A 144179-nucleotide genomic window follows, 5' to 3' on the forward strand; every position below is an offset into this window, starting at 1 on the left:
AATTTTGAGACAAGTACTCACAAGGTTGCTTAGGGCCTCATTAAGTTGCTGAGGCTTACTTTGAACTTGCAATCCTCCTGCATCAGCCTCCTGTGTCACTGGGATTGTAGGCATGCTCTACCATGCCTGGCTTGATTTGATTTTTATTCAGGGTGAAAGATAGAGCTCTAAGTTCATTTTTCCACATATGAATATTCAGTTTTCCCAGCAACATTTATTAGAAAGACTGTCTTTTCTCCATATACATTTTTGGCACCTTTGTAAAGCATCAGATGGCTGTAAAATTTTTGATTTGTTTCTGTGTCTTCTATTCTATTGGTCTTCATGTCTATTTTGATGTCAATACCATGCCATTTTTGCTGCCATATCTCTGTAGTATAATTTGAGATTGGATATTGTGAGGCCTCCTGCATCACTTCCTTGTTCAGAGTTGCTTTGGCTAGTCTGGGTTTCTGATTGCCAATTTGTATTAATTATGCTTATCCAAGAACATGGTAGGTCTTTCCATTTTCTGACAGCTTCGTGGAGTCATCATTCATCCTACAAGAGTGTTTTGTTTCCTGTCATTTCAGCAGATGGCAGTGTCCTTACAGAATCACTCATGCTAAAGATGTTTTTCAGCCCCTGGTCCTTTCCACTCCTCAGGTGGGAGCTGGGCACAGGAGCTGCCTGTGGCTTCACTAAATGATGAGTGTTGGAGGCAAATCTTCTAAGGTTAGTCTCTGATTTCTTCTGGAAGCCTCAGCAGCTTAGGCCTCTGGATTCTTAGAAGAAAAATGAGGGTTAGATAAAAATTTAAAAATATCAGGCAGGTTCTTTCAGCAAATAGTATATTCAGTACTTCCTGGGTACTAACTACTATGCTGGGCAGTCGAAACTTGCTCCATTGGTGAATAATAATGATTGTTCTTGGACATTGATTTTATTTACTGTCTCTCACATTTATTAGAATCCAAGCTATATTAGAGCACAGATTTTCTCATTTTCATTAATTAACCCTGGTGCTTAGCCTTTCAGAGTTGGTAAATTCTCATAAATTTTTGGTAGTTTAGGGAAACATGATCTTTGAGCTCAGTAAGCTTATTGTTTAATGTACTAGGCTAGGGGTGATGATTTATGGCCCACTGTTTTTTTTTTTTTTTTTTTTTTTTTGTGGTGCTGGGGATCGAACCCAGGGGCTTGTGCTTACAAGGCAACCACTGTTTGTTTTTATAAATAAAGTTTTATTGGAACTCTGCCATATCCATTCATTTACATATTGTCTTTGGTTGTATTGTGTTATGACAGCAGAGTTGAATGACTGTGATAGATTGCACTGGTCACAATTTAGGGCTAAATTTTTACTGTCTGACCCTTTACAGAAAAATTTTGTCAGCTCCTGGGCTGACAAATAGTAACTATGTTTTGCCATGATTGTATACCTTAATAGTTGATGAGAAAGGTATCATTCTTGTTATTCTTGGAGATTTCTGTGCTCCCAAGTCCTTGTAGGGATGAGATATCTTTTCACAGTGATTATCATGGAAAACCCATTATTCTAGATTTCATGGTTCTTTTTGTTCTTGCAAGTATGACTTTGTAGTACTCATGAGAATCATTGCTAAGGTGGGAATGCTAGCATGTAGGAATTAGGTTCCTTTGGTAGTTAATTTGCCTTTCTCTCTAAGGTCTCTCCATTTTCTTATTCTTGGTTGAGCTGTACAGGGTATGGATCTCTATTGTTCATGAACCTCTCTATTTTACCCCAATGTCCTTCATTATTTCCTCTAACCTTATCATTTTCTTCACCCACCTCATCTTCCAGGTTGTCTGACATAATTTAGTTCCTCCAAAAGATTTAGACATTTATAAAACATTTCAGTTTCTAATTTAATCAGAATCTCCAAGGCAAGACAAGAAATTGCAAAGTTTGGCTACTAGTTCAAAACAGGCATTAAGAGGAAATGGAGCTAAAAAATAAAACAATAATATTTTAGGATAAAACAATAATGTTTTAGGATTACTTCTTTCCATTTCTAAGCGGTTTGGACTATATCCTAGAGGCAATAAAATAAGAGAATTTTAAGGAAGAGAGTAAAAGTTTCAGCTATCAGGATCATGCTTGATATTAAGCAGTTAGCACAATATTAACCATAAAGACTATAAACAATGGTAGGCAGCATGGGTATTATTGTCTGAGGATCAGCTGGAATTGTGTTTTAGAAGTGGATCTGGCTGTCACGGGCAGAATGGACAGGAGGTATCCACATAATATTGGAGAAAAGTATTACATTGGTCTAGGGGAGTGATAATGGAGATCTCCACTTGGAAAGTGGCAGTGGGGTGTTCAGATCTAGCTCTATTTTAGATGAAGAATCAAAGAGATCTGTGAGTGCTTTGTTGTCAAGAGCGAGGGAGAGGCATGGATTGCTGCTCAGAGGTTGTGGTTTTGGGCAATGGAATGAATGTTGGAACTCTTCATTGAGTTAGGATGTAAGGTTGAAAAACAGGTATGGGAATTAACTCTGGAGGCTCAAAACTTCTACTTCTCCTCTGGGGTCATTCCTTTAATTGAAGTGGGTGTTCACTATTCCTGCATTAAGGGAAACTCCTACTTTGTATAAGACCAACCAAGAGGTCTAGGAAGGATGAATATTGTGATGGGGATGTAACTATTTACTAAGTCACTTCTTACTTGCCAGGGTTTCTGTATGTTTACTTTACTTTATTAAATTTAGAGTCTTTAGTCAAATGTCTGCTATTTTTTAGGCCCAGAGGGTTCTATGTGATATTGACGATCACATAAATCACAACAAAACTGCCCTTTTCTGATTCGATTAGTAATGTTTTCTTTATTTTTTTCTGTCAAAATAAATTTATAAATCCCATAAGACATATACTAGTTCCATTTACTCTGAAAATACCGCGAGGGACTTACTGATGACACAATTTTGAGAGGAAAATATTTAAAACTCCCTCTTTCTCCTCCCTTTCCTTCCCCTCCTCTATCTCCTTCCCTAGCCTGCTCTCTTTTTTCATTTTCTTCCTTCTATTTTAGAAAGTACAGTTTACCATACAGTAGTCCAAATACCCTTCCCTTCTAGTGTTCCTAAATAGAAAATAGGGGAGAATTTTTAATAAAAAACTGAATGATAGAAATGGTTCAAAAATTTTCTAATAAAAATTTAATTCAGATTCAGTCCAAACTCTTTTTCATTTATGTGGTTGGATCAAACGTTGGAGCTCTTCAGAGAGTAAAAGAAAATATTAATATTAAAAAGCAAAATCTTCCTGGTAAGTTAACAGCCTGCTGTTTTCATCTTTCCATTTGATTCAAAGCCAATGGTGGGCAGATGTGCTGAACATGTAAATGTGCTTCCCAAGATGGTTTTATGGATTTTTAAAATAATAAAGAGGAAGCACAATTGCTAGATGAGATGGTATAGCTTATTTAAAAGAAAATCTTAGTACTCTGAGACAATCAAGTCATTGTATCAGCTAGGCAAATTTACTCATTCAAAATATTTTTATTGAAGAAATAGTAACTACAATTATGATGCAATTTGTGATTAAATGTCCCAGAGCCTTTTGACTTCCAGATATTTTTGTACAAGGAATTTTGTCCCGAGTCAGCAGGTTTTTGTAGATAATTATGGGTTAGAGGTGGAAGAAAAGCATTGACCTAAAAGTATGTAGCAATCAAATGTGAGGTTCTTTTGAGAAATGTAAGATTATCTTTTGCCTTCTTCAAATACATTTTATTTGGTCTTACCTGGGGTCAATGTAGGCCACAGCATTGCATTTATCCTGGTAACTTTTCCTTTCCACCACCTCTCTCATATGTATTCTCTTAGGCTGAACTCATTTCTTCCAACTTTATTTTTAGTTTAAAATGTTTTGATCAACTTTGGATTGTGTAGAGGGAAATGAGGGGGGAGGGGAAAGGAAGGAAAGATGGTGGACTGAGACAGACATCATTACCCTTTGTACATGTATGATTACATGAATGGTGTGAATCTTCATCAGGTACAACCATATAGAGGAAAAGTTGTACCCCATTTGTGTACAATGAATCTAAATGCAGTCTATAAAAATTTAAAAAATAAACAAATTTAAAAAAATAAAAACTAAACCGAAGTCAGGGCCTAATAGGAAGAGTGTACCCCAGGATTTAGGTTGAGAACCTTGAACTGACAGATTTTTTTTAAAACTTCTGGGTCTTCCCCTTTATTGGAAGATAGAATCCCCCATCCCTTTTACTTGAAGATATGGAAAAGCCTCAAATGAAATAAATGCTTTATAAGACAAAAATGTTTTAATCAACTTCATTGAAGAATATTTTGTATATAATAACTATAGTAACTTAAAGGATTTCATACACAGAAAAGTTTTGACACCAGGAGTACCATTGTCAAGTTATAGAACATTCCCACCACCCTGCAACATTTCCTCTTGCCTTTTTGCAGTCCAGTCTTCCCTGTGCCTCAATTCCAGGTACCCACTGATCTGTTTTTTTTTTTTTTTTTTTTTGACATTGTAGATCAGTTTGTGTTTTCTAGGACTCTATAAAAATGGAATCACAATATGGACCCTTTGTGTGTAGCTTCTTTTGCTCAGTGCAGTGTTTTTATATTCATACATGTAGTTGCATGTATCAGAAATGTGTTCTTTTAAATTGCAGGTAGTAGTTCATTGTATGAATATACCACACTTTCTTTGTTCAGTCATCTGCTGATTGGAGCTTCACTTGCATCCACTTTTGGGCCACTGGTTATTATTGTTAATATTGTGGGCAATGAATATTTGTGGGCAGATCTTTGTGTAGAAATGCTTTTACTTCTCTTGGGTAAACATATCTAGGAGTTCAGTGGCTGGATCACATGGCAAATGTATTGCAGTTTTCACATGAAGTGTTTATGTGTATTTTAAAGACATTAAAATTCATTTTTAAAATTTATCAAATGTTTACTTTTTTGGATACTTTTTATTCTTTCTTGAAGACCTGTGTTTATCTCTGCTATTAAATTCATTCAGTCTGAAAAAATGTCCTTTTAGAAAGCATGTCTTTTAGTGTGGATCTTCTTGTTGTGGATTCCCTTTGTTTATTTTATATAAAAATAGCTTTTTTCATCTTTATTCTTAAAGGACATGGGGTTCTAGGATGATAGTTTTCTTTCATCAAAACAAATTACACTGTATTCCTTATTCTTTTTTCCATAATATGCTTATTTTCTGGTTGACTTTAGTTTTTTCTCTTTATGTTTGGTTTCAGCAGTTTGACTATGATTTGCTAGATGTGGTTTTCTTCATACTTTACACTGTTCAGTGTTTTCTGAGGTTCTTCAATCTGTGGATCAGTGTGTATGTATTTCCTTTACCATATTTGGATGTTTTTCAGCTGTTCTTTCTTTAGTTTTTCCTTCTCAAGTCTTTCTTTTCTCTTTTTGGATTAAAAGAATGCATATTCTAGAGATTTCAAGATTTTACCCAGTAGTTCTAGAGACTCTCTGCATTATTTTTCTCTCTTCTTTAGATTGGAAGATATTTATTTATTGATTGATTTTTAAGTTTACTGAATATTTCTTTTGATATTTCCATTTATGGCTTTAAGTTTAATCAGCTAATATCATTTCAGGTGTTTAGGTTCATTCTTTGCTTTCTGTTTCTTTGCTGAGATGCCTGTCCTTTCTTCTGATTCATTAAAGCATTTTTTCTTGCATTTTATAGAGCATTATAACAGTTTCTTGAAAGTCATTGTCTGAAAACCCTCAATTCTGGGTCATTTGGTGATTGGCTTCTGATGTCTGTCTTTTCCCATGAGAATGGTTCACATGTTCTTGGTTCCTCTTTATTTGAGTAATTTTGGATTATGTCCTGTTCATTGTGTATTTATATGTTGGAACTCTGTATACTACTTTAATCCTCCAAAGAGTGTTCATGTTTTAGTGTTAGCAGGCACTTAATTTGGCTACACTCAGACTAGAAAGCGTGTCTTGACTGTTGTGCAAATTTAGATCTCAGACTAGTTCTTTAAGTTTTAGGTGAATTGTTTGCATGGATCCACCACATGTATTTCAGAATTCTTACCCTTACCTGGAACCCTTTTTCTTTAGATTTCTACCATCTGAGGTTGCCTCCTCACTTTCTGGTGATTGGATTTCCCAGGTTCTATTGCCCTGCTCCTCAGGTGACCAAGATGGAAGGCTTTCTCTCAGAGAATTAGCCACTAATAAATTTTATCATGTCATCACTGCAGTTTGTCTCAGGCCACAGGAGTAAACATTGAAAACTCATTCTAGTTTCTTCACCTAAGTTTTGACAACTTTTCAAAATTCACTGTCTTATTCATGCTCCAGAGACCACAGGTAGATTTTGTCCCCTTTCTGTATTTTCTCTGGTGTTCGTAGTTGTCTATTAGAGGATTGTTCTTTTAGGGGCTTTCTCTAAAAAAGAGAGGAGCTATGTTACTCCCCTTCCCACTTTTTTTGGTAGTAATTTCTTTTTAAAAGTGTATTATAATTATATATAATAATGTGGTTCATTTTGACATAATCATACCCACATTTGACTATGTCCTATTTTTTTTTCTTTCCTAAAATATTTACTAAATCCTGTAGCAGGTTCTGGGCATTCCAAGAGGGAAAAGGCATATAGCCTGTAGCAGGTTCTGGGAATATCAGGAGGTACAAGGCAGAACAATTGAAATATGGTCTCTGGAGTATAAAGATTGGGTTTAGGTAATGACTCCCCATTCTACTCACCCAGTGTACTTGGACGAGATATTTAGTGTCTATTTCTTGAACTGTTAAGGAGTAAATGGGAAAAGGTCATGAGAAATGCTGAACAGTACCTTTCACATTGGAAACAGCATGTGCTAGCTTCTCTCATTTTATATACCATTATCAAGTAAGAGAGATTACCCATAACAGATAAATATCATATGAAGGGCAACAGAGGATTATGGAAAGAAGTAGGATGACTTTGTGGGAGAGATGATATACAAGCTAAGCCTTGGAGGACCAGTAGGAAGAACTGAAACTTTATTTTGGAAAGATAACTTTGTCATAGTGAGACTTGCAAATGGTGAGATTAGTGGTAAGGAGATCATTTAGGAGTTTCTTGCAGTAGCATAGGTACCATATATCAATCATTACATATAAGTGTATTGATTGTAAATACTAAGTATCTGTACTAATCCCATAAATATTAAGCATTAGATACTTATATTAGATGATTATATTAATCATAGCTATTGACATTACATTCTTTTCAAACAGTTATTATTTGTTTCTTATATAATATTTAATCTTCACAATACCTAGAGATAAATAGAACTATCTTAATCTTATCTTATAAATGAAGTTTAGGCTTGGAAAAGCTAAGTAACTTGCTCAAGACCACACAGCCAGCAAGAACTGGATAGAGTTCTATCAGTTATATGGACTCCAGCAGTTCAGTTGAGACATGGTGAAGGTATAAATTAGGACAGAATTATGTTATTTTTTTGCATAAGAAATGATTTTAGTAGACTCAGAATTATTCTTCCTTTCAGGTATATATCAATTACTATGCAAATCTTTTTGGATGCTATAGAATTACTTAACTATTTAGGAATAGTTGTATAAGATCTATTGTTCAGAGAGATGTACCACATAATAATGCTCACATGCTTACTTTAAAAATTTTTTGATACATACTTTTTTTCTCATTTTATTATATTTTTTTATTATGGTATACAAATGGGATACATGTTATTTCTCTATTTGTACATGGAGTTAAGGCATACCATTTGTGTAATCATAAATTTACATAGGGCAATGATGTTTGATTCATTATTTTTTCCCCTTCCCCCACACCCCTTCCACCCCTCTTTTTCCACTACACAGTCCTTCCTTACTCCATTCTTACCACCCTCCTTATCCTTAACCCTAAACCTAACCCTAACCCTAATGCTAACCCCTCCCACCCCCCCATTATATGTCCTCATCCGCTTAACAGCAAGATCATTCGTCCTTTAGTTTTTTGAGATTGGCTTATCTCACTTAGCATGATATTCTCCAATTTCATCCATTTGCCTGCAAATGCCATAATTTTATCATTCTTTATGGCTGAGTAATATTCCATTGTATATATATGCCACAGATTCTTTATCCATTCATCAACTGAAGGGCATCTAGGTTGGTTCCACAATCTGGCTATGGTGAACTGAGCAGCAATGAACACTGATGTGACTGTATCTCTGTAGTATGCTGATTTTAAGTCCTTTGGGTATAGGCCAAGGAGTGGGATAGCTGGTTCAAATGGTGTTTCCATTCCAAGCTTTCTGAGGAATCTCCACACTGCTTTCCAGAGTGGCTGCACTAATTTGCAACCCCACCAGCAATGTATGAGTGTACCTTTCTCCCCACATCCTCACCAACACCTGTTGTTGCTTGTATTCTTGATAATCGCCATTCTAATTGGGGTGAGATGCAATCTTAGGGTAGTTTTAATTTGCATTTCTCTTTTTTTTTATAGTTTTTTTTCTTTTTTTTTTATTGTAAACAAATGGGATACATGTTTCTCTGTCTGTCCATGGAGTAAAGGCATACCATTTGTGTAATCACAAATTTACATAGGGTAATGCTGTTTGATTCATTCTGTTATTTTTTCCCTTCCGCCCCACCCCTCCCACCCCTCTGTTCCCCTCTATACAGTCCTTCCTTCCTCCATTCTTGCCCCTCTCCCTAACCCTAACTCTAACCCTAACACTAACCCCTCCCACCCCCCATTATGTGTCATCATCCACTTATTAGCGATATCATTTGTCCTTTGGATTTTTGAGATTGGCTTATCTCACTTAGCATGATATTCTCCAATTTCATCCATTTGCCTGCAGATGCCAATTTTATCATTCTTTATGGCTGAGTAATATTCCATTGTATATATATATACCACAGTTTCTTTATCCATTCATCAAGTGAAGGACATCTAGGTTGGTTCCACAATCTGGCTATTGTGAACTGAGCAGCTATGAACATTGATGTGGCTGTATCTCTGTAATATGCTGATTTTAAGTCCTTTAGGTATAGGCCAAGGAGTGGGATAGCTGGTTCAAATGGTGGTTCCATTCCGAGTTTTCTAAGGAGTCTCCACACTGCTTTCCAGAGTGGCTGCACTAATTTGCAGCCCCACCAGCAATGTATGAGTGTACCTTTCTCCCCACATCCTCACCAACACCTGTTGTTGCTTGTATTCTTGATAATCGCCATTCTAATTGGGGTGAGATAGAATCTTAGGGTGGTTTTGATTTGCATTTATCTTATTACTAGAGATGTTGAACATTTTTCCCTATGTTTGTTGATTGCTTGTAGATCTTCTTATGTGAAGTGTCTATTCATTTCCTTAGCCCATTTGTCGATTGGATTATTTGCATTCTTGGTGTAGAGTTTTTTGAGTTCTTTATAGATTCTGGAGATTAGTGCTCTATCTGAAGTATGATTGGCAAAGATTTTCTCCCACTCTGTATCTTTTCTCCATTGCATATTTTTGGCCCCTTTGTCTAGTATGAGAAAATTGTATTTATTTGGGTTTGTGTCCATGTCCTCTATTCTGTACCATTGATCTACCTGTCTATTTTGGTACCAATACGATGCCGTTTTTGTTACTATTGCTTTGTAGTAGAGTTGAAGATCTGGTATTGTGATACCCCCTGCTTCACTCTTTCTGCCAAGGATTGCTTTAGCTATTCTGGGTTTTTTATTCTTCCAGATGAATTTCATAATTGCTTGCTCTATTTCTGTAAGGTACATCATTGGGATTTTAATTGGAATTGCATTGAATCTGTATAGCACTTTAGGTAGTATGGCCATTTTGACAATATTAATTCTGTCTATCCAAGAACATGGGAGATCTTTCCATCTTCTGAGGTTTTCTTTAATTTCTTTCTTTAGTGTTCTGTAGTTCTCATTGTAGAGGTCTTTCACCTCTTTTGTGAGATTGATTCCCAAGTATGTTATTTTTTTCGATGCTATTGTGAATGGGGTAGTTTTCCTAAATTCTCTTTCTGAAGATTCATCACTTATGTATAAAAATGCCTTAGATTTATGTGCATTGATCTTATATCCTGCTACTTTACTGAATTCACTTATGAGATCTAAAAGTTTTCTGGTGAAATTTCCTGGTTCCTCTAAGTATATAATCATATCATCAGCAAATAGGGATAGTTTGAGTTCTTCTTTTCCTATTCGTATCCCTTTAATTTCTTTGGTCTGTCTAATTGCTCTGGCTAGAGTTTCAAGGACGATATTGAAAAGAAGTGGTGAAAGAGGGCATCCCTGCCTTGTTCCAGTTTTTAGGGGGAATGCTTTCAGTTTTTCACCATTTAGAATGATATTAGCCATGGGCTTAGCATAGATAGCCTTTACAATGTTAAGGAATGTTCCCACTACCCCAATTTTTTCTAGTGTTTTGAGCATGAAGGGATGCTGGATTTTATCAAATGCTTTTTCTGCATCTATCGAAATAATCATGTGATTCTTGACTTTAAGTCTGTTGATATGGTGAATTACATTTATTGATTTCCTGATGTTGAACCAACCTTGCATCACTGGGATAAAACCCACTTGATCATGGTGCACTATCTTTTTAATATGTTTTTGTATGCGATTTGCTAAAATTTTGTTGAGAATTTTGCGTCGATGTTCATTAAGGATATTGGTCTGAAATTTTCTTTCCTCGATGTGTCTCTGTCTGGTTTAGGTATCAGGGTGATATTGGCTTCATAGAATGAGTTTGGGAGGGTTCCCTCCTCTTCTATTTTATGGAATACTTTGAGAAGTATTGGAATGAGCTCTTCTTTAAAGGTTTTGTAGAACTTGGCTGAAAACCCATCTGGTCCTGGACTTTTCTTTGTTGGTAGGCTTTTGATGATTTCTTCTATTTCATTACTTGAAATTGGTCTATTTAAATTGTGTATGTCCTCCTTGTTCAGTTTAGGCAATTCATATGTCTCTAGAAACCTGTTGATGTCTTTGAAATTTTCTATTTTGTTGGAGTATAGATTTTCAAAATAGCTTCTAATTATGTTTTGTATTTCAGTCGTGTCTGTTGTGATATTTCCTTGTTCATTCCAAATTTTAGTGATTTGGGTTTTCTCTCGTCTTTGTTAGTGTGGCTAAGGGTTTATCAATTTTGTTTATTTTTTCGAAGAACCAACTATTTATTTTTTCAATGGTTTGTATTGTTTCTTTTGTTTCAATTTAGTTGATTACAGTTCTGAGTTTAACTATTTCCTGTCTTCTACTACTTTTGGTGTTGCTCTGTTCTTCTTTTTCTAGGGCTTTGAGCTGTAGTGTTAGGTCGTTTATTTGTTGAGTTTTACTTCTTTTATTAAATGCGCTCCATGAAATAAATTTTCCTCTAAGTACTGCTTTCATAGTGTCCCAGAGATTTTGATATGATGTTTCTTTGTTCTCATTTACCTGTAAGAATTTTTAAATTTCCTTCCTAATATCTTCTGTTATCCATTCATCATATAATAGCATATTATTTAATCTCCAGGTGTTGGAGTAGTTTCTGTTTTTTACTCTTTCATTTATTTCTAACTTCAATCCATTATGATCTGATAGAATACAAGGTAGTGTCTCTATCTTCTTGTATTTGCTAACATTAGCTTTGTGGCATAAAATATGGTCTATGTTAGAGAAGTATCCATGTGCTGGTGAGAAGAAAGTGTATTCGTTCTTTGTTGGATGGTATATTCTATATATGTCAGTTAAGTCTAAATTGTTGATTGTGTTATTGAGATCTATGGTTTCTTTATTAAATTTTTGTTTGGAAGATCTATCCAGTGGTGAGAGAGGTGTTTTAAAATCGCCTAGTATTATTGTGTTGTGGTCTATTTGATTTCTGGAATTGAGAAGGATTTGTTTGACGTACGTGGATGAGCCAATGTTCGGGGCATAGATATTTATGATTGTTATGTCTTGCTGGTTTATGCTTCCCTTAAGCAGCATGTAATGTCCTTCCTTATCCCTTCTGACTAGTTTTGGCTTGAAGTTCACATTATCTAAAATGAGGATGGATACTCCAGCTTTTTTGCTGAGTCCATGTGCAATGTATGTTTTTCCCCATCCTTTCACCTTTAGTTTATGGGTATCTCTTTCTATGAGGTGAGTCTCTTGCAGGCAACATATTGTTGGATTTTTCTTTTTAATCTAATCTGCCAGTCTATGTCTTTTGATTGATGAGTTCAGGCCATTAACATTCAGGGTTATTATTGAGATATGATTTGTATTCCTGGTCATTTGGTTCATTTTTAAAATTTTATTTATTTATTTATTTTTTTGACACAACTTGGTTCCTCCTTTTTTTGACAGTTCCTTTAGGATAATTCCTCCCTTTGCTGATTTGCTTCTTTGTCTTTTATCTCTTCCTCATGGAATATTTTGCTAAGAATGTTCTGTAATGTTGGCTTTCTTTTTGTAAATTCTTTTAGCTTTTATTTATCATGGAATGATTTTATTTCATTGTCAAATTTGAAGGTAAGTTTCGTTGGGTATAAGATTCTTGCTTGGCATCCATTTTCTTTCAGAGATTGAAAATGTTGTTCCAGGTCTAGATTTTAGGGTCTGGATTGAAAAATCTGTTGATATTCTTATTGGTTTCCCCCTGAATATAATTTGATTCTTTTCTCTCACAGCCTTTAAAATTCTGTCTTTATTTTGTATGTTCGGTATTTTCATTATAATGTGCCTTGGTGTGGGTCTGTTGTAATTTTGTGTATTTGGAGTCCTATAAGCCTCTTGAACTTGATTTTCCATTTTATTCTTCAGATTGGGAAATTTTCTGATATTATTTCATTGAATAGATTGTTCATTCCTTTGGTTTGTTTCTCTAAGCCTTCCTCAATCCCAATAATTCTCAAATTTGGCCTTTTCATGATATCCCATAGTTCTTGCAGATTCTGTTCATGATTTCTTACCATCTTTTCTCTTTGTTCAACTCTGTTTTCAATGTTAAATATTTTATCTTCAATATCTGAAGTTCTGTCTTCCAGGTGTTCTATCCTATTGGTTGTGCTTTCTATGGAGTTCTTAATTTGGTTTATTGTTGCCTTCATTTCAAGGATTTCTGTTTGGTGTTTTTTTCAATATCTCTAACTCTTTATTGAAATGATCTTTTGCTTCCTGTATTTGCTCTTTTAACTGTTGATTGGTGCTATCATTCAATGCCTGCATTTGCTCTTTCATCTCATCATTCAATGCCTGCATTTGCTCTTTCATCTCATCGTTTGCTTCTCTGATCATTTTAATTATGTACATTCTGAACTCCCTTTCTGTCATTTCTTCTGCCATGCTGTCATTGGATTTTATTGATGTAACACCTAGATTTGTTTGGGGCATTTTCTTCCCTTGTTTTCTCATATTGTTCAGGAATCAGTGGGTCATTAAGATATTACAGATTTCCTCTATTGACTTATAATGTCCCTGAAGATTGCTAGTATATCCCCTCTTATCCTTCAGTAGCCTGCAATCTTGGAGGAAGTTGATAATGCGGTGCTACACAAAGAAGCTGCCTCTCTAGGGTTGGTGACCCTCAGGTGGGGTATATTCCCTGCTAGTTGTCAGAGGTGCCTCCACTTGTTGACCAATGGTCATCCAAAGGGGAACTAGGCTGCGGGCTGAGACAAGGCCTGTTTGTGCCTGTGTCTGGTTTTACCGACCTTGTGGGAAAACCTCACCCGGCGGGGAACACTCACCCGGTGGGGAGGTCTAGCTGGTCAGTTCCCCTCCTAGAGGTTCCCCTCAATCTACAACTACCGCCTGGGCTGGGCTGTCTTCCTCTGCAACGTTCCCAGGGGCCCAGACCTACCTCCTGGCCTTGGAGCCCTGCCCTTTGCAGACGAGTCTCCTTAGGCTGCCTCTCCCAGAGAATCTGCCTGCAGTCCTGGAACCTTCGCTCTGCCCCTAGGCATGTCTCTTAGCGGCTCTTCTAGCAAGAAGCCACGTAGGTCCTGGGACCCTGCTCTACACCTAATCGCCTGGCTATGCGGCCCCTCCTCTGAGCCGCCACCTGGAGCCCTGTACAATAGCTCCGAGACCCAGAGACCCACCACACACTCCTCCGGACAGCAGCCTGGTGTTCTGACGCAGTCACTAGGAGTCCAAGCAGGTCACTTCGCGTCTCCTCCTCCCGCCAACCGCCCGTAGCCCTAGGCAGTCACTCCGAGTCCAAGTGACCCGCCCTGTTCCTCCTCCTCCTAGGGGTAATCCCCGGGGTGTTCAGGAGCGGTCGCTTGGAGACCAAGGGACCCACTGCACTCCTCCTCCAGGCAGGCCACCGGTGTTCAGGAGCGGTCGCTTTGAGTCCAAACAACTCACCACTCGCCTCCTCCTCTGGCAACTGCCTGTGGCTCTGATGCAGTCACTCCTAGTCCAAGCGACCCGCTGTGCTTCTCCTCTTCCTTTGGGCAACTCCCCGGTGTTCAGAAGCGCTCGTTCTGGGTCTAAACAGCTCGCCATGCAGCTCCTCCTCAGGCAGCCGCCCGGAGCCCCAGTGGTTGCTCCGAGTCCAAGCGCTGTGCTGAGCCGCCTCCTCTATGAAGATCCCAGTTGTCCGTGTTTACCGCTCCAGCGGGGGGAGGGGCGTCTCGCCGGGCAACTCTACTTCACAAAGTTCCCTGTGTTCCGGGGCTACCGCCCCATCCGGGACGCCTCCCCAACGGGAGAGACTAATCCGGCGGCTTTGAGTTGGTCCCAAGTCTCTTACTATCTCCTCTTTTAAATCCTGCGTCCTGGAGCAACATGAAATGCAGCCGCCCTCTAGTCCGCCATCTTGAAAAACCTGCATTTCTCTTATTACTAGAGATATTGAACATTTTTTCATATATCTGTTGATTGCTTGTACATCTTCTTCTGTGAAGTGTCTGTTCATTTCCTTAGCCCATTTGTTGATTGGATTATTTGTATTCTTGGTGCAGAGTTTTTTGAGTTCTTTATAGATTCTGGAAATTAGCGCTCTATCTGAAGTATGAGTGGCAAAGATTTTCTCCCACTCTGTAGGCTCTCTCTTCACATTACTGAGAGTTTCCTTTGCTGAGAGAAAGCTTTTTAGTTTGAATCTATCCCAGTTGTAGATTCTTGCTTTTATTTCTTGTGCTATGGGAGTCCTGTTAAGGAAGTCTGATCCTAAGACAACAAGTTGAGGGTTTGGACCTCCTTTTTCTTCTATAAGATGCACGGTCTCTGGTCTGATTCCAAGGTCCTTGATCCATTTTGAGTTGAGTTTTGTGTAGGGTGAGAGAAAGGGGTTTAATTTCACTCTGTTGCATATGGTTTTCCAGTTTTCCCAGCACCACTTGTTAAGAGGCTATCTTTTCTCCATTGCATATATTTGGACCCTTTGTCTAGTATTAGAAAATTGTATTTATTTGGGTTTGCGTCCATGTCCTCTATTCTGTACCATTGATCTACCTATCTATTTTGGTACCAATACCATGCCGTTTTTGTTACTATTGCTTTGTAGTAGAGTTGAATATCTGGTATTGCGGTACCCCCTGCTTCGCTCTTTCTACTGAGGATTGCTTTAGCTATTCTGGGTTTCTTATTCTTCCAGATGAATTTCATAATTGCTTGCTCTATTTCTGTAAGGTACATCATTGTGATTTTAATTGGAATTGCATTGAATCTGTATAGCACTTTAGGTAGTATGGCCATTTTGACAATATTAATTCTGCCTATCCAAGAACATGGAGATCTTTCCATCTTCTAAGGTTTTCTTTAATTTCTTTCTTTAGTGTTCTGTAGTTCTCATTGTAGAGGTCTTTCACTTCTTTTGTGAGATTGATTCTCAAGTATTTTATTCTTTTTTTTATGCTATTGTGAATGGGGTAGTTTTCCTAATTTCTCTTTCTCAAGATTCATCACTTATGTATAAAAATGCATTGGATTTATGAGCATTGATCTTGTAACCTGCTACTTTACTGAATTCACTTATGAATTCTAAAAGTTTTCTGGTGGAATTTCCAGGATCCTCTAAATATATAATCATGTCATCAGCGAACAGTGATAGTTTGAGTTCTTCTTTTTCAATTTCTTTGGTTTGTCTAATTGCTCTGGCTAGAGTCTCAAGGACAATGTTGAAAAGAAGTGGTGAAAGAGGGCATCCCTGCCTTGTTCCAGTTTTTAGGGGGAATGCTTTCAGTTTTTCACCATTTAGAATGATATTGGCCATGAGCTTAGCGTAGATAGCCTTTATAATGTTAAGGAATGTTTCCACTACCCCAATTTTTTCTAGTGTTTTGAGCATGAAGGGATTTTGTATTGTATCGAATGCTTTTTCTGCATCTATTGAAATAATCATGTGATTCTTAACTTTAAGTCTGTTGATATGGTGCATGACATTTATTGATTTCCGGATGTTGAACCAACCTTGCATCACTGGGATAAAACCCACTTGATCGTGGTGCACTATCTTTTTAATATGTTTTTGTATGCGATTTGCTAAAATTTTGTTGAGAATTTTTGCATCGATGTTCATTAAGTATATTGGTCTGAAATTTTCTTTCCTCGATGTGTCTCTGTCTGGTTTAGGTATCAGGGTGATATTGGCTTCATAGAATGAGTTTGGAAGGGTTCCCTCCTCTTCTATTTCATGGAATACTTTGAGGAGTATTGGAATGAGCTCTTCTTTAAAGGTTTTGTAGAACTCGAATGAGAACCTATCTGGTTCCGGACTTTTCTTTGTTGGTAGGCTTTTGATGACCTCTTCTATTTCATTGCTTGAAATTGATTTATTTAAGTTGTGTATGTCCTCCTCGTTCAGTTTAGGCAATTCACATGTCTCTAGAAACTTGTTGATGTCTTCGAGGTTTTCTGTTTTGTTGGAGTATAGATTTTCAAAATAGCTTCTAATTATGTTTTGTATTTCACTTGTGTCTGTTGTGATATTTCCTTGTTCTTTCTGAATTTTAGTAATTTGAGTTTTCTTCCTCTTTCTCTTTGTTAGTGTGGCTAAGGGTTTATCAATTTTGTTTATTTTTTCAAAGAACCAACTATTTATTTTGTTAATTTTTCCAATTTTTTCTTTTGTTTCAATTTCATTGATTTCAGCTCTGATTTTAACTATTTCCTGTCTTCTACTACTTTTGGTGTTGGTCTGTTCTTCTTTTTCTAGGGCTTTGAGCTGTAGTGTTAACTCGTTCATTTGTTGATTTCTACTTCTTTTGTTGAATTCGCCCCATGAAATAAATCTTCCTCTAAGTACTGCTTTCATAGTGTCCCAGAGATTTTGATATGATGTGTCTTTGTTCTTGTTTACTTCTAAGAATTTTTTTATTTCCCTCCTGATGTCTTCTGTTATCCATTCATCATATAATAGTGTATTATTTAATCTCCAGGTATTGGAGTAGTTTCTGTTTTTTATTCTGACATTTATTTCTAATTTCAATCCATTATGATCTGATAGAATACAAGGTGTAGTATCTTCTTGTATTTGCTAACAGTAACTTTGTGGCATAAAATATGGTCTATTTTAGAGAAGTATCCATGTGCTGCTGAGAAGAAAGTGTATTCGTTCATTGTTGGATGGTATATTCTATATATGTCAGTTAAGTCTAAATTGTTGATTGTGTTATTGAGATCTATGGTTTCTTTATTAAATTTTTGTTTGGAAGATCTATCCAGTGGTGAGAGAGGTGTTTTAAAATCGCCTAGTATTATTGTGTTGTGGTCTATTTGATTTCTGGAATTGAGAAGGATTTGTTTGACGTACGTGGATGAGCCAATGTTCGGGGCATAGATATTTATGATTGTTATGTCTTGCTGGTTTATGCTTCCCTTAAGCAGCATGTAATGTCCTTCCTTATCCCTTCTGACTAGTTTTGGCTTGAAGTCCACATTATCTAAAATGAGGATGGATACTCCAGCTTTTTTGCTGAGTCCATGTGCAATGTATGTTTTTCCCCATCCTTTCACCTTTAGTTTATGGGTATCTCTTTCTATGAGATGAGTCTCTTGCAGGCAGCATATTGTTGGATTTTTCTTTTTAATCCAATCTGCCAGTCTGTGTCTTTTGATTGATGAATTCAGGCCATTAACATTCAGGGTTATTATTGTGATATGATTTGTATTCCCAGTCATTTTACTAATTTTTGTTTTTTGACATGATTCGGTTTCTCCTTTATTTGGCTATTTCTTTACGCTAGTTCCTCCCGTTGCTGATTTGCATCGTTGTTTTTCATCTCTTCCTCATGGAATATTTTGCTGAGAATGTTCTGTAATGCTGACTTTCTCTTTTTAAATTCCTTTAGTTTTTGTTTATGATGGAAGGATCTTATTTCATCATCAAATCTGAAAGTAAGTTTTGCTGGGTATAAGATTCTTGGTTGGCATCCGTTTTCTTTCAGAGTTTGGTAAATGTTGTTCCAGGCCCTTCTAGCTTTTAGGGTCTGGATTGAAAAAATCTGCTGATATTCTTATTGGTTTCCCCCTGAATGTAATTTGATTCTTTTCTCTCACAGCCTTTAAAATTCTGTCTTTATTTTGTATGTTAGGTATTTTCATAATAATGTGTCTTGGTGTGGGTCTGTTGTAATTTTGTATATTTGGAGTCCTATTAGCCTCTTGTACTTGGTTTTCCATTTTGTTCTTCAGATTTGGGAAATTTTCTGATATTATTTCATTGAATAGATTGTTCATTCCTTTGGTTTGTTTCTCTAAGCCTTCCTCAATCCCAATAATTCTTAAATTTTACCTTTTCATTATATCCCAAAATTCTTTTAGATTCTGTTCATGATTTCTTACCATCTTCTCTCTTTGGCCAACTTTGTTTTCAAGATTAAATATTTTTTCTTCAATGTCTGAGGTTCTGTCTTCCAGGTGTTCTATCCTATTGGTTATGCTTTCTATGGAGTTTTTAACTTGGTTTATTGTTTCCTTCATTTCAAGGATTTCTGTTTGTTTTTTTTTCAGTATCTCTAACTCTTTATTGAAATGATCTCTTGCTTCCCATATTTGGTCTTTTAACTGTTGATTGGTGCGATCATTTAATGCCTGCATTTTCTCTTTCATCTCCTCATTTGCTTCTCTGATTGTTTTAATTATGTACATTCTGAACTCCCTTTCTGACATTTCTTCTGCTGTGCTGTCATTGGGTTTTATTGATATAGTATCTAGGTTCTTTTGGGATATTTTCTTCCCTTGTTTTCTCATATTGGTCAGATGTCAGTGGGACCCTGAGATATTGCAGATTTCCTCTATTGGCTTATAGTGTCCCTATTGATTTCCAGTGTAACACCTCCCAGCCTTCAGTAGCCTGAAGTCTTGGAGGAACTTGATAATGCATTGCTTCCGAAGAAAGCTGCCCCTAGCCCGCTACTGGTTCTAGGGCTTGGAGCTGGCTCTGTGCAGAAAGGCTCTTACTGAGGGGCCTGCACCACGCAGCTGGCCGTGTGGGAGGAGCCCACCACCACAGTGTGCAGGGCTACCTGGGGAAGACTCTAGCTGCCCTGCCCTGCTCTGATAACCCGCCCATATCTGTGCCTGCCGCCCAGGCCGAGTTTCACCCGGTGGTGGAGACTCACACCATGGCTCTATTTTAGTCTGAGTATCTCAATGCCTCCCCTTCTTGAGTCCTGGGTTCTGGAGTGACTGGAGATGCAGTCACCCTCTAGTCCACCATCTTGGATCACCCTGTGGAAAGAGCCTGAGGCGGGAGGGGGCAGGATCGCCTGGAGAAGTCTCTGGCTCTCCTGCCCTGATCCCAGAGGCTGCTTGCGGGTCGAAGCTCTCTGTTGGCTTGGGGACTTGTGGCTGGCTCTGTGTAGAAAGGCTCTCACTGCGTGGTCTGCTCGGAGAGAAGCTAACCTTGAAAGGCGCCTCCCACAGCAGGGGGCCAGGCTGCTTGGGGAAGTTCCCGGCTGCCCTGTCCTGGTCCCTGAAGCTACTTGCGGGCCGGAGCGTGCCACGCTGGCTCCGGGACTTGGAGCTGGTTCTGATCAGAAAGGTTCTCACTGGGGCGGCCTGCTCTGAGAAGCTGGAGAAGCTGGCCGTGTGGGAGGGGCCCACTGCTGGAGTGCGCAGAAGAGTCTAACTTCCCTGCCCTGCTCCGATAAGCCACCTCTATCCGGGCCTGCCACCCAGGTCGAGCTTTACCCGGTGGGTGAGACTCACCCGTGGTTCTATTTCAGTCCGAGTCTCTCAAAACCTCCCCTTCTTGAATCCTGGGTTCTGGAGCTACTGGAGATGCAGTCACCCTCTAGTCTGCCATCTTGGATCCTGATACATACGTTTATAAAATTGTTCTATTTAGTTATACATGACAGCAGAATGAATTTTAATTCATTGCACACAAATGGAGTACAACTTTTCATTTTTCTGGTTGTACACAATGTAGAGTCACACCATTTGTGTAATCATACTGTACATAGGGTAATGATGTTTGTCTCATTCCACCATTTTTCCTTCCCCCTGCGCCCTCCCTTCCCCTTATTTACTTTCAATTCAAAGTTTCTCCATTCTTCCTTTACTCCCCCACCTCCCATTTTGTATCAGCATCTACTTATCAGAGAAAACCTTTGGCCTTTGTTTTTTTGGAATTGGCTTATGTTACTTAGCATGATATTCTAATTTATTTACCTGCAAATGCCATGTGTACTTTTTATTGTTGCATATTATTTTTACAGAATTGTGGTTTCCATTGTGGCATATTTGTGCATACATAAAAATGTAATTTTTTTCTGGAGAAAATTTGTGGCAACAGTATGATTGCATCTTTCTAGTACTTTATATATATACAGTTGTCCCTTGGGATCTGCTGGTGATTGGGGCCAGGACCCTTGAATCCTCTATGTGTCATGGTGTGATATTTGGATAGAACATACACAAATGCATACACTTATAATAACACAATGTAAATGCAGTATAAATAATTGGTAATATTGTTTAACAAATAATATAAAGAAAAAAGTCTATAGAAGTTTAGTACAGATACATTTTTTCCCAAGTATTTTCAATCTGTGGTTGGTTGAATATGTAGTTATACAACTCACCAGTATAGGGACAAATTGTGTGTGTGTGTAAGTATATGTGTGTGTATGTCTATGTGTATGCATGTATACACATAAGTATACATAATAGCATATATAATGTTTAATAAGCTCAACTCAAAAGCATTTTATATTTTTTCTTCACTGTATCTTTGAATCTTGTCCCAGGAGCTCATTCTTACCCTGACCTAGATGAAAATATACATTTAGGTCCTATGGCTTCTCTAGTCACACTAAGTTAAAAAAGTACCATCTCAACCCACTAATTACCATGTTCAGGCTCAACAATAACAACAAAGTCTGGATTGGATAAAAATATGGGACTTCTTTCCTATGTCATTGTGGCCTTGTTGTAGGAAAGCCAAAGGGATTGGTTTTCTCACTTTCTTAGAGTTTCTACTTGTTCTCTCTTGGTTCACCAACCATGTCTATCTGACTCTTCTGGGTTACAGTAGTCTTTCCCCACCTCTCTTCCATTATTGGATATCAGTCTTTTTTGTTTCTGTCAGTCTGATGGGTAAACATATCTCATTGTTGTTTTAATTTATAATTTCCTGATTACCAGTGAGATTGAGCATCTTCTCAGATATTTTTTGGCCAATCACATTTCTTCTTCTGTAGTTGCCTATTCATGTCTTTTAACCATTTCTTTCTTAGTTTTAATTTAAAAGTTATAGTTATATATATATATATATATATATATATATATATATATATACACATATATATTTTTTAGTTGTTGGTGAACTTTTATTTATTTTTATTTATTTATATGCAATACTGAGAATCAAACCCAGTGCCTCACACATGATAGGCGAGTGCTCTACCATTGAGCCACAATCCCAGCCCCATATAATAATCACTTGTTAAATATTTTGCAATTTTTTCATCTATCTTTTGTCTTTATGTTGACTTTTGTTGAAAAGAAGTTTTACATTTTTATGAAGTCCAATCTTTTATCTTCTAGATTTTGTGTTTAGTCTGGGAGGAACTTCCCAACTCCATTACTATAAAATATTCTCATGTAGTTGTTATATTTTCACATTTTGTGTGTTTACCTAAGTTCATGATCCTTCTGGAATTTACTTTTGTTTTTAGCATTGGGTAGGGATCTAAATTTATAGCTTTGAAAATGGATGGCCAAATATTCAATGCTATTTATTGGAAAGAACATCTTTTCCCCATTGATATGAAATTTTACTTTTATCATAAATAAAATTATAGATATGTTTTGGACTCTGTTCTTTACCATGGAAGAGTTTTCTATTCCTGTGCCAACACTGTAGTTTTCACTACTATGACATGGTTTGCTTTGACATCTGGTGGTGTAGACAGCCCTTGTTTTTCCCTTTTTTTGTTTTTAATGTTCTTGGCTATTCCTGTGCATTTTCTCTTTTATATGAATTTCAGAATCAGCTTGTCATAGTTCACAAATGATCCAATTGGAATTATGGTTCTAATTTTATTTTATTATGAATGAATTGGAAGAGAATTGACATTTTTATAACATCAAACTTTCCATCCAGGATCATGGTATATTTTTTATTTAAGTCTTTTTAAATGCTTTAGTAAAGTTAGCTTTTTTAAAAACAAAATCTAAATCTTTTACATTTGTAGCTAGTATTAATTCTATATATCCCATGTTTTAAAAAATAGTTTTAGTCATAGATGGGCACAATACTTTTTAGTTATTTTAATGTGGTGCTGAGGATCCAACCCAGTACTTCACACATGCAAGGCAAGTGCTCAACCAGTGAGCTACAACCCTCAAGTTTTGTTTTAATTGCTCTCCTTAATTGTAATCTCCAGTCATATTTTTGCAAGATTTTATTGCCATCCTAATTTGTACAAATCATATAAAATTCTTTCAATGCTGAATAAAATGGTAACATTAATTCATAGAAGGAAAAAGTACTAGATTTAGAATCACAAAATGTGAGACTGTGCCCCACCAACTATTAGCTGTAAATAATTTAACATTTTTTTCACTCTCAGTTTCTCATCTGTGCAACAAAAGTAATGATTTTAACTACCCACAGGGTCATTTTGAGTATCCAGGGAGATAAAATTTACAAATATGCACTATACGAACAATAAGAGACTATTGACAGAATTCTCGCTTTTCACTAAAATACTTGGGAAAAAGTTGAGTGGGTAAACATTTGTATTGATTTAGGAAAATATGGAAGATTAAGTATAATTAAAATAATTTTGCATGTTACAATAGCCCTATAAATTAAAGAGAAGTTAAATTTCATCAGAAAACTTGCTCAAAATCACATTAGAACCAAAGGATAAGTTTGTAATGAGAGCTTTAGGATGTATAGTTGCTATCATTTGCTAAATGTCTTCTAGACTCCAGCATCTAAGTACTTTACATATATTAAATCTATAGGGTAGCTCTTGTTACTCCATTTTAGAGTCTTTTCTTCTCAATTTAATCCTCCAAATTTACTAAAAAGTTGCATGAGTAGAAATAACTATACAAACTTAACTCTGATTCTCCAAAAGTAAACATTTTACTATATTTACCTTTTAAATTTCTCACTCTGTATATGTGTGTATATATTTAATTGATATTATTATTTCTGAAAAATTAGAAAATAAGTTGAAGATATAATGCCCTTTCACTCCTAAATTCTTCAAGAACCCTGTGTTACAAAACTATCAGACAACAATCAGAACCAAGTAACATTGATAAAATCAAAACTGAACTGTATTTAAATTTTGTCAATTGTTCAAAAATGATATTTGTAATGCCTTTCTTTTACGTAGGAGCTAATCTGGGATCACTGTTGCATTTAGTTGTCATGTCTCTTTGATCCCTTTCAACTTGAAAGACTTTATTTTTTTCCTTTCCATTCATGACTCTGACCTTCTTGAGAAGTATAAGAAAGTTACTCTGTGGAATGTTCCTCAGACTTATCTGATATTCTCTCATATTAGATTAATGTTGTGTATTTTCTGTTGTAGCAAGAAAAGCAGAATAATGCTGTGCTATTATTAGTTCTTAATATAAGGAAGCATAAGGGGCATATTTGAGCCATTGTTTTATGTTGAATTTTATTATTTGACTAACATGGTATCTGCAAGAGTTCTCCATTTTTAAGCATTTCTGTACTTGTTAGTTAACAAGTAGGTATTAAATAAATATTGTATGAAGAGTTACTTTGAGACTGTGTAAAAGTTCTGTTTCTCAACAAACCTTCATCCATTGTGAAATAGTTTCAGTATATACCAATAACCTTTATTTGAATTGCTTATTACTGTCAAGGTAGTTTTCTAATTCCATTATTCTTTCCATTTTATTAGTTAGCATTCTAACTGAAAGGTGGCACTTTGTATTCACCACTGTTTATTAATATTAGTATGAATTCAGGAACTGCCAACCATAATCAATCTGTGCCATGGTCACGCTTAAATTATCTCACGTTTGGTCAGTGGAATCCCCTTCAAGTTGGTTCTTGTATCCTTTTGACAGGACCCCATGATTTTCAAGACACTTCTTTCTTTTTAGTACAAGTTCTTATTTAAACTGTGCTTTCCCTCTGGATCCTAAACCATCCCCTTTTGATGGCCCTGACTCATGATGAGCCTCCATGATTTATATTCTACCAGCAATATTATAGAATTATCTTTTCTCCACTCCTTTGCCAACACTTGTTATCTCTTGTCTTTTACAAACAGCCTGCTAACAGGTGTGAGGTGATATCTCATTGTGGTTTTGATATACATTTTCTTGATAATTAGTGATATTGGCTACTTATATATCTTCTTTGGAAAAATATTTATTTAAATTATTTGTCCATTTTTAAATTGTTTTACTTGTTCTTTTTTCCCCTTGAGTTAAAATGAGTTCCTTATGCATTTCAGAGATTAACTCTATCACATATTTGGCTTGCAAATATTTTCTCCCATTCCATAGTTTGACTTTTAATTTTCTGAGTTGTTTTCTTTGATGTAGTCTCCCTTGTTTATTGTTGCTTTCATTGCCTGCATTTTTGCAGTGCTATTTTTTAGGATTGTATTTTCTACTTTTGTGAAATGTGCCATTGGAATTTTGATAGAATTGCATGGATATTTCACACTGGTTTTGATGAGGTAAGACTTTCATCTGTGGGTGGGGTTAGGGTGCTGGCTGGTAGAGTGTGGCAATTCAGCTTCAGGAAAGGCCCAAGTGTGTAGTCTGTCTGCAGTTCTGTGAGCTGAGATTTGGCTTGCTGAAAGCTGTGTAGTCCTCAACAACCAAGGCTGTGATGTCTGAAGAGGCAATGAGGTCTGCTGGCGTTTTTGGCAAATACCAATATTTGGGTCCACTGAACATCAGTGACAGGTGACATTTTCCATATGATTTCCTGAGAATGCAAAGCTTAGTTCAGGGTCTTTGCTTATGTCATGGAGTATTAAACCCCAAACACCCTTTTTTTTTTTTTTGCATTCACTGTGTTTTCTCATAATGATTTCAGTAATAAGCATTTATAACCAGTATCATCCTGGCCACATTATAGGATGACCATTGGAAATGCCACTTTCTCCAAGAATAAAAGGAAGGGAAAATTCACTTTTCTACCTACCAAATATGGATTTTAGATCATTTATAAAAAGGAAAGGAGATTTCTTCACCAAAATGCTGTCATGCTTGTTTATTCAGCAACTATTCATTGAGAGGAGACTGGGTCCCATGTGTGCTGTGTGTTGTGACTATAACAATGCCAATGTCAATATGTGCACCAGAGGAGGAAAAAAGAGTCTAGATCATTAATTACAAAGAAAATCCTTTGATTACAGCTGTGGTCAATGCTTCCAGGAAGAATTCAGTTTTTAAGGAAAGCATGTGGTAGGCCAGAGGCTGAGGGAAAAACACAACTTACTTGTACTGAGAAAGGGATCTAGTTACTGAGCCCTAAGTGTATAGAATAAAGAGACCTTTCTGTGATAGCTCTCTTGGCCTCTTCAGTGACAAAAAAGGAAAATAAGGGAAGTCTTAGTTTGAAGAGAATGAGGCCAGTACAGGTAATTCGTATATATTAAACGAATTGAGGCTATTTAAGCACCATGGAAACACTTCCTTTGGACCAAGTGATCACAGAAATTTCTTAAAGTTTGGACTACTTACAGCCCAAATACTTGGATATTATTTAAATATCTATATTTGTAGACCTAGGCTCACATGAATATGAGTGATGTTAGGTTGGGGGGGTCAACGTTTTAAACAAACTTCCAAGGTGATTATAATATACTCTATAATTTGAGAATGTTTGCATTGATTTAAATTCTTGTGATGGTTAGACTTCCCAAATAATCTCTGTGCCCTTTTACATTTATTGCTGAATCAATTCTGGGATTGCTTTACAGCCAATTTAATGCCATTGGTCAGACACTTGGAAAAAGCAAGGAGCCAACCTAATTCCATGTGAAACCGAAATCCTCACAAAGAGGAACAGTGAAATGAATAGGAAACTAAAATGTGAATTTGAATTCTGGCTCTGTCATTCAGGACATATGGCCATGAAAAATAATTTTCCTTCTATGATTCTGTTTGCTTCTTCATAAAATGATCAGCATTTTCCAAATTTCAGACACTACTTTCAAAATAGTACCACCTGTAACATTAAGAATATTTTAATAATCACTTAAGTTCAATTTGAAAAGCAACAGCATGTCATTTCCACAAGTAGAAAACTACCACCATTTATCATAATTAGAAGTTACAACTATAAAATATGTAACAATATAAAAAATTAGAGTTCTGCCCTCTTTCACCACTTCTATTCAATATCGTCCTTGAAACTCTAGCCAGAGCAATTAGACAGACCAAAGAAATTAAAGGGATACGAATAGGAAAAGAAGAACTCAAACTATCCCTATTTGCTGATGATATGATGGTATACTTAGAGGAACCAGGAAATTCCACCAGAAAACTTTTAGATCTCATAAGTGAATTCAGTAAAGTAGCGGGATATAAGATCAATGCACATAAATCTAAGGCATTTTTATATATAAGCGATGAATCTTCAGAAAGAGAAATTAGGAAAACTACCCCATTCACAATAGCTTCGAAAAAAATAAAGTATTTGGGAATCAATCTCACAAAAGAGGTGAAAGACCTCTACAATGAGAACTACAGAACACTAAAGAAAGAAATTCAAGAAAACCTTAGAAGATGGAAAGATCTTCCATGTTCTTGGATAGGAAGAATTAATATTGTCAAAATGGCCATACTACCAGGAGTGCTATACAGATTCAATGCAATTCCAATTAAAATCCCAATGATGTACCTTACAGAAATAGAGCAAGCAATTATGAAATTCATCTGGAAGAATAAGAAACCCAGAATAGCTAAAGCAATCCTTGGCAGAAAGAGTGAAGCAGGGGGTATCGCAATACCAGATCTTCAACTCTACTACAAAGCAATAATAACAAAAACGGCATGGTATTGGTACCAAAATAGAAAGGTGGATCAATGGTACAGAATAGAGGACACGGACACAAACCCAAATAAATACAATTTTCTCATACTAGACAAAGGGGCCAAAAATATGCAATGGAGAAAAGATAACCTCTTCAACAAATGGTGCTGGGAGAATTGGAAATCCATATGCAACAGAATGAAACTAAACCCATATCTCTCACCATGCACGAAACTAAACTCAAAATGGATTAAGGACCTCGGAATCAGACCAGAGACCTTGCATCTTATAGAAGAAAAAGTAGGTCCAGAGCTTCAACATGTCGGCTTAGGACCAGACTTCCTCAACAGGACTCCCATAGCACAAGAAATAAAAGCAAGAATTAATAACTGGGATAGATTCAAACTAAAAAGCTTTCTCTCAGCAAAGGAAACTATCAGCAATGCAAAGAAAGAGCCTACAGAGTGGGAGAAAATCTTTGCCACTCATACTTCAGATAGAGCGCTAATCTCCAGAATCTATAAAGAACTCAAAAAACTCTACACCAAGAATGTAAATAATCCAACTGACAAATGGGCTAAGGAAATGAATAGACACTTCACAGAAGAAGATATACAAGCAATCAACAAACATATGGAAAAATGTTCAACATCTCTAGTAATAAGAGAAATGCAAATCAAAACCACCCTAAGATTCCATCTCACCCCAATTAGAATGGCGATTATCAAGAATACAAGCAACAACAGGTGTTGGCGAGGATGTGGGGAGAAAGGTACACTCTTACATTGCTGGTGGGGCTGCAAATTAGTGCAACCACTCTGGAAAGCAGTATGGAGATTCCTTAGAAAACTTGGAATGGAACCACCATTTGACCCAGCTATCCCACTCCTTGGCCTATACCCAAAGGACTTAAAATCAGCATATTACAGAGATACAGCCACATCAATGTTCATAGCTGCTCAGTTCACAATAGCCAGATTGTGGAACCAACCTAGATGTCCTTCAATTGATGAATGGATAAAGAAAATGTGGTATATATATACAATGGAATATTACTCAGCCATAAAGAACGATAAAATTATGGCATTTGCAGGCAAATGGATGAAACTGGAGAATATCATGCTAAGTGAGATAAGCCAATCTCAAAAAACCAAAGGAAGAATGATATCGCTAATAAGTGGATGATGACACATAATGGGGGGTGGGAAGGGTTAGTGTTGGGGTTGGAGTTGGGTTTAGGGAGGGGGGCAGGAATGGAGGAAGGAAGGACTGTATAGATGGAGGGGAAGAGTGGGAGGGGAGGGGGGGAAGGGAAAAAAATGGCAGAATGAATCAAACAACATTACCCTATGTAAATTTATGATTACACAAATGGTATGCCTTTACGCCATGTACAGACAAACAACATGTATCCCATTTGTTTACAATAAAAAAAAATTAGAGTTCTATCACTGATGCTGTAAAATAACATCATCCATTGTTAATGATACTGTATTATACTTTGGGAAATAGTGAATTAAATGATAGCTAAGGTAATTTTTCATTTTATAGATCTACATTTTTATTGGAGTTATCATGTGAATGGAAAGGAGAAGAGAGTCCAAACTTATGAAGTAATTTCTGAAATATCAACCTTGCATGATTATCAGGCAAAAATTCCATAATAAAAGTTATGAAAAAGCAATGACTCTCCGTCCCAAAGAAATGGTCTTAAATGCTACTCAAATATTTAATTAAACTCTTATATCAAGTATACAGTTTGAAACAATGCTTTGTAACATCTGCTAGCCTCATTTGCTTTTTCAAACCTTTAAAACTAAACTGGAATAAAAAAATTACAGTTTTAGCAGACATGAAATTCCATGTGAGTTTACAATACACATATTGTGCTTTCTTTAGGTTATTGTGTGGTGGGGTTGGGGGAAAAGTTGGGAGATGGGTGTTTGTGATGATAAATTTGAGGGTGGTACCGTCTAAAAAATACTTTCTCATTTTTTCAAGCTGTACTCCAGGGTCTCATCCATATTGCTTATCTTTGAAGTGAGTGGATACAGCTGCCATTAAGATTTGCCACAGTGATTATTATCAAAGGCATTTGTTGTGGTTATGTGTACATAACATCAACATAGCTGGTTCATTCAGTAGGGAAAAAAAAGATAGAACTATTACAAAGAGTGACAATTGTGTGTTATGGTCTTTGTGGTATATATTTCGTCCTTGTTGAGTAGATTTCTCTCTCTCTGCTTCCTGGAGTCATGTTTTGTGTTGCTTTCCTCCACCACTCTTCCATTATGATGTTCTGCCTCACTGTGAGCCCCAAAGAAGGAAGCTGACCATCTATGAACTAAGACCTCTGAAACCATGAGCCCCAACTTTTCCTCCTCTAATTGTTTCTTCCTCTAATTGTTCTTGTCAGGTCTTCTGGTCACAGCAACAAAAAATCTGACTAAAACACTGTGAGACTGATTAATCTTTTTGTTCACTGGTGGTACTGAAGTAAAGATGAACACAAACTCATCTCATTTGGATGTAGTGTTCTACTCAACAAGAAGGAAGATTGTCTTCTGTACTGGGAAAATGGTAAATCAATCTTTTGCTCTTTCAGTGACCTATAATGAGGATGACCAAGATGATGGAATGCAAGTTTTTTCAAAAGTTATAAAAGGCTAAGAACCTAAAAAATCATGTGTGTGTGTGTGTGTGTGTGTGTTTGTGCCTTGAATTCCATGAAAGAGAGAGCAAGATCCTTTGGTTTGATGATAACTTGTGTCGGATATTATCAGGCTACACTGTAGCCTTGTATCAGCATTATTAATGAGGAAAATACTCAGGGTTAAAACACTCAGTATGCTACTACTAAGATTAAATGAAAGCAAAAAGTCTTGTGATTTGATCAAATTATTTTGTGTTTCAACTAGAAGAAGTAATAAAAAGGTGATTTTCATGAGAGACATCGATGGGTTAATGTAACCAAATACTTGAGAAAGCAACCATTTAATTCCAGGTAATGTGATGTTTTCTTTTACCTTCACTTACTCATTCTCTGGTGTTCTTTCCTCTATGTAGATTTGAGTTTCTGACATGTATCAACTTGCTTCTATCTGAACGTCTTTTAATATTTCATGCAAGGAAGGTATACTGGCAAAAAATTCAGGTTTTGTTTGAGAAAGTTTCTGCTTCTTTTTCTCTTTTGAAAATTATTTCTCATGGTCTAAAAGTTTGGGTTGGTAAAGGTTTTTTCTCAACACTTTATTTCACTTCACCATCTTGATTGCTTTTATGATGTCTGAAGATAGGTCTAACATAATTTATATTATTTCTTCTCTGTAGATAAGCTATTTTCCTTCTGGTTTCTAACAAAACTTATCTTCAATGACCTGAAATTTGAACATAGGTATGCCTAGTCTTTTTAAAACATTTGTTCTTTATTCTGGCATTTATTTGCTTTGTGTTCTCTGACCTTTTTGGATCTGTGGTTTGGTGTCTAACATTAGTTTTAGGTAAATTATTCATTATCATTTCAAGTGTTACTTCTGTTTCTTCTTCTTCCCCTTTTGGTGTTTCTGTAATGTGTATATTACACCTTTTACAGTTGTTCCACAGTTCTTGTATATTCTTTTGTTCTCTCTTTTAGTGTTTTTTCCCTTTGATTTTCATTTTGGGAACTTCTATTTTCATGTCCTCTCAGAGACTTTTTCCTCAATCATATCTGGTCTATTAATGAACCAGTCAAAGGTATGCATAATTTCTCTTATGGTGGTTTCAATCTCTAGGATTCTTTTTATTTTTCTATGAACCTACTTTTTTCTGCTCATATTATCCATCTGTACTTGCATATTGTCTACTTTTCCCCATTATAAGAGCATATTAATCATAGTTTAAAAAATTCTCTTCAAATTATTTCAAAATCTTGCCATGTCTTAGTCACTCTTTGCTGAAGAGGCTATCTTTTCTCCTGTGCTTTCTTTGTATCTTGTGACTTTACTGAATTTGCTGAATTGATTTATCCATTTTTAAGTGGAATATTAGGATTTTTTGTGAAATGATCATGTCATTCGCCAACAGGGAGAGTTTAACGGCATTCTTTAGTCTAAGTCAAGTCGACCCTGCTCTAGTTTGGTTATCCCTGTGTGCTTTTTCTTCACTTCATTTCTTTGCTTTTATAGCTTAAGTGGGTCTGTTATAAGTAACATACTGTTGGATCCTGCTTTTATTAATCTATTGAACCATTATTACCATATTTTGAATTGTTTTCTGTTTTTCTTTGTTCCTTTCTTTCTCTCCTGTTGTCTTCCTTTGTGACTTGATGATTATTTGTATGGGTATTGTTTGATCCTAGAGGTTTTTTCTTTGTAGTTACCATGTGACTTGCCTAAAAGGTCTTACAGGTATAGCAATCTATTTTAAACTGATAACTTTTATTACATATAAAAGTTCTGTACTTTTGCTTCCCCTACCACAAAATTTATATACCATAATTACAGACAGAATTAGAATATTCTGAATTTGACTATATATTTATCTTTACCAATGAGTTTATATTTTCTAATGTTTTTATGTTGTTACTTTAGGTTATTTCATTTCTACTTGAAGGAATCTCTTTGGCATTTATTCTAGGTCTACTGGTGATAAGTATCCTTAGCTCTTGCTTGTCTGGGAGACTTTATCTTTCTTGGTTTCTGAAGGACAGCTTTGATAAATATAGTATTCTTGGTTGGCAGCTTTTGTCCTATACTTTGAATATATCCTTTCAGACTCTCTTGACCAGTACTAGGTTTCTGTTAGAAATCTATCACTAGCCTCATGGAGGCTCCTTTGCATGGCACGAGTCATTCCTTTCTTGCTGCTTTCAACATTATCCTTATCTTTGACTTTTGGCAAATTGGTTACAATGCATCTCAAGGAATATAGCCTTCGGGTTGATCTTGCTTGTCTTTCTTTGGGCTTTGTGATTCTGGATGTTCATATCCCTTTCAAGATTTGTGAAATGTTCGACCATCATTTCTTCAAGAAAGCTTTCTGCTTCTTTCTCCCTTCTTCTGAAATTCCCATAATTCATTCATTCATTTGCTCGATGGTGTCTGATAGGTCAGGTATGCTTTCTTGTCTTTTTTCCTTACTTTTTCTTTTCATTTCTCTAATTGTCTGATTGCCAATGACTTGTGCTGACTCCTTAGTCTTCATAATTGAATCTGCTGTTCTAGCTCTTTTTCATTGATTTTTCAGTCTGTTATTCTGTTCTTCAGCTGCAGTTTTCTCTCCGTGTGTTTGTAGTTTATACTTTTTTGTTAAAATTCTCATTTTGTTCATTTATTGCTATTCTGATTTTGTTCACTTTAACCTATTTTGCTGTTTTACATCTCACTAAATTTCTTTAAGTTGATTAGTTTGAGTTATTTGTCATATAACTCAGGGATTTCCATTTCTTTGGAGTTAGTTACAGGAAATCCATTAATTTCCTTTGGTGGTAGTATGTTTGCCTACTTCTTTGTGATATGTATAAGCCTTGTATTAGTATCTATGCATTTGAAGAGCAAAGACTTCTTCTTTTTTTAAAAAAAAATAATTTTATTTGTTCTAATTAGTTGTACATGACAATAGAATGTATTTATACATTTTGATAGATTATATGTAGAGCATAGTCTCTCATTTTTCTGATTATATATATTGCAGGATCACATGGGTCATGCAGTCATACCTGTATATAAGGTAATAATTTTTCAAGTCTTTACAGACTAGTTTTAGCAGGTGAAGACTTTTTCCAATTGGGTCTCTGTCTTGATGTAATTGCTCCTAGGATCACAATTGAGTGGACTCAATCTACTCAGGTAGATTACTTGGTTTCTGATGGATCCTGTGGTTGTGAGGCCTGTTATTTAAGGCTCAGGCAGTGTGGATTTTGTCTGGCCACTGGGCATCCAGGACCTGAATTAGTAGTGTTGGAGCTGGGACAAGGGTCTACTTCAGAGTCTACAGTTATGTCCATAGACAGAAAATTTGCTGCTGGGTTCACAGAGAGTTGTTTCTTCTATCAGATACCTGGAAAGGCTCTCACCAGTGTATTATGTGTGTTTTGGGGCAGGCAGGACCAGAACAGAGTCACAGGGATACTTCTGGGAGTATAGTTGAGACTGTAGTCTACAGGTCTGCCTCCAGGTGCATGGGCACGTGTGCTTCTTGCTGTGTTCCTAGGAGCTGTTTTCTTGGGTTGCTTTAGGATCTGCAATCTGATTGAGACTGTCAGTCTAGTATCCAGGGGGATGAATGGGCATGTCTCATGGTGGTTTCCTGGGCAGGCAGAGTTGCTCCTAACCTGCAGCTGAGAGGGGCTGGAGCCTAGTTGCAGGGCTCTTTCAGGATCTAGGATAGAACTGAGAATGGCAAATCTGCCTCCAACAGATTGGACAGATGTGTCTCCTAGTGGGTTACTGTGCAGGCAGGAATGTTCCCAGACTATGGCTGGGAGGGGATGGAGCTAGGTCATAAGTCATTTTAGGATCCTCAGCTGGAACCAAATTTGGCAGGCCTATTACCTGGGACCTGGGAAGGAGGAAAATGACTCATCCTGGGTTCCATGGCAGGTAGTGCTGGTGTCAGGATGAAGGCCAAACAGAGCAATATCTAAGACCACAGGCATTGTAAGAACTTTTGGTTCAAATCTATTCCCAGTGATGTTTAACAGAAAGGAGTACCTTTGTTTAAAAGACATCTCCCATTTCATAGTCTAAACTTCTGAAGAGAAATTATCCTCAATGTTACCTAAATTCTCTATAGAATTTCTTCTCTTGCTTAAATTTCCTCTATCAATATTCATTTGCTCACCTTTTAATGGTTGACTAGGAGGAGAAATAGAGAACCATCAGGAACCTGTGTGACATGTCATTCTTGTGAACTGTGGAGTTATTCCAATTAACTAGCCAAGTAGCTAACATTCTCCAAGTCAAATCAGAGAAATGGAAGGCAGTAGCATCTATACTGCCAATAGGGGCAATTTCTGATCCAAGTTACATCAGTTCTATTATGATTTTGGGGGTAGGTCAATTCTTTAGGCAATTATATCCAGGAAACCTAATCATCTTTATTCAGCACCAGCTGCTGTAGCCCATTATATGTCATGTCATATATAACACTTCAGAAATTGTGCAACTTTGTCCAATCCTCTGTCTCTCCTTTCCAGGGCAGAAATAATATTTGCAGCAGAGAAAGAAACAGGAAGGCTCTGCAGTGGTAGCTTGGGACATTGTCTTCTGGAGACAAAAATACAATATATGAGAAGTTTATCTGATTTTGAATATAAGCCTATATTTTGCTTAAAACTGATTACATAAACTGAGCCAATATCATTAGTTTATCATCAACCCATTATGACTGTGACTTTAGTCACATCCATAGGTCTCCAAGGAAACAAGTGACAATTTCAACTATGATCTATACACTTTCCAAATGTAGATTTCAAATCCAGATTTCTGTCCAGAGTTCTATGTGCATTTATGTTCAATTGCCAAATGGACAGCTGTGGCTTCTTTCTCTCTCTGTATGATACATTTTCCTAACCAGAAACCCAAGAGAGATCCTAGACATCTCCCTCCCTCTTCATATTCAGTGGGTCAAGTCTTCTAGATTTGGCCTTCTAAGTATCCCTGTATTCCCAGTGTTTTAACACAATCCTTCTTCATTTTTCATATGGCTTCCTGCAGTAATTTCCTAAGTAGATTTATGGGTTTTAGTTTTGCTCACATACAATTCCCTCTACAATAAAGCCAGATGGATCTTTAAAAAATGATTATCTGATCAAGGCATTTTACTGCTTGAGTCCTTTAAATCGTTTTTCTTTGCTTTTAAGATAAACACCAACTCCGTAATACAACATGCATTTAGACATTTCATGATTTGGCCTTGTCTTTGTCTCCAGTCTCATATATCTCTTCTCACCCTAACCCACCCTCTCCCTCTTCAGCCTCTGTTTTTATAAGTAATAATAGTTAACATCAATTGAGAACTTACCCTGAGCTGGAACTCTGCTAATATTATATATAAGTATTTTCCAAACTTTACTAATGATGCATATCACCTGGGATCCTTGCTAAAAATACAGTTGCTGGTCCTCATCCCAGACTTATTGAATCATAATCTTCAGGGAATGATCTGGGATGCTGTCTTTTTTCTTAAAAAGAAAAGGCATTGTAGGCGTGACTCATCATCTGAGAAACTTGGGAAAACACTGCTTCTTATAAACTTTCATTTAAAAATATAATGAAAGAACTGTTATTTGGTCTCATTTATAGGTAGAAAGAAATGAGGCTTAGTGGGAAAAGACATGGTTAAATGATTGCCATCATTATGGTTTGAACCTAGGCATCCAACCCTAGCATTTACACTGCTGCTGTGGTCTGCTTTCTGCTTTTCTCATTTAGCAGTCAACACGTGTCCTGTGTTTACTCTCGACTATCTGTGCCTTTTATGCTTTAACGGGAGCATAAGAGACACAGATAATAGTTCTACTTGGAAAACTACCATTAGCCATCATAATTCAACTCAGACTGAAGTTTTCCTGGAGCCTCCTTGTTCTGGCTTGGTTGCCTTTCTATGAACCACCCCGTTAATGTGGCACATCATTATCTACATCCTTATCTGATTCCTTAATAGACTATAAAGAGGCTTATTTCAAGAGCTTCTGTATCCTTATTCTAGGAGAGTGGCATATTCCACTGTGTGTGATAAATATCTGCTAAAAGAACAAAAAGGTAATGCTGTTTGGAAAGTGCCTGGAATTTAGATGCTTTGAATAGATGAATCTGGGGTCACCCCGGTAAATTATTTGTTTTGAGGTATTATTGAATGCTGCCCTTTAGAACTAGGTCATTCCACCATTGAACTCACCTATTTTCATTTTAGGAGTATTTGAGGAGAGTTGGGAATCCAGCCCATTCCTTTTCAAGTTCAAAGAAATCAAGCTTATGTTACACACTGCAGTGGCCTTAGTCAAGACCAGATAATAGGAAATGACACTGAAGTCCCAGAAAGGGACAGTGTTATAATAAGGAGGAGTCTGGCTAGTGATGCAGACTAAATACTAGAGTTCAGAGTGTCAGAGGGGTGTTCTGACATGGGATGAAGATGCTCTTGATCCAGACTATGGTGCCAAGGAAACTGGAGAGAGTGTGAAGCTAAATTAAAATATGAATGGAAGCAATGTTTACATGTGGTCTTGAGGCAACAGGTGGTGCCCTGCCATGGTGGCAGTGATTAAGACTTTTAGAACGGGAGTCTTGGTTGGGTCCAAATACTATGGACTATAAGTTCTCTGTACTACCAGGATTTCAGCAAATGCTAAAAATGAGGCTCCCCTTGTGTGAGGGGTGAGGGACTGGGCTCGGCAGGAGTGGGACTTCCATTGCTGTTTTCCACCACTAGGGTAAGGCAGTGGCCCTGAAGGAAGCCTCAGAGCAGAGGGTGACAGATAGGGAGCCCATTTAGGAGGGCTGCTTGTATCTTGGTTTTTCTCTTCCCAGTTGTTAGCAGGAGGCAAGGAATGAGAATGGTCCATGCACAGGAGTAAGCAATGCTGGTGGTCAATGGGAGTTTTGTGTGGGGTAAGAGAAATTCAGGGAGATAAGATTTTTTTCTTTTAATTTGGCATACTTGGTTTTGCTGTCCTAATTTAGGTATTCCAAAATAATGCTGAGATCACAAACTGGAAGTTTGGGTCATGGAATTCTATAACAAAAAATGAATAAAAGAAGACCCTTGAAAATATTCTTTTCCCAAGACAGTCATAAGGAGTCATGAAAAATAAGACTTCACAGGCAACAGAACAGAAGTATGTTTAAGAAATTTTATTTGAGGCCTAAGTTTTATTTGAAGCAAAAGCTCTATTAAAAAAGAACTGTATTTAAAGATATGTCTCATTTGATACAAAAACTATTGGTAGGCATTCTGGAGGCACTTACAGTGAGCAAAAGAAATTAGAGTCTAAACATTCAATAGGACAGAAAGACGGATTTACTTGGAGAAGAGGTTATATTGCTACACCATCTAAAAGGCTGACTTTGAGTAGAATTACAAGCAAAAGTGTATTTGTGAGGGAGTTACATGTTCAATGCTAAACTGATATGTGAACGATACAGATTGTGTGATCTTTGAATAGCCATGACTTACAAGTGCAGTCACTGGAATCTTATTAAAATTAGAGACACAAGATTCAGTTCCCGTTCTCCACACGCTGTCTTAAGATGCGAAGCCTTGACATCACCACATCCCAATCGGCGTAGGCTCCCTCCAGGTGGCGGGTTATCTCAGTTCCTGCTTCATAGCTACGTCGGCCGTGAAGTAAGCGCCAGTTATCGAAAGTAATGACGTCACCTAAATGAAAGATTTTTTTTTTCCATTATGAATCATTTGTGTTTAAATGATTTACAAAGTAGGCAAATACAACAGGCAAAACACCACTGCTACTCAGTTCCTATCAAGAAACAGTACATTTATTTCCTTACCAAAAACTGCACATTGACCATCACACTAATCGACCTCTGGATGCAAACTGCTTCAGTCCTTGATATTTCAACCACACTGCCCGGTAGGCTCCTGTGGACACTCTAATAATTCTTACTTGGAAGATTTTCTCTGTGTAAAGCTTTTGTATTGTTTTTATTGGTTGTCACCTATCTCTTAATTAGGAATCACCCCTGCCCAGTTTAAGAGTTTCAAATCATTTTAAAGATTGTGACATTCTTGTTTTGTCTTTTACATTCCCATTCTTTTATGGACATTATTTTTAAGATTCATAAGATACATAATGGTTGGGGGCATGGGAGGTAAGAGAAGAATGGAGGAACTTTGGATTATGTGGAAGGGAATGAGAGGGTGGAGGGGGCGGGAGTATGAAAGATGATGGAATGAGACAGACATCATTACCTTATGTACATGTATGATTACACCAATGGTGTGAATCACATTGTGCACAACCATAGAAATGAAAATTTGGACCCCATTTGTGCACAATGAATCAAAATGCAGTCTGTAAAAATAAAAAAAAAAAAAGTCATCTGAAAGCAAATAAAAAAAAGATTCATAGAACTCTAAGAGAGAATTACCCTTTCATGTTGAGAATATCAAAGCTTCAACAAGTTGAGAAATTTATCTAAAGCTACATTGCCTTTGAATGGGGAAATCTGGATTCCAATTATTTTTTCCCCTCTGCAGTGTTTCAGTTCACAGTTTGCTGCTCTTAAAATTAATCTGCTATGACTGCATGACGATGGGTTTATGGTGATTTCTAGGATTTTTATTATGCCAAAGTTTAATTTCTAAAAATAATTTCCACCATGCATGATGGTGCACTCATGTAGTCTCAGCTACTTGGGGGTCTGAGATGGGAGGATCCCTTGAGTCCAGGAGTTTCTGACCCAGCTGGGAAATAGAGCAAGACACTATCTTGAGAGAAGTAAGAAAAAGAGATAAAGGAAAAAGTAAAGAAATAAAAAAACTATTACAGTAAAATGATTCTTCCATTTGGCCAAATCAAGAGCAGAGAGGAAATTATGCCTTTTACTATTGATAACAAAAGCCTCAAGTTCAAGAGATACATTGTACAACATGGTGCCTATAGTTAATATCATATTCTTGAAAATTGCCAAGAAAATAGACTTTGTGTTCTCACTGTAAAAAAACATACCTATGTGCGATAACTCATATATTCCATTAGAATGATTTAGCCATTCCACAATATGTCCACGCTTCAAAACAACATATATATGACAAATATATACAATTCTGCTTGTCAATTAAAATAAATAAAAATGAAAAAAGGCTGAAGTGTGGTGGCGCTTCACCTAGCAGAGATGGTCCAGGAAAAAAAAAAATCAGTGCTTTTTGCACTTAATTATTTCAAGTAGCTAGGGTACTCCAAGTACTATTTTATTTCAGGCAATACTATCTCTGCCAGTAAGTCTCATGAATAAACATGGCTTAAGTATTTTAGAATGAGCATCATGAGGACAAATTTGTCTACCAGGATAGGAGAATAAAGTACAAGGGTCAGCTTGTATTGATAGGCTATCAGGATAGAAAATAGAAAACACGGGGTTGTAAGATCAGGCACAAGGTTTCATTTGGTCTGGAGTTTGTTTCAAGGAGCAGAGGTGGGAGCCAGGAGTCTGCTGTTTAAGCACGTCAGCGGCTCACCAAGGTTCTGCTGTAAAACTGTTCTGAATTTCATTCTCCATGGGTAAAGCTGGAGAAAATCCAAACTTTTACTTGTTTGAAAAAATGTCCTTACTGACCTGGATTCATCTTGAAGGTAAACTTGTTTTCTTTGCTGTTCATGAGGTCAACAAACTCCTTTAGAGCAGCATAGAAAGGCTGAACTCTTTCAACAGGTACATCAAATATCGTGTCTCTAGTTGCATTGTTGAAGTTGATGCGAACCACTTGGCCTTTGTCATCTAACCTGTATAAGAGGAAAAGTTAGCATATAATTTATGACATATATATTTATGTTTTTAAGGGTCATTACATGTAAAACAGAAGATCTTAAGTTTACCTGTGATACAATGTAGTCCTTTATATTACATTCATTCATTTAATTAGTGTTTTTAAAAATCTCACTGTATAAATGCTGGGAGGCTTCTACTGAAGTTAAAATGTTACTGAGAAATTCAAGTCAACATTTTGTTGTGCTTAGTGAAATTTATCTGTTGTTATTTAAACTAGACTTTACTTATTAAAATCTCATGCAACAAGTTTATAGGTCAGTTACTTTTTGTATTTCATCTAATGGGGTCCTTATTAAAATCTCATGCAACAAGTTTATAGGTCAGTTTTTGTATTTCATCTAATGTGTTTTCTTGGGGGAGTGAGGCAAGAAGATAGTTTTATTCTTTAAAAGTTTGAAATATGTGGTTCTTATTCAGTGCTTAGTTTAGGGATGGGGAAAGTGAAAAACAGAGAAGAGACTGGCTTGAGATACATTCTTCCTACCTACCTATCTATACCACCTTTCTTGGTCTGGAGAACTTCTAGAAGATTGGTACTGTATTTCACTCAGTGTTGTATTCCCAACTCTCAAAATAAAGCCTGGACATAACACGTGGTAAATAAACATTTGTTGCATATGCAACTCTGCATATTTTTCATGTTTTGGGGAAGTACTAAAGTCTTTTTAGTACTTTAGAAGATCCTAATGTTGTGATTTTTCTACCCTTACTTACAATATGGATTATGATCATGACAATGCAAGATAATACAACTTTTAATGTAAGAAAAGGTAGTAACCTTTCTTGGATTTGGACTATGTTGGTTATAATTAGCAAGACATGGACATCACCTACATACAGAGGCAAAAAGGGGAGATCTCTCTCTCTCTCTCTCTCTCTCTCTCTTTCCATGTGCATGTGTACATGCTTTTTGTTTTTAGCTTATTGGGAAGGTGAACTTTCAGTCAGTCCTTCAGTGCCAAACAACTACAAACTTTATCTTTTCTTTCAGTAGAAACAATAGCTGTGAATGAAAATAGGAAAGAAAGTTGTCCAGGATGGTGACATATTGCTTAGTATTACTTGCAGAAGTGTCCCCAGCAGACAAACCCAAAGGGTGGTAATGGTAGCCAGCAGCTGAGTGGGCACCTGGTGGATCAGACCAAACAAATTGTCCCGTGTGCTAGGGCTTAGAGACCTTGTGTTGGGGTCTGGGCTGCACTTAGCTGACTGGTCACACACAGTGAACAATGGTCAATGTCAGGATATAGTAGGAAGGATGCAATTGACTGCTGGAGAAGGCATTATTCTGAGGATTGAACAGTGAGAGGAAGTGTATGGCTGAAACCTTAAAGATCAACTTGAAATGCAAAATTGGATCTTAGTAAGTAGGAAATTCCTGTACAGAACAACAGAATGAAAGGAAGCATCTAATGCAAGCTTTCATGCTGAGAAAGGGTAAAACATCATAAAAGATGAGAATAACTAGCTATACATTTAGCTGAGAACAAAGGACAGATATTTTAAAATAAACCAGCAACAAGATGACAGTGAACCAGTCAAAGCAAAGCATCATGAATGATGCCAACAAGAACCCGGAGAAAGGGCCATATGTCAGCTCCACAGTCCCAGTTGCTGCTGTGAATATTTTCCATTAGTCTTGCTGGGAGATGGGATGTTTTATGGGACTTCTTGCTTTTGCTGGGGGAGTGTCACTATGGTATTTTCTATTTCATCCCATTTTATGAGGGGATCTGCCGGAAAAAAATTATTTCAGACTTCAGAAGTAACTTGACTCTTATAACTGATTACTTTGGTTTCTAAGTTGGACCTGAAATAGAAAACTATTATCAGTAAATTATTAGAGTTTATAAAATGAAAATTATAGCAAACTCAAATTTACTCTGCATTTTCAATGACAGGCGTTTTTGTAGGGGCTTCCATTTATTAACTCTAGACTTCCTACTTCATGCATAAGTTCTTCATAAATGGCAGGTATTTATTTTGTTCTTAGAAGAGAAATTGAGTCAGCAGGGGCAAGTCATTGAATGAGTGGTTGCATAGCTGGCAAGTAAAAGACTTGTATTCACATGACTGAATTTACAATCAAGAGGATTGATTAATTCCACTATTATTTTTTGCACCAGTTTCTTCATTAATTTATTTATTTTTGTTGTATTGGATTGTTACAAATTACTTTAGCAACCTTAAGGTCTCTTTTGTACTAGGAAGGACATAAAAATTTCAAAAGAATTTAACGTTTAAACACAAGAAAAATTAAATTAACCCACTCAGGAGACCGAAGTCCTCTTTAACTGAAACCCTGGTTTCCTCTTTTGTTGTTAAAAATATATTTTTAAATGGATTAATGTTAAACACTTGATTTTCTCCAGTGATATCCCTGAGACCTTGCAAATGGCCACATTTTGGATTGTATTACAAAAAGTATCGAAGCCAAGTCATGATTAGTTGATGGACATTCAGTTAATCTCACTCAATAGCTAAGTTCTTACTTCACTTCTTCTGCAGAATCTGCAATCATTTTAGGTCTCAACAAAATTTCTATTTGTCATGGATTTTTAAAATTCAAATGAAATTTATTTCAACCCCTGCATAAAAACATAAAAATTACACATATTAATGGGATAACATGATGTTTTGATACATGTATATGCATGTGTAATGTGTATCAGATTAAAGTTATCTATCTCCTGATGATAAAATGATAAAAGTTTTCATTTTAAAGGTAATGTTTACATAACTAAAATTGTCATAGTATAACTAAGAAGCTTGTTATTTCTTCTCTTTTTCACCTCAATGACTGAGTTCTCAGAGAATACCTCAGCTTTATTTTTATTTAGACTATATTCCTGATGATTATCTTTCCATCACACCTTTCATTCAAACTATCAGGAAAATAATCTTTCTCCCTGAAAAATATATAAAAAATATATCCTTTTCTACATGTCCACTACTGTCACTTGGACTACTGATGTTCATCTAGGAGGAAACCCAGCAATAGTTTCCTGCCTGGCCTTCCTTCTCCTGTCTCTGCTCTTTTATACTATGTTCAACACAGCAGCCAGAGGATCTATTTAAAATATGACTAAATTTATATAAATATAAATGTCTCTCTTTTGGTCAAAACCTGGTGACAGCTCCCTCCTTCACTCAGAATAAGAACCTAGGTGTTTCTAGTTATTAACCCTGCTATGTATGAGCTGACACCATCTGACCTCCTCTCCTAACCCACTTCCCTTCTCTCCACTCTGGCTGTTTCTTGAACTCTCTAGACGTGTTCTTGGAGCTTTATTAGGACCCTTGCTCTAGCATTTTCTAGAAAACTCCCTCACTTCTTTAAGTCTTTGCCCAAAGCTTTCCCTCACTATACTTTTGGATGATGAAAATTCAATCCTTGCTAAGTCTTTGGTCCTATAGATTCTCTTAATCTTTATTTACTTTTCCTTTTTTCCCTCCTTAAGCCTGTAATAGTGTTTAAACTTCATTATGATTTGCTTGTTTCAAAATTTCGGATTCTCCCCTTCCGTACTAGAATGCAAGCTGTGTGAGGGCAGGCATCTTTGTTTTGTCCATTGGCATATCCCAAGCACTAAGAAGAATGTCTGGCCTTGGCAAATATTTGTTAATGAATAAATGAAGGCTGTACATACATATAAGATAATGGAACTGTGTGCTACAGATCTGATTATCTACTAAATGAATTTATTTCCATACTATGTGATTTTTTCTCTTAAAAGAAGACTAGAAACTCAATTCTAAAATTGGAAACACCCCCAAATTAATTAAAGTCAATTTGAATATATAATATGCTAGAAACACAATCTAAGATAATTCTCAAATAAAGGGATAAATTATAGCCTTAGTGGACACTTGGAAAAATCATGATAAAATTGTTTTAAAAGAAAAAAGACACAAATATTCTATGTAGGGAATATATGATCTTTGTCCGCTTAAGCATCTTTTGAGGGAGACTCTGTTTCATTCTTAGTTCCTGCAGTTCAAATGAGGCTGACCCTGCTGTACAGATGAATATGTGGTCCAGGCATGGCCAATTGGAATCTGCAACCCTGGCTGCAGTGGTTGCTTCAAGGACACACTTAGACACAAGCTGGACAAGGAGTAATCTACCTTTGTCACAATTGTGCAGAAATAAGTACTGTCCTTGTGCTGTGACTGTCAGCTCCAAGGGTAGTGAACACTTGGAGCTTCTGAGGATCATCTTTAAAAAGGAAGTCAATGTAGGGGTGGAGAGAGAGAGAGACAGAGAGAGAGAGAGAGAGAGAGAGAGAGAGAGAGAGAGAGAGGAGAAATTCCAGATGAGAGTGTGTAACTCCTGGATCTGCCTGTTTTGAGTTACGTTCTTTCACTTTGGGGAAAAGTTTTCTGACTAGTACAATCACATTGACTAAGACTATGTAGAACTAAAACTTTTAAAATGAAGTACACATGAAGTCTTACTTTTACGCTAATATTAAGAATAGATTAGTTAAGGCGATTTGATAAAAATATTCATTTAACTGTGGAAAGGTTCTTTTTTGCTTCTTTGGCTTAAAAATATAGATTAAATAAAATTAGCTTTGCAGTTCATCAAAGCATCCTATTGTTTAAGCATTAGATAACAAAGAGTTTGCTGTCAATTATTTTATTGCAATGAGAAATTCATAAATAGTACTCACTCTATAATTTTGTGTTTAGATTGTACAGAGAAATCACAGTAATCCACTCCAATGTCTGTAAAGTCCACAAAGGTAGAGGACAAAATCTGGAATGCCCGAGGATTTTTTTCCTTGAGCTTTTGGCACACATTAAACCCATCTACAATTTCTGAATCACCCCCTGTAACTGTTTGTTTTATGCAGTGCAGAAGCTGAACCTGTAAGAAGAAATGGAGAAATAGAGTTTAAAATAATAGCATTTTACTATTTTTGATTTAAAGATTCAAAAAGATACATATGGAGCAAATTAACAAAATACCTCTTTATATCTGTTCTCTTATGTCAGCAGAGAAAGAGGTTGGGGACAAAAAAGTTGCTTAGGATTAATACTGTATAGTTCAAACCTGTTACAATTGAAGACGTGGGCAGATGCATTATAATGTTCACTAGTAAGCAAAAGGCACAGGTCATCAGAGCTACAAGGGTGAACTCTTGATGTTGGAGTAGGCAGGAAAGGCCAGCAGGGGAGGTGGTGCTTAAGCTGGGCAAAGGACAATGGGTAAGATTTGGGATGTACAGACTAGACTGAGAGTGCAAACAGGGACAGAGCTGATGAGTGTGCAAAAAGTGCACAGTGCACGGGTAACAAAGAGTTCAGCTGTGACAGAGGGTCATATATGGAAAGAGAAGATCAGGTTGAAACTAATTAGGGCTTCATGGAGAGTTTTAAATGTCAGAAGAATAATTTATATTCTTTCTGTTGGGAATTATTGAATGAGAAAGCAACATAGAACTGACTTGAAAAACATTATTCGAGTGGTGTTAAAGTAAATGAATTTTTGCTGAGGAGGAAATAAGCCAGACAGTAGCTACTTGAGAGTCTAAGGCCATAATCCAGGTGTAAGGATAGGAAGGGATAGGATAGGAAAGACATGAGGGATGGATAAGCCTCAAAACAATGAGAATGAGAAAGCATAGCTATTAAGGACTAAAAAATTTTAATAAGATTTTAGGAAAAATGTTTAACATTATTTCATTTTGAAAAGCAAATCATAGTAAAATTTAAAAATTCTTTTGAGTGGAGATTTTCATTGGTTTTTTGACTCCTTTTGGTAAGTCAGCATGAATGGGTGATTTTGAGTATCTAAATTTAGATCCTGGTTTTCTGTTTGAAGAAATACATAGCATTGACTTGTAAAATCTTCATTTTCATTGAGTGAAATGAATTTAAAAATTGTCTGATGGAGTTCTTATAGAGTGAAAGAGACAAACATGATCGAATGCTCAGACTTAGGGGGAAACCAGTATTAGCGAAAAATATATTTATTTAGTTTGGTTTATTCCACATCTGACCTGGAATAATGATGTCCATCAGAACTTTTTAACAGTTTATTTGCTGTCTAATAAAGTAATCACTAACTTCACCTGGTTATTGTGTGCTTGAAATGTAGTTAGTGTGACTGAGGAGTTGAATTGTGAATTTTTTTTTTTTTATGTAAAAGTAATGATTTAATGACTATAAGCAAGACAAAGCAATAGAATTGTGCTTCTTTTGCAGACTGGGGACAATGAAATGTTTAGCTACAATTTTCCATACAAACATGAAACAATATTCATATAGAATAAACACCCTCACAAATAACTGATGGATGATGAACAAACACCTAGTTCGACCAAAGCAAAACACAAACTGAAAAGTGTTGAGGTTGTTCATGTTTTAAATTTAACATGCTTGCTCTATTTAAATACCTGTAGAAGCTCATTATAAATTGTTTGTATTTCCAGACATTACAGAGAAGGCATACTCCATTGTTAAAGCACTGCTTAAGTTTGAAATTATTCGTGTAATACACATTAAAATAACTTCAGGTAAAATGCCTTCTTCCAGCACTTAGCTGGTTTATTTAAAAATTTGTTTTAGAATTAGTGATAAATATACATTTTAAAAACACAATTCCACTATAACCAATGGAAAGTTAAAACACTATGTTCATATTCTTTAAAGCTTTTCTTTACTGCAACAATAATTCTTAAAGCAAACATGTATTATTGGAGAAAAGTCAGTATTCTGATGACTTGTCAATTGCTTCCAATGAAAAGAATTTAGAATTAGATATCCATGTTGAAAATAATCTGTGCTGGTAAAAGCAAGGTTCAACATAGGGCATGGGAATCTGCAAAGGTCGAACCAGCTGGGAGAATTTTAACAATCATTTCTGAATGCATGAAACACAATATTTTCTTAACAGTATTTATAAATATATCATACAATACTGTTTCCTGTTATGTCATATACCAATATGGCATTGTACAACAAGCATAATGCCATCTGATTCTTACAAAAGTGAATCATTTAAACAAGTCAGTAAAATAAAGGGTAGTACCCGCTTTTAGGCATACAGATTGTAAAACTTAAGTTTACTTTTCCTTTGATCGGTTTTGCATAGCAACAGAGAAGTAAAAATCAAGCAGGAATCAAAATGGCTAAATATGCAAGAAATTGTTATTCACAGTGACATGGCTACATAGATGCATTATTCTATGCTTATTCTTTCTGTTTGTTGAATTTCAAGATAAAAAGCACTTGTTTTCTACAGGTTCACAAAACAGCGAACAAGAACAATCAAGGAGAATGTAATGTAGGCGTTAGTTGAGATTAACAAACTATGGCCCAATGCTTCTATCCACTGCAGAGTATTTCCAAACCCAAACAATGGTTACAGAAACCATTTCACATCTTTCCTAACACACAGAAAAACAAAACAAAACAAAAACAAAAACCTTGCCTGCCTTCTCAGAATCCAATTCTTTATAGGAACAATCTTTCTTTTCAGTTAACGTCCATATGAATATCACATCTAGTCCATCTTTTATAGTCAAATTTAATGTCACTACAAAAGAAAGCAAATTGGACGATAGTCACATGTATTAGCATCTATAAAGCTGTAATGGCATGAAGATATCTATATAAGTCAGGAGTTTAAAATTTTTTTCCTTAATAGTCTCAGGAATCAACCAGATGAAGTTGCTGACGACACATTTACTGATGACTTTCGAGGTCTATTGGCAAAGGAAGATTGGTGGTTACCACTGGGGCTGTTGCTGGTTCCATTCATGGTACTGGAAATGTGAGGAAACTGTGGATGAGGAGACTGCACTGGAGTACTGGGGCTAGGCAAACAAGAAGAGGTGGAGGGAATACCTCCTACTGGGCTGTTGGCCTTGTCACTCCCAGAGTCACTTTCTAGTTCTCCAGCATTTGTCAGTCCATCCCTCTGGTGACTGATCTTCATTCTTTTACAAGTAGGTCGAACTCTGTATTTCAAAGGAAGTGGACCATTCCTTCTCCAGGTATAAATGTATGCAATATCCATTAGTGTATAGTAATCCTTCAAAGGTTCCTCTTCATACATAACATCAATCTGGAAAGTATTAGGTATGTCCATTTTACTTCTGAGAAACTTTCTTAAGTGCATCACAGTCATTGCTGCTGGGCATCGTAAATATCTTTTATCATTTACCTCCTCCTTAGATTTCTCTTTGTCTTTGTTTACTTTCTGATCCAATCTATTCTGGTCAAAGAATTCAATAGATAAGCTTATTATCTCATCATCAGTTATAATTCCTTTATCTTCATCTGCAACTTCTCTATCTTCATTGGAGCCATTGGCAGCATCAGCTGAAGGATGAGCTGCATAAAAATCTCTTCTTCTCTTCATTTCATTTTTGAAAAGCCCTGGAACTAATTTGTATACGATGTCTTGAAGAGTTTTATCAGACCTTATATTCAGCAGTGGTCTGGTTTTGTGAACTTGGACATCACAGATAGGACAATACTTGCTGGTCTCCAGGTAACGTACAATACATGTTTTACAGAAGGAATGTAGACATTCTATTATGGTTGTGGCATCAATGAAGTACCCTCCACAAAGCACACACCTTAGGTGGGGATTTAGCTCCGTGATCTTGATTCTGGTTTTTCCATGCAGTTCTGCTTGATGAAAGATCACTTACACTTGGCATCCGGCCACTGCTGCAACTCCGCGCGGAGCCCGGCCCGAGCCCCGAGCCTCCGCGGGTGTGCGGGGCCGCCGGGCGGCTTGCGCCTGAATTGTGAATTTTATCAATTTTAATTTTAGTTAAAGTGTAAATAGTCACTTGTGACTAGTGACTCCCATATTGGATCATGGTGATCTAGAACATAATTCCTGATTCCCTTCCAAAACTAATGCATAAGTTTTCCCAGTTTTTATAATTTATATATAATCTGTTCTCAAATTGAAATTGTGTCATATGTTACTACACATAAGAATCCTTAGAATTTGATACTTTTATCTCCATTTTGCTGATGGAGGACTGAGATAAAGAGGTGTCAAAACTGGATAGCTAATAAGCATTTGGTTAACATGGGTAAAACTGGTATTCAAACCTTGTCCTATTTGCCTAAAAACCTGTATACAGCAAGTCCTTTTCCTACAAAGGGATAAATCCCTTTATAATATTCTTCATAATTCGGTAGTGTGTGGTATATATATATGTCTGTGTTTTGCCAATTTAGAATGTCCATTCTTATTTTTGTAAATTTATTTTTATTGTAAACAAATAGGATACATGTTGTTTCTATGTGTGTACATGAAGTAAAGGCATACCATTTGTGTAATCATACATTTACGTAGGGTAATGGTGTTTGATTCATTCTGTTATTTTTTCCTCCCTCCCACCCCTCTTTTCCCTCTATATAGTTCCTCCTTCCTCCATTCTTGCCCCCTCCCACCCCCCATTGTGTGTCATCATCTGCTTATCAGTGAGATCATTCGTCCTTTGGTTTTCTGAGATTGGCTTATCTCACTTAGCATGATATTCTCCAATTTCATCCTTTTGCCTGCAAATGCCATAATTTTATTATTCTTTATGGCTGAGTAATATTCCATTGTGTATATTATATATATTATATAATATATATTATATAATATATATTCCATTGTGTGATATATATATATATATATATATATATATATATATATATATATCACAGTTTCTTTATCCATTAATCAATTGGAGGACATCTAGGTTAGTTCCACAATCTGGCTATTGTGAATTGAGCAATTATGAACATTGATGTAGCTGTATCTCTGTAGTATGCTGATTTTAGGTCCTTTGGGTATAGGCCAAGGAGTGGGATAGCTGGGTCAAAAGGTGGTTCCATTCCAAGTTTTCTAAGGAATCTCCACACTGCTTTCCAGAGTGGCTGCACTAATTTGCAGCCCCACCAGCAATGTATGAGTGTACCTTTTCCCCCACATCCTCGCCAACGCCTATTGTTGCTTGTGTTCTTAATAATCGCCATTCTAATTGGGGCGAGATGGAATCTTAGGGTAGTTTTGATTTGCATTTCCCTTATTACTAGAGATGTTGAACATTTTTTCATATATCTGTTGATTGCTTGTACATCTTCTGTGAAGTGTCTGTTCATTTCCTTAGCCCATTTGTTGATTAAGGATTATTTGTATTCTTGGTGTAGAGTTTTTTGAGTTCTTTATATATTCTGGAAATTAGCGCTCTATCTGAAGTATGAGTGGCAAAGATTTTCTCCCACTTGGTAGGCTCTCTCTTCACATTGCTGATAGTTTCCTTTGCCGAGAGAAAGCTTTTTAGTTTGAATCTATCCCAGTTGTTCATTCTTGCTTTTATTTCTTGTGCTATGGGAGTCCTGTTAAGGAAGTCTGATCCTAAGCCAACATGTTGAAGATCTGGACCTACATTTTCTTCTATAAGACGAAGAGTCTCTGGTCTGATTCTGAGGTCCTTGATCCATTTTGAGTTGATTTTTGTGCAGGGTGAGAGATAGGGGTTTAATTTCATTGTGTTGCATATGGATTTCCAGTTTTCCCAGCACCATTTGTTGAAGAGGCTATCTTTTCTCCATTGCATTTTTTGGCCCCTTTGTCTAGTATGAGAAAATTGTATTCATTTGGGTTTGTGTCCATGTCCTCTATTCTGTACCATTGATCTACCTGTCTATTTTGGTACCAATACCATGCTGTTTTTGCTACTATTGCTTTGTAGTATAGTTGAAGATCTGGTATTGCGATACTCCCAGCTTCACTTTTCCTGCCAAGGATTGCTTTAGCTATTTGGGTTTCTTATTCTTCCAGATGAATTTCATAATTGCTTGCTCTATTTCTGTAAGGTAAGTCATTGGGATTTTAGTAGGAATTGTATTGAATCTGTATAGCACTTTTGGTAGTATGGCCATTTTGACAATATTAATTCTGCCTATCCAAGAACATGGGAGATCTTTCCATCTTCTAAGGTTTTCTTTAATTTCTTTCTTTAGTGTTCTGTAGTTCTCATTGTAGAGGTCCTTCACCTCTTTTGTGAGATTGATTCCCAAGTATTTTATTTTTTTCAAGGCCATTGTGAATGGGGTAGTTTTCCTAACTTCTCTTTCTGAAGATTCATCAATTATGAATTAAAATGCATTAGATTTATGAGCATTGATCTTATAACCTGCTACTTTACTGAATTCACTTATGAGTTCTAAAAGTTTTCTGGTGCAATTTCCAGGTTCCTCTAAATATATAATCATGTCATCAGCAAATAGGGATAGTTTGAGTTCTTCTTTTTCTATTTGTGTTCCTTTAATTTCTTTGGTCTGTCTAATTGCTCTGGCTAGAGTTTCAAGGACAATGTTGAATAGAAGTGGTGAAAGAGGGCATCCCTGCCTTGTTCCAGTTTTTAGGGGGAATGCTTTCAGTTTTTCACCATTTAGAATGATATTGGCTATGGGCTTAGCATAGATAGCCTTTACAATGTTAAGCAATGTTCCCACTATCCTTAGTTTTCTAGTGTTTTGAGCACAAAGGGATGCTGGATTTTATCAAATGCTTTGTCTGCATCTATCAAAATAATATTGTGGTTCTTGACTTTAAGTCTGTTGTTATGGTGAATTACATTTATTGATTTCCAGATGTTGAACCAACCTTGCATCCCTGGGATAAAACCCACTTGATTGTGGTGCACTATCTTTTTAATATATTTTTGTATGCAATTTGCTAAAATTTTGTTGAGAATTTTTGCATCTATGTTCACTAAGGATATTGGTCTGAAATTTTCTTTCCTCGATGTGTCTCTGTGTAGGTATCAGGGTGATATTGGCTTCATAGAATGAGGTTGGGAGGGTTCCCTGCTCTTCTATTTCATGGACTACTTTGAGAAGTATTGGAATGAGCTCTTCTTTAAAGGTTTTGTAGAACTTGGCTGAGAAACCTTCTGGTCCTGGACTTTTCTTTATTGATACGCTTTTGATGACTTCTATTTCATTACTTGAAATTGATTTATTTAAATTGTGTATGTCCTCCTCGTTCAGTTTAGGTAATTCATAAGTCTTTAGAAACCTGTTGATGTCTTTGAGATTTTCTGTTTTGTTGGAGTATAGATTTTCAAAATAGCTTCTAATTATGTTTTGTATTTCACTCCTGTCTGTATTCATATTTCCTTGTTCATTCCGAATTTTAGTAATTTTAGTTTTCTCTCTCCTTCTCTTTGTTAGTGTGGCTAAGGGTTTATCAATTTTGTTTATTTTTTCAAAGAACCAACTATTTATTTTGTTAATTATTTCTATTGTTTCTTTTGTTTCAATTTCGTTGATTTCAGCTCATGATTTTAACTATTTCCTGTCTTCTACTACTTTTGGTGTTGATCTGTTCTTCTTTTCTAGGGCTTTGAGCTTTAGTGTTAAGTCATTTATTTATTGATTATTTTCTTCTTTTATTGAAAGCGCTCCATGAAATAAATCTTCCTCTAAGTACTGCTTTCATAGTGTCCCAGAGATTTTGATATGATGTGTCTTTGTTCTCATTTACTTCTAAGAATTTTTTTATTTCCCTCCTGATGTCTTCTGTTATCTATTCATCATATAATAGTGTATTATTTAATCTCCAGGTGTTGGAGTAGTTTCCGTTTTTTATTCTGTCATTTATTTCTAATTTCAGCCCATTATGATCTGATAAAATACAAAGTAGTATCTCTGTCTTCTTGTTTTTGCTAACATTAGCTTTATGGCATAAAATATGGTCTATTTTAGACAAGGATCCATGTGCTGCTGAGAAGAAAGTGTATTTGCTCTTTGTTGAAGAGTATATTCTATATATGTCCATTAAGTCTAAATTATTGATTGTGTTTTTGAGATCTATGGTTTTTTTATAAAATTTTTGTTTGGAAGATTTGTCCAGTGGTGAGAGAGGTGTGTTAAAATCACCTAGCATTATTGTGTTGTGGTCTATCTGATTTCTGGAATTGAGAAGGATTTGTTTGAGGTACATGGATGAGCCACTGTTTGGGGCATAGATATTTATGATTGTTATGTCTTGCTGATTTATGCTTCCCTGAAGCAGTATGAAATGTCCCTCTTTATACCTTCTGACTAACTTTGGCTTGAAGTCCACATTATCTGAAATGAGGATGAATACTCCAGCATTTTTGCTGTGTCCATGTGCGTGGTATGTTTTTTCCCATCCTTTCACCTTTAGTCTGTGGGTATCCCTTTCTATGAGATGAGTCTCTTGCAGGCAGCATATTGTTGGATTTTCTTTTTAATCCAATCTGCCAGTCTATGTCTTTTGATTGATGAGTTCAGGCCATTAACATTCAGGGTTATTATTGAGATATGATTTGTATTCCTGGTCATTTGGCTCATTTTTTTTTTTTTTTTTTTGACATGATTTGGTTTCTCCTTTATTTGACTATTCCTTTAGGCTAGTTCCTCCCGTTGCTGATTTGCTTCTTTGTTTTTCATCTCTTCCTCATGGAATATTTTGCTGAGAATGTTCTGTAATGCTGGCTTTCTTTTTGTAAATTCTTTTAGCTTTTGTTTATCATGGAAGGATTTTATTTCATCGTCAAATTTGAAGGTAAGTTTTGCTGGGTATAAGATTCTTGGTTGGCATCCATTTTCTTTCAGGGCTTAAAAAATGTTCCAGGCCCTTCTAGCTTCTAGGTCTGGATTGAAAAATCTGCTGATATCCGTATTGGTTTCCCTCTGAATGTAATTTGATCCTTTTTTCTCGCAGCCCTTAAAATTCTGTCTTTATTTTGTATGTTAGGTCTTTTCATTATAATGTGCTTTGGTGTGGGTCTGTTGTAATTTTGTATATTTGGAGCCCTATAAGCCTCTTGTACTTGATTTTCCATTTCATTCTTCAGATTTGGGAAATTTTCTGATATTATTTCATTGAATAGATTGTTCATTCCTTTGGTTTGTTTCTCTACCTTCCTCAATCCCAATAATTCTTAAATTTGGCCTTTTCATGATATCCCATAGTTCTTGGAGATTCTGTTCATGATTTCTTACCATCTTCTCTATTTAGTCAACTTTGTTTTCAAGATTAAATATTTTTTCTTCAATGTCTGAGGTTCTGTCTTCCAGGTGTTCTATCCTATTGGTTATGCTTTCTATGGAGTTTTTAACTTGGTTTATTGTTTCCTTCATTTCAAGGATTTCTGTTTGGTTTTTTTTTTCAGTATCTCTAACTTTGAAATGATCTTTTGCTTCCCATATTTGCTCTTTTAACTTTGATTGATGCAATCATTTAATGCCTGTATTTGCTCTTTCATCTCCTCCTTCAATGCCTGCATTTGCTCTTTCATCTCCTCATTTGCTTCCCTGATTGTTTTAATTATGTACATTCTGAACTCCCTTTCTGACATTTGTTCTGCTGTGCTGTCATTGGGTTAAATTGATATAGCATCTAGGTTTGTTTGGGACATTTTCTTCCCTTGTTTACTCATATTAGTCAGATATCAGTGGGACTCTGAGATATTGCAGATTTCCTCTATTGGCTTTTAGTGTCCCTGTAGATTTCCAGTATATCACCTCCTAGCCTTCAGTAGCCTGAAGTCTTGGAGGAACTTGATAATGCAGTGCTCCTGAAGAAAGTGCCCCTCTAGGGATGGTGGCCTTCAGGTGGGGTACATTCCCTACTAGTGGGCAGAGGCACTTCCACTTGATGCCTGATGGTCTGCCAAAGGGGAACTAGACTGCGGGCTGGGGCATGGCTGGTCTAGGCTTGTCTCTGGCTTGCTGCCCAGGCCAGTGGAGCCTAGTTGTGCATGGAAGCCTCTTGTTGGCCAGCCCTGCTCTGAGAAGTTGCCTGCGGTCCGGGCCACCACTGGGTCTGGGTGTTGGGGCTGGCTGTGCGTGGAAAGTCTCTCACTGGCAGTCCTGCTCCGAGAAGCTGCCTGCAGACCGTGCCTGCCACTGGAGGGAACCTGGCTATGTGTGGAAGGGGGAGCCCGACTGCTTGCGGAAGCCTCTTGCTGCCCAGCCATGCTCCGAGAAGCCACCTGTGGTCCAGGCCCGCTGCTGGGTCCATTCTTATTTATTGATGTTGGAAAATAACTGGTCTACATTAGTCATGGTTCAATCCTTAAATTGATGCCATTTTTTCTTTTTTACTGGGGTTCGGCCCCCAGTACCAAGATGTACCACTGAGTCACATCCCCAGCCCTTTTATTTTTTATTTATTTTATTTAGAGATAGGCTCATTGAGTTGTTTAGGGCCTCGCTAAGTTGCTGAGACTGGCTTTGAACTTGTGATTCTCCTGCCTCAGCCTCCTGAGCTGCTGGGATTACAGGTGTGCACACCACCACATGCAGCTTGATGTCATTTTTTTATGCTTGAAAAATATGTGCATAAGCCAATCAAGTTCTTTTAGAAAATCATCTCACAAGGGCCATGAGGGATAATGCAGTGTGATGAAAAAGAAAAGGAAATGGAAAAGTCCACCAAACTCCCAGTGGCAAAACAATAGTATAATTTTGTTTTGGGAGAATTGGAGGGTTCTTAAGATTCTTTTCATTTTTATCATAATTAATTCATAGAATATTTCAAATGTCAGTTTTAAAAAAGGTCAACTGGTGCTTTTATACACGGAAAGGCCAAGTAATATCTTCTTTCATGTAGTTACATTTTTAATACAATCTTATGACAGGAAAACAATGATGTTCCTAGTAATTCAACTTTGTATAAAACCAAAGTTTATTTTATGTGAGTCACTCAGATTAAAAAAAAATTTTCTTTTAAAAAATTTCTTTATGGCAGCATGTGACTTTTGCCTCAGAGAAAGATAGTGAGCAAAGTAATAGTTATGTTTCATTAAAGATGTGTCTCCTTATCCCCACCCCATCAGATTCAAATCCATCAAACTGAATATTCAAGAGGTAACGTATTATCCAGATCCTTTCATCTGCAATTAAAATGGTGTTGTAATAAAATGTTATTTGATATAAATTTTAATATAAATCAGTTAATTACCTTTTCTAATTGTTATGGAAAAAACTCAAACCTTGGTACCAAAACAGAACAAAACAAAACAAAAAACCCACCCATAATCATTCAAAATGAAAGCTTGAACAGTAGTCCAAGCAGGTGTACATATTTTTTTTCTTGTATCAGAATCACAAGTTTGAAGGCAGCTCAACTTAGTGAGACTCCATCTGAAAATATAAAACAAATAAAAGCTGGGAAAACAGCACAATGGTAAAGCATCCCTGGTTTTAATTCCCAGCACTGAAAAAAATAACAGAAAAAAAAATCTATCAAATAATTTATGGCATTTTAGAACTTTGTTGCGCTTTGTTTATTTACAGAGTATCTGTTAGGTCTCTATATGTGCAATGTGATATATGAAGTTTAGAGACAGAGGTATTATTCAGTTCCTGTGTTTGAAGAGTTTGTAAAGTTTGATAATACATACAAATAATCTGTCACATTATACCAATTATGATATTTAGAAATTCCAACTCAGGAGCATTATGATGTGATGACAAACTAGATGGAAGTCTAGGTTCAAGTTCAAATTCCCCATTAATCACCCTGTAAAAGTTTTTACCCTTGTACTTCATTTCCCTATCTTACACAAAAAGTCACAATCCATCGTATTTATCTTAAAGGAATATTAAGAGTGATCATATAAAGGAAGACAAGTAAAACTACTTTGAAAAGGCATAACTTGCTATGAAAATGTCAAGCATTCCATTTTACTTCAGGAATATTTATGAAGTCATCGAATCACTTTTCCTTAGACTTTCAATTTTAATCCAGAAACAAAACTTGAAGTCATAAAAGACAGAAGATGATTTAAAAATTCAAATACAACCTTTAATTTTCTGGTCTCATTCTTCAAGTTTTATTCTATCCAACCTCTCTAACAAATCTTTGGAAGGTGAGTTGAGCTGATTAATTTGGATTTTAATAACAGGGTTTCAGAAAAATCTCAGAACCACATTTTTAATAAATTACATTGTTGTGTCTCTTCCCCCAACTCCCATTCAAAAAGGTGACTATAGGGGTCATTTTTCTGTCATCATTTAGTTCAATGAAATCATGTGGCTTTTTTTTACAATCAACAAAATAATTTAAAACACGTGCGGTCAAATTCTATACTAGCTTAGCTAATACTGGCAAGAACAATGGGTAACAACCAGGGCACAGAGAAAACATGTTCAGTCAAGATGATGAAAAAAATGGATTAATTTTGATTTTGGTCCATTTCTCCTTTATTAACTTGAGAATTGTCCAGATTTTCATTTTATCCTTGAAGATACAGATTTCTGTGTGGTTATTTCATTTAGTCCAGTTCAGCTTTAAAAATAGGGACAGAAAGTATTTTTTTTAAAGATACTGTCATTTGCTTTTTAGTTTAGTAAAATGGTGATTTTGTAAAAATGTGTTTGGTTTACTAAAATGATAATTTTGTAAAGAGGTAGAGGAAGGGTGTCCACTCAGAAATTCTCCTGGGGCATTTGTGGCTGTAAATTTATCCTTTAAGATAATTCCCTTCTTTGAAAGGGAATTTCATTAGTAGGAAGGGAAATGGTTTCCAAAAATAGCATGATTATTCTGTTCCTTGTCTTTGATTCCTGTTATTATGCATGTTCACAATTCCTTCCTTGAGTTGGTTACTTCCTCATTTCTTGAACCTGGGCAAGAGTTATGAATTGCTTAGACCAATAACATACAGCAGAAGAAACACTGTACAAATACTAGTGTAGGCCCCAGGAAGCCTTGTATACTTTGGTTCCTTCTCTGAAAATTCTGCTAGTTTCTGTGTACAAAAGCTTGGGCTAACCTGCTGGAAGACAGTAGACCAAGTGGAGGAGACAAGCCATCCCAGATGAAGTCAATCAGCCCTTAGCCGATGAAGCAGCTGCATGTAGTCTTAATTAGCAAACAAGAACTTCCCAGGAGAACACCCCCTGAATAGCAAGAACATGGGCTAAGTACATGGATATTCTTTACAGTCATTAAGTTAGGGAGTGAGTTTTCACGTAGCAATAGCTGATAAAAATGACTGTCATGTTACCTTGTGGGAGAACCCCATGTGGTGTTCCCTGATTTCGTTTTCTTTTTTAACTATCTTAGGAGGGATATATGTACTAAAAGACGCCAGGATGTACTGCTGTCTTAAAATCTATCTTGGCAAAGCAAAACGTGCCAATAATTATTTCCAGGAAGAACAAATAAATATTTTTAAAAAGATGCATGAAAATACCCTATCCCTTAGGAATGTGAGGCTATTCAGAAATCAGGCACAGAAATTTTGTGAGTTTGGAATATGTTTGGAGAAAGAAGATTTACATATGACAAATTAGCTGGTGAAACATATAATCTTACAGACTCAAACTATAGGAGGATTTGGTCTTTGGCCTGCTTTGTGGAAAGTATGTTGAAGCTCACCTTACCCCAGGTGGATGGTGGAGGGCTGGATAGTCAGTGTGAAAGCTTAGCTTCCCGGTTGTGTAAGCCACATTGTTTGCATCAATTTTGTCTTGCACTTGCCAAGTATGTCTGTAAAATACAAGAAACACATGTTTAAGCAGATTGTCACTAAGCTAGAGTGAATGTGTTAGAATGAATTAGATGTATGTGTGTGTGGTGGGGGGGAATGGTAACTTGGTTTTATGAAATAGTTAACATAATGACTATGAACCAGAAAGGTAGTGTGACATTTCTATGTTTAAAGTGACATAATTAACATCTCCTCATTTCTTCCCTCAACAAAACTATATCTTCACCCTAGTCTATCTTATAGAGTTCATAATGAAGTGTATGTGGGATTGTAGGTCATCAGTTTTTTTTTATTTTTTTTTAATATCTCAATGTGTATAACAGAATGAACCTTTTGAAAGTGAACAATTCAGTGGGATTCAGTACATTCACAAGTGGAAACCGTCACCACTATATATCTGGTTGTTTTGTTTGGCTTTTGGTGAAAGCATACTTGGGATTGAGCCCAGGGTCTCAAGTGTGCTCCATGAGTGTTTCACCACTGAGCTGCATCCACAGTCTCTATATATTGTAGTTTAAAAATGGAGGAACTTTAGATTATGCAGAGGGAAATGAGAGGGAGGAGGGGAGATATGACAATGGTGAAATGAGACAGACAACATCACCCTATGTACATGTATGATTACACGAATGGTATGAATCTACATTGTGCACAATCATAGAAATGAAATGATGTACCCCATTTGTGTACAATGAATCAAAATACAGTTTGTAAAAATTTTTAAAAAATTAAAAATTATTTCTATCATTCTTAACTAAAACCTCTTATTCACTAATAAGTTTCTTACTATTCTGTTCTTCCTCAGGTCCTTGGCAGCTGTTAATCTGCTTTTTCTCTCTATACCTATTTTGAATATTTAATTTATACAGAATTATACAGTATGTGATGTGTCTGACTTTTTTCACTTAGCATAATATTTTCCAGTTTTCTCAAATTGTAGCATGTATTAGTATATCATTTTTTTATGACAATATTGTGTTGTACAGATAACCACAATTTGTTTATCCATTCACTCATTGATGGACATTTAGGCTGTTTCTACTTTCTGGTTATTTTAAATAGTGCTGATACAGCACAAAACATGTGTACACAAATAATTATTTGAGTTTTCAATTTTTGGATATGTACATAAGAGTAGAATTGTGAGATCATATCATAATTCGGCAGTTTGAGGAACTGCCGAATTGTTCTTCATAGCATTCCATATCATTTTTCATATTCCAACCAGCAATGTGTAAGAGTCTCATTATTTCTACAACTTTACCTATACTTTTAATTTCCTTTTTAAAAAAAAATTATTGTCAGACATAGCGGTGCCCACCTGAAATTCTGAAATCCCAGCAACTTGGGAGGCTGAGGCAGAAGGATGACAAGTTTGAAGTCAGCCTCAGCCACTTAGTGAGATCCTTAGTCACTTAGTGAAACCCAGCCTCAAAATTAAAAGTAAGTGAAAAGGACTGTGGCTCAGTGGTAAGCACTGCTGGATTCAATCTCCAGTACCAAAAGAAAAATATTTATTATAACTTTTCTAATGGGTGTGAAATTTTATCTTATTGATTGTGCTTTTCATTTATTTCTTAATGAATAAGCATGTTGAGTATCTTTTCATGTACTTTTTGGCCATTTATAGAATTATTTGTAGACTTGTTCATTCTAGTCTTTTGCAATTATCTTGGTACTGGGGATTGATTCCACTGGGGATTGTAACACTGAGCTACATGCCCAGTCCTTTTTACTTTTTATTTTAAAACAGAGTCTTACCAACTTGCCCAGGATGGCCTCAGACTTGTGATCCTCCTGCCTCAGTCTCAGCCTCCTGAGCATCTGGGATTACAAGTGTGTGCAACCATGCCAAGTTCTTTGCCTATTTTTAAATTGAACTTTTTATTTAGTTGTAAGTGTTCTTTATATAGCCTGGATATTGGATTCTTATCAAACATGATTTGTGAATATTTTCATCTCTTCTGTAGGCAATTTTTCATTTCCCTACTAATGTCCTCTAATGCCACAAAGTTTTTAATATTGATAAACCAAATTTTTCTACTTTTGTTGTTGCTCATGTTTTGGTGTTGTATCTGTGAATTCATTGCCTAATTTGATGTCATGGAGATTTTCCTCTAAGATTTTTATGATCTTAAATTTTATATTTCTGTCATGGATCCATTTTGAGTTAATTTTTTGTAATATGATATGAAGCTGAGTTCAACTTCATTCTTGAGCAAGTGGATATTCAGCTGTCGCAGCACCAAGCTCCTAAATACACCCTGTCCCAATTACACTCCCTTCTCTCTTCTCCAAAGTAACCATAGCTGTGACTTCTATTGTGATTTCTTTACAATTCCTTAGCGTTTTATCAGTCAAATGTGCAGCACTGCTTAGTTTTGTTCAGAAAACAACAGATATATGTTTTGAATCTCTTAATCTACAACTTTTCCTTCCAATTTATTCCAAACTGTTCTTCTAGTTTACTGTTTGAAGAAAACAGGGAGTTTGACCTATAGAGTGTCCCTGTCTGAACTTTGCTGACTGCACACCCATGGTGCTGTTGGGAGGTTCCCCTGTCTTCTGTATTCTTGGAGAATTGGCAGCTGGATGTAGAGTCTTCACAGACTCCATTCTCTCTCTTTGGTGGAACTGTGGGTTACCAGTGTGTTTGTGTGTGTGTATGTGTGTGTGATTTGTAAAAGTTGTAATGCCTGCATGCCTTTTTGTGATGTTTGTACATGTTTATGCTCAATGGCTAGATTCACTAATTCATCCAGGGTTCCAAATAGTGAAGTAACAAACTGATAATTTATTTTTATTTATCAGGTGGATTACTTTTAAAAAGATCTGCTTTTCCTTAATCTACTATTTGGTTACCCTGTACAATATCTTCTATAAGGATGATTAGATAAACACTTGATGCCATCTATTTATCATTTGTAATGTAATCATCTGGCTTCCTACCTCTCCAAACTGAACAGTAAGTTCTTTAAAATATAACATTATTGATAAACATGTGTTAAAACTAAATTGAGGTAATATTTGTATAAAATTATGAATGTACTAAATGACACAGAATAGTCACAAATTACAACAAAAAATGCTTTGTCTTAAAAGTTAAAAAAAAGAATAAATAAAGAACCAAGGGTTACTTGTAATTCTGTGGCAAGAAAATAAATCATTATGCAAACTTTGCAAGATATTTCTCTTCAAAGATTGAAACAATGGTTAATAAGAAGGGAACTGCATTTCAAAGTACAGTTTTGAAAAAGTGAGCTTTAAAATAGTTGCTACTTATATATGCCATTTTATTTCTGTACAATGTCTACTTATTAACTTATCTTAATGTTCATCAAATCATTTTTGGATAAATATATGTAATAGTCATGCTATTCCAGGCATGGATTCAGTATTAGCAATATCACAAGGCAGCTGAGTGCAGGGATGCACATCTGTAATCCCAGAAACTGAGACAGGATGGTCACAAGTTCAAGGTCAGCATGGGTAACTTGGTAAGACCCTCTCTCAGAATAAAAAAAAAATAAAAAGGGTTGGGGATGTAGCCCAGTGTGAGAGCACTCCTGGGTTCAGTCCCCAGTACTACAAAAGGAAAAAAAAAAGAAAAAAAAAAAAGAAAGAGACAACTCGAGGAAGGAAAAAGACAAATATATAATTACAAAATTTTAGAGATAAGTGCTATAATGAGAGTAAACCAAGGTACAGAGATGTGGGTGTAGGGGAGAACAGAGATGATGCTTTGGTAAGTACACTGCAAATAATTGACATCTTTTATGTTGAAAACCAAATGAATGAAGAGAAGGAGAAACGAGAAATTCTGGGAGCTGTATGTTAGGTGGAGGACACCGAAGTGAAAAGGAGCCTAGTTTGGAGTGTGACTGGCCTGTCTGTGGGAGAGCAGGGTGAATGAGGCTGCCACAGAGCTGCCAGAGGATTAGGAGAGGGAAATGCGCAGGGGAAAGCCAGATCCTGATGAGCTGGAGGATTCGGCTGAGGATTTGTGATGGAAGCCACCGGAGGTTTTCCATTATGAAAAGTATACTGAGTAGTTTTTTTTTTTTTTTTTTTTTTTTTTTTTAATGTTTCAGTTGCTGAGTGGGAAGTAGATGGTACTGGAGAAAAGGTACCAAAAAAAAAAAAAAAAAAAAAAAAAGAGAGAGATGATGGTGACCAAGACTAGGAGTAGCAGCCATCATAAGAAAGAATGGACGGGTTTATTGTAAAGGCCATCTACGTAAGCCCATGGCCAATATCATTCTAAATGGTGAAAAAATGAAAGCATTCCCTCTAAAAACTGGAACAAGGCAGGGATGCCCTCTTTCACCACTTCTATTCAACATCGTCCTTGAGACTCTAGCCAGAGCAATTAGACAAACCAAAGAAATTAAAGGGATACGAATAGGAAAAGAAGAACTCAAACTATCCCTCTTCGCTGATGACATGATTATATATTTAGAGGAACCTGGAAATTCCACCAGAAAACTTTTAGATCTCATAAGTGAATTCAGTAAAGTAGCAGGTTACAAGATCAATGCTCATAAATCCAACACATTCTTATACATAAGTGATGAATCTTCAGAAAGAGAAGTTAGGAAAACTACCCCATTCACAATAGCCTCGAAAAAAATAAAATACTTGGGAATCAATCTAACAAAAGAGGTGAAAGACCTCTACAATGAGAACTACTGAACACTAAAGAAAGAAATTAAAGAAAACCTTAGAAGATGGAAAGATCTCCCATGTTCTTGGATAGGCAGAATTAATATTGTCAAAATGGCCATACTACCTAAAGTGCTATACAGATTAATGCAATTCCAATTAAAATCCGAATGAGGTACCTTACAGAAATAGAGCAAGCAATTATGAAATTCATCTGGAAGAATAAGAAACCCAAATAGCTAAAGCAATCCTCAGCTGAAAGAGCAAAGCAGGGGGTATCACAATACCAGATCTTCAATTCTACTACAAAGCAATAGTAACAAAAACGGCATGGTATTGGCACCAAAATAGACAGGTAGATCAATGGTACAGAATAGAGGACATGGACACAAACCCAAATAAATACAATTTTCTCATACTAGACAAAGGGACCAAAAATATGCAATGGAGAAAAGATAGCCTCTTCAACAAATGGTGCTGGGAAAACTGGAAAACCATATGCAACAAAATGAAATTAAACCCCTATCTTTCACCCTGCACAAAAATCAACTCAAAATGGATCAAGGACCTCGGAATCAGACCAGAGACCCCTCATCTTATAGAAGAAAAAGTAGGTCCAAATCTTCAACTTGTTGGCTTAGGATCAGACTTCCTTAACAGGACTCCCATAGCACAAGAAATAACAGCAAGAATCAACAACTGGGATAGATTCAAACTAAAAAGCTTTCTCTCAGCAAAGGAAACTCTCAGTAATGTGAAGAGAGAGCCTACAGAGTGGGAGAATATCTTTGCCACTCATACTTCAGATAGAGCGCTAATTTCCAGAATATATAAAGAACTCAAAAAACTCTACACCAAGAATACAAATAATCTTTAATCAACAAATGGACTAAGGAAATGAACAGACACTTCACAGAAGAAGATGTACAAGCAATCAACAGATATATGAAAAAATGTTCAACATCTCTAGTAATAAGAGAAATGCAAATCAAAACCACCCTAAGATTCCGTCTCACCCCAATTAGAATGGCGATTATCAAGAACACAAGCAATAATAGGTGTTGGCGAGGATGTGGGGAAAAATGTACACTCATACATTGCTGGTGGGGCTGCAAATTAGTGCAGCCACTCTGGAAAGCAGTGTGGAGATTCCTCAGAAAGCTTGGAATGGAACCACCATTTGACCCAGCTATCCCACTCCTTGGCCTATACCCAAAGGACTTAAAATCAGCATACTACGGAGATACAGCCACATCAATGTTCATTGCTGCTCAATTCATCATAGCCAGATTGTGGAACCAAACTAGATGCCCTTCAGTTGATGAATGGATAAAGAAACTGTGGTATATATATACAATGGAATATTACTCCGCCATAAAGAATGATAAAATTATGGCATTTGCAGGCAAATGTATGAAACTGGAGAATATCATGCTAAGTGAAATAAGCCAATCTCAAAAAACCAAAGGATGAATGATCTCGGTGATAAGCGGATGATGACACATAATGGGGGATGGGAGGGGTTAGCGTTAGGGTTAGGGTTAGGTTTAGGGTTAGGGTTAAGGAGGGTGACAAGAATGGAGGGAGGAAGGACTGTATAGAGGGAAAAGAGGGATGGAAGGGTCGGGGGGAAGGAAAAAATAACAGAATGAATCAAACAACATTATCCTATGTAAATTTATGATTACACAAATGGTATGCCTTGACTCCATGTACAAACAGAGAAACAATATGTATCCCATTTGTTTACAATAAAAAAAAAAAAAAGAATGGCCAGGTTTGAATTTCAAATGTAGAATTAACAGGGTTCTCTTACAAATTGGATGTAGGATGTCCAGAAGGATGCCCAGGTTTTCAGCTTGAGGAACCAGATAGAGAGTGGTTCCTTTTACTGAGATTCACTCTGTAAAAATACACCATCAGATTGGAGAAATCTGTTTCTATTTTTTTTGCAGAGTTACAGGGGGGCAGTTTGAGTCCCCTAATTTAAATGGCTTTTTATTGGTGCTTTAAAAGATCCTTCATTCACAGATGGACACATGAGCCTCTTGGTCTTGGTGCTTGAGTTGCCCTCTGCATGTCACTAGGGCAGGTCCCCTGCCTAGTATTCCACCAAACAGTACATCCTACAATGTGGCAAACCTCCTTAACACTGCATGTTCACTCTGTCTTTTCTTGTACCCAAGAGAAGACTTTAGAACTGCTGACTTAGAATTCAAGCATCCAATGCAAGTTCTAAGCTTGCCAACTATTGCCATACTTGAGTTATCTCTTCTGATCCTATTGATCTCATTACATTGCTTGCCTTAAACTTTTCTCTTGTTTCTTATTTTCCCATCTACCTAGACTCACTAGTCAAGGCCAAGCTTAAGTGCCAACTCCTTCAGAGTCTGGATTCTAGAGTTTCAGTTTTTAAGCTTAAACTGGACTCAAAACTTAAGCTTAGAGTCCTGAATTTGTATCTCACCAGTTATATAATCTTGGACAATTTATAATTTCTGAATTTCAATATATGTATTTGTAGAGTGGAATAATTATATCCTTCAAAGAGCTGCTGTACCAAATAGAGAAGGTCTACGTTTTGTTTCATAAGAGACGGTCTTTAGGACCTTCCCTCCTTTTCTGTTTCCTGATTATTGAACCTTTACTTGCACTCCTCAGGACCCCCAAAGTATATCTATTTGACTCATTTATTGGAACTGAAGTTGTTCAGTGCTTTGTAACAATAATTACAACTTTAAAAGAATTCTCAATCTGATCCCATTTTGATGTATAACATAATTCTGCTTTGTCTTCTGGATTTTATGTTCACTGAATGCAAAACCAAGTTTTGTTCTCTTCCCATTACCTAATCTAGTGCCTATGCTCAAACAAGGAACCAATAAATAGTGACAGAATGAGCATAAGAAGGGGCAGAGGGTGACTTTTCTGAGCCTCCATTCTCCTAGGGTAAAGGGTAAGGGTAGGTTAGTGTTGGCCACGGGAGGGTGGGAAGAGATAAAACAGTCAAGTTGACACCTTCCTCCTTCTTCCTACAGGGACACAACCTAAAATGTCCTCCCACATATGGAACTCTTTCTTAATGAGCGAAAGTAGGGCTTCTTCCCTGTTATCTGGGTCTGAGAATGAAACCACCTCTTTTGTTCTGTTTTACTCATTTAAAATTAGAATTGAAAACTCAGTATACCTTTCACAAAAGGTCAAATGGCCATCCACATGTGGCTATAAACTGTAATGAGGCTGAATGAGAGGGAAAGAGGAGAATATATAGCCAGTCAACTCATTTTAAGTAGGAGTCAGGCAATCCATTATATTGCAGTGAGTGTAGCCAAGAAATACATGTTCTCTATGAGGTTCTTGTAATTCTATAGCCCATATAAAAATACAGCTCCAGACTATTGTCAATATTGGCATTTTTAGAATTGCCAACACGTAGCAAAGGATTTAAGGAGACCAAAAAATAATTTCATCAAATTGTAATGTATGATATCTTTTGACTAGGAAGACAATGCTGTTGACAATGTCAGCAGGAAATGACTCTTCAGACTTTCTTTTCAAAAGTAATGATGGTTTTAGATTAATCCACCTACATTCTTTTTTCATGGTTTTCCCTATGATTAAGGGTAAACGACCATGTTTTGCTATAGCCAAGAGCTGGCTGAGATTCAAGGTGCAGACTTCAGGCAGAGAACAAATATTTTCTTGGTTTGACTTTAATTGGCTTCTACAGGGATGAGACTTGAGACTTGGCTTCATGAGAACTCCCCTGGCCTCTTTAGATAACAGTTAGGGGATGATAAGTATTTTCCAGCCTTAGAGTGTCTTAGGCATGGTATGGGATGTGCAGACCAAAAGTCTGTGCTTACACAATCTGATACATCTTAGGAGAGGAGCTCAGCAATTCCAACCATAAAACATTCTAATGGTTATAGCATAAGTCTGGAAAACCCCTAAAAATGTCATCTAATCTTCTTTTCTATATGCTTGTAGAAATTAATCATGACGAGCAGGCTGATGCTGATTGTCCGTGGCTCTAAAGTTTTTACTTATCCATCCCAAATCTCCAAGAAAATTCAGAAGAAATACAAAGTAAACACATGTGATATATTGATCTGTTTAGAAATTATTTTATAGCCCACTTGTGGGGTCTTAATAAGATGAGGGCATATGTATACATACTTCTCATTAGAGACAGTTCTAATGTTCTTTTTTTCCGTTTTTTTTTTATTGGTGGATTATAGTTATACATAATGATGAGATTTGTTGTTACATGTTTGTACATGCACACAGTGTAATAATATAATTTGGCCAATATCACTTACCAGAATTTTATTTTTTAAAAAATATATTTTAGTTGTCAATGGACCTTTATTTATTTATTTAATTTATTTATTTATGTGTGGTGCCGAGAATTAAACCTAGTGCCTCACACATGCCAGGCAAGTGCTCTATAACTGAGCCACGACCCCAGCCCTCCAAGCATTTTCTATTTTTTTTTTTTTTTAAGTAAAACAAGAACCCAAGAAGATGAATGAGAATTTCCATGGTTAGACTGGTTTTAAAACCAAAGAGATAACTCCATATAACATTGTAATCCAGTGAAATAGACTTGTGTTAATGTGGTAACTGCATCTTTTATCTGCAAGTATTCCTGCTTTCACTAAAGATGCCTAAGTGTTCATGTCATTCACAACATTTCATTAGAATATTCCCTTTTGACTTTGAATAGATAACATTTATTTTAAGAATTCTATTAAAATATTTTATACTTTGTTGATTTTTAGAGAATATGTTATTGGTTTGGCTTGAATGCTAATCACTAGATTTATCCAAACACAGATGTCTGGTCATAGATATGCATGATATCAACAGTGTTTTGTGACAAATTTGAATTCTTTAGTGCTTATAGAACATTTTAATATTATTTTTACTGGATTTGTTCTTTATATCTTTGATGATAGATTTTACAGTCTTTTGGTTATGGTTTGCACTTGGAAAATCATGCTGGATTAATCTGTAATATTTTTTGGTAGTAAATTTTATATGAAAAGATGCTGTATGTGTGCAAACCTGAATTTATTATTACCAGTAACTACAACTCCAATGAACCTACTGCAAACTCTTATCAGATTATGCAAGATTCTTTATTTTGGGCATTGTTACCTACTCCATTGGATCCAGAACAAAATGCCTCTATGCTATTTTTATTTTTAAAGTTCAAAATGGATAATGATTCTCTAGCTAAAGTTTAAAAAAGCATTTTAAAACTAAATGTGGAAAGGAATATTATATTGCATATTGTAGTAATATTCACATATGAATTATTTAGATACAGTCAATCACTCACCAGAACTCCAGGTATCTATTTTTCCATTATCATTTATTACATACCTATAATGGGCTAGAAACTGGGGATCCAGAAATAAATAGAATAGACACAGTAATTGCACTGTCCAGAAATTACTTGAAAGACACACTTTTGTAATTTGTCTTCCCTGTTAAAGTACCAAGTGTTATGTGAGTGTAGAAATAAAGAATGACTGGAAATCTGAAGATGGAGTAGATTTACCTAGGTAAAGAGATATAGAAATTGGAAAGACCCAGTGGAGAGAGAGAAAACACTGCCTCTGAGAGCAAGTGAGAGAAGTCCAATAGTGTGTAGGCAGGGTTTTCTCCATGGCTATTCTTGGCTTCTGTTCAAATTTCTGCTTCCTTTATTGTTCTGTAAAATCTTACAAAACATCTCATTACTTTAGGGAACTGGGTTCAAACATGTTCTTTATCTGGTAGCATTTAACCCATTGCCAAAATATGTTGATTGAAGACATGTATGCTAGAAGAGTAAATTACATTATTTTACTGATTATTTACTATAATCTTAGTCAATGATATACATTTTGAATATATTTAAGCCACAAATAATTTTTACATTAATCATTGCTATATTCTTCATTCTAGGGGAGGATTTTAGATTTTTTTGTTTTATTGTAGTTGTTCTTATAACCAGTACATGACAAAATTTCTAGAGTTGTGTTTTAAAAAGTTCCCAGTTCCACTTATATTACAGATAATAATTTAAATTGATTCATTTCTGAAAAATAAAGGTTTTACACCATTTGGGGCTGAGAGTATCACCAAATAAAAGCTACAAACACAAAAATAACCTTTCTGAGATCTATGGTTGCTCTTAGTCAATCCATTATATAAATGTTGAAATCTCCATGAAATAAAGATTTAATATAAAGAAGGAGGATTCTGGGGGCGATGTGAATGATATGCTTTTTACATCTCTCTGAATTCCCTCTGCAGAATATTTAGAGTGAAAAATTAAAAACTCATGAACAATATCTAAATGAAAATTAGGTGGAAGATACTTCTATAAGCCCCCCCCCAAAAGTGGATACAGACAAACCTTCCAAAGTCACAAGACCTAAGTGAGATCAGCAACTGTGTAGGAAGAAACAGAAGGATGCATTGGGGTACATGATATATCTAAAACATTCCCAAGTAACTCACAGATGTACACTAGTGAGTTCACTAGAGCAATCTGAGGGTGGCAAGATAAGCATGAAGGAGAGGAATTCAGGAGGTCTAGAAAGTTATCAGCTATAGTTTTGAAAAAGAGCTTAAAAGGTTTCTGGATCATATCTTCCTTTAAAGGTAAAAAAGAAAAGAAAACAAAACTAATTTTATGTAAAATTAGCAACTGAATATAATTAAGGCTTAAAATTAAAAAAAATATTTTATGAATAAAGCAGAACAAGTAACAAAATAACATACCTACTGACCACATATTGGCTAGATGGACATATACCTCAAAAGATGAAAAATATTATAGTTTTCCAATTTCTATCCTCTACTTATTACTACTTTTAATGAATTCAAAAGTCCTTAATAAAATGTTATAGAATATGAAGAATAGCATACATCAGAATCAGAAACTTAAAATTAGGATGATAAAATCAAGAAGGATAACAATCATTAAACAAAGAAAGACTAAACAAGAAAAGAATTCATGATCAAATAAGCATAATAGGTAAGGCTGATGGAGGACCCAGATGTTGTCCTAACTAATTCCATTTTTGCATCTCTAACCTGTTCTCTTTCTGAGTCTTTCCCAGCTTAGCTCAAATTTTGGGAATAGTAATCCCTTCAGGCTTCCACCCTGTGATGGGAAACAAGGCTGCCCTCCCTCTCCTAAGCATGTTATGGTTTGGATATGAGGTGTCCCCCCCCCCCCCAAATTCCTGGGTTAATGCAGGAATGTTTGGAGGAAAATGATTGGATTGTGAGAGTTGTAATCTAATCAGTCCATCCTAGGATGAATGGATTGACTGTGTGCTAACCATAGGCAGGTAGGGCATGGCTGGAGGAAGTGGGTCACTGTGGACATGCCCTGGTAGAGTTGTTCTTCCCTGCAGCCCTTTCTCAGCAGCCCCTCTCTCCTTCCTGGACAGTTATGAGTGGAACATCTTTCCTCCATCCCACCCTTTCTTCATGATGCTCTGTCTCACCTTGGGCCCAGAGCTAAGGAGTTAGTCCACCATGATTTGAACTTCTGAAACTGTGAGCCAAAATGAATGGTTTCTCCTCAAAGTTGTTTTGAAGGGGTAATTGGTCACAAGGATGAAAAACTGACTAACACAGAGTGGAAGCACTCATTTCATTATAGGAACCTCACTCAAGCAATAATGATTTCCCTGATGAAATCAGGACCTCACAGAAATCAGACCTAAGATAATGATCAGCCAGACTATAGTGTGACCAAGATGACTTGACTATGAATATTTCTTGCTGTCTGCTTTTGTTATTTCCCGGTGAAATCCCAAAGCTTTTGTCAATCCTCCAAAGACAGGGATTAGAACCCTGGTCTTCCTGTTTCTTCCCAGTGTGGCCACACTAAGTAAATTCTTTTCTTTCTTTACCACCCCTTTTGTCTGTCCAGTTGATTTCTCAAGGTGGTAGGTGGCCAAATTTTGGCTACTGGGACCTCCAAAATTCTAGGTCCCTGGACTAGGATGCTGGTACCAATGCCTTTTTAAACCAGGGGATAAAAAGGAGAAAAATTTTAAATATCCAAAACAAAAAAGAGATAAAATGGATATGAGAAAAAAGTAACAAGAAGACAGGCAAAGAAGATTTAATCTATGCATAATCCTGAGTCCTGAAAAATAAAAGAACAATCACTAAAAAGAGAACAAATACTGAAACTACAATTCAACAAAAATTTCTTGAAATTAAAAAGACAATTGAAACTGCACATATCCTCCCTAAATAAATTGCCCAAGAGCAATCAAAACGACAGTCTGTAAAATAAACACAGCTTTAAAGAAAAAAGAATTTATTCATCATCCAGGTAAAGATATCAAATTACTCAAAAGGAGAAGAAAATTAGATAACCAATAAACCATACTGACATAAGATGCTGTGAGCCAAGAGTTCTATACTTAGCCAAGTTCACTTTCAAATATAAAGAAAGACCTGAAACTGCAGTCAACATATAAGAATTCAGGGAATTTCTGAGAAATTTTCAAGAGAATAAGCTTTAATCAAAATAATTTAATAGATTCATTGACACAGGATTTTTGCTGAGCAGTAAACATACTTTCTTAAACTAATTATAAGGGAGAAAAAAATATAAAAAATTACAGAGTAGAGAAACTAAACAGTAGTGCTGAGAGATGCACGTGTGGATGATAGTACTCTAAATCAGGACAGGAAAGAGTGAAATACCACAAAATTCTGGACAGTCATTATATTTGAAGAGAAATGAAGCTTGTTTTTGGTGGGGACACATGAATGGGTTTTGGGATGGTTGGCAATGTTCATTTCTTGATCTGGGTGGTGTTTAAGAGTGTTTGTCCTATAATAATTAAACTATAATTTGTCTGTGTGATTTTCTCTATACTATATTTTATTTTGCCATGAGAATTCATAGTAATAGAGAATAAAATGGTGATTACCATGAATTAGAGGTGGAAGAAAAAAGAAGATATTGGTGAAAAATCACAAACTTTCTCTTATGAAAATTTAAGACCTCATCACAACATGGTGACTATAGTTAATATTCTTGAAATATAGTTAATAATAATATATACTTGATATTTGCTAAGAGGATAATGTAGGCACACACACAACAAGGTAGCTATGTGAAGTGATGGATATGTATCATTTCATAGTATATATAGTTATCAAAACATCATGTAATATATCCTAATTATACACAATTTTTGTCTATCATGTCTCAATAAAGGTGGAAAAAACAAAATTGCATAAAAGGTGCTTTTTAAAAATGTGTTAATAAAGACAGGTAATAAGAGAGAGATGTCAACCATCTCTAAAAGCATACAGAAAAAGCTTATAATTTGCTCCAAGAGAAGCCCCCAAAGTCTTTCATTATGAAAAACTAAGAATTCAGTACATTTTAGAAAATGAATAATTTATGAGAATTCCACATTAGGCATATTTTTAATAGTTTTGCATGTGTGTATTGGGGATGTCAAATTATGCTTACTTTATTTCATCAGAATAAGAGTTGGATACTAGTTTTGATTTATATGTGAAAGGATGAAAATAAATGCTTTTCCTTGTGATAATTTATCTGTAACCATTGTCATTTTTCCTTTGCATAAATAGTTGGCTATCATTTGAACTGCAAAGAATGGAGGGAAATGAATAATCTACTTCTGTCATTGTGACATAGTTTGCAAATTTTCAATATAATTCTGTGTAATTATTTCTTTACATCTGAGCTATAAATATGAGTCAAAGTCACATTTGACAGTCAAAAATTATTATGACATTAGAAACTATGAGGAAAATATTAGATAATGAAAACCACCAAGGTAGCATGGTACAAAGGAAAGACTTCAGCCTGTTGAGTCATGTAACCTTAGGATTATAATCAGATTTGCCTGATTCTTCTGCCTCATGGTAAAAGGGAAATAATGATTCTTAAAGGAATTGAAGATTCAAGATAATGACTGTAAAGAGCTGAGCTCAATACTTAGTACATAAAAGGTGCTTAATGGAAAATCATTTTACCCATTCCAAAGACAGTGGCCTGTCCTGGCTGCACAAAATATAAGCAGGGAGATAATGGGAGTCAGAAAGGACTTTTGGAGAAGAGCTGCCTCAATAGGTTATTGTTTTAGTCAACTTTTCCCACTGCTGTGACCAAAAGACCTGCCAAGAACAATTAGAGGAGGAAAGTTTATTTTGTGGCTCACAGTTTCAGAGGTCTTAGTCTCTAGATGGCCAACCCCATTCCTTGGAGTCTAAGATGAGGCAGAGTATCATGGTGGAAGTGTGTGGCACAGAAAAGCATCTTGGGACATTGTATCAAGAAGCAGAGAGTCTCCCCTCACCATGGACACAATATATACCCCAAAGGCATGTCCCCCAATGACCTGCCTCCTCCAGACACACCCTATCTGCCTACAATTGTCACCCAGTTAATTCCTATCATTAGATTTTTGCACTAATTAGGCTAAGGCTTTCATAACCCAATTATTTCACCTCTAAATCTCTTGCATTGTCTCACACATGAGCTTTAGGAGGACACCTCACATCTAAACCATAACAGTTGTCTCAAAAACTTCCATAAGTGATTCCCAGAGGAGTATGAGACAGAAATTATTTTTCCTTCCATTCATGAGATGACCTCATACTTAAGTGGTTTTGCTGGCAGCTGCATTAATTACTGTGAAACTTAATACCATGAAGGGAACCCCAGGGCTTGGTTCTTGGCTGATAACATAAGCTGGTGTTCATGATGGCTATAAGAAACCCTAATACTTACTAGAATGCACATTTTAAAGATTTCCCTCCTACTCAAACACTGTAGTCAGTATTGTCAGTACTTTATTTAAAATAACTCATTAAGATATCCTAGAATGAATTTTTCACAAAGCAGGATAGGACTACAACCAAATTCAGAACTCAGACAAGTCGTCTTTGTTTTCTTCCCAAGTCCGAATTGCTTCTAGGTTGCTTTTTTCATAACCCACAGGCCATTTTTATTCAAGAAGGGCTGTGTGGTTTTCTCAAGCAATATTTTTGGCTAGAAATTTCAACAAAATGGGTAAACTTGGTTTTTTCCCTCTGGTTCCATCCCCACATTTCACAAGCATTTCCCATAACATGTATAACAAGCAAGAAGCTATTTCAAAGTTGATTTGGAGGCAGTGCTAATGGCAGGAGTGATTTCTAAGGGCCAGATGCCAAGGACTAAGAATCTTTTTCTCTCAGACATCCTCGATCTCTAATTCAGCCTAATGTGTGAAATGCTGCTGGGCTGGCTTTCAGATGCCTTTCAGAAAAGCTTGCAGAAATCCAGTAGATGCTGGAAAGCCTATATCTTTGTACTCCCCAGAGACCATCTCAATATTGTTAATTCTTAACTGGTCTGGCTGTGGTAGCTGACAAACAGCCCACTAGAAACATTTTTGCTTGACTTTATTTTATTCATCTGATGAAGGATGCTCAAGGCACTCATGCAGATGCAAAACTGGGCAGCAGTGGTCATGTTTCCCAGCAAACTTTCATCCAAGGACCTCAAAGGGCATGACAGGTATAAAAACACTTCTGCAGAAGGAGTGAAACGAGTCCTCAGTGGAGGAGAATCAGAGAGATCTGGGAAATTACATGAAGTACTTAGGTCAATTTCTCACCTACAAATAGCTTTCAGAGAAGCCACGATTAAACTTGTTTCCCTGTTGGTTCTGCCGACAACTTTCTGGGTAGTAATGCAATACAGATGCTGTGGGTTGTTCAGTCCTCAATTCTTTCCTAAACTTTTGGAAAGAAGTATTCCAAAGTATTTATTTATATTTTTCTACGACAGCTTGTGGTCTTATAAGTAATGTTATTCAGCAGTTGTCCAGTTTCTGTGCAATGTTCCACAAGATAAAATTTGATAGCCACCAAGATTTGTGTTTACTTTCTTTTACCTCCTTTTGTTACTGTCTCTTGCCTTCTTTATTTGATTCTTAAAGTTAACATTTCAGAAGGAATGTTTTCATTTTCACTCGATTATTCTTATCACTCAAACCCTGTGCTACATGTATTAACAATGTCTTAACAATGCAATTTGCTTGCACCAGCAAATAAAACATTCTCAGAAAAAAAGGAAACCTGAAATTTTGAGTTCAATTCTGGAAGGAAACAGTTTTCTAGCTAAGGTTGGAAGGTGATTTTCTTCCGTTTGACTTTCTGATGAAGAAGAGTCATTTCGAGTTGCTGATAAGGTTAATTTTTGTACTGAGGACTTAGATCAACAACGTTAAGAAATAATTTTTATTGTTTTTGCCCTGATGGAAGTCTTTAGTATCTTAGCATATATACACTCCCTTTTCACTAAAATTTCCTGAGAGATAACTGTCGGGCACTGAGTTAGTTCTAAAGACATGATCTGTATTATACCACCATTTCCAGACTAGGGTCTTATTTAGAACAAAATCCCTAACACACAGTACTAAAAAAAAAAAAAAAAAAAAAATCTATTTGACAGCAATTGTAGTGTTTTTTGGGGGAGGGGGAGGGGAATTCATTTTGTAGGATGCATACTTGAAAATATTCTTGATGGCGTCATTGAAGATATCAGTATCCAGAAAGAAGATAGCTTATGGTGACTACTTCTTTTTGGGTTAAATCATGTCATAAAATTCAGATATTTTTTACCAATATCACCTTTCACAAAAAGGTTTCAGAAAGTTATTGGTATCAATTTTTCTTTTTTTTAGTAGGGAGGAGAAGAAATGGGATGAGGATATTTGCTCCATGCTGTAAAAACTATGTTACTCCAAACCAAAGGTTTAAATTCTCCTAAGAAGGTAAATGTTTTATATAGTACTACTTTCCTGATCTACATATATTTAACAAAATTGAAAGTGGAATTTTATTTATTAGCCCTTATATGTCTATTCCAGGAAAGCTTTCATCATCAAGGCATTAGGGTTACTGAGCATTTCACATGGCTGCATGAAAAAAACATTTCCTAGATGATGTGCTGACAAAATAATGACAAGCATCTGAGAAAACACAGATGGGGAAAATGATGTGTGCTTTTTTTATTTAATCTATTACCATTTTGATTTAGTTGAACATAAGTTTATGATTATGAAATGCTCTAATAATTATTGCATTCATCTGCTTTTTTACAGTCCTTTAAAAACATCTAGAAATGCATTTATTCATGAAACATTGATTTCTTGCCTCCTATACATGAAGACTACATAAAATTTTGAAATCTCATTTTTTTCCTTCCAAACACTTAACAATTGAAATGACAGCCAAGAACTAAAAATAGCCATTCTCATTTCTCATTTTAAGCTCATGCATTTAAAATTCTCCAAACTAGTAGCTATTTGAATGGAAAAGTGTGAGATGGGTATTCATTTCCCTAGGGAGGCATGTAAAATTGGCACCTACAACAAGCAACTATTTTTGGCATCTAAGCAAGAACCCTTACAAAGTTCCTAGACAAATTTGCATGAAAAGCAAAGTTTATGGTCAACTTGCTTTCACTTTCCTTTCCCGGATCCTTTTTTAGTTTTGATAGTCCCTCTTCTCCATAATTTATTGTTCTCATTTATTTATTCCATTCACTCACTCATCAGCCAGTTGCTTTTCAAACAAGAGTAAGACAATTTTCAACAGAGAAACAAATATCTGAAAGACAGGGACCTGTTTAAGGCAGTTGTCAATTCTGTTCTGAAGGTAAGCCATGTCCAGACATAGCCAATACAGAAGAAGAACTTGATCCATACTATTTAGAGTATGGAGTTGTGAGAATTCAGAGAACATAAAACACCCAAGTTCTATTGCAATTGAGACCGGCCTGACTTGAAGTATCCCTTCCTTTCAAATCAGAGGTTTTCAAATTTATCTGTACATGAGAATCACTTGATGAGTTGTTTTTGTGTCTTTTTTTTTTTTTTTTCTTTCAATACTGGGTATTGAACCCAGGGGCACTCTACCTCTGAGTTACATCCCCAGCCCCTTTTTACTTTGAGACAGGGTCTCACTAAGTTGCTCAGGCTAGTCTTGAACTTGTGATCCTCTTGCCTCAGCCTCCTGAATATCTGGAATTACAGGCACATGTCATTGCTCCTGGCTTATCTGCTGGGTTTTTAAATCATATCAAATTTTCTTAGATCAAATATCAGTCATGTTAAAGAAAACTATCTGGAGATAGGACCCAGATGTGTCTATTATAAAAACTGGCTATTCCAATATTCAGTCCTGATTGAGACTCACTGTTTTAGTTAATTCAGACTACTAAGGGACATTAGCTTTCCTTGATATTCTTTTAAATCTCATATTACCCAAACCTCAATATCACTTTCCCACATTACTGTAAAGAGGACAAGAAAAGAGGGATGACTTTGGAGAAAATACTCTCTTAACAACAGCAGCAAACAAATAAGCAAATGAAACAACAGCAACCACAACAAAACTGTTTTCTAAGTTCTTGAGGTAGAGAATTAAAAATTGCGAAAGAGAAAAAGAGGAGAGAGAGAGAGAGAGAGAGAGAGACAGAGACAGAGAGAGAAAGAGAGAGAGAGAGAGAGAGAGAGAGAGAGAGAGAGAGAGAGAGAGAGAGAGATATTTTGGTAATCCATGGTGGATTTAGGGTTCATGTCACAAGAAAGGCATTTCTTGGCTTGTGTATTGTTTGAGAAATTCTGGGAAGAAATGTGATCATCTGAGGAAGGTGAGTGAGATGGGGTAGATCAACATTGTTAGTTAGATGGGAAGGTCCTGGATATAGGGAATGGAATAGTAGCAGGAGGTCTGATTTGTTTTGACAACAGACCTTTAGTATTTATTCCAATAAATTTCACAATATTAGTTCAGTGGCCAAGTTATTCAGTCCTTTTACAGGACCTGTAGAAACAAAACAAAACAAAGACAAATCATAAATCAGGAATAAGATTCTGACCCCTAGTGAGATGGGCAGATGGTTGGGTGGAGTTAGGGAACTCCAAAAAAGAGCCCCCCTAAATTTACTCCCTATTATGAAATTGTGAAATATGTTGGAATATATTCAAAAGTGTTATTAGCAAATGAAAACTAAGTGAAATAAATTTATTTTGAAGTGTTTTTTTTATAGTGACCAAATACATATTTTCTATATACTTTCTTCATATGTTAACATTAGAAACACGAAGAGGAAAACCCAGATTTATACTTCTTCATTCCTTTATTATTACTTGTGAGAACCTGGGTTACAAATTAATTCTCTGGGCTCCAGATTCCTTACTAGTGAACTGAAGGGTAATATTTATTTCAGAGATCTTGTAAGAATTCAAGAAACACTTGAAGTTCTTAATGATTTAAAGTATTTTTCTACTATTTCTTTTGTTTGTTGTTAGCAATGTAATTTCTATGATAGCACAAATTCTTGCAGATGGAGGGGATGTAAACATTTTATAGAATACAAATATACAATTGGTATAAGCAAACTCTTAGGAAGGAGGTAGAGACTAGGTTGTCCAAGTCTAAACATGGTAGATGGAATCTTTTGCCATTAACAAACTTACTTAAATTATTAAGGGTAGTTGATTAAATTTTTCTGATGCTTTGTTTATCTTAAACAATGTCTTATTCTAGATTGGGGTGGCAAATTCAAATGCTAGCAAGGCCCTTACAGGCCTGGGATGGGGTGGACTTTGGAAAAGTCTTCAAGTTATAGCCTCTACTCATGTCCAGAAGACTGTTGGCTTGCTAGCTTGTGGGTTCAGTTGTTGCTAGATTTGATATTTCAGGAAAAGGCAGATCTATATAAATTTAAAGACTTCTAGTTTTTAAGTGTTGACAACTAATTTCATTTTCTTTCAACATCATGTACGCCAAACCAAACACATCTTAATATAGCTTGTGTGCTACCAGTTTGCAACCTTTGGATTTTGAAGGTCTCTCTCTCCCACTTCCGATGCTCTGTACTCTTAGTCCAAAAGTAATTGTATCCATCTCGCATGAGGTGCTCACCCTAGCCATTAGAAATTTAGTTATTACCCCACCCACTTTCAGATAAGTGGTAATTAATGTTACTTTGCAGAAAATTCTTATGAAAACAGTTTCTTGTTCCAAAGTTAAAATTTATTATATTTCCTGTTATACTAAAGCACATAGGCTAAATTTTCTGGATATTAATTTTATCTTTTTACAACATCTGGTGGCTGGTTTAAATTCTCTAGGATCCAACTTTATTTTGTGCCAACTCTTGAGAGGTAAAACTTTAATAAGTTTTAAAATTTATGAAGTTGATTACTTCTAAAAAGTCTTAGAGAACTATAATCTTTCATCCTACCTGTTATGAATTGAATTGTGTCCTCCAGATTCATCTGTGGAACCCAAACAACCAATGTATTTGGAGATAGGGCCTTAAACAAGGTAATTAAGGTTAAATAAGGTTTTAAGGGTAGCATCCTAATCCAAAAAGATTGGTTGTCTACATAAGAAGAGGAAAGAATAGTGGAGTATACTGTGCACAGAGGAAAGGCCACATGGAAAAACAATAAGAGAACCAGCTGAAAACCAGAAAAAGAGGCTTCACCATAAACTAAGTTTACCAGTACCTTGATCTTGGACTCTCAGCTGCAGAACTGTGAGAAAAATTAATTTCTGTTTAACTCACCCAGTCTGTAGCATTTTGTTATGGCATCATGAGTAACACATCACCTTTGTTGCCTGAGGTCTTTGAACTTTTAGACTTTTTAAAAATTCTAATCATTCTCCGAGAAATCCTACTCTTAGACTCCTCTTTCCATGTGACTTCCTTCTTGCTTAGGACATCATGGATGTTACTGTATCTTCTACCAAATGAGTACTTCCTTTGGGAAATATATCAAACTGTATTTGTGATGGCAGAATACAAACCATTTGGTAACTCACCCATAAAATGTGAGATAGAGGAAACCAATCCTTTTCCCAAGTTTTGTTACTTCTCCTCGCTTGTCAGATGCTCCAGTGAGTCTCACAATACCTACTTTCTTGAGGCTGGAAAGCCAATTGTATGCATGTTCATCATTTCTTAAAACATCTTCAAAATTTAGAGTAGGTAGCTTGAGCTCTGAACCCCAGTATTGACGTTCTGTGAATTAAGGAAATGAAGAAACCATATGGGATTATGTTGGTTTTACGTAAGACAGTAACCTTAGAGAAGGGACTAGGTCACTAGAGTTGATCTTTGATTGATCATGGAGATTACTAAATGCTAGTTATAACCAGGAATGCCTGTTTCCAGGCCTTGCTTCCTGGGAGCCAGGCCAGTCTATGATATTCCTCTTGCTACAAGTGTCTGGCACATAACTAGTATTCAGTACATTCCATTTATTGAGGGAATGTTGTTTAACTATGTTCTTAGAAATTCTCTGCCAGGACACTGCTTAGAAGTGACCCTGAGATACTGTGAGTGTTAACAGCCAAGTTCTATTTCTCAACTTCAAATGGATGATAAAATCGGAATGGTGGATTAGAACGGCATATGCTTATTCTGGGAGGAGGGTAGGTACAGCTTCTTCTTTCTATTGTTTCACCTGATTAAAAGTTATAAAACCGTCTCTGGGATCAGGTTGTTCTTAGGGGTCAGTGAGCATTGGTCATGGTGAAGGAAAGATGAAGGTGTGTTCCTGGGAGGCATAGATACTTTGGAGGTGGTATGAAGGAGATAAAGTCAAATGCCTTTCCTTAACCTTCTCATTCTTGATGATTAAATACTTATAAAAATGTTGACTTGAGAAAGCATAACAAAAGCAAATGTAAAAAATATTTGGTTTGCAAACCAGGCTCTCCCAAATGAAATGGAGCACAGAGGAAATGCAATTTTTCCAAGAGAAACAACTCAGATATTAACAACTGATTCAGGAAAGACCAAATGCTATCTAATCCATTTCATTTCTTCCTTTCTTGGGAAGGAAATTGCCTTTAGAAAGGCAAACCTTCCTAACAAGTGACAGCATGAGAACATATGATCTCAATATCATCCTGGGCAATAGTCTCTTTTCCAACCAAGGAACTATATCACATTATGGAAACCAACCCCAAAGCCCTCAGTTTAAGAATAGATAATGGGTCAGTGCCACTTGTAGTTGTGGATTATAAATCATTTTCTCTTTGGTGTCACCATGGCTGGCTCTTCAGAAATAGAAGTTATTTTAGGAATTAGTAGCTTCAGTAGTGCAAAGATATAGGCAGCTGCTGAGCCATTTCTTGTTCTTCAACCAGCTAGCTGCATGAGGACATTTGCAGTAAGGAGTAGGTGTGGTATTTAGGAAGACCAAATTAAGTGATTAATGCATATATTGCCAATGTTTCTGGGTTGCTAAGTATAAAAACTTGCATAATGAACCAGAATTTTAAAGATCTAAATTCCAAACTCGGTCTACCTGGCAGATGTATTAATTCTATTAGACCCTGTTAATTCTCTTTAGTATTGAAGAGATTCTAAAGGCTCAAGTGACTTACTATTTCATTTTAGCAAGTCAAACTGATATCTAGTCACTGTTTCCTAATTTTTCACTTTAACTCTTTTCTCTCTGTGGGACTAACCAAAATAGTACTAAGTCACCTTGGCAAAGGGAAGCAGGCCAGCACATGGGCCATGTTGCATTAGACCAGAGAAGGTTGGGTGAAGCAAGAGAAACAATGAGATATGGGGATTTCAGAATAATGAACTTAATTGCTTTTTTTTCTTTTGAGAGGGGGAGGATGGCATCTCTTGAGTATATTAGCTACCCAATAACTACTTGTTGACTTTTCAATAAACCAAACATTTTACCATGTCACACGCCAGTGTGAATAGGCAATAGGTTTTAAGGAGCTCACAGTCTATGGGAGAGTCAGACATGGAAACTGACAATTAAAACACAATATGACCAGTAGAGGTAAAAGAAAGAGTTCAGGAGAAGGGAGGAGGGAAGGGAAGGGAGATAATGGGGAATTAAATTGACCAGATTATATCATTATGCTGTGTGTATATATGAGAATGTAAGAACAAATACCACTATTTTAATGCATTAACAAAAAATATATAAATGAAAAAACACAACAGGATAGATAGGGCAATTGATGAATGTTTAAGGTACTACAGAGGTATCAGATCTTCTGCTCTTTTTCTAAGTTTCTTTCTATGATGCCCAACTACTCTTTTACATGCATGACGTTACCCAGGTCTGTTCTTTCATGTCTCAAGTATTTCTTCTAAAGTCAAACAGAGTTGGCTTTATATGAAAGAGACTCTGTTCAAAGGAGGATCTACTTGACTTTGTTTTGAATATTGAATTATGTGACTGTTTGCTTTACCACTCCCATTTACTCATTGCATTTTAAGGTCTACATTGTAATAACTGATGCCAGTCAAAAAGGTCTGCAAAATGAAGATGATAAATGTCATGCATATTGCATATTGACTGCCTATCTAGGAAAGTCATTTGGTTTCCAGTTAGGAGAAAAATTTCCTGGGTAAAATATCAGTGTTATGGGAATAGATAACCAGTCACCATCTTCTTTCTAAAGTTTAACCCTAAATAGACTATATCCAGAAACTTTAAAAGAAAATATTGAAAACAGTTTTAACTTAGTGAGTCTCAAAAGAAAATCAGGGATCTACATAATACTAGAGATGGATGAATGTTAAGAGAATTATTTGGCATTTTCATATTGGCTTTAGATTGTCCATCACCATTAGCTTTTATCATTGGACAAAAATTTGCCTAAACTACCATTGAGGATTCTTCTAGTCTTCTGACACTGCTGTAATCTGTGTGAAGACAACATGTCCATTTTATGAGCCTGTTGGATGGAATTAGCTATTGTCAATATGAATATCTATAACAAATGCATTGTTTTTATCACCAAGGTTTTATAACTTACTAATGAAAATTTATTATAATTTTTAGAAAACACATTTTTTTTCTATTGGGAGTAAGTCAACCTAAAGAGCAGGTATAAACTACAGTGATGTTCAATAGAACTTTCTGCAATCATGGAAATATTCTATTATCTCCTCCTTCCAGTGTCATAGCTACTAGCAACAAATAGCTATTGAGACTTGATATCCAGCTTGTGGAATTGAAAAACTGATTTATTACCTTATTTAATTTAAATTAATTTAAACTTAAATTGCCACATGTGACTGATGCTATATTAGGACAGGCATGGGCAGAACATGGATGTCCTGTCTAATATGGGTTTTAATCATTGTTCTTCCTTTTACTAGCTAGTTTCTCAGACTCTTCTCTGAGTTTCAGTCTCCTAATTTATAAAGCAGGAACAATTATATTTACCCTGGTAGGTCTTTTGTGACCATGCAATGAGATTATGCAAGGAGTCTAGCACAGTGCCTAGCACAGAGTAGACCCATAATAACAATAAAAATACTTAATATTTGCTGAATACTTTCTTAGAGTAATCTCAGTGCTATAAGTTTCACAAACATTTCTTTTAGCTCCACAACCAATACATGGAATGGATGCTTTCAGAATTGCCATGTTATAAAGAAGGGAACAGATGTCCAAGGCACATAGCTAATGATCTGTAGATCTGGTCAAATTCAGGTGACAAGTCACCAAGTCTGTAATTTCAAAAATTATACATAAACACTTGATACCTTGAAATGCTGTCATCATAGGCATTTTGAATCCTACGTCCAAATGTCCATAGTTTGTCTTGCTCTTTATAAAGGAAGTCTACTAGGTAATACAGAAAGCAGTGCAAGTTAAATGAGGAACACTTTGTCTGAACTTGTTTGAGCATGGGTATTTAAAGATAAATCTTGGCTCCCAGGCAGAATTTCAAATGCAGAGAAAACATTAGGAGTAGGGCTCATTGCACAACACTGCAACAACATCACTATTTACCTTTTGTGAAATGAGCCAAAGCTTTGCACATTAAAAAAATCAGCTAACTTGAGCTTCTTTAATTCATGCCAATGTATTTCAGTGATCCATTCCTCTCTGGTTTTATTTAAAGCCAGTATCACCTTTCAGAAAGTTTCAGTGACTGTGTGACAGCAAAATACAATATACAGAGGTTTAACATTTTTTCACAAGATCTAATTGTTTTTAAAACTTTGAGTTTGTATTATGACTAATTTGTGTATTTAAGAAATATCTGTTTAGGGAATATATTACATATATTTATGGCACATTTTCTTCTTCTCTTGAGAGTATACTTTTTATAACATCTTTTCAAGAATTTTTATTTATATGAGTTATTTTTTCCACTATAAAACAATGCATACACATAAACACTATTGTTTATTTTAGCAATACAGAAAGATTTAGATTCTTGTATAAATGTTACTCTTAAGGATATGTAAAATTAACCATATTCACATATCAGAGACTCCAGTAAAGAAACAAGGCTGTCAATAAAATATATAGCAAGGTCTGCATTATAAATAACTTCCAGCTTTCAGGATGTTAATGTCAAAGGTATGGTTGCAATAGTTTTTAAATTCTGTAGAACTTCTAATTTTTTTAACCATAGCTTTCATCTTGGAATGCTTTTTCAGGAGCTTTGCAGAAATCAGAAACCAAGGGACACAGCCTACCACAGAACCTGTGACTGAATATAAACCACTCATACATTCTGTTATTCTAAATGTGACTTTCAGAGACAGTGCTGTGACTTATCAGTTTCCAAATTCATCATACTCTCGTGAATATAAAACACCAGTTTTCAGGGAGAAGTAATACTCTATTTCATTAAATCTAGTGGCAAAATTATTCTGCACAGAATATTAAAACTTTAACCTTGCAAGAGTAATTCAAGCACATTTTCCCATTTCCTACCAACTGCAAAACATAACTATCAGAGGAGCCAAAAGAAAATACATCTGACTAGAGTAAATCATTTGTCAAGAGAATACATTAAAAACAAATTAAAATTTCATCCTTGGGTCGAAATACATGAACTGAATGGAAAATGACGGCATATTTAAGGCATGAGCCTCCCTTCCTAATTTAACTTATGGTCTTACTAATAAATACTTCCTTGAACATGTGCTTCACACATCATAAAATTTATGAACAGGCTACATACTGGCTTTCAAGGAACCATTTGTACAGGTTTCCTTCTGGGGGTTAAGCACCACATTCCAGGGGCCTGAGTTATGTTTCAAAAAGGAAAAGACACAAAGAAGTTATTTAGTTAAAAATTTATGAGCACAGCATGTTGGTTTGCAATGTGTTATTTCGGGAGTTTAGGACCTTCTGTCTACCTGCATTGAACTCAACTTCTGGCTGTAACATGGTATCAAGAGCATCAGCCAATCTTGCACTGTCTTTTCTAGGAATCCTTTGGAAGGGCCTTACCAAAACCAAAGTCTGACAGTTCTGAGAGAAAAGGCACCTGAGAGGAAAGAAGTAGGGTTTTGATTCTCTTTCACAGCACTACTAAGATACTGCCTTCTTTTGGTTACTCTTTTATTTTGTGTCCAGGGAATTCTATGTGTCTTTCAAGATTCTGGTCTCTTGTCCTCTCTTAGGTTAAGATGTTCCTGAGAGGAGGATTTGAAGATGAGTAATTTATTATAGAAGCACTAATAGGAGATGGGAATGCAAGAGAGAAGAAAGCCTGTGGAAAGAGTTTCAGTGAGTGGGTTATGGCTTTCAACAATGGGTTCAGCACTGTGGGACCTTACAGAGACACTGTAGAATTATACTCCAGGTGTGTTCGAACTATGGTGCAAGGAGATGCAGAGGCCCAAACACCCACCCTTCATTGGTTGAGTGTTGCCCATTTGGGTATCCACTCCTGGGTCTTCCTGGTCTTCCCTATGTACAGGCCAAGCATGCTCCCTCAGACAGGGAAAGAAGGTGGCAGTTTTGCAGTTGAAAGCTGCTGGCTTGTGTAGGATGAGTGCTCAGGGACACCAGTAGCCTCTGCAATGTCCTGCTTCTGGAAATATCCTGGATCTGCTAATGGTGTTTTAGATGTCTGTCTCCTCTGATCCTCCAGTGTTGGTACAATAAAATATATAGCATGGTCCGCATTATAAATAACCTCCAGCTTTCAGGATGTTAATGTCAAAGCCCCAGAGCTTACCTCATGATATTGAAATTATAGTCAATACATATTTATTGAATGCCTTGCTGGGGCAAGAGATCAAATTCATGGAAAAAAAATAGATGGTGATAATTGCCTTTGTTAGGGGAAAATGGTGTATAAACAAAGAAGCAGACAGATAAACATACAAATAAAAAAAATTTGACAAGTGCTATAAGGGTAACCAGTGGGGTCAATGACAATAAAAAAACCATTGTTGGGGTTGAGGTGAGGAACTTATTTAGATGTGTTGGTCAAGAAAAGCCAAGTTGAAGAGCAATTATTTAAACCAAAGGTCAAGGAGTGAGAGGAGACCTTCATACTAAGGACAGGGAGAAGAGTGTACAAGCAGTAGGGAGAGGATGGAACATCTCCTAACTTGCTGGAGAAACTCAGAATCACTGAAGCTGGGCCAGAGGAGGCCAGAGGGACTGTGTCAGATAAGGTGAAGTGGAGCAGGGTTGGTTCAGGCAGGACTTGGTCTCTGCCTTTCTCTAGATTGTAAGTCCTTCGTGAACTGTGGGGGTCATGCCATTTATCTTTATTTTTTCACCAATACTACTTCTCCCTCCTACCTGTCCCCAAGTATATAGTCCAAGGATGGTACCCAGTAGGTTTTAAGAAACATATACTTTATATATCCTCAACAAGTCTTTGCTTACTTCTTAAAGATGACTAGAGACTAGAGTCACCTTTGAAAATGGGACTGTATCTGAACATATCTTAGTGTTTTAAAATACGGAGAAATCTCTCAAAACTTTTCTCTAGGTAGTAATTGCACCAAACTCTCAAAATATCCCTGAGACTTCTAAACAAGTTTAAGTTGCTGGTAAGGACAGAAAAACATTTTGCTTTTGGACTAGTAGGTACCTGGGATAGACTATATGCTTATCCCCATGAAAAGAATGACCAGATAACTGGAGTAAATAAGAAAAACACTTAAAACTATGAAATGACACTGTATACAAGGAATTTTTTTTTTTTTAAATAAGGGGAGCTAATGTATATGCAGCACTTATGATTTCAGGACATGGATGTCCTAAGTACATGGATGATTTCATGTAACCTTACAACAACTCCATAAAATATGTTCTATTATTCTCATTTTACAGATAAGCAGGCAGGCACAAAACCTGAGATAATTGGCCCAATATCACATAGCAAATATCTGTCAAAACTGGACCACTCATACAATTTGATTCCAGACATTGAGGAGAGGAATCATATAGGGAAAGGAAATAAGCACTGACACATCTCAGGAAAAAAGATTATTATCCTAGAATTCCTTAGAGTAGCCAGGGAAAACAAGACAGGGTTACCTTCTGTCCTTGCTCTGGTTATCAACTATAACCTCCAAAAAAAGTTTTTAAAACCCCCTCTTTATCTCCTTCAATTACACAGCACATACCTCTATGGAGTAGTTTCTGATAACTCCAAGTCTTTATGCTGAAGCACAATCTTCCCTTGTCACCTTTAAATTTTCCCCCATAGCTTTATTGAGGTAAAAGTGAAGTACAATAAAATGCACATCTTTCAAGTATGCAATTTGGTCAGTTTTGACATGTATGTAACCAATACAGTGAATATGAAAAGATTTTCATTACTTTTTAAAAAATTTGAAATCATGCAGTTTGTGTGTTTTTGCATGATTTATTACATTTATTACAATCACCTTAAAGATATATAGAACCCCACCCCTACATGTCAACTATTTCAAAATCAAATGGGATCCAAATAGATATCTCAGAGGTCAAGGAAGAAAGCACAAGAAAAGTAAATAAAAAGTGCTTTGAACTAAGTGATAATAAAAGCTTAAAATATCAGGCTCTCTAGGATGAAATAGTACTCAGATGAACATATATAACTTAAAGTACTTATATCAGAAAAAAACTAGAATAACAATCAAATTATTTTCAAATTATGTAGTAGGAATGAAAAATAAGAGTAGCAGCAAAAATATATGAAATAGGGCTGGGGATATAGCTCAGTTGGTAGACTGCTTGCCTCGAAAACACAAGACCCTGGGTTCAAATCCCCAGCACCACAAAAAAAAAAAAAATATATATATATATATATATATATACATACATATATATATGAAATAGAGAAGGAATAATATAGCTAAAATTTGATAAAAATCAAACAAATCTAATCAAGAAAATACCAAGAACATAAAAATTAATATCAAGGGAAAGGGAGCTATCAAAAAACCCTACAGATGCTCAAAATATATTAAGGTAATATTACAATTGTATGCCAACATATGTGATAGCTTACATAACATGATCTATATTACAGAAGGATCCGTGTGCTGCTGAGAAGAAAGTGTATTCACTCATTGATGGATGAAATATTCTGTATATGTTTGTTAAGTCTAAATTATCAAATGTATTTTTACTTCTATCACTTTTTTATTTAGTTTTTGTTTGGAGGATCTATCCAGTGGTGACAGAGGCATGTTAAAGTCATGCAGTATCACTGTGTTGTGGTCTATTTGATCCTTGAAATTGAGAAGCATTTATTTGATGTACATAGATGCTCTATTGTTTGGGGCATTAATATTTATGATTGTTATAACTTATTGATGTATAATTCCCTTAAGCAGTATGAAATGGTCTTCTTTATCCTTGTCACCTTTTTTTAAACCCCCAATTCTGTGTCACATAATATAGAAATTTTGGGAATGTGCATGAAGATAGCAACTGTGCTAACTTTTTTTTGAGTCTGAGTAGCCTCTTTCTTCTCCCATTCTGTGTCAGGTTTTATGGGTACCAAACCCTTGACCACCCTCTCTGCTCTTCTTTGGATCATGTGTTCAAGTGTGCTGATGCCCCCTGACAGTGTGAGTGTCCTGAATTGGACAAAATATTATAAATGCGATTTGGTCCCTTTCTGCATGGTAGGCTCATATCTAATTAGTCTTTAATGGCAGCCTCAGCTCTGTTGACTTGTATTAGCATTTTGGTCAATGAGAATGGTAAGAATTGATTATTGGTCAAGATTTCTCCCCCTGTATTTGTGCACTTTGTTTCTGACACTGGTTCATTGGAAGCTTCTAAGCTCATATAGAGCTAGGATGTAAGTTCTGTTTGATAGGGACCTTGCTTCAAAATTACTGACTCAAGACTTGAATGTGATAGATCTGGATTCAAATATGAATTTCAATATTTTCCATCTGCTTGATTTTCAGAAACTGAGAAACTCTCAAAGTTCAGGTTCTCTGTTTGGAAAACACAGGATGAAGGTAGCCTACAGGGATGTTGTGAAATTTAAATGAGATGATATTTATAAAGAACACAACACAGTGATTGGCTACCTGGTTCAATTTTCACTTGAACCAGAGCAACTGAACAAGACTAGAAGAAAACATACTAGGATGGCTGACCTTATCACATGATTCATCACTAGTTAACTGTATCTTAAGCTCCTCTAGCTAATTGTTTCTCACGTTCTCTACCCTCAAACTTCCCTTACTGCCTATTTACACTTGATTCCCAAGGGTCAGGGTCTTTTTATGTTTTGTCCACATTGAATTTCCAGCCCCAGTGTGCCACGCCTGATACATAACAGACACTGTTGAATGTGATGAATGAGTAAATGCACAGCACATGGTAAGTGATGAATAAATATCTGTTACTAATAGTAATTTTTTCCCTGGATTTCAACAGTTTAGTGGGGAAGACAGTCACATACACAGACCATGATCATTCAATGCAACAATGGTAGAGAAAGATAGAGGAACCCACACATATTGATGTGAGCACATAGAAGAGGAAAATGGGAAATATTTGGTAGTGCAAATGCTCTTTAGTCACATCTTGGCTCTGCCACCCCTGTCCCTTTGGACTAGTTATTAATTTCTATCAGTCTCATTTTCCTATGTTTAAAATGATTCTAATGACAATGCTGCCTTTGTAGAGTTAAGTCCAGGACAAAATAGGGCAATATGTATTAAACACTGATCTTAGCAGTCAACATATCTCAATGCTTAGGTATGTGGAAAAGAAAAGTAGGGTGGGAATAGAAGGAGGGAGAAGATCATATGATGTTAGTAGCTTAGACAGGGTTAATAGTGTAGGTAGTGAGACATGATTGAATTGTGGATTATTTTGGTGATAGAACTAAAAGAATTTCTTAAGTTGAATGGGAAGAATGAAAGATAAGAGAAGTAAAGGATGAGGCTGCTAGTAGATGAAGTTGCCATCTACTGAGATGGAACAGACTGTTCAGGGAGTAGGATTACCTTAGACCATCTGCTGCCATCAAAGGGTTCATTTCTCCTCTGATTTTCCTCATTTTTTTCACATTTCTCAGATCACTTTACTAAACCCAATTTTGGTTGTCCATCATATATTTTTCTTACTCTTATTTATTTATTTATTTATTTTGTAGTGCTGGGGATTGAACCCAGGGCCTTAAGCACTCTACCGACTGAGCTATATCCCCAACCCCATCATATATTTTGATTGGGCAATTTATTCTGATCTAGAAACTTTCATTATGACCTATTGAGGTACAAGCTGATAGACTGCTTATTCATTGTATGGGAATAGTTTTCTTAGATATTTGTTCTTTATCTTCCTTATTAAGATTATAGCTTTTATATGGGTATAAGATTGCACTCAGTTTGGGTCTGGAACTTTTCTCTTCCAACTGTCTAGCACATATGTGACATAATATACCTGATGATTGCAGGTATTTTAATCTGTAACTATCCTTAATCAACTAAGATGATGGTCAATTTCTCCAACTTTGCTGGCCATTCCAGTTTCATGAAAGATTTGCACATTCTTGATTGAAATTAGGTTTATACTTGACCCATTTTATCATTGCCTTTTAACATTCAATATAAATGAAACTTTGCTAGGTAGGTAAATTTTGGCTAGCATCAAATCACTATTTGAATTATTAAAGTCCTTTCACATTCACAGTTCACCTCTAAACTCTCGAGCTTTTAATCAGGAATGTAATGTTATTATTCTTCATGTCAGTGATGCTCAAGCATAAGACATTTTAATGCCACTGTTTCTCTCTTTTTCTGTCCTTACCAAATGTTCTTAGCTGTGCCTCTGCTCTTATGTCCTCTCTAAGAGGAAAAGGGGAAGAAAAAGATGTAGATGGTTTTAAGGATCCATGTGTGCCATGCCCTCTGCTAAACAGAAGTTACAGTTCATCTCTTGTTCTTTGTACCCAAGCTGAGAAGTGTTGATTCATTTACATGTGGAAAAAGTGAGGTTAGATAATTTATGAAACTAAGTTAAGTTCACAGAGCAGAGTCAAAGTCAGCTCTGCCAAGCTGGGCATGGTGTCACGTGCCTGTAGTTCCAGCTATCCAGGGAGCTGAGGCAGGAGAATCACTTGAATCCTGAAGTTTGAGACCAGACTGGGCAACATGGCAAGATTGGCAAGCAAAAGCCCAGCTCTGTTAACTCCAATGCCTGTGCTCTTTCATAACACGATTGTTTATGGGTGAAGAGCTTTCTTTGCATACTACATTTTTTCACATTCTTTTTTTTGCGGTGCTGGGGATTAGAACCTAGGGCTTTGTGCTTGCAAGGCAAGCACTCTACCAACTGAGCTATATCCCTAGACCTCACATTCTTTTCTAAACAAAAATATTCTTTTAAAAAACCCTAGGTTTTCATTGTCATCTTATGACTATGTATTTCAATGATACCAGTGAATCATTGCTAAAAGGCTTCGTTGGGATGCGAGTAGACCTTGTAGGATGGATAGGTGCAGTTTGCCCAGAGAGAAAAAAAATGGAAAAAGTAACCCAGAAAGCAGGTAGAACTGGGACCAAAGTCTACACGCTTGTGGAGGGGGCACAAGACTATGAAATGACTTAAAAGCTCAGGTGAAAACTGGATTTTATCCTGCAACCAATGAGGCACCAGAGTAAAGAGGGGAAGGAGAGATGATCTTGTGCCTTGGGGATGTTTGCCTGCAGAGTTGTACAAGTCTAGTGTGGATGGATGGCAAGGCCATATGAACTCAGGAATCCAGGCAGAAGATGGTAAAATGGTTCCAATTAAGTTGTCATCTTTGTCCCTATAAGCTGTTGAATATCATTCTTCTCAGTGCCAATAGTGTGCATGGAAACTTGAAAGCCAAGTGGAGAAAAGAATTTCAATAATAGGACTCTCCATTAAAAAGAAAAAAACCTGATATATACTGTTCTAGAGCATCAAGAAACCTCTCAGGGCTGCTGTCTGTGGTCATTTATATCCACGTCAAGGGAGTCCTGTGAAACTGAGTAACTATGTACCTGCAACATTGCCCTTCACTAAGCACTGCAATACTCAAGAAGGTGGCTGCAGATAAAGATTTTGGAGCTTAGAAAGGTTGAATGAGTTGCTTAAGGTCACATATCCAGCAAGGCCTAGGTCCCATAGTACTTTTAACTTCATTGCTCTACACCCTTTCGATTAAGAGCAAAGTTATGCATTGACACAAACAGGATTTCGAGAGGAAAAAAAAAATAGTAAAGTTAGAAAACTCACTGATTGGAGTAGAACTTTCTCTAAATTGATTAGCTAAAAATTAAACAAATCCACAGAATGAACAGAGAAAATTAAAAAAAAATCAAATCTCTCTTTTTTTTCAAGAAAAGATAGCCCATAGGTATTCTATGGGCACATTTGAAAGTCTGGGCCTGAAACTTAAGTCTGATGAAAATACCTGCTACTTCAAAACTAAATAATTCAATATTCTGTCATTTTGAAGAAGCAAAGTAGAACCAGAAGTGAGAGGTAATACTTTTTGAATTAGTTGTTCTTTGCTGGTTTTTTTTTTTTTTTTTTTTTTTTTTTTTGGTTAGTGAATCTCCTGATACATAGGCTCCAACAAAAATGTCAGGCTAAATTTATTCCTTATCTGTAGAGTTGGTAAATGTGAAGCTATCATACAACTTCACTTTTTGAAATTGTCACACTTAGGAGTTTCCTAAATCTTTAAATCTAAATCTTTAGTCCAAATGCCAATGTTATAAAACTCATTCCAGGGCTATAGTAAAAAGTAAGCCTAGCTTGTAAGAAAGATACTACTAATCTAGAAATTGTAGGCACAACCTCCAGATTATTATTATAATAGTACAGATCACTACAGGCTCTGTCTCCCGCCTTGGGCTGACAGAACAAGGGCAATTCTGTCTCCTGGAAGGACATTGGACTCTTTAGATATTATATCTGAGTTTACCAGAAATTAAGTAGGAGTGCTAAATCATATTTAATTTAGAAAAGGACACATTAAAAGACATCAACAAGGCATGTAGTAAACTCAGATATTTGAGATAGGTGTATTCTATTAAAACCCCAAAGATCTAAAAGTCAAGAGGCCCATTGCACATATAATAGGCCAAAAAGAACAGAGACTCAGCCCATGAGCCAAGGAGATCTCAGAGAAGGTCCTTTTATTAGGTCTCTTTTGGGAGGTAAGCATATTTGGGAGATGGCCTTGCGACTCAATTGCAGCTGTTTGACAGAGTTGTTCAGAAGCTATTGTGACCTGGCAACCCTGAGACCCTGGAACATGCTAAACTGCCTGAGAAATAAAAAACAAAACCTTCCAGCTCTGTTTATAATCCCCAAGTGCAATAATAGGTGAAATAAATACCCTCACTCCCCTCACTCCTTTGCAGACTTCCACCTCTGAGGGGTCAAGAATGGATGGGTCAGGCTTAGAGATGGGGTAAAATATCACGTGGGCTTAGGCATACTAATTGTGTATGTTAGTTGCCAACTAAATACATACACATGTGATTTTTGCTTTTTGACAAGGTTCTGTAAAAATGGCCTCTGCACCAAACAAGCCCTGTTCTTTACACTATAATAACAATCTTCATCTTCAAGTAAACACACAGTTCTCTCTGAGAAAGAAAAGCTCTGTGTTTTTTCTTGCTGTGGGCAAAGCAAATAGATTTTAGAGGGCCTTGACAGTTACTTGAGGATTTTCACTTCTACGACTTATTCTTTTGAAACAAAGGAGGGGATTATAGCTATGGACTGAAGGGGTGTCATTTGATTAAGTAGAAGCCAAGGCTGGCTCTGTTGTAAGAGGGGCATACAGAATTGAGAGAAAATGTTCTCTTTTTTACTGTGCAAAGTACTCAGTCCTGGAGTGCTGAGAAATCTGAGCTTACAATCTCAATTGGAAAAAAAATTCTCTAAATTATAACTTTAAAAAATTTAATTTTCCATAACAAATATTATTGAAATCAGAGACTGATATATTTTAGTTCCATTTTATCCATCAAAGAGATGTTGGTTTTGCTTACCAATCACAAAAATTAGCATAGAATTATATTGAAATTTTGCATAGATGCTAAAACTATTACGTAGTATAATTTGTGTTTCTAGTATTCTATTAAAGTCCTCAATTTTTATTCATATATTTGGAAATATTCATAGGCTAGTCTTTAGCACTCAAGATTTTACTTGATGGAGATGAGAGAATGGGGCCAGCATCCTCCCATCCTATAAGTCAATAGATATTTCTTGGAATACAAATTCCTCCCCATCTTTCTTCCCTTTAAGTCATCATGGTCCCCTATGGAACATTCCTAGGTCATGCTATGGTCTCTGCTCCCTGTCTTTCCCCATACAGTCCACACAATACCCAGCTGGGACTGTAGGACTAGGGCCTTCCTACAACACAAATCTGATCCTTTCACTTTCTTCATAAGAAAAATGCAAACCCAGGGCCAAAGACACACACTGCAGGAGGGGAGACTGCAACAAAAGCAAGGCCAAGCACTTCAGACGTTCACAGACTTGTAGGCATTTGAGAAATAACATTCATTTCACCAAAATCAACAGACACAACTCCAAAAATGTAAAATGCAGCCTAAAAGTTAAGGTGATCTTCTTAAACCTATAAAGATCTTCAGTTCATTTCTCTGACCTCACAGGAAGAGAATCAGTGGGGCGCTCATGGAATGGGATTCCTGGGCTCTGTGTTAGTAAGAATCTTCCTTGCCTGTGGGTGCAGGGTTAGGCAGGGCACTTAAGCCCCTTTTCCAGTTTGGACCATTCCTTCTCCTCTGTTGTCTAGCAGTTTTAACTTCACCAACATTAAACTAATTGCAATTTCCTAAACTCATCTTCCTATTTAACACTTCAAGGATTTTCTACATGTTTTCTTTTTTTTCCCCTCTATAGAGAATTTCCTTACTTTCTGTCTTTGCCTGAAAAACTGATGGATTCTTCAGAAGTCATCTCAAGCATCATTCCCTCAGCTCTTCAAATTCCTTCATCTGTGCCCTCAATTACCTTCAATGCCTGCAGCAATATACTTAATGTACTCTGCTTACTTGTTTTCATGACCTTGTTCTGTACTAGACTCGATAAGTCCTCAAGGACGGAGTCCATGCTTTTTCTATCTTGGTCTTTCCTTGCAGAGTTCCCAGCACAAAATTGGTACCTCGCTGAATAGGAATTTATGAGAAAATTATTATTATCCACATCTTCCTTTTAGCTGTGACTGTTCCATGTTAGTCTGTCCCATGACTGTCCCACAGTCCATCCCATGACTGATTAACATTTGCCTTTTCAGTTTGGTGTTCAACAGCTTGTGCCAGGACAAGATCAAAGTCAGTACTTCGCATCTTGACTCCAGATTTTAAAAGTCTTGTGGTCCCACTCTTAGGAAAGAGCAGAAGAGGAGACAGTGCTACTGGGACTTAAAAACAAAATCCTTCCATGAACGTAACTGAGTTTGTTTACGTGCCCTGGAGTACTGATGTTTGAAAACATGCAATGGCAATAAAATAAGGTATCAAGTTCTGTAGGCAAAAAGTCATAGAACCAATATCCCAAAAATGAGCCATTAATTTCTTCTTTTACTCACCCACTGCACAGCTTGGGAACATATTTTAAAAATCTGATCTTGTTTTAAGCCATTAAAGTATTTTCCAGTGTCTACATTGCAGCCAGTTCTCCTTACATTATTCGTGATTGCAGCCTGTCATCATGACCAGTTTTTTCCACTACTTAACTGAGTGTAGTATCATTTCTACTTTGCTACTGCCTGATAGTACTGAGAAATGTAAGCTATAAAAGTGCAATCAAGAAATAATGGGGGTATGACCATATCCTTTTACAGTGCTTAAAAGCTTAAGCTGTAATAATAAAATGTTGGCTTTTGGTTCCTGAAATAATCTAAAGAAGAACTTGAAGGAAATGAAAACAAAATCCAACTGGATTACAAAATTAGGGCAGAGTTAAGAAAAAATACTTTGAGTACCAGAAGAAATCTAAAATAAATAAAAAATAATACATTTGAGATACTGCTGTTTGACCCAGACAATTGCTACAAAGTTATGTAACTGGAGATTCCTTGAAGAATCTAGTAATGCACTCATTGGAAGAAAGCAGAAAAAAACATTTTTCCCTGGATACTCATCTGTATTCAACCAGCTAGTGGGTTGGATAAAAGGAAAAATGGATTCCTGGTGGTTTAGACACAAAACACTGGAACAAAACCTGTCAGCTGCAGAATGGTCAGACTAAGCAAGCAGAGAAAATTAATTCTTGACAAGACTGGTCTATGCTTAAAGACAAAGGGGACACTACCATACCCTAATACTGATAGCCAACAGGAAAAGGTAAAGCTATCTAGTGCAAGTCGATTAATTAGTGACATCTCCGTGCACAGTAACCTGTTCTAAGTCTAGCATTTAAAACCATGGATAATTATGACATGTTTGAGAATTTGAAAGAGTAAGGTGAAATCTCTTTTAGTGTTTGACTCAATAGTTCCCAGCAGAGATATTACGGAATTCTACAAGCTTGCTGAAAGGGGTAAACTTTCAATCTGTCTAGTTAATAGTGGCAGAGAAAGTTCGAGGAAATATGTCACATTAGGGTGTTTGTATTAGTGAAGGTTCTAGCAAATACACAAAAATCATCCTGTGAAAGTTAGCCTTTAACCCCCATGTAACAAATCTTCAAGGCACAGAGTAAGTCTTGCACTCCTCCCACCCTCATGCTGCCTCTGCATTAGCTCTATTATTCTGTATCTCCTACAAGTTATACTTTAAAATTATCTTTGTCTTTTTTTTAGGTATTTATTTATTTATTATTTTTGTCCCTTAGCTCAAAAATAACTCCTCTTTTCCCACTGATTCCATCCTCTGCATTTTTTCTGAGCTCTTTTTTTCCCCCCTCTGGCAACAGATTCCCCCTTCAGACCCACATACAGTCTCCCCAGACAAACATGCTGGTGTGTAAATAAACGTACACACTCCTGCTCACACTCAATTCACACTCAAACTAAATGCTGTGTTTACCGTTCTGTGGGTGCTTTGATCACGTTTCCATCTGTGGATACCAGGTTAGGAATTCTTGCTTGGTTGATTTGTGTTGTTCTGGCACTTAGACAAAGTTGTTAAGGACAAGTCTGCCTCTCGTTCATCCTGCTCCTTTTCAGGGAACACTTACAGAGTGCCAGTGAGATGCTGGATTTAACTTTAGATGACAAGGACACAAGTCTGCCATGATTCTTTTGTTCCACTTATTTTCAGTGTCTTTGAACTCCTCTGTACTTCTTTTCATTTCTATCCAAATTATCTTTACTGGTAACATTTTAAATGTTTTAATAAATGACAATACTAGTTTTTAAAAATCATATGATTTGAATTTGTTGCTGAGCAAATTCCTTACCATAACATCCATACAAAGTAATGATAAAGAGGTGGAAATATTAATTACCTGGATCTTATCTATACACATTGTATACATGCATTAAAATATCACAGCGTGCCTCATAAGTGTATACCATGGAAATACTAACTACCCTGATTTGAGTGTGTACATTCAAATGTATCAAATTATCACACAGTGTCCCCCAATAATATACAATTAAAATAATTCTTTTAAAAGACTCAACTGATAGTATGTGTTTTAAATGACTTCGAAAACTGTAGCAAGATTACCTGGCAAAAATAATTCTTCTTGAAGTTTTGCTCTGGCCTGCCGGGAAAAACATCTTTTCTTCAGCCAATCAGCTTCAAATTCACTGCAATGCTCATTGGGCCATGTTATATACACCTTGTAACAGAAAGAAAACATCACCTAAGTGTACATTATACTTTCAAATAATTGTGTTCTCTATGGTTGCACTGTTTCTGAATGTTATTTAAGGTAATCAGGGAATACAGTTATCCCTTGCAAGTCAAGAGTATGCATCTGAGGATGAGTCCACCAAAATAGTAATGCAAGAAGTAGAATTTGGTTTGACCCAAAGTTCTTTTTCTACATTCTCTAAACCTGTGGTCCCCAAATTTTCTGTGATGACTGAAGTTAGATAGCAATTATGATTCCTGCCAGGAGTATTAGAAACAGTAATTATGATGAGAAAGAGATAACACTAATAATAAAAGTGAGAACACCATTTTACTTTATAATAAGCAGCATGAATATAACTCATTTTAGTCCTTGATAACTCCAGGGTGAGACCTGGGAGTAAAGTCCTCAGGTTGAGACAAGGACAAAAGAATGGGGAAAGAATGGCCTTTCTGGTTAACTCTGCTCTTCTGATAAGAATTCTGGTAAATTTGGAAGAGAAAAACAGGGGAGTGGTGGTCATGTCTTTTTTTTTTTTTTTTTTTTTTTGAGAACTGTTCTTTCAGGGCAAACCTTGCACATCTAACAACTAAAAAAAGATTCATTGATAAACTTAAAAAAAATTGTCAGTGCTATTTTTTGAATGTTCACTGTATGCTGAGTAGTGTGTTAAACTTTTTTTTTAACCCATATATTCTCATTGAATCATGACAGCATTACTATGAGCAAATTTTGTTAGAATCCCTAGTTTACAAGTGAGTAAACTGAGGCTCAGAAGCACTGAAATAGTTGTGTCTTCAATGCCATTTGTTAAGTGAATAATAAGCAATAATGCAGGTTTTATAAAAAATGGTAGAAGTAATAATAATAATAGCTCACACTTTTGTTTACTAAGTATGATTAATTTGCATCAAGCACTACATGAACATGATTCTACAGTTGGCATATACATGGTAACATGAAAACAGTATTATTTAATTTATTTTAGACTAGCTTCTTTATTGATTTGGAAGAGAAGGAAGTCATTCTTTAGAGATATTACCTTTTTTCTGTCGAACACCAGGTCTTTAATACCAATATTCACATCAAGAGCTTCCAGGAGAAGTTTCCGTGCTTTTGCAGAATCCAGGTAGCAATCGGAGCACTGGCAATTGTCTCGAAGCCACACAGCTGGGTAGAGGGACTCTGCCCCATCGTTCCAGAGGATCTGCATCAAGTGATTCCCATCCAGAGCTTCTGCCTTTTGAATGACACAATGCATGTTTCCTGTCTTTGAGGGTAAATCCCGTTCGCTACCTGCCGTTAAATCAGTGTTAAAAGGAATAGTCAGGTGGATTGGATCTAAACTTGAGTTCTGTGAGTGTGAATAGTTCAAGTGGACTCTGGCCTCTCCTATTCACCTAGCTGCCTGAGCCTGTGGTTTGACTTATCAATGCTGGGGACTTTGTTCTGATGAGAGCATTTCAGATGCTGTAAACAGAAACACAGTGGCTAAAAGTAAATAAGATAAAAATGCTGGGCCAGGATCCAGATGAAAAGAATTCCTTGTTTTTCTCACAGAAATTTTAGATAATAAATTCAGAACCAATGACATATGTACTTTTATGTTTGATAAAAGCTCTGGAATTTTTTAAGAGAAAAAAATGCTCCACAAATTCATAGCATAACAATCATGCCTTTGCTATTTTAACTGATGTCCAATTGTAAATGGCCTTTGAGAAAAGATGTTTCCGTAATACTTAATAATAAACGTATTTTAATTAAGGGAATATTAATGTAATTTATTTCAAGGCACACTATAAGTAACTGATCTATTATATATTATTTATTTTTGTTTTTTATTTTTGGTATCAGGGATTCAACCCAGGAGCCCTCAACCACTGAATCACATTCCCAGTCCATCTTATTTTTTATTTTGAGACAGGGTCTTGCTAAGTTGCTGAGGCTGCCTTTGAAGTCCTTATCCTCTGACCTCAACATCCTGAGCTGCTGCCACCCTGCCTGGTTTATTATTTACTTTTTTCTCTGAGGTAGTACGTTTTCAATACTTTCAACAACTCTGTTATGCAAGGAACTTGTTTGGTTTATTCTCAAAAATTTTCTGCTTTGGTGTACATCAATATAGTGTGCTTTGATATTTTGGTTAGTTAACTTGCAACATTTATGAAGCATTTTTTATGTACCTTCATTTTAATTGGTTATACATGACCTTTTTAAAATTAAGACATCCACCAAATTTGTGGACATGCAATATCTATAGGAAAGGAAATCTAGTGCAAAAGATTCACAGTAGTATTATGAACTTAGCATCTCAATGTTGATCCTGCTTCCATTAATGACCTTCTACTTGAATTTCAGAAAACATGTCAGTGCCCTAAATTTTACTTTCTTCATTTTTATTTTCCAGGATGCTATGTAAGAATTAGAACTTACATAGAAAAAATAAAATTTACATGGAAGTAGAACTTCTTAATGTCTTTCAGAAAATGATCAGTTCATCATTAATAAAAGATAATGTGACAATAGAAATGAAACTCCATTGCCTTGAGATTATTGTATATCAAACACACATACACATACACACACACAAAAATGAATGTTTGTAAACTTCCTTCAATGTACTGCAACAGCAACTAGGTGCTTCAATATTTAGCAAGACAAAATTGATCCTTGCTTTTCTTGAACTTCTGGGAAGATTTTATACAACATTAAAAATGACTTTAGAAATACTTTACACAATATTAAAAAAAAGGAACTTTAGTTGACTGTTATACATGTACCTCCCAAATCATTAGCTTGAATGTTTTATTCAGGTAACGGAAGAGAGTCAAGGCAAGAAAGATTGCTTTCTTCATTTAGTACACTTCAATTATCTAATGCAGAAATGCAATTCACTGGACCTTGTGTATATATCTGCTTGTGAACTCTTACTTTTTAAAAATTTGCATAATGACAGGAGAGCACTAATACTTAAAAATCATTACAATTATAATTTAGTTAAAATCTGAAAATTTAGCTCATGAGTTTGAGTGTGGGGTTCTAGGGAAGTCCTGACATTGATTTCTCTGTGAAATGGGTAGGGAATTTGTTTTTTCTGATAGGAGGAGGAGTAGGCTGGCAGATTTTCTCACATAACCCAGTTTCAAAGGATAGTAATGATTCCAATAGAAACTGGGATAGTATAAGCAGATACTTAAATAACACATTATACCTAAGGACAAAAATTAGGAATATAAGATTTCTATTTTTTAAATCTGTGTCAGGAGTTGCCAAATATTATCTGCAAAAGGGTAGATAGTACCTCTTTTTGAGTTTGCAGGGTACATACAGTTTCTACTACATATTCTTGTTGTATTTCTTGTTGTATTTTTTAAACCCTCTAAGAATGTAATAAATACTGTCAATTCACAGAGTGCACAAAAACAGATTGTAGACTATATCTGGTCCATATACTGTAGTCTGCCTGTCCCTGATCAAGTTATTCAATTCATGGTTTCACCACAGTGGGATACAATCATGCGTGAATGCAAAAAATAGTTCTCTTCTTCCTCCTCATATAAAAATTAAATTTACCTTTAAAATACACATTAAATACCTTCTTTGCACATACTGCGCTAGAGGGTACAAAGATGACCATGAAATTCTAGACCATAAGGAAAACTGAGATGGTTATGAAAGTAAACACAAAATAAGGCTGGGGAGAAATGGTGTTGAGAGCTATCTAAGAGCCTCCAGGACACCTCAGTAGAGAAGACGACTACTTGAGTAATTCTTAAAGGATCTGTGATCAGCTTTCATTTCTTCAGAGAAACATGTGATGAGTATATAGCTGTATTTCTAGTTTCCTATAACTTAGATTAGGGTATGATATAATTTTGGCCAGTGAAATATGTTTGGAAGTTTCTGGGCAGGAAAACCTTTTAAATGAAGGTAGACTTAGGTGCCTCATGCTATTTCCCCCTACTTAACTTCCTTTCCTTTCCTTCTGGATGCGAATGTGGAGGTGTTTGGAGGGGGGGCTGTCATTTTGCAGCCATGAGGCATCAAGAAGTATACGAATCTAGAAAGGAGTCAGGGTTCCCCATGGTTCTGTGAAATCACATTACCAGGGATGGATGGTCATGTCTAGACCTCTTTTTTACGTGAGAAAATCAAACTCCTTACCTATTTAAGTTTGCCATATCTGTACCAAAAGAGCAATTAATGCAATTTATTAAAGATAAGAAATATAGCACAGAATGCTTTTGTTCATATGGACACCCAAGAAGTGAATATCTCTGCTATACTTGCAGTATATATACCAGGTTTTCTTTTTTATTACAAGGTTTTCCCCAATGAGTGGCAAGCAGACAGACGGAATATTCAGGTTTCACAGCACATGATTATTAACGTAGATGCCCACAGACAAAATAGAAAGGAAGGAAAAAGTTATATGCATGTATCCTAGTTTGTGTATCTCATTATCCTTGTGGTCTTTACCTAATCTATTCTTAAGTTGTTGGATTATTCATTTGCTAAAATTTGTTGACAAAAACCAAAGGCTAAAGATACCTCAAAATAGTAATGCACATAAAACTAGCACATATAGCCTGAAAGTTTGTTTTCTTTATAATAATCTTCTTGGTAAGAAAGTGAAATAAGCCAAACCCAAAAAAACAAATGCCAAACGTTTCTCTGACGTGCTTTAAGAACATACATTGACTGGAAATAAAGGAATGTGAATGGCTATTCCATGCAGAGTAACTACCGCCCCCCCCAAAAAAAGTAGTGGTTACTTACACCCAGACAAAATAGACTTGAACTAGAAAACTGTAACAGGTGACAAAGGTCATTATATAATGATAAGTCAGTCAATTTATCAAGAAGGTTAATAATTGTAAATACATTTACATATATGTTCTATATGAGACATATGGAAGGTTGAATTTTAAAGAATAAAAAATCTGAACAGAGTACTAATGGGTTTGGAAGTTGAATCAATAATCAAAACCCTTCAACCATGAAAAACCCAGGACGTAATGGTTTCATTGGTGAATTTTTTCATTTATTTAAAGAATAATTGACACAATTCTTTTTAAACTCCTCCTCAAAGAATGGAAGAGTATAGAACACTTCCAAACTCATTTTATGCAGCCAGCATTACCCTTAAACTAAAACTGGGCCAGGAAATTAAAAGATTAGAAAATTTTAGGCCAACGTAGGTATAATAGGTCCATTAACTATCATCACACTCAATGATTAAAAGTAAAAATCTTATTCTCTAATAACAGGAACAAGACAAGAGTGACCACTCTGACCATTTCTGTTCAACATAATATTGGAAGTCCGAGGCAGAGAAATTAGGCAAAAAAAAAAAAAAAAAAAAAAAAAAAAAAAATCAAAGGAAGGAGTAAAATTGTCTCTGTTCATTGATGACATGATATTATCACAGAACACCCTGAAGACTTCAGAAAAACTTGTAGAAGTAACAAGCAAATTTAGTAAGGTTGCAGGACAATTAGCATTCAAATATATAATTTCTCTATACTATTAGTGAATATTCTAAGAAGGTACTAAGAGCATACTAAGGCTAACGTAGATGAATGCATATGTGAAAATCCTCAATGAAATGCTAGAAAAATTAATTCAATGACATTAAAAGTATCGCATACTAAGGTCAAGGTAATGGCCTTAGTAATAATAGTAGTAATAATCCAATTTATCTTACCATCAATGAAAACACATAGAATTCAGTACAACTAAGGAAACGAAAGATTTACACACCAAAGACTATAAGACAATGATTTAAATAAGTTGAAGAAGATATAAATAAATGAAATACCTCAGATTCATGAATTAAAAGAATGAATATTGCTAAAAAGGTCCATATTACACAAAGGGATGCAATTTCTATCAAAATTCCAATTATAGTTTTCAAAGAAACAGAAAATTTGCATAAGACCATAAAAGTCCCAAATAGCCAAGGCAATCATGACAAATGAAAATAAAGTTGGAGGTACCAAGTAACTCAAATACACTACAGTGCTATGACAATTAAAATAACATGGTGCTGGCATAAAAACAGACATAAATCCATGGAATGGAATAGTTAAAACCAGAAATAAATCCATGTATTTAAGGTCAATTGGTCTTTGACAAAGTTTCTAATAATACACAATGAAAAAGACAGTCTCATCAACAAATAGTGATAGAATACTATATATCTTGGTTGAGAGAATGAATCTGAACGCTTCTATCACACCATAAACAAAAATCATCTCACAATGGAATGATGACATGAACCTCAGATAGAGCACTAATCTCCAGGATATATAAAGAACTCAAAAAACTTAACACCAAAAAATCAAATAACCCAATCAATAAATGGGCTAAGGAACTAAATATACACTTCACAGAAGAAGATATACAATTGATCAACAAATATATGAAAAAAATGTTCCACATCTCTAGCAATTAGAGAAATGCAAATCAAAACTACTCTAAAATTTCATGTCACTCCAGTCAGAATGGCAATTATCAAGAATACAAGCAACAATAAATGTTGGCTAGGATGTGGGGAAAAGGTACACTCATACATTGCTGGTGGGACTGCAAATTGGTGTAACTGCTCTGGAAAGCAGTATGGAGATTCCTTAAAAAACTGGAATGGAACCACCATTTGACCCAGCTATCCCACTCCTCAGTCTATACCCAAAGGACTTAAAATCAGCATGCTACAGTGACACAGTCACATCAATGTTTACAGCAGCTCAATTCACAATAGCTAAACTGCGGAATCAACTTAGATGGCTTTCAATAGATGAATGGATAAAGAAACTGTGGTATATATACACAATGGAATATCACTCAGCCTTAAAGAAGAGTGAAATTATGACATTTGCAGGTACATGGATGGTGTTTGAGAATATCATGCTAAGTGAATTAAGCCAATTCCACAAAATCAAAAGCCAAATGTTTTCTCAGATATGTGGATGCTGATCCATAATGGGGGGTGGTGGTAAGGGAAGAATGGAGGAACTTTAGATTAGGCAGAGGGGAGTGGGGCAGAGAAGGGAGTTTGGGGATGGGAAGGATGGTGGAATGAGATGGACATTATTCCCCTATGTACATGTATGATTGCACTAATGATGTGACTCTGAATTTGTACAAAAAGGAATAAGAAGTTGTGCTCCATTTGTGTACAATGAGTCAAAATGCTTTCTGCTGTCATATATAACTAATTAGAACAAATTATAATTTTAAATTACTTAAAAAATAGAATGATTTAAAATAATGCACTCAAGTGAAAATTACTAGAATAAAACATAAGGAGAAACTCCATGATGTTGGTCTGGACAATGATATTTTGATATGAATTAAAAAACACAGGGACTAAAAATCAAGACGAGACTAATGGGATTGCCTCAAGCTAAAAAAAAAAAAAAAAAAAAAACCTTCTGTACAGCTGAGGAAATAATCAACAGAGTAAAGAGATAATCAACAGAAAGGGAGAAAGTATTTGCAAGCCATATATCTAATAAGGAGTTTATAACCCAAATACATTAGGAACTCAGATGGTCTAATAGGAAGAAAACAAATAACCCCATTAAAAAATGGAAAAGGGACCTGAATAGATATTTCTCAAAAAAGAAATTTACAAAAGGCCAGGAGGTCTATGAAAAAATGCTCCATCCTGTATTATCAGAGACTGGGCACAATGGTGCTCACCTGTAATCTTAAGTGACTCAGGAAGCTGAGACAGGAGGATTACACGTTTGAGGTCATTCTCAGCAACTTAATGAGACCCTCAGCGATTTAGCAAGTCCTTGCCTCAAAAAATAATAAAATTGTAAAAATAAAAGAGACTAGGGATGTAGTGCTGTGGCAAAGGACCCATGGGTTCAATCCCCAGTATGATATCTCTTTCTCTCTCTCATAGAAATACAAACCCAAACTACCTTGAGCTATTACCTCACACCTATTAGAATGGCTGTGATAAAAAGACAAAATATAAGTGTTGTTGAGGCTATAGAGAATGGGGATGCCTTAGATACTGTTAGGGGGAATGCTAATTTTTATAGTTATTATGGAAAACAGAAATAGGATTCCTCAAAAAATTAAGAATATAAGTACCACATGATCCATCTGTCTCACTATTGGGTACATATCCAAAAGAAATAAACAGATGTGTTGAAGAGATCGCTAATGTGTCATGTTAACAGTAGCATTATTCACAGTAGTCAAGGCATAGAATCAACCTAAGTATCTATTGATGGATGAATGGATAAAGAAAAAAATGATATATATATATATATGTATATATATATTTTATACATATATATGTATTTTAGACTATTATCTAGTCATACAAAAGAAAGGAAATTGTCATTTGTGAGAACATGGATCAACCTGAAGAACGTTATGCTAAGTGAACTAAAAGGCACAGAGAGACAAGTACAGTATGATCTAACTTATAAGTGAAATCTAAAATTTTGAACTCACAGAAACTCAGGACCTGAGTATTGGGGAAAGGAGGAGATGTTGGTCAAAGGGTACAGAGTTTCAGTTAGGTAGTATGAATAAATTCTGGAGAGCTAATATAGTATACTTAATATGTTTAATACTATATTAGATACTGAACATTTAATCTCAGGTATTCTCAGGACACACACATGCATGCACACACACTATGTGAAGTGATAGACATTAGTTAGTTTTTTTTTTGCCTTTTGACATTTTATTATTCAAAGAAACTTAATTTTTTTTTTAATTTGGCTTTCTGACTGTGCTTGTGCCTTCAACACTTTCACAATTATTTTCTGTTCCTCAATAAGGAAAGCATGCTTAACCCTGTCACGGACACATTAAGCACACATGGAACCACCATAGACCCTGCTGACATGTTCTTTTGTTTTAGACAATCTCATAAGGACTTTGGGTCTCACAGCACAAACCCCTCGAAGTCTACCTGGGCACACACCACATGCAGATTTTGGTGCTTTCCCAACCTTCTTTGCATAAAGGTAAATGATTCTATTACCAGGGGTTTGAGACAGTCTAGTTTTGTTAGAGGCTGCATTGTAGGAAAGCCTACCATGGTACGTCAAATGCTGGACCATTCTGAGTGCCTCTAGACACTGTCCCCAGGAGAGCTAATTAGTTTGATTATGGTAATTATTTTACAATATATACACAATCAAAATATCACATTGAGTACAATAAATATATAAATATTTATTTGTAAATTATAACTCAATAAAACTCGGAAAAAATAAAATAAAATAAAAATAATATGAGTTTCAAGTACCCAGACACTTAGATTATAATAGTAATAATTGAAGTAAAAGAAGCAGTTGTTATAGTAGTAGAATTAATAGTTTGCATGTACCAAATGCTTTCTTTATGTCACCTATGTTCTAAGGGCTTCATATAGTAACTCGCTGAATCTTCATATCAACCCAAAGAAAATCTACTGTAATTATCCAAGTAAGAAGAAGTAGAAATAGGCTAGGAAATAGCATACAGATGATAGTAAAATCCATCTTGAGTTCTCTTTACATTTAGACAATTTAAAAATCTCATTTATTTTATCATCCAAGTTGCATGTGTACATATTTTGAACTCAATTTGCTTCAGTAATGTGCACATCAATAGATTTGAGGAGTGGGATAATTGGGTCAAAATGTGGGTTCATTCCAAGTTTTCTGACAAATCTCCATACTGCTTTCCAGAGTGGTTGCACCAATTTGCAACCCCACCAGCAATGCACAAGAGTGCCTTTTTCCCCACAGCCAGGCCAACACCTACTATTGCTTATGTTCTTGATAATAGCCATTCTAATTAGAGTATGGTGAAATCTTAGAGTTGTTTTAATTTGCATTTCTCTAATTACTAGAGATGTTGAATACTTTTTCATACATTTATTAATCTCCTGTATATCTTCTTCTGTAAAGTGTCTGTCCAGTTCCTTGGCCCATTTATTGATTGAGTTCTTTGTATTTTTGGTGTAAAGTTTTGTAAATTCTTTTTAAATTTTGGAGATTAGTGCTCTATTTGAAGTGTGGAAAAGATTTTCTAGCACCCTGTAGGCTCTCTTTTTGCATTATTGATTGTATCCTTGCTGAGAAAAAGCTTTTCAGCTTGAATCCATTCCACTTATTGATTCCTGCTTTGATTTTTTGTGCTTGGAGAGTCTTGTTAAGGAAGTCTGGTCCTAAGCCAACATGATGAAGATTCGGGTCTACTTTTTCTTTTATTTGGTGCAGGATATCTGGTCTAATTCCTAGGTCCTTGATCCATTTAAAGAGGTATGGAGTTTCCTCAGAAAACTTGGAATGGATCCACCTTTTAACCCAGTTATCCCAATCCTCAGTTTATACTTAAAAGACTTAAAATTAGCAAACTTCAGTGATGCAGCCACATCAATGTTTATAGCAGCTCAATTCACAATAGCTAGATTGAGGAATCAAACTAGATGCCTTTCAACAGATGAATGGATAAAGAAACTGTGGTATATATACACAGTGGAATATTATTTGACCATAAAGAAGAATAATATTATGGCATTTGCACATAAATGGATGGAATTGGAGAATATCAGGCTAAGTAAAATAAGCCAAGCTCAAAAAACCAAAGGCCGAATGTTTTCCCTGATAAATGGATGATGATACATAATGGGGGTGGTGGAGTGGGGAATAAGAGAAGAATGGAGGAAATTTAGATTACATAGAGGGAGGAGGGGGGATATGAAAGATGGTGGAATGAGACAGACATTATTACCCTATGTACATGTATGATTACGTGAATGGTATGAATCTACATTATACACAACCATAGAAACGAAAAGTTGTACCCCGCTTGTGTACAATGAATCAAAATGCAGTCTGTAAAATAAAAAAAAATTAAAAAAAAATAGATTTGAAAGTTTTTGTGGTTGTAAGAACTTTTATGCACCTTGAAATTGGAAACACTGATATTTAATGGGTGCAAAGTTCAAAGGATGTATTTTCTATCAGGATGAACAACATTCCTGTACTTAAAGATGGCACTATGCTCATATCTGTTGTTGAAGTGATCACACCTATAGAAAGTTGCAACAACAAACTAGTCACATTTCCAACTGTTCTGATCTTTATGTATCTTTTTCTTCTTCTCTCTGGGCCATTTGAACTGAAGAGGGAAAAGTACTTTTCAGTCATTAGGGGAACCTGAGACTCTTCCTCCAACCCATCTGACCAAAAAGAGGTGGCAACATCCTAATGGGAAACTGCCTGAGGCCCATGGGATATGTGGAAGAACCGGAAAAACTTGGGTGTTGATGAAGCTAAATAATGATTTAGGTATCTATGCAGGAACTTGGCGAGTCATTTCTACTCTTCACGATCTCTTTCTCAGCATTACGACAAGGGAGAAAGGTAATGCAAACAAAAGCATGGTGAAATGGGGAAATAATTTTCCATTTTAAGTTTTTTTTTTTTGGTTTATTTAAAGCTTTACTGGAGCAAGCATGATGAAAATTCAAGAGAAAAAAATCAAGTACCATCAGTATTTAAAAGCAATTCTTTCTGAAAATTCATACATGAGTATGATTGGTTGACGTCATATAGACTTAACCCACCTGACTTGATAGAATTGAGTCCAGTTGAAGCATCATGACAATTTAGTAGTTGATAAGCTACTGTGTTTTTCTGAAAAGAGCAGTTGCATCTAGCTATTATACATTATTATCAGTGGAATTTCTTTGGCAAACGAAAGAACATATGAAATGAAAATACTTATTTTACACTTAATTATTATTTTACTGCTTTTACAATTACAATTTAGTGCCTGAAATATCAGTTTGGTATTGGTGGGAAGGAATAGTTTTGCCTGTCCTCTGTAACAGCTCTGGGGTTTTGGCAGCTTCCTATCTGATGGGATAATTGTCTTTTTATTTCACAGCATCACTTGGGGTATGTGTGTGTGTGTTTTCCTTCCTTATCACCCACCAGATTTTTCCTCTTCAGAGTTATGGATTTTATCTGGGACTTCTGTTTGGCACAACTAAGTTATTTTTGAGATTCTTCTACTTCAGTGATGGGTGTGGGTTTTGTCCTTTTTTGTTTCCTTTTTTGTTTTTTTTATTTTATAAACTTAAATTTGTCACCCTCTCTCTCCAGCATTGTTTGGAGAATTAAGAAAGTAGCACTGAAAATGACTTCATGCATCGATCTTGGAAAGAAAAGTAACTCAAACTCTTGGAGACAGAAAGAAACAATCTGTAATATTACTAGGTTCAGTGCCTTCATCAAATATGCAAGGAAAACAGAAGCTCAGAGATGTTGGGTGTGATTAGTCTAAGCCCACCTTCTGGCTAGTGGGGAGGTTGTTCCAAACCCAGTTTGACCAGCTCCCTATCCACACATAAAGTCAACATTTTCTAGTTTTGATAAAAGAGAGTGCAGCAGTTTTTTCAAATGTTAATTTCAACTAATATGAAACATAATCTTTGGAGGGGAAAGCTAACTAATGACATTGGCTACCCAAAGTCCTTTAGCTTAGAGATTTAAAATTTCTTTTAAATTTATTTTTTAACTTGATGTGGTAAGTGGCTGAGATACATAATAACGTGTGAGTACATTCTCATGTAAATAATGAATTCTAGAGAACCATCAGCTTTCTCTGGAGAAGGTTCACCATTTTGCTTTTTATCTCATTTAAAGTATCAAATTTCATGCAAAAACTTCCTCCATAAATTACAAAATGGGAAACACTGGTTTCACTCCAGTGGAATTCCCATGTTCAGACTAGAACTTGAATTATCAAGGCATTTGTTTACTGATGTAATGAGTACTGGAAGATTTTTCAATTCTTTGAACCAGACCACATATATATATATATATATATATATATATATATATATATATATATATTTGATAAATCTTATGTTTTTAATCAAATCAATTCAAAATACCTATAATGTCTCTTCCTGAGCTTCTTAGAGGAACGAATGATGGAATGTGTGTACTGTGGCCTTATTAATTGACCAGCATTTTAAAGAAGTGCATTACACACTCAACTTTTTGGACTTACCAAATGGCTAAGCAACATGCAGTTGCTTTTCTTTGGGCTGTGTTAGGAACTATTTAGGGAACATTTCAAATCCTTTCTTCTCCTATCCCCAGTCTGCTTTGTAAGACAGTTTTCTGTCTGTCCACTCTGTATACTTTCTGGATCAGCTGCAGGATTACAAAATAATTTGAAGACCAGACTAAGTCAAACAAAATTGGGAAAGAGAAGCTGCCAAGAAGCAATCAGATTCACTACATTCCAAAATCAAGTCTCTTCCAGATGCCTGATGGACCATCCCCATCGAAGCCCCAAGGCTGTGAGCTACACATGACTGAAATTCCAACTGATTGCTTCCCCTTACCCACAATCCACAGACCCGAATCTACAAGCTCTTCAAATAAAAGAAAGTTAAACTCAACCCTACCTATTCTCAAATATGCTTTAAGCACTAAACCACACAAAACTTACCAAGTAAAGAAAACGTCAGATTTGTTCCTAGGTGTCCTTTGGAGAGGGAGCCTTCCAGTGCCCGTCACATCGCAGGACTGATCTACCCTAGTTTCTAGTCTGATGTGGGACTTGTCCTTGGAAGCCTTTCTGCTCCTGGCAGCTCTGTAGCAGCCCTGCCCCCCAGACAGAGCTGAGGTTTGCAAATGAGGAAGGATGTCTCAATCTGAAGGTGTAGCAACTCCTGAAGGGAGCTTGGAAGTTCAAAAATGAAACATAAAGAGCTTTTATGGCCTGGAGGGGAAGCAGTTAACAAGAGAAAGTACTTTTAACTACTACAGGTTCCCCAAACCATAAAACCCCAGGACTCAGTGGAAAACATGACCTCAGTTTAGAATCTTTCTTGATAGAAGGAAACACATTTCCCACCTGTCTGGCAGCAGCACAGCAACAGGAACAAGTGAAGAAGCTCTTTCTCTTCTCTCCCACCTGCTCGCTGTGATCACTATTTGACTGCAAACTCACTTTGATGTTCAGATGTGCATCTGATAGGCAGGAGCTACCAACTCTTACCTGAGTAGATCAGAGGTGGCATCTACTTGCTTATAGACTATTCCAACATGAGACTCTTTGGAGAGTAGTAGGTTAGTTGTATGGGGCTAGGAGAAGGCTGGGCTTGCCTGGCACTCTCACTTAATCTGATACCCTTTCTCTACAGTTTTGGCTGAAATATGCAGCAGTTGCCAGAGAACCTGGAGCTCTTCGGAAGGCAGTTGGTTGCTCAGTGATTTTACTCACAACACACAGCCTTTATGGCAACAAAAGGGAAAGGCCAGGGTGGGCATTGTGCCAGGGATCCAGAGCTTGGCTGCCAGGCATTTACTTGGGGAGTGCCCAGTGCTGGAGGAGGGCTTGTTGGACAAGTTCCAAGTTCCATTTCCTAACATGGTCCTTGTTATATTAAGAAAGAGTTACCAGGTAGCAGGTGAAGACCAGGAAAGAGAGAAGTATGAGCCTTTGGCCCTCCTCTCACCACCTCTGCCCTTCCCAAAAAGACAGAGGCAGCCTCAGCCTGCAACTTGTTGCTTCTTGCCCAAAGGAGTCACACTGCTGTGAGACTCAGACGAAAAGAAACAAAAGAGTGAACCAAAGAGAGAGAGAAATGCGGCCTAACTCCATGGTGATTTCCTCTACAGTTTGTTGCCCAGAATGATCCCTGTTTTCCAGAATAGCAGTGTCCCCTCCCTCAATGATGCTCTGTCAATTCCTTTCACAGTAACATTTACACTGTGTCTGCATCTGTGTCACCTCCTCCACTTCCCTTCCTTCCCCAAGTCTCCAAGTCAAATTACTGACACCCAGTGTCCAATGAAGGTGACAGCAGCTTGCTTCCCATGTGTGTGGGGGGATGTATGTATTTGGGTTACATTATTTAAATGCTGGTAAGTACGGCCAGCATTTAAAACCACAGCAATCAAAGGTATAGATGAGCTAGAAGTAGTCAGTTTATTATATTTTAATAATTCATGACATAACAAAAATACAGCTAATTTTACTTGACATCTTGTGCTTTAGAAAAAATTTGCTTGAATCAATTAAGTAAGTGCTGTTTCAGCTTGAAGGAAGTTGTCGAAAAAATATGTTGCATGTATGTGGTTGCTAATGGAGTAAGTAAATAAAATGAAACAGACCACAAATAAATCTGTCAATAAGATTTAAAAATTTGTAAATAAAGAGTCAATTTCTAAAACCAATAGGCAAATAAACAGACAAGCAGACAAACAAAACCCTGTTCTTCACTGGAAGGAATCTCGTAAATGGACATGGGAATGCAGATGATGTCTTTTGAACAGATGGATTTCCTGTTCTTTGCATATGTGCCCAGTAGTGGGATTGTTGGCTCAAGTGGTAGATTTATTTATTTATTTTGGTACCAGGGATTGAACCATTGAGCCACCTCTCCAGACCTTTTTTATTTTTTATTTTGAAACAGGGTCTTGCTAAATTGCTTAGGGCCTCGTTAAGTTGCTGAGGCCGTCTTTGAACTTGGGGTCCTCCCGTCTCAGCCTCCTGGGCTGCTGGGATTATAGGTGTGCGCCAACACACTTGGCGGTAGTTTGACTTTCAGGTGTGTTGCAGAGCCGCCATGCTGTTTTCCACAATGGCTGTACTACTTTACTTTATGGTCACCTGCGGACAAGGTCTCCCTTGTCTCCACATCCTTGCCAGCACATCGGTCATCTCTTTGAAAAGCCATGCTAACAGTGTAAAGTGCTATCTCATTGTGGCTTTAGTTTTCATTTCCCTGATCATTAGTGATTTGGGGGTATTTTCCTACCTGTTGGACATTTGTATGTCTACTTTGGATAAATTTCAATTCAGATTCTTTTTCCATTTTTTAGATCAGGCTATTTGTTTTCTTGTTTGGATTGCTTTAGTTGCTTGCATACTTTGAATGTTAACTCCTTTTTAGTTGTATGGTTTGCAAATATTTTATCCCATTCCATAGCCTGTCTCTTCTTCACTCTATTGTTTCCTTGGTGGTGCAGAAAATTGTTAGCTAATTTAATCATATTTGTCTAATATTGTTTTTGATGCCTGTGTTTTTAGAGTCATATTAAAACAAAACAAAACAACAACAACAACAACAAACCATTGCCCAGGACATTGTCATTGCAGTTTTGTTTACAATGTCTAAGATAGGGAGTCAACCTCAGTGTCCATCAACAGATGAACAAATGAATTGATAAAGGAAATCTCTCTCACACATGTGAGCACATACACACATGTGCACATACATACACACATACAATGAAATATCATTCAACCTAAAAAATGAAGGAAATCCTGTCATTTGTAACAACATAGATGAACCTGGAGAACATAAGCCAGACACAGAAAGACAAGTACTGTATGATCTCGATTATGTGGGATCTAAAAACGCCAAACTCATAGAAGCAGATGGTAGAATGGTATTTGCCAGAGGCTGGAGGTTGGGGTGAGGGACTGAGGAGCTGTTACTCAAAGAAAGGTACAAAGCTTCACTGATATAGGATAAAAAAAGTTCAGGAGATCTGTTGTATAGGTGATTATAAACTGATAATAATGTATATTTAAAAATCATTCAGAGAATAGATCTTAAATGTCACAACAAAAAACTGATAAGTATGCAAAGTAATTGGTATGTTAATTAGTTTGATTTAACCATTTCACAATATATGCATACAGCAAAGCAATACATTGTACACTGCAAATATATGCAATAATTATTTTTAAAAAATAGACCTTAAGATAAATAAATAAGACTCCTTAAGATTGAAGAACATAACATGAGGCATTTGGTGAGGGCTCTTCCCTGTCCGTGGTGTAGCCCTTTACAGTCTTCAGCTTGCTTCCACACGTGGCTTTCAGTGCACCATCCTGGAAATAGCAGGCAATGCTAACATTGTGGATTGCAGGTGGAGGAAATGGGCCCACAGCGCTTCAAGAAGTACAGAAGGTACCAACCCTTATATGGGGCAGCATTGGTATTGGAGCCTATATGCTGAAACTCTGCCCTTGTGTTTCTCATTCTCAGATAAATAATGAAAGTGCTTCTGTCATGCATGGTGACAGAATCCTGATCAACGAACAAGGTCAGGCCAGGATTTTCAAAAGATTCATCTGGATAGACAGGAGGAGCACTTTCAATGAATGAGAAGCTGCTCTGAGTCCATCCAATAACAAATATTCTATGATAAATAAATATTACCATATAACACAAAATCTATTATACTTTTGTAAATAATATAAATTATTGCTAACTAAAAGTAGCAACCAAATCCTGAACTTTGAGTCACTCCATCTTCAAGAACTTAGTAAGTTCTGAGATAACAGCAAGCTGTTAATAGATGGTAATTAATACTATTATTTTACTTGGATTATAAAGAGGGGTGGAAATATAGATAATTTGATCTTCAAAAGTATTCATTTATTTTTATGTCAGATATCAGTGGAATGAGAGCTCACAAGAGCTTTGGAAGATTTATATTTGGTACCATTTTTTGAACAGGAAGTAAGGACCTCTATCCTGGGTCCTGTGTTTAAGAGGGCTCTGTTTTTGTCCACTTCCAGTTGTACCAATCACCAAAGGATGATTTGTCTTTGGGATTAAGAGACCCATCCAGAGCCCACACCATCCCTTTATTCTAAATAATGGTCTGGGATCCCAGACCTTAACTTTTTAGACCCCTCCAGACTTGTGTCTGCTTCTAGGATATGTGACTGACCCCTTCTTCCTGTCCACTGATGTTGTCCTACCACACTGGTTTGTATGCTCCTAAGCCTAAGGGGGTGGTCTACAGACAGCTTTTATATGCATGTATGGTGTATACACAGGGGAAGGTGGGTGTGTTGGAATGGCTACTGTGAACTCCCTCCCAGTGCAAGGTGAACACAGAATGGAATGAGAAGTGGAGAAAGCTAGGGCTTCAGGCTGCAGTCTGGGGGCTGGAGGCCAGGGAATGACTCTCTTCCCTGCCAAATCCTGGCATGGAATAATAAGGAATCTGGCATTTAACTCAAACATGGCCTTCCGGGTTATTATGAAGGTTTATTTTCCAAGTTTGGAAGATAGAACTTCTTTGTACTTACCAGTTATGCTTTATAAATGGTGATAAGTTAGTAAATGCTTAATAAGAGACTCTTGGGAAATAAATGAATATACAGGCAAACACCTATCCAGTTCTAGGGTTTGCCATTTATCTTGACCAAAATGCTTCCACTGTGACTTATTTCTCTCTAGCATTGCAACATTACTGTATGTGAGTTTGGGAAAAGATGCATATAATCAGCACTCTTCAGCCTAGAAGACCTGGCTCCAGCCCATTGCTATTTATAATTTTAAGTATTTATACATGTGGTGTAGGAACCTCAATTTATACTCTCATCTTGAGTCCCTCAAATATTTATGATGGACTCTAGTGCACAAAGAAGTGTCAGCATTTAACAGATCCTTAATAAATACTTCTTGCATAAAAGGTCCCATTAGTTGTGGGACAAGCCATTCTTCTACAAATTAATATGTGCTTTATATGGTTCTTGACTAAGTGAGACAGTTCATGTGAAAGCATCTAACATGGTTCTTGGCACTTTGTATATAACCAATAGATGTTGCTGAAAGAATGAATAATAGACATTCAATGATTTTAATTTCTTTTTTATTATCATATTTAGGGAAAATTTTAGTTTTTTACTTCAGGCTATTCTTAGATGTTTGTAATTTTCTACAGTTGTCTTGAGGTAAAGTCAAATGCCCATTTTTCTCAGGGTTTTTCTTGGAGAACCCTTGTGATAGACGGCTCATTTTCATAATGTTCCCAAGGGAACAATGCTCACACTATGTTACTCATTTTAGAAAGTTTGGTGAAATTCCATTTGGCTGCATGTCTGTTATCTGAGCCTAGGAGAGGGAAGTCTGTGTTTTATGCTCTGACTTTGTTCTTAGCTGTATTTTGCATCTTGGGATAGTGGAGAGAAAAATGGCTTTGAATTAATACTTGAGATTTAGTCATTCCATATGTTGTCCTCAGTGAGGAATGTGTTGAGTTTTCAAGATGAACATGTAAAAGAATAAGAAAGTGCAAAAGATTCATCTGCAGCCTTCTCTCATTTGCTAATGGAACAAAGCTTAATGAGGAGTGGTAATTTCTATTAGAAATTGTTTGAACTGAAGAACATGTTCCATCAGTAAGTAGTTTACACACTTGGTATAAGAATTGTTTTTTTCTTAGTAATTTATGATAGCAGATGTTTTACCTCTCATGGGAACTTTTCTTCCCTCTCCAAGTATGCATTTTAATGTTGCTACCATACTCTACATGAGCCTTTCCTCCTCCTCAATATTTTCTTAGCAGTTAGATTTTTTTCCTTTTTTTATTTACTTTACAGTGCCACAAGTAACTTTTGTTTTACCTACCAATTCCCAGGTAAAGTTACTTTAACTGAACTCTGTTTTTAAAAACTCAAATGCCTAGGAAAAGAACCTCTTTTAAACATAGCAAAGAACTTGTCTGTGAGTCTTCCTTTTTGCTATCAAAAATGCAGTTATTTCTCCCAAAGACTTGCAAAAAGGAAAGTCCTAGGATCAGATGATAAAAATATTGGAAACTCATCTGAATGGGTTGCTGAATAAAAACACAGATTTGTCAATAGGAACATCAACTTAAAGACCAAGCCCAGGAAAATCTTCAGTAAAATTAGAAGTATAATTTGTGACTTGAAAGAGCTGTAAACATTTTCTGATTCAATAATCTAATTTTCTAGATGATGAGCATGAAATACTTCTAAGTGAAGGTAAAAGCAGATAGTATCAGGGGACAGTCTAGGTATTTTTATTTTTAATATTAGCTAGAATGGGTTAAAAAATGGTACATTAGTAAATAACTGCAAATATCAGTGCTTTAAGACAGAAGTGGGCATTTTCTTACATATACCACATGCCCATCATGGGTGATCTGTGAACTTGGGGATCAAGATAGATGAAACCTCTACCACCTAGAGCATCACCAGATGCTGTGACAGACAGAAAATAGGCATGGCTCATGATGCGTGGTATTTAAAGCATTGCATAATAATATTCCTACTCTTTTTGTTCATCAAAGTCAATGGTTATGCATCCCTTCAAGGAGGTAGGACTGCAATCCTACTGTGTTCTCTGAAGGAGTAAAACAAATATTTTGAATAGTCTCCGTATATAGATCCTTATTACTCATGCAATCATTAACAAATTTTAAATGTGTCAACTCACAGACACCAAGAGTACACATGGAATTCATACGAAGACCTTTAAAAATAAAATGCTTTAAGAATACAATTATAGAAAATACATTCTGGAAATTGATCACACTACTGGATGGCTGAAAAGTTTCTCCCATCCTGGAGACCAGGCTATGAGCTGGTTGCATTAGTGAGACCAAGCTGTTGCAGGATAAATGATATTGAGATGTCGAAGGAAAGGACCCGTTGGAATGTGAGGAGACCTTGAGGAAAAGGGTTTAGAGGAGAAAAACAGCATCCCTCCTGCACCAGATCAAGAATTTTTGTAGTACATCTGCTGAAGAATGCCTCTACAACATATTTCCAATATATTTGAAACCTACAAATAGTTTTCTTCATCAAACTATTTTTGAATCACAATTTGACTTCAATAAATTTTTTTTCCAAGTGGGAGAAAAGAAACAGATCAAGTCCATATGAATATTTTACATTTGTAATTTAAGTACTCATAATTTAATAAATTGATCTCTAGATTATAGGTTTTAATTAAGATGATGCAGGGGAGTCTCAGTAAATGTCATCAACCCTAGGAGACTGACGTTTTATGAGTCTGCACGGGCAATACTTGCATGTGGTAAATTCTCAGGAGATGCTACTGGGTAAGGCCTCCTCATCAGTCATGTAGCGGGCAAAATCTGACTTCTGTCACCTTGCAAAAGATAATTCTTGCTTGCTTTTCTATTAATAAGCTTGTCTCCAAGCATAATGTGAAGAGTGCTAATTATCTTCTTAATAAGATCTCTCCTCCACTCAGAGAAAGCACACTAGGGGTAGCTAACCCCATGGCTAGCAACACACAGCATCTCCTCATTGAGATTTAAATCTCCTTGAGATTTTTTTATTTTTTTTAATTTTTTTATTTTTTTGTGGTGCTGGGGATTGAACTCAGGACCTTGTACTTGCAAGGCAAGCACTCTACCACTGAGCTATCTCCCCAGCCCCGATGTAGATGCAGATGTCTTTTGGGATAGGCATTACTTCGTTGCTGATTTTTCTTGATCATCTATTATAGGGCAGATACTTCCATTAGTATCTTGTGCTTTATTTTGTTTATTCTTCACAAAACCCACTGAGGTAGATGTTTTTGTTCCTACTTTACAAATGAGAAGACTGATGCTTAGAGATGTTAAGTAATGCATAAATTTATTAACATATGATTAAGAAGCTGGAATTCAAACTCAGTACTGACTTTAAAACCTGAGCTGTTCACCACTGTGCAACATGAAGTGACTACAGTATTCATTTAACAAGCAAGTTTAAGAGTCCACTAAGATCTGCTTAAGATGTTCCTCAAGGATATTCTGTGCCATCTAGGTGTGGTGAAATAAGTAAACAAATTGATAGGTTCTGGGGCCGTTGCTCAGCTAGAGTGCATACCTAGCTTGCACAAGCCCTGGTGTGATCCCCCCCACACACACACACATAAATAAATTGACATAATTTCAGTTAATGGAATGCTGTAAAAAATACTAAACAGGGTAATAGGCTGTAGAGAAATTTAATGAAAGGATATTAGTTAATTAGGGACTTTTTTTTTTAAATCAAGAAAATACTCAAGCAGAGACTTAAAGGAAGAGGAGTCCATCTTTGGAAGAAGGGAATAAATATTCCGGGCAGAGAGAACAGCAGGCTGAGGAAGAGGATAAGAGCATTTTAGGCAAGGAAAGAGCAACACAAAATTGTTTGAGAAAGTGGTCAATGTAGTGCATTTGAGAAGCAGACCGTAAATGCACAAAGCAATAAAGGGGAGAATGGGAAGAGATGAGGTCAGACAGGCAGGAGTCAGATCATCTAGGGCTATCAGAACATGAAAAGAGGAGGCCAACATCTCTTTGTGGATTTGAGTAAAAAGTGTAAGAGGGGAGAGTTGAGGACACTCTGAAGAGAGAAATGTTTTCTTCATACTTCTTTCTGAGAACTATCTTTGCTCTAAGTTATTTTTAACTTCTACTCTCCTGGAGACCCAGTGACACAATGGAGTATTATTCAGTCATTAAGAAGAATGACTATAACATTTTCCAGTAAGTGGATGGATCTGGAGACTATTATACCAAGTAAAATAAGCCAGTCCCCTAAAAATCAAAAGTCAAATATTTTTACTGATACGTGGACACTAACACAATATAAGGGGGTAGGGAGAATAGAAGTTGAGTGGATTAGACAAAGATGATGAAGGGAAAAGAGGGGAGACAGGAAAAGGAAAGATGGTGAATGAAGCTGACATAATTTTCTCATGTACATAGGTGAATACACCACAGTGAATCTCACCATCATGTACATCCACAAGAATGGGGTCCTAATTAGTATACTATATATTCCATGCTTGTATAATTACATCAACATGGATTCTATTGTCATGTATAAGTAAAAAGAACCAATAAAAAGAACAGAAAAGAGAGACCCACTGGCATACAAATCTGATCTTAGATATGTGAACCTCTGAGTTCTGTTAAGCACCTGTTGAACAGAAGGCAGGAATTTTCTATAGTGCTGACTGGTATCATGTGAAGCATGCATTGTCACCAACAGCCACCTCCACCACCTCCAGAAGTTAGTGTTTAGAATTTCTACAGTTAGAAAGGTGTGTAATTAAATGTTGGTGACAGTTTAACTCAAATTGCTGGAAATGGGGCAGAACAAATGCTCTCTGTGAATTTGAGGGTAGGTGACGCTTTCCTATAATTATCCAGTGGTTTCCAAATCAACATTGCAACATTGGTCTGAATCCTACAAGGTCCTCCACAAAATTAATTGGTTTCCTCTTATTATTATTCGGGAAAATTCTAGGAGATCCAGTGGGACTCAAGGGAATTTTTCTGGCAGTTTTCTTGTATCTCCTTCATGAAGCTTTTCTGCATGGCAGCCATCAAACGACTTCAACAGAGGAACAGATAATTTGGTTTGCGGATTGCTGTTGAACAAATGAAGTACTCTCCAGGCTGTTTTGTATTTGTGAGGTATTTTTTGAGTACTAGAACAAGTGACTTAAACACATGCCTGAGAAAATGGATTTAGGATTTGATAATATGTTGTAGTAGATGAATTTAGAGTATAACTGGAAGAAAATATATTCTACATTGAGATCTCCTCAAGAACATAGCCCAACACGTGAAGTTCTGGGGGAAATTTTATTATTGGGAGAGAGTATGTTTATGTCCTTTACTCCCTTAAACAAATTTAACTAGATCTTAAATCTCACATCCTTTCCTTATCCATATGTATTTATAGGACTTTTTTTTTTTTTTTTCCCAGTACTGGGAATGAAATCCGGTGGCTCTCTAGCATTGAGCTATATCCCTAGCCCCTTTTATTTTGAGACATGGTCTCTGTAAATTGCCCATGTCGGCTCTGAATTTGCCATCCTCCTATTTCAGCCTCCTGAGTAGCAGAGATTACAGATGTACACCACTGTGCCTAGCTCACAATATTTTAAATTTACTCTTAGCTTTAAATGTTTTTATAACGTTTTCTATTTTTCTGTCATGATCATCTTCTCAATTAGTTCCAAAAACTCTGACTGCACTGTTGGTGTAATGAGGAAATCTCCTTACTTACTACGTGATTTGAATACTGGGAGAAGAGTAAGAACTTGAGAAAGGAATATTGTCTACTGGGGTGTGTGGTGCCAGATGGAGGAGACATGGCTCTGGATTGGTTTACAGAAGAAAAGTATGTTCCCAGCCCAGCTGTCGCTATCTCTAAGAATTGTCAAGTGGCAGAGGGCAGCCTCTACTCAGCCGGAAAAACATTTGAAGACATCAAAACATCACAATATACGGAAAATATGAAAAAAATAAATATAAACGATGTATCACATCACAAATTATCGCTACGATTTTAGGTAAGGCATGTGAACTACCTAAATTAAAGTTATAAAACAAAATTTTTTTCCCTTCTATTTTAGACTCAAGTTACAGGATTGGATTAATTAGATTAATTAAGTGTTTTATAAACTAATCCTGTAACTGGCTCACGAATGATTTCACTTGTGTTTTTTGTCTTTTTGCTTATAATCATTTACTTACTTTCAGCAATATAGCAAACACTTGTGGACCCAACACCCAATATAAGAATTAGACTGTTGTTTGGGGCCCTGTTTGCCTACTTGATAATAGGGTGAAACACAGTTACCTAGCATAACCAGATTTCAGATTATAAGGAAGACTCTGCCTCTTGGATTGTGAGGCTTCTGTGTTTTTATTTTTTCATTTGTTCTTTTTAGATATGCATGACAGTAGAGTATATTTTGACATATTATACATACATGGAGTAAAACTTATTCTAATTAGGATCTCAATCTTGTGGTTGCACACGATGTGCAGTTACACTGGTCATGTATTCATACATGACAATAGGGCAGTTATATCTCCTTCATTCAGCTGTCTTTCCTATTCCTATCTCCCCTTCCTTCCCTTCCTTTCCCTTCACTCCCCTTTGTCTAATCCAGTGAACTTCTATCCACGCCCCCCATTGTGTGTTAGCATCCACATATCAGAGAACATTTGGTCCTTAGTTTTTTGGAATTGACTTATTTTACTTATCATGATACTCTTCAGTTCCATTCATTTACTGGCAAATGCCATACTTTCATTCTTCTTTATGGCTGAGTAATATTCCATTGTGGATCTATACCACATTTTCTTTATCCATTTATCTTTTGAAGGGCACCTAGGTTGGTTACGAAGCTTAGTTATTGTGAATTAAGCTGCTTATAAACATTAATGTGACTGTGTCACTGTAGTATGCTGATTTTAAAGTTCTTTGGGTATAGGCCAAGGAGTGTAATAACTGGGTCAAATGGTGGTTCCATTCCTAGTTTTCTGAGGAATCTCCATATTGCTTTTCAGAGTAGTTGCACCAATTTGCAGTCCCACCAGCAATGTATGAGTGAGCCTATTTTTCCACATCCTTGCCAACATTTATTGTTACTTGTATTCTTGATAATTGCCATTCTGACTGGAGCGTGATGAAATCTCAGTGTAGTTTTAATTTACATTTCTCTAATTGCTAGAGATGTTGAACATATCTAAAATTTATTTGTTGACCATTCTTTTTTTTTTTTCAGGAGAATCTACTCAAATTATATTTTAGTAATATCTGTAAACACTTTGAGAAACTATATTAATCTTCCTTTATTTATTTTTTTTAATTTTTTTTTATTGTAAACAAATGGGATACATGTTTTTTATCTGTCTGTACATGGCGTAAAGGCATACCATTTGTGTAATCATAAATTTACATAGGGTAATGTTGTTTGATTCATTCTGCCATTTTTTCCCTCCCCCCCTCCCCTCCCACCCTTCCCCTCCATCTATACAGTCCTTCCTTCCTCCATTCCTGCCCCCCTCCCTAAACCCAACTCCAACCCCAACACTAACCCTTCCAACCCCCCATTATGTGTCATCATCCACTTATTAGCGATATCATTCTTCCTTTGTTTTTTTGAGATTGGCTTATCTCACTTAGCATGATATTCTCCAGTTTCCTCCATTTGCCTGCAAATGCCATAATTTTGTCATTCTTTATGACTGAGTAATATTCCATTGTATATATATACCACATTTTCTTTATCCATTCATCAATTGAAGGACATCTAGGTTGGTTCCACAATCTGGCTATTGTGAACTGAGCAGCTATGAACATTGATGTGGCTGTATCTCTGTAATATGCTGATTTTAAGTCCTTTGGGTATAGGCCAAGGAGTGGGATAGCTGGGTCAAATGGTGGGTCCATTCCAAGTTTTCTAAAGAATCTCCACACTGCTTTCCAGAGTGGCTGCACTAATTTGCAACCCCACCAGCAATGTAAGAGTGTACCTTTCTCCCCACATTCTCGCCAACACCTGTTGTTGCTTGTATTCTTGATAATCGCCATTCTAATTGGGGTGAGATGGAATCTTAGGGTGGTTTTGATTTGCATTTCTCTTATTACTAGAGATGTTGAACATTTTTCCATATGTTTGTTGATTGCTTGTATATCTTCTTCTGTGAAGTGTCTATTCATTTCCTTAGCCCATTTGTCAGTTGGATTATTTACATTCTTGGTGTAGAGTTTTTTGAGTTCTTTATAGATTCTGGAGATTAGCGCTCTATCTGAAGTATGATTGGCAAAGATTTTCTCCCACTCTGTAGGCTCTTTCTTTGCATTGCTGATAGTTTCCTTTGCTGAGAGAAAACTTTTTAGTTTGACTCTATCCCAGTTATTGATTCTTGCTTTTATTTCTTGTGCTATGGGAGTCCTGTTGAGGAAGTCTGGTCCTAAGCCGACATGTTGAAGCTCTGGACCTACTTTTTCTTCTATAAGATGCAAGGTGTCTGGTCTGATTCCGAGATCCTTAATCCATTTTGAGTTTAGTTTCGTGCATGGTGAGAGATATGGGTTTAGTTTCATTCTGTTGCATATGGATTTCCAATTCTCCCAGCACCATTTGTTGAAGAGGCTATCTTTTCTCCATTGCATATTTTTGGCCCCTTTGTCTAGTATGAGAAAATTGTATTTATTTGGGTTTGTGTCCGTGTCCTCTATTCTGTACCATTGATCCACCTTTCTATTTTGGTACCAATACCATGCCGTTTTTGTTACTATTGCTTTGTAGTAGAGTTGAAGATCTGGTATTGCGATACCCCCTGCTTCACTCTTTCTGCCAAGGATTGCTTTAGCTATTCTGGGTTTTTTATTCTTCCAGATGAATTTCATAATTGCTTGCTCTATTTCTGTAAGGTACATCATTGGGATTTTAATTGGAATTGCATTGAATCTGTATAGCACTTTGGTAGTATGGCCATTTTGACAATATTAATTCTTCCTATCCAAGAACATGGGAGATCTTTCCATCTTCTAAGGTTTTCTTGAATTTCTTTCTTTAGTGTTCTGTAGTTCTCATTGTAGAGGTCTTTCACCTCTTTTGTGAGGTTGATTCCCAAATACTTTATTTTTTTCGAAGCTATTGTGAATGGGGTAGTTTTCCTAACTTCTCTTTCTGAAGATTCATCACTTATGTATAAGAATGCATTGGATTTATGAACATTGATCTTGTAACCTGCTACTTTACTGAATTCACTTATGAGATCTAAAAGTTTTCTGGTGGAATTTCCTGGTTCCTCTAAGTATATAATCATATCATCAGCAAATAGGGATAGTTTGAGTTCTTCTTTTCCTATTCGTATCCCTTTAATTTCTTTGGTCTGTCTAATTGCTCTGGCTAGAGTTTCAAGGACGATATTGAATAGAAATGGTGAAAGAGGGCATCCCTGCCTTGTTCCAGTTTTTAGGGGGAATGCTTTCAGTTTTTCACCATTTAGAATGATATTAGCCATGGGTTTAGCGTAGATGGCCTTTACAATGTTAAGGAATGTTCCCACTATCCCTATTTTTTCTAGTGTTTTGAGCATGAAGGGGTGCTGTATTTTATCAAATGCTTTTTCTGCATCTATCGAAATAATCATGTGATTCTTGACTTTAAGTCTATTGATATGGTGAATGACATTTATTGATTTCCTGATGTTGAACCAACCTTGCATCCCTGGGATGAAACCCACTTGATCATGGTGCACTATCTTTTTAATATGTTTTTGTATGCGATTTGCTAAAATTTTGTTTAGAATTTTTGCGTCGATGTTCATTAAGGATATTGGTCTAAAATTTTCTTTCCTCGATGTGTCTCTGTCTGGTTTAGGAATCAGGGTAATATTGGCTTCATAGAATGAGTTTGGGAGGGTTCCCTCCTCTTCTATTTTCTGGAATACTTTGAGAAGTATTGGAATGAGTTCTTCTTTAAAAGTTTTGTAGAACTCGGCTGAGAACCCATCTGGTCCTGGACTTTTCTTTGTTGGAAGGCTTTTGATGACTTCTTCTATTTCATTACTTGAAATTGGTCTATTTAAATTGTGTATGTCCTCCTCGTTCAGTTTAGGCAATTCATATGTCTCTAGAAACCTGTTGATGTCTTCAAAATTTTCTATTTTGTTGGAGTATAGGTTTTCAAAATAGCTTCTAATTATGTTTTGTATTTCAGTCGTGTCTGTTGTGATATTTCCTTGTTCATTCCGAATTTTAGTGATTTGGGTTTTCTCTCGTCTTCTCTTTGTTAGTGTGGCTAAAGGTTTATCAATTTTGTTTATTTTTTCGAAGAACCAACTATTTATTTTGTCAATTTTTGTATTGTTTCTTTCGTTTCAATTTCGTTGATTTCAGCTCTCAGTTTAACTATTTCCTGTCTTCTACTACTTTTGGTGTTGGTCTGTTCTTCTTTTTCTAGGGCTTTGAGCTGTAGTGTTAGGTCATTTATTTTTTGAGTTTTACTTCTTTTATTAAATGCGCTCCATGAAATAAATCTTCCTCTAATTACCGCTTTCATAGTGTCCCAGAGATTTTGATATGATGTTTCTTTGTTCTCATTTACCTCTAAGAATTTTTTAATTTCCTTCCTAATATCTTCTGTTATCCATTCATCATATAGTAGCATATTGTTTAATCTCCAGGTGTTGGAGTAGTTTCTGTTTTTTACTCTTTCATTAATTTGTAACTTCAATCCATTATGATCTGATAGAATACAAGGTAGTGTCTCTATCTTCTTGTATTTGCTGACATTAGCTTTGTGGCATAATATATGGTCTATTTTAGAGAAGGATCCATGTGCTGCTGAGAAGAAAGTGTATTCGCTCTTGGTTGGATGGTATATTCTATAAATATCTGTTAAGTCTAAGTTATTGATTGTGTTTTTGAGATCTATGGTTTCTTTGTTCAATTTTTGTTTGGAAGATCTGTCCAGTGGTGAAAGAGGCATGTTAAAATCACCTAGCATTATTGTGTTATGGTCTATTTGGTTTCTAAAATTGAGAAGGATTTGTTTCACATACCTGGATGAGCCACTGTTTGGGGCATAGATGTTTATGATTGTTATATCTTGCTGATTTATGCTTCCCTTAAGCAGTATGAAATGTCCTTCTTTATCCCTTCTAACTAACATTGGCTTGAAGTCCACATTATCTGAAATGAGAATGGATACTCCAGCCTTTTTGCTGAGCCCATGTGCATGGTATGTTTTTTCCCCATCCTTTCACCTTTAGTCTATGGGTATCTCTTTCTATGAGGTGAGTCTCTTACAGGCAACATATTGTTGGATCTTTCTTTTTAATCCAATCTGCCAGTCTATGTCTTTTGATTGATGAATTCAGGCCATTAACATTCAGGGTTATTATTGAGATATGATTTGTATTCACAGTCATTTGGTTCATATTTAAAGTTTTTGACACATTTTGGTTCTTCCTTTATTTGACAGTTCCTTTAGGATAATTCCTCCCTTTGCTGATTTGCTTCTTTGTTTTTTATCTCTTCCTCATGAAATATTTTGCTGAGAATGTTCTGTAATGCTGGCTTTCTTTTTGTAAATTCTTTTAGCTTTTGTTTATCATGGAATGATCTTATTTCATCGTCAAATTTGAAGGTAAGTTTTGCTGGGTATAAGATTCTTGGTTGGCATCCATTTTCTTTCAGAGCTTGAAAAATGTTGTTCCAGGCCCTTCTAGCCTTTAGGGTCTGGATTGAAAAATCTGCTGATATCCTTATTGGCTTCCCCCTGAATGTAATTTGGTTCTTTTCTCTCACAGCCTTTAAAATTCTGTCTTTATTTTGTATGTTAGGTATTTTCATTATAATGTGCCTTGGTGTGGGTCTGTTGTAATTTTGTGTATTTGGAGTCCTATAAGCCTCTTGGACTTGATCTTCCATTTAATTCTTCAGATTTGGGAAATTTTCTGATATTATTTCTTCAAATAGATTGTTCATTCCTTTGGTTTGTTTCTCTAAGCCTTCTTCAATCCCAATAATTCTCAAATTTGGCCTTTTCATGATATCCCATAGTTCTTGGAGATTCTGTTCATGATTTCTCACCATCTTCTCTGTTTGTTCAACTTTGTTTTTGAGGTTAAATATTTTGTCTTCAATATCTGAAGTTCTGTCTTCCAGCTGTTCTATCTTATTGGTTATGCTTTCTATGGAGTTCTTAATTTGGTTTATTGTTTCCTTCATTTCAAGGATTTCTGTTTGGTTTTTTTTCAATATCTCTAACTCTTTATTGAAATGATCTTTTGCTTCCTGAATTTGCTCTGTTAACTGTCGATTGGTGCGATCGTTCAATGCCTGCATTTGCTCTTTCATCTCATTGTTTGCTTCCCTAATCATTTTAATTATGTACATTCTGAACTCCCTTTCTGTCATTTCTTCTGCCATGCTGTCGTTGGATTTTATTGATGTAACATCTAGATTTGTTTGGGGCATTTTCTTCCCTTGTTTTCTCATATTGTTCAGGGATCAGTGGGTGATTAAGATGTTGCAGATTTCCTCTATCAACTTATAATGTCCCTGAAGATTGCTAGTATATCCCCTCTTATCCTTCAGTAGCCTGAAGTCTTGGAGGAGGTTGATAATGCAGAGCTCCACGAAGAAGCTGCCTCTCTAGGTGTGGTAACCCTCAGGTGGCGTATATTCCCTGCTAGTGGGCAGAGGTGCCTCCACTTGTTGACCAATGGTCATCCAATGGGGAACCAGACTGTGGGCTGAGGCAAGGCCTGTTTGTGCCTATGTCTCTGGCTTTACCGTCCCTGTGGGAAAACCTCCCCCGGCCGGGAAGAGTCACTCGGTGGGGACGTCTCGCTGGTCAGTTGCCCTCCTAGAGGTTCCCCTCAATCTACAACTACCCCCTGGGCTGGGCTGTCTTCTTCTGCAACGATCCCAGGGGCCCGGACCTACGTCCTGGGCCTGGGAGCCTCACCCTTCGCAGGCGAGTCTCCTTAGGCTGCCTCTCCCAGAGAATCTGCCCGCCGCCCTGGAAACTTCGCTCCGCCCCTAGGCGTGTCTCTGTGCGGCTCTTCCAGCAAGAAGCCACCTAGCTCCTGGGACCCTGCTCTGCACCAATCGCCTGGCTATGCAGCCCCTCCCCTGAGCCACCACCTGGAGCCCCATACAATAGCTCCGAGACCCAGAGACCCGCCACACACCTCCTCCTCCGGACAGCCGCCCGGTTTCCGACGCAGTCACTAGGAGTCCAAACAACTCACTTCGGGTCTCCTCCTCCTGCCAACCACCCGTAGCCCTAGGCAGTCACTCCAAGTCCAAGTGACCCACCCTGTTCCTCCTCCTCCTCCTTGGGGTAGCCCCCTGGGTGTTCAGGAGCGGTGGCTCCGAGACCAGGTGACTCACCACGCTCCTCCTCCAGGCAGGCCACCGGTGTTCAGGAGCGGTCGCTTTTAGTCCAATCAACTCACCACTCGCCTCCTCCTCTGGCAACCGCCTGTGGTTCTGATGCAGTCACTCCCAGACTAAGCGTCCCACCGCTCTCCTCCTCCAGGCAGGCCACCAGTGTTCTGGAGCAGCTGCTCCAAGTTCAAACAGCTCGTCACGCAGCTCCTCCTCCGGCAACCGCCCGCGGCTCTGATGCAGTCACTCCCAGGTTAAGTAACACGCCGCGCTCCTCCTCCTCCTCCGGGCAACCTCCCGGCACTCAGGAGCGCTCGCTCTGAGTTCAAACAGTTCACCACGCAGCTCCTCCTCTGGCAACCACCTGTGGTTCTGATGCAGTCACTCCCAGACCAAGCGTCCGCCACGCTCCTCCTCCTCCTCCGGGCAACCTCCCGGCACTCAGGAGCGCCCACTCTGAGTTCAAACAGCTCACCACACAGCTCCTCCTCTGGCAACTGCCCGTGGCTCTGTTGCAGTCCCTCCTAGACCAAGCGTCCCGCCGCGCTCCTCCTCTTCCTCTGGGCAACCCCCCCGGTGTTCAGAAGCGGTTGTTCTGGGTCCAAACAGCTCGCCACGCAGCTCCTCCCCAGGCAGCTGCCCGGAGCCCCAGCGACTGCTTGAGTCCAAGCGCTATGCTGAGCCACCTCCGACCATTCTTATTTCTTCTGTGAAGTGCCCATTCAGTTTCTTTGCCCAGTTATTGACAGCGTTATTTTAAATTTTTTAGGTTATATTTATATTCTGGAGATTAATGCTGTATCTGAGGTGCTGTGGTAAAGAGTTTCTCCATTCCGTAGGCTCTCTCTTCACGTTCTTGATTGTTTCCTTTGCTGTTAAGAAGTTTTTTAGTTTGATGTGTTGTGAGGCTTTTAATCTGCATGATTTAGGTTGCTGTAGCTCTTTTCTTGATATAATCTGAGTCCAAAAAGTAGCAAAGTAACATATTAGAACTTTCAGTCCATCCCTATGCTGCAGTCTGATTCTTCTTGATAGGGGTTAGGACTGCCTCTTCTTTGTGGCTCCTCTAAGGCTCCATAGAAACCAGCTTTGTTCAAATGCCTAAGATGACTGAATGATAGGGCTTGTCACATGACACAAATGTTCATGTTTCAGGAAGAAAGAGTCCATCCTGTGGCATAATCAGGGAGCTGTGGTCTAAGCCTTGTGATGGATTAATTTTGGACCTTAGGCGTTTGAACAAAGCTGGTTTCTATGGAGCCTTAGAGGAGCCAGCTCCTTTTCTAGAAGATTGACCCACAATAGATTGGTCTTGGTAAGTTTCTTTACCTCTCAATCCTGCTAGTCTACATGGTCTCCAATATTTGGTGTTGTTAACATTAATATAATTTTTATTCTTTTGCCAGTGAAATTAACCTAAAATATGTTATAATTTGCATTTTCCACATATCTATTGAAACAGCTCCAACCTTTCTTTCTTGTTTACTTTCTCTCTCTCTCTTTTTCTTTCTTTCTTTTGTTGTTGTTGATACTAGGGATGAATGGAACCCAAGGGCACTTCTTCACTACTGAGTTACATCTCTAATCCTGGTTGTTCGTTTCTCTCTCTCTCTCCATATATATATATATACATATATATGTATATATATATGTATATATATATATATATATATATTACAACAACATTTATTGTTACTTGTATTCTTGAGAATTATCACTCTGATTAGAGTGAGATGGAATCTCAGTGTAGTTTTAATTTGCACATATCTTTCTTTCCATATAGATAAATTTAAATTTTGAGGCAAAGTCTCATCAAGTTGCCCAGACTGGCCTTGAACTTGCCATCTTGCCTCAGCCTTCCAAGTAGCCTAGATTACAGGTGTGCACCACCATGCCAAGCCACAGAATATTTCTTTGTATGTGTATTGTCAATTGGGTTTACTTTACCTTGAAGTGCTTGTTCAAGTCTTTCAAACATTTTTAATTGTGTTTTTATCTTTTCTTTATGATTTTGAAGAATGCTTTATGTATTCTTGTTATTGGTCTTTTATTAGGTATACATGTGGAAAATACTTTTTTCCAATTTATAACATACATTTTTCACTTCCTTTAACAGGTCTTCCCATGATTAGCAAATGGTCTTAATTTAAAAAAAAAAATTGGGGTTGTAGATTGACATAATACCTTTATTTTATTTATTTTATTTTTACGTGGTGCTGAGGATCTAACCCAGTGCCGCACAGATGTGAGGTAAGCACTCTACTACTGAGCTACAACACCAGCCAAAGTGGTCTTAATTTTAATATAGATAAATTCAGTGATGTTCTCCACTCATATTGACATACTTTGGATTTTAAGTAATCCTTCTCTACGTTAAGATGAGAAACAAATTCACCTTTAATCTTTCACTGAAGTTTTTGTTTTTGACATCAGTTCTTTATTTGTTTGGAGTTGATTTCTGTGGGTGAGGCAGAAATACAATTGTTTTTTTCCTCTATAGACAACTAATTTATGGTGTAATTTCTACTTCATCATCTATAATCCCTAGGATTTGAGTTGGGCACTCTACCTAGATGACAATGCTCAGCATGCACCACATCACTGCTTGCCTTGGATAAACCTTCCATCATTACTCCTGTGGTCTGATATTTGGGTTCCCCAAAGTTCATTTTTAAACTTAATCACCAATGTGGTGTTTTTAGAGCTGAGACCTCTCGGAGGTGGTTAGCACCATCATAGAAGAGGCTGCAGGGAGCTGCAGGAGGATTATTATACTTTTTTTTTCTTACATTTTTCTTAGTGTCAAAACTATTTATTTCAATTTTCTTTAAGTCATCTGTCTTATAGAAATTTAGGGTGATTTCTCTTCGTTGGGACACTCTCTTTTGTCCCTAAGGTTTCCCTTTGTGATCACAATCTGTGACTGCAAATGAAGCTTATTTTTCATGGAGAATATCTGTCTTCGAGGATATCTCTTTGAAGAATGTAGTCAGGCACTCCACTGATGGATCACAAATATAATGGTGGTCTGATATATCATTATATTGCTTAATGACACTATAGCCATGTTAGTGTGGGTAAGTACAGTCTATGATGTTTGCTTAATGATGAAATTGTCTCACAGTGAATTTCTCAAAATAGTATCCCTATCATTAAGTATGCATGGCTATGTAGGTTTGAGTGTTCTGCAAAATTGGGGAAGGGCACATATGATCAAGACAGAAAAAGCTGCTGAGTGCATTTTGTCTGTATGTTATACTTGTTTCTGGTAGAAGTGTGGAGCAGTGCTCAGCAAGTTCTGTGGCTAAATTGATGAAATCCAGCTCTGCTGTGGTTAGCAGTAATTCATGGTTTCTCCCCAGGAATAGGTTCATTCTCAAGAATAAGTAGAAATACTACTTGATAAAGTTAGCATATAGTCCTGTTTTGTTAAACATTTAAACCATGTAAATACTGGTCATTTTTAAAATCGAGACCCACCTATTTAAAAAAATCATCTTATTCAATAGGCTTATTGAGAAAGTTTCCCAGAAACACAACTGCAAGCTCTCATTTTTGTTTAACTGACTTGCATAAGTGCCAAATGGAATAGATCAAACTTTGGATAAGGGAGATACTATAGAAACCCAGTAACATAGAAAACAAACAAATTCTTTTTCTGATCTTGAGAAGGAAAAAACCCAATGCACAGTATTTTCTGCAACTGCTATTTAGTATGTGTTTTTCCATCTGATTCTGCAAACCAGTGCTGTTGATTTAGAGTCTGTGGTTAAATTAGGGGCCCAAACAAACAGTGCAGTCCTCTATAGCTACTTCATGATGGCTTTCCACCTACAGACATAGGCAGCTGCTTCTGAACATTTCACTTGTAGATTCTTGCCAGAACTCCTATTGGCATAGTGTGGTCCTTTTTCTAGGACGTGTTTAAATAAGGAGTTGCTGAACTTGTATTTGTCAAAAATCAGAATCTAATCTTGTGACCACAATTTCTGAATGGTGGTAAAATATTCCAATTTCATAGTTACTGTGAATCTGAGAAATGTTTATTCAGTTCATCTGAATTAAGTTCAACTCATAGCTTCTGACTATATAACATACAATAGTTCAGTTATGCAAATTTTTTGAGGACCTTTATGTATAAGGCAGTAGTAGTTGGGGAGGTAAAGAAAATTCACTTTTGCTGCTTTCAATGTACTTGGGAGACAAAAAATCTTTTTGGTACTAAGCATTGAAAACTTCTCTGACTACATTAAACATTTGCTTTAGGGGCTCACAGAATCAAAAGGCATTACAAAGAATGGTTTAGGATTGAGAGGAATCAAGAATGAATGAATCTATCTATCTATCTATCTATATCTATCCATCTATCTATCTAATGTAGATATCACGCACACACACACACACACACACACGCACAGAGATCAATCTAGAGGACAAAATGCAAGAAGTTAGAACTATTCAGTAAATATCTCTTCAGGAAATTAATCTCAAAAGAGTGTGATATCTAGTCATGTGCTGACCCTAGCAGAACCAGAATCTGATATACTGGGTTTCCATCACTGGAGCTGGGAATTCAAAATTCAGAAATTACCTTTCAAACAAAATGGGAAAAGATAATTTTTCCAAAAGGCCATAGATATACTCTTGGGAAAATAATGCCTGGCTCTGCTTATTGCAAGCAAGGTGAACCTTGTCATGATGTAGAGGTGAAAGAGAATGTGGACCAAGAAGTGGCTATTGGATTAAGAGATAAACTAAAAGGTTATTATTGTTGGTGACAGATGGGACAACAGTAAACTGGCCCCTATGAATACAGGAAAAAAAGAAACATGATAGCCACGTAAAAGTTAAACAATAAAATGAATATTTAGATTTGATAGGTCAGCAATAGGCAAAATTACATAAAAGAGACAGCTGAAACACGATTAAAGGCATTACCTTTTCTAAAGAACAAATGTCAGTCAGAGGGATGTTGGCCAGGAGAAACAGAAAGACATAAATCAGAAAAGATAGTGTTCTGATTAGACATGTAAACACCCATTTTTCCCAAGCAGATGCATCCTTATCATGGAAGCAGAAACAATGATATCATTAAACATTCCAATCACCAGAGTTAACTATGAGGGATCCGATTCTTTTCTTATCAGTCTTCTGATAAGGCGATTTTCACATAGCTTTCATAGAGGGAGATAAAATGCAACAGAAATAGGTAGTTGTATTCCTCTTTAAAAACACATACCCTGGTTTATACACTCATAGAAGCACGAGTTATCATGCTTAATATAATCTACTTTGTAAAATTGTTAAGGTTTAGTTTCTGGAGTTGCCAGTCTGAGGATCAGAACCTACATTTTATTGAGTTCATCAAAGTAAATGGCAAAGTGAGAAGACCTCTTGGCAATTAACAAGCTGATATTTACTGGCAACAAATCTATTTTGCTGCCTGTTTTGTTTCAAAAGTCTTTATTAGATACCTCCTGAAAGAAGAGTCTCAGAGAAGAGATGGTTGGATGGAAATGGATGGCAGGGGCTTACCACATCAAAGTGCCAAAACAGTCCTTTATATTGTGTTGTATCTTATAGTTCTCGGAGCACTTCTGCATATTTCATCTCATGTGACTAGTGATGGAAGCAAGGATTTCAGAATCCTCTTAACAAGTAGGGATGTTGGCATTTAGAGATTATGTGATTTACAGGTGATAAGTGCAGAAACAAAACTTTTTCTCCTACCAGGCTGTTCTTTTCCCATTGGTCTGAACTTCCTATTCTTCCTTGGCACAGTTCTGATCATCATGGGGTTGCAAAATATGAGTGAGGTGCAGTTCTTGTGTTCAATAGCAGGGAGTGCTACAAAATTGCACAGTTTGCTGTTTGTCTTGTATTTAAGCTTTCAGAGGGATCAACTCAGTCATTCATAATGAAAAGGAAGTATTAGAGCTATAAGAAAGAATGGGCAGATATAGTCTTTGCCCCCATCAAACTTTCAAATCCAGGGTACATTGGCATCATTTTCTGTTTGCTGACATGCCCAGGGGATGGGAAACTTCAAGTTTTTGAATGTATGCTGTGTTAAGTACAGAATCAAGGTCTTTATTCGCACTATTTTACAAAATCATCTCAAGCACTTTATAAGGGAACAATGTGAAATCAAAATTTTTTGAGAGAACTCTCAGCTCATTTATAATTTACTTCCTATGTATCTCTTTTTATAGATAAATTATAAATTTTTGTCCAAATTTTTCCCTGCTGTAGTGTCAGACCAACCATAGAAAGTGCTTTGTAAACATTTCTTAAATTGGGTAGAAAGTACCTGTTGTTCAAATATAAGTAGTTGACTATTGTTTCCAGTGTCTGAAGTATTGGATCAAAGATTGAAACAGAAGTCAAAATTAATCAAGTATGAGTTTACTTGAATTTTGTTATCTCTCTATGTACTAAGTTATCATGTTATTTTGTTGAAATTCATCACAGAGTTTTATAACTATGAATGTCCATTCCTTTTATGCCAACCATCTATCTCTGTATTAAAACAAATAAAGCAAAGTTTTAAACAAAGTTCAAAGCAATAATTTAGAGGAAAATTTGAAAACAGAACTTGTGATATGAAATATACATGTGTATATACATATGTTTATGTGTGTTGAAATTTATATGTTGAATAATGCTCTGGTTTAGACATTAGGTGTCCCCAAATTTTCACATGTGAGACAATGCAAGAATATTTAGAGGAGAAATTATTAGATTATGAAAGCCTTAACGCAATCAGTGAATTAATCGCCTGATAGGGATTAACTGAGTAGTAATTGAAGGCAGGTAGGGTGAGTTTAGTGGAGGTGAGTCCTTGGAGGTGGGTCCTTGTATCTGGCAAGTGGAGTCTCTTTCTGCTCTCTGATCATCATGAGAGCTGCTTCCTTCCACTACAGTGTTCCGCCATGATATTCAACCCCGTCTCAAACCCTGAAGAATGGATTGGCTGTCTGTAGACTGAGACTCTGAAACCTTGAGCCTCCAAATAAACTTTTCCTCCACTAAAGTTGTTCTTGTCAAGTGTTTTAATTACAGCAGCCAAAAAGCTCATAAACCAGACACACACACACACACACATAAATGTTTATAAAATATTTGTGAAAATATGTAAAAATACCAGGAAGACAAAATTATTTAATACTACCAAATCCCCCCATGTATGTATTACATACACAGCTGTTATGGTTTGGATTTGGAATGTCCCCCAGAAAACTCATTGTCGAAAGCATGGTTCACAGTGTGGTAAGGTTCAGACACAGAACATTCAGGAAATGGTTGGATCATAAAGGCTGAAACCTCATCCGGGGATTCATTTGAAGGACTAATAAAGTGAATGGATTACTGGGTGGTAGCTGTAGGCAGGTGGTGTGTTACTGAAGGAAACAGGTCACTGGGGGCATGCCCTTGGGGGCTATATCTCTTCCCAGGCTACCCCTCCTTCTCTCTGCTTCTTGGCTGCCATGAACTGAGAAAACTTCCTTGCACCATGCCCTTCTGCCATTATGTTTCCCTTGGAGCCAGCTGACCATGAACTGTAACTGAAAATATAAGCAAAAATAAATCTTCCTTCCTCTAGGTTGTGCTAGTCAGGTATTTTGTCTCAGCAACAAAAAGCTGTCTAGTACAACCATCATCAAAATGGATATCACCTTCATTATTTCCTGTTTTCGTTTAATTTGTTTCTCTTCCCGATCTTCATTTTCTTGTCTTTGTGTTTTGGCTTCAAAGAAAGGGTCTTGGTTGCTGGCTTAGTCACTCATCACAGCCTGAGAACAATGTGTCTGGCTGTGGGTCATTCTGCTTCAGATCTCTAGATCTGCTTTCCTCTTTCCCAGCAAGGAAACATTCCCAGGGAGAGGAGACAAAGATCTTTCCCTGTTTCTCTCTCATTGGCTCCCTCCTTTAAGAGCTCTATCTCTATGTTAAAAAATTTCCAATGGGGTTTCTGATTAGGAAATAACAAAATACTCTTAAAATTTCCCCTCACATTTAAAAAGAGGCATTTTTTTTTTTTTCAGATTTGGAAGGGTATTTCCCTTCTGTGTGCCTTAGCAGAGGCGGAGAGTAGACTTCATATCTTCTTTTCTTGAGCAGTTTTTGTGAAATGTTGTTATAACTCAGGAGACTCCTTATTTACTTAATTAGTTAAGTAGGTAATTAATAGACGAGTCCTTTGCAGATGTTTTTAAAAGCGTTTTGGAAAAAAATGTACTCTGCCACCACAGAAAGTTTAAAATGATATTGTCACTTATGAAAGACTGGTCAACTGAACCGTAACGAGTTTCCTAACATTCATCCTAGACTCAGCAGATGCAGATTTCATGAAAACAAGCCTTGCCTCTCCTGCTCTCCCTCACTAGGTCTAATCCTCTCATTAACTGTTATGGTAACATCTATTTTCACTTGCCACATCTATTACAGTTGGAGCTAACCACCTGTTTTCTTACTCTACAAATATTTATTTGTATAGTATTTACACCTGCTTTGTGTCAGGCATTGTTCTAAGCACCAAGGTTATAGCAGGAAACAGTATAAGTGAGGTCACATCTCTCATGAAGTTTTTCTCCCACTTGGAAAAACAAACAACAGGTAAGTGAAGACAGATTTTAGGCAGTGATAAAGGCTGTAAAGAAAATAAAACAGGGTAATGTAATGGAAAGGGAAATGTGGTGGTGGAGGTCTGTTGCACAAACTCCACACTTTGTGGATTAGAACAATGACAATGTATGTTTCTGACAGTTCTTTGGGTTGACTTCATTCACCTGGGTGATTTTTCTGCTCCACATTGTAAAGACTGAGGTCACTCACGAGGCAGTACTTTGGGAGCTTGGATGGCTTTGTTAGGTCCAACATGACTGCTACCTTTCCTGGATCTCTGCATGGGGGCTCTCTCACTCAGTAGTCTAGTCCAACATTCCAATAGTCTTCACACTTTGGTGACTAGCATCGAAGGAGCAAAAGTGTCCTGTTGGGCCTTTTAAAATTTGGATTCAGAACTAACACAGTGTTGCCCCTGTGACATTCTATTGGTCAAAGCAAGTCACAGTCTATCTAGATTCAAAGAAGTAGATGCCAGTTTTTCATGGATAAAGCAGCAAACAATTGTGGCTATACTTAATTAGAGATTATTATTCATGTGGAGGATGATTTCCTAAATGATCCCTTTCCTACTCTTTAAGCTCTAAGAGAGCAAGGATAATATCTATTATTTCTTACTGTTGGTACAGCAGTGTCTAGCACTGGTACCAAAAATGAATGACATTGTCAATAAATGTCAGGAAAGGATGAAGAAAGCAAATCCTTTGTTCACATAGTACCTCCTTCTACTCATCTAATGACCATAGAAGGCATTGCTGGTTGATCATAAAGCTCTTTCTCACTGAACCCTGATAAGACTCTGATTCTGCTTGACACAGTGATCCAAGGAGTCTTTGCTAGTGTTGTCATGTACAATATCACCATGAATGGTAGCTGTAGAGAAGGCTTTAGGCAGATAAGATGAGCAGAGCTTAGAAAGATGTGTGGTATTTGAAAGACAGAATAAAGGTACCAAGGCTTCCACTGGTCTGTATTGTAGATAAATTAGAATAAGGTGTATCTTTTGGCAGATGAATTTAAACAAAACAATGCTACTCTTCTGGGTGGATACATTCTCTTGGGTGTACATAGTAATAAGTAGATAGCAGCTTGTGAGTGGGGAGAAAGGAGTCCCTTTCTCTTGACATAGACAGCCTTGGTCTATAAAATATGGCCTTCTTTAGTGAAGAAGACCTTAGAAGATGGAAAGACCTCCCATGCTCTGGGATACGCAGAATTAATATCGTCAAAATGGCCATACTACCAAAAGCACTATACAAATTTAATGCAATTCCTAGCAAAATTCCAATGGCATTCTTCATAAAACTAGAAAAAGCAATCATGAAATTCATTTGGAAAAATAAGAGACCCAGAATAGCCAAAGCAATCTTTAGCAAGAAAAGTGAAGCAAGAGGCACCACAATACCAGACCTCAAACTATACTATAAAGCTATAGTAATAAAAACAGCATGGTATTGGCACCAAAACAGATGTGGAGACCAATGGTACAGAATAGAAGACACAGAGACAAACTCACATAAATACAGTTATCTCATACTATACAAAGATGCCAAAAACATTCACTGGAGAAAAGATAGCCTGTTCAACAAATAGTGTTGGGAAAAATGGAAAGCAACATGTAACAAAATGAAATTAAACCTCTACTGCATGAAATTAAACCTCACCCTGCATGAAACTCCACTCAAAGTAGATCAAGGACCTAGGAATTAGACCAGAGACCCTGTGCCTAATAGAAAAAAAAGTAGGCCCAAATCTTCACCATGTAGGCCTAGGATCTGACTTCCTTAACAAGACTCCTAAAGTGTAAGAAGTTAAATCAAGAATCAATAAATGAGATGGATTGAAACTAAAACGCTTCTCTCAGCAAAAGAAACAATAATGTGAAGAGAGAGCCTATAGATTGGGAGAAAGTCTTTACCACATGCACCTCAAATAGAGCATTAATCTCTAGGATATATAAAGAACTCAAAAATCTTAACACCAAAGAAACAAATAACCCAATCAATAAATGGGCTAAGGAACTGAATGGACATTTCACAGAAGAAGATATACAATCAATCAACAAATATATGAAAAAAATGTTCAACATCTCTAGCAATTAGAGAAATGCAAATAAAAACTAAGGTTTCATCTCACTCCAATCAGAATGACAATTATCAAGAATACAAGCAACAAACTCATACATTGCTGATGGGATTGCAAAATGGTGCAACCATTATGGAAAGCAGGGTGAAGATTCCTCAGAAAACTTGGAATGTAATCACCATTTGACCCAGTTATCCAACTCCTCAGTTTATACACAAAGGACTTAAAATCAGCATACTACAGTTACCCAGCTACATCAATGTTTATAGCAGCTGAACTCACAATAGCTAAACTATACACACACACACACACACACATATATGTGTGTGTGTGTGTGTGTATATATATATGATGGAATATTACTCAGTTTTAAAGAAGAATGAAATTATGGCATTTGCTGGTAAATGTATGGAGTTAGAGAATATCATGCTAAGGGAACTAAGTCAATCCCAAAAAACCAAAGGCTGAATATTTCCTCTGATATGCAGATGCTAATTCACAGTAATGGGGGGAATAGGGAAGTATAGAGTTACTTTATATTAGGTAGAGGGGAGTGAAGGGAGGGGAAGAGGTATGAGGGTAGAAAGGATAAGACATTATTACCTCATCTACACATATGACTGCATGACCCATGTGATCCTACAATATGTATGATCAGAAAAATGAGAAATTACACTCCATTTATGTATGCTTTATCAAAATGAATAAATGCATTCTACTGTCATGTACAACAAATTAGAACAAATTAAAAAATTAAAAAAAGGAAACATGGCCTTGCCCAATGCATGGATGAATTGCAAACTCCCAGACACATTATACAACTTCAAAGTGTGTTTGAATGTGAACAATCACAATGAGACGATTTACGCTGTGTTCTTCAATTTGAACTCTAGAGCTCATTTTTTTTGCAAGCAATGATCTTTGAGATTGAAGATAGGTAACTACCATCCTTTATTTTAGGATGAGTTGAATCTACCCTGTGATCAGCTGGGTTTACAGTGATGACTGGTAAGCATCAACGATGATTATGTTTCCTCCACTTCAAAACCGCCAAGTGAGAAATGAAAGTGCCAGTCAACCAGATGTTTTGTCTACCATCATGCAAAACTATTAGTTAGACTAAATTGACTCTTTCCATACCCTTTAATTGTCTTGCAAAAATTTAGAGGAAGCCTTAATCAATGGGAGGACCAGAAATCAAACTTTTGTTTCATGCCAAGGAGATAAAATTAACCTGTTGATAGATTCTTTCACTTTTCAACCAGATGTTGGGGTATTATACCCACAATATGATATAAAGATGTACGTTTGCATGGTTATGCCTAGAACTCTCTATGTTCCAATATATTAGATAAACCATTGCAATACAAATCTTCCCCAAATTCTATTTTCTTCATACCTCAAATCCTATAATGCAATCCTATAGTCCTATAATGCATTGTCTTTCAGAAGAAATCTTAGTCTGATATTCAAGATCCTTTTACTATCATCTCCCTCTTGTGCCACCAATTCAGTATGTTCTATGTATTCTAAACCAGTGGTTCTCATCTTTGGCACTATTGACATGTTGGGCTAGATAATCCCTTGTTATAGAATATTGTATACATTGCATGATGCTTAGCAGCATGCCTGGTTTCTACCCCTTTCCTTTCATGTCATACTTCAACCCTAATGTGTGTGGTCCTTCCTCTTTGCTAAGCCTTTTCTGAGAAGCAAGTGGATAATATATTGGTAGAGTGTTTTTCCTTCCTACCATGAACCAGAAGGGACACAGGAATAGGAGTAGAGGCTAAATAGGCAAGAAGGAGGGGAAGGAGTTAGGACTCTGGGTGCTAATCATTTGATTCCAATATGTGGGATAAAGACTTCTTGGTTTACACCTAATGAGATAGTTCTAACAAATATGCCAGCAGTAGAACGAACTGGATTCTTTGTTTTGTTTCTCCTCAAAATCCTACAAAATAAGACCCTCTATCTGGTTTTAATAGTTGAGGAAAACTGAGGTCTAGGTAATTTCAGTCACTTTGTCACAGTCTAGATAACAAAGAGAGGAGCCTGAATTTCAGGCAGGGTAGATTGTGTCCAAAGCCCCACTTCAAGCTATATTTAAGTTCGTAATGATTTAGGAGATGTTATCCTTGAGGCGGTTTGTTTCATCTTCCTGTTATTGAAAGATGGATCACCTGGGAGAAAAATCCAATTGAATTTCCATCTTCCCTGTGTCTTTCCATTCCAGGGTTCTCACTTGCCTTTAATGACTTTCTCAGGCCTTTCTCTCGAGGGTGAGACCTTCCAGGACTGAGCTCAGCCCAAACAAGAAGCTTTTGGGAATGAGTTAGGAAAGTCTGTTCGGCTGTTTTTGTAGAGAGGGGAAAAAGGATATAAAGTACCTTTTCTCCCATTCCCAAAATAACTTAGTGTTTGAGCTTTCAAATTTGTATGTGGTTGGATCTTTATGAGAATGTCCAGAGTAGTAGGAAAAGACATGCATTCAAGACTCTTCCTCTGCCCCTGTACTGAGTGGAGTACTGCATGTGAAGCACACTGCTCCCTGGGTGGTTAGTAACATTGTGACAGAAAGGGCCGAGGTGACCTATGTATAAAACTCATATCCATGATAGCTCTGGGTTCTCATTTGGATCTTTTCCTTGTCTTTTTCCTATGCCCATATTCCCAGCAGGGTCTTCTCCAGGTTTTCTGTTTATTCTACAAAGTATCTCAGTACTGAGTTTAGATGAAGTACCCAACTAGAGGTTCATTCATTCATCCATTCAAATACATTTGTTGAATACCTACAAAGGGCTACACATAGTATTTAGCATTTTACATGTATTAGTATATTTATTTATCCTGAGGACTTTTGAGGTGGGTGTCATCTCTACCAATTTAAATAAAAGGAACCCAAAGTATGGGCAGATGAAGTAAACTTTCCTTGAGCATGCATGTGAATTTAGAACTGAAATTCCACCCAGGGATTTATCTGTTGGCAAAAGCCATGCTTTCATCTACAATAAATCCTTTCTTCCTGGCAATAAACCAGAGCTCAGAGATCTGGGTTGTTGTTTATGTTATGTGAGGAAAAGTTGGAGGAACTAGGGATATTGAGCCTGGCCAAAGGAGCTACCAGATACTTGATTAACTTGGTCTGGAAAAGTGAGTGGTGGGGGGCTGTGGGTCTATGAATGGTGAAAGATAAATGAAGAGTGATTTCATCTCAAAATATAAAATCAATGACAACAACAACAACAAAATTCAACTAAATACATTGAAGAGGACACAAGCAAATGGAAAGATCCCCTGTGTTTGTGAATGGGAAGAACCATGTCTATACTACTCAAAGAAATCTACAGATTGAATGCAATCCTGATAATAAAACATCAGTGACAATCTTCACAGAACTTGAAAAAAATCATTCCTAAAATTTGTATGGAACCACTGTGAAACCTGAAACATCAAAGCCATCTTGAGCAGAAAAGAACAGTACAGGAGGCAGTGTATTACCCAACTTCAAAATGTACTACAATGCTGTAGTAACCCCAGCAGCATGATATTGGCATAAAGACAGACACTTCGAGCAATGGAACAGGATAGAGAGCCTAGACATAAACCTACAATCTACAGTCCACTCCTTATAGACGAAGATGCAGAGAACATTCTTTGGAGATAGGATGGTCTTTTCTATGCTGATCTGTGAACATTGGATATCCACATGCAGAAGGGTAAAACTAGAACCCCTCTGTCAAGAGGTACAAAAATCAACTTAAAATGGACTAAAGACTTAAATG

At 36.5% G+C, this 144179-nt stretch overlaps 2 protein-coding genes and 1 pseudogene across 6 annotated transcripts; all 3 read right to left on the reverse strand.

Annotated features, from left to right (window-relative positions):
• Positions 1-37238: 37238 nt before the first annotated feature.
• On the reverse strand, positions 37239-112405 carry Bbox1 (gamma-butyrobetaine hydroxylase 1). Of its 5 annotated transcripts, none has more exons than XM_047519365.1 (9): positions 112246-112385; positions 111694-111926; positions 99239-99436; positions 98067-98181; positions 79979-80177; positions 58311-58416; positions 44588-44784; positions 39699-39865; positions 37239-37779 (listed from the first exon to the last, which is right to left on the reverse strand). In XM_047519365.1, exons 3-9 carry the CDS (start codon positions 99407-99409, stop codon positions 37619-37621), a joined length of 1116 nt encoding a protein of 371 aa, XP_047375321.1. In that variant the 5' UTR covers positions 99410-99436; positions 111694-111926; positions 112246-112385; the 3' UTR covers positions 37239-37618. The 5 variants fall into 5 exon arrangements, with proteins under 5 accessions (XP_047375321.1, XP_047375318.1, XP_047375317.1 ...); XM_047519362.1 differs by having other exon boundaries at positions 99239-99492; XM_047519361.1 differs by lacking the exon at positions 111694-111926 and having other exon boundaries at positions 99239-99492; positions 112246-112405.
• On the reverse strand, positions 47186-48567 carry LOC124960543 (polycomb complex protein BMI-1-like; the record flags this gene model as incomplete). Its single annotated transcript, XM_047519366.1, has 1 exon — positions 47186-48567. A coding segment is annotated over one exon (990 nt), but the record flags the coding sequence as incomplete, so codon positions are not given.
• On the reverse strand, positions 99626-107294 carry LOC124958343 (60S ribosomal protein L34-like; annotated as a pseudogene).
• Positions 112406-144179: the final 31774 nt, after the last annotated feature.

This window comes from Sciurus carolinensis, chromosome 11, assembly GCF_902686445.1.
Source record: "Sciurus carolinensis chromosome 11, mSciCar1.2, whole genome shotgun sequence".
NCBI classification, from domain to species: Eukaryota; Metazoa; Chordata; class Mammalia; order Rodentia; family Sciuridae; genus Sciurus; species Sciurus carolinensis.

What these genes read in the sequence shown, in the direction of transcription:
- Bbox1 (XM_047519361.1), bottom strand. Translation starts at nt 112,267, where the DNA reads ATGCCACCTCTGATCTACTCAG. An exon ending in TGGTGTTCGACAGAAAAAAG is followed by an intron (nt 98,182 to 99,238) that starts GTAATATCTCTA and finishes TTCTGTTACAAG; the next exon opens with GTGTATATAACATGGCCCAA. An exon ending in TACCTTCAAGATGAATCCAG is followed by an intron (nt 37,780 to 39,698) that starts GTCAGTAAGGAC and finishes TCTTTCATTTAG; the next exon opens with GTGACGTCATTACTTTCGAT.